Source organism: Triturus cristatus, chromosome 11 (assembly GCF_964204655.1).
Source record: "Triturus cristatus chromosome 11, aTriCri1.1, whole genome shotgun sequence".
NCBI classification, from domain to species: Eukaryota; Metazoa; Chordata; class Amphibia; order Caudata; family Salamandridae; genus Triturus; species Triturus cristatus.
Window position 1 is genome coordinate 301,138,134 of NC_140594.1, and position 144,179 is coordinate 301,282,312.

Below are 144,179 nucleotides of genomic sequence, written 5' to 3' on the forward strand. Positions count from 1 at the left end.
GCTCTGGCTGCTTAGTACTTGACCTGGAGAAGGCCTTTGATTCAGTGGAGTGGCCTTACCTTGCAGCGGTGCTGCGTAAATATGAGTTAGGAGATGGGTATTTACAAATGGTACAGTTATTGTATCAGCGACCCATGGTATGAGTCTGTACAGGCAGACTTGTGTCAGATGAAGTCAGAGTCAGACGAGGAACTAGGCAGGGATGCCCGCTGTCCTCACTGCTCTTTTCCCTTGCTATGGAGCCGTTGGTGAATATGCTACGAGACAGTGGAACAGACTGGGGAATACCCCTGGAAGATGGGCTCCACACGGTGTCCCTATATGCCGATGACCTGTTGTTGTATATGAAGGACCTGCATGAGATACCGATGGCAGTGTCTGATATATTCAGCAGATTTGAGGGAATCTCGGGACTCAAGGTGAATTGGGCCAAGTCGGGCGCTTATCCTTTTAACGAACGTGTGGCCACGACTGGGACAACAATGAATGGCTCGGCGCTGGCCTGGTACCCGACAATGTTTAGATATCTGGGCATATACATTTACAGGTCCCCGGTGGACATATTGGAAGGCAATTTGATATGAGCTATTACTTCCATACGAGCGCAGGTGCAATTCTGGAAAACTCTGCCATTAAGCTTGATGAGCCGAGTCACCCTCACCAAAATGATAGTATTGCCTAGACTATTGTATTACTTTGCAAACTTGCCTGTATATGTCCCGTGTGGCTGTTTCTGGAGCTGGAGGGGCTGATCAGAGGACTAATATGGAACACGGGACGGCCCAGGATAGCGCTGCAGAAATTATATGCACCACCGGAGCGTGGGGGTTTAGCGGTCCCTCATCTGGAATTATATTACTTGGCTGCACAGCTACAGTGGGTCGCAAGGTGGCTTAGTGGTAAACATCTGGCAGACACCGCTACGGAGACACACTCATGGACGCAGACACAAATCTATGGCCTATTTCACCCGCTGGCGAACTCTCCCTGCCCGACGCAGTTACACCTTGAGATAGCATACAGGTGTTACCGCAGGAGTCTTCAGCTTACCATGGGCACTTTCCCCTATGCTCCAATACTGCTGCTGGTGGGTACACCCTGAGGCAGAGATGTTATGACTGACATAGAGCTGGCATCCTGGACGGAGGCAGGAGTGGAGACTTTAGGCGATTTATATGTGGATGGTGCCTTATTGTCCTTTGCAACTCTGTCAGAGGATACTGGCTTGCCGGTTGGCCAGTTTCTCCTGCACGCAGCCATCATGCAGACATTAACACACGCATGGGGAGATCTGTTGCCCGAACTGCCAACGCATCAACTGTTACAGTATTTACATGTGATGGGGGAGGGAACACATGTCATTCATTGGCTGGTGCAGGCCCTACTCACGCATGTGTCGAACCCGTTGCAGAAACTCCGGGCGAGCTGGGACGAGGACAGAGGTCAATCCTGGACAGAGAAAGATTGGGAATGTGTCTTGGCTAGCGCCAGGCATATAGCCCGTAACTCACGCTTTCAGCTCATACAAACATACATATTACACAGAGCGTACCTTTCGCCAGACAAGATCAATAGATACTTTAACATCACAACTTCAGCTTGCCCGAGATGCCATTTGCTGGGCGCTGATTTACTACATATGCTGTGGTCCTGCTCCCTGCTTCACACCTATTGGCGCACAATAGCGGAAACTTTAGCCAGCAGCACTACTGCTGAATTGCTATGCACAAGGGAGGTTTGTATCCTGGGGTTCTATAAGCGCACAAAATCTAACAGAATGAGCTCTAGATTCTGCAACTTAAGACTTATCACCGCATAGCGATTAATAACTAAAAGATGGAAGAGCAGGGACCCTCCAGAGGTATCCCATTGGCTGAAATCTCTAGAAAACTGGCTGGGCGCAGGCGGAGAACACCAATCTTCATAGAGAAGAAACAGCTGGGCTGCGCAAGTTTCCTATCGCACAAGCTTGGGATGACATGTTGAAGGCTCTCACACGCGCGGGTGGGGGAATGTGCGCTCCCCAGCTGCGGCAGGCAGGAGAAGAAACTTTAGGAGGATACCCGTGAGAGTCAGGAAAGCAGTGTATACCAGGCACCCTTGGGCAGGGCTATTAGGGTGGGTAATGACTCCACGTTCCTTCATATCAAGACATGGACGAGACTCCTGATATAGGACATCTTGGACATTACACAACTATACATACACCAGGGACAATAACCCATACTTGACAAATTAAGTGTGGCCCCCAATATGGGTTCCCTTGCATGACACACAAAATTTTCTTTTCGGTAATGGACGCTCTGTGTATTTGATATCTCACAGTTTTGTTATATTTATCTCTATAGTCATTGGTTATGGTTACTTTTGGACTGGAAGATGTAGACATCCGGCAAACCAGTGATGCTATGTGCCCCTCTAAAATATGTGACTTATTGCTTATTGTTTCCCAGTGATTGTATCGTGTATACACCATATATTGACATGTTGACGGATATATTTGTATAACACTAATAAATGCAAACAGTAGAAATATAGGATGGAGGTGTCCTACCCTTCAATCAGAAGTAACGGTATATGCGGGTTTTACATACCCATGTCAAATTACTAGCACATGTGCACTGACGAAAGTAAAAGCAGTAACATTGTACAGTGAATGTCACAGGAGTTGATTGGTAATTCTGCTGATACTGCCGCAATGATAATAACCTTGTATATCAGTGCAGAACTGGGCTATGATTGCTTGGTTTGTATTGTGAAATTGTTGAAAATTTGAATAAAGATATTTAAAAAAATAAAATAAAAAAATAAGCAATAAAAGAGTTTAACATCGTAAATGAAGAAGTCCTGACATATTATTCATATGCAAGTCAATATACATATATTAGTGTTATGTTAGAATACTTCTCTGACTCCAGAGATATTTTTTGCTGACTTGCAAGAATAGCAGGTTACGAGGATTAAAAAATCCTAACCAGCACGTCGAAGCTGCAGCAATCTAGTATCACGACTGCACAGTCTGGATGCTATGAACCATGAGTAACTTGCTCTAAGCATTTAGGGCGGCCACTACTATTTGCAAGTACTGTGAGTCGTGTGGTTCCATTGGACTTGATTTTCTAGCATTCTCTCAGGTGTTTCAAGTTGTGTGCCTGTCTGAGATGCAAGGCCTCTGTCCTTGCGGTGTATTCTGTCTGTGCACACTGCCATCAACTTCGCCTCCTGAAGAGCGCATTTTGAGAAGATTCAGAACATGTGTTTCCAGACAAGAGTGGCGGGCAGAGGAAAGGATGTCCCATGTATCCTGACATCTCTCCACGATAATGTTCAACAGGAATCTTCACTCCTCATCTTTAGTTCATTTTTTTTCGCCTAGTTCACACAACTGGCTCTTTCATTGAATCAGAATTTATGCACAGTTCTCCATATAAATGCACTAATCGTAATGCCCAGTAAGCACATCTTAGCATAGTATGCAATTCCAGTTATAGCATTTTACTCACACAAGCAAGCTGCTATTATGCAGTTAATATACTTGCTTTTGGAATGCTGAACAATGCAAACATTCATCCCCAGTCACAAGGATCCAGGTTTAATCCATGTTCTTTTGCTAATCACACCACCCCAGTTTGGACCCAGCCATATGCAAATCATTCTTGACCCTGCTCCTCATGGGAACAGTCCAGCCCGAACTGCCAAGCTAGGTTCTCCTTGGACCAGAACCAAGCATCCTGGCACCGGTTTTGGGGTAACATCCCTCATCAGCCAGGCTAGCTTGAATCCAGTGGCAAAATGAGCAACGCACCCACGTCTGGCCATACCCTACCAACTTAGGACGAACAAAGCAAACACAAGGAAGATGATGGACGGAGCTCTGAAACTTTCCAGACACTCACCCCCAGTCACAGATCTGGGTTAAATCCATCATCGTTCGTTATCTCACTTCGCCACCCCAGTTCAGATCCAGCCATATGCAAATCAGTCTTGACCCTTTGCCTCATGGGAACAGTCCAGCCCGAACTGCCAAGCTAGGTTCTCCATGGACCGGAACCAAGCATCCTGGGACCGGTTTCAGGGCATCACCCCTCATCAGCCAGACTAGTTTGAATCCAGTGGTCAGTGAGCGTAGTGTAGCATACCAAGTTTGAATCATACATTTATCACATACTATGCATTGTGGTTAGTGAACACTTCATAGTCAGTTTCAATCATGCTATGTCAGCACACCAAGGCTATTGCCATTGTGCTGAGTTAGCACTTAATAGTTATTAAGTGCTATTTGAGCACAGTGCCTAATTAGCATTTCACAGACAATTTTCTTTATGCTCAGTAGCTTCTCAGTATCCCTACCTATCATGCAGTTTTAGTAAATGGTAAACCGTTTGCATTGTGGCCATTTAGTACATTATGGCACATTTTCATTAGGCCCACTAAGCATATAATGGCCGATTCCGTTGCGCTGAAATGCACCATGTTTGCTATTTCCACTGCACTCACCTTCAACATGAGGACGTTTTCAATATGCACAGCAAGAGCATGACTACCACGTTCTCTTATTCCCATGCTGGATATAGTGCTGTATTGCCATTAACCCAAACTAGCAGATAATGACCAGGTGCCTTTTTACTCACTGAGCACATCACAGTCAGGTTCACTGCACCCAGTTAGTACATTATATGACCAGCTTCCAATATGCGCCGTTTGCATAAAGCCATTGCTTTCCACTATACTCTTTTATCCTATTATGGCCAGTTGATGTTATATTCAGTTAGCACATTCTTCCTTCTGAGTTAATTCATTGTGGCCAGTCTGTATTATATCCTTCTCAAATATCATAGCCTATTGCTCCATGCAGTCAGTAGATCATGGCCAAGTCCCAATAGGTTCAATTAGCACTACAAGACAGTTTTATAATATACTCAGCACCTTCTGACGTTTCTTCCCCTGCTTCTAATTCTGCTGGTTCCTTTGCAAAGAAATTTAACGTGCTGTTCTACAAAGTATTCACAGGAATATTAAACGGCATGAACACAACTGCACAACTAAACATGTCAGCTTTTCCTACATTATGAAGGGAGATGCACTTCTCCAGTGATGTGAATATGTGCTAGAAGCACAGAAGAGAAATGCTGTCCGAGAAAGCGTTTGTAGGAAACATAGAAGGGTAACATTGCTCCTTCGCATCCCTGTCACCTGAGCATGACTGCATGGAACACACACCTGTACATCTATTCCTCTGGGTCTCCTGAGCATAGGGATTATAGACAAGCATGAGTGTCTGTGTATAGGAGTTCTGGATCCTAACTATATGTGCTCTGTGCCCTCTCCTGATATTCTATTGGATAGTTTCAAAGCTGTGCTTAATGTGAGCCGGTGGTTTCCAGGGCTCGTATTTGTCTAATTTTGAGATGAGCGCAACAACACAGTGTTTAATAATTCAATGTACACTAAAAATGAACAATACCTGCTGCCCACGTCACTCATATAGCTTTGAGTTGCCTGAAATAGTCTGACTTGTCACACTTGTAGGAGTGTGATGGTTAGTAGTTGTGTTGATACTGTCATTGGCAGCTTTGGTAGGGGCAATGTGTGGTGCAAGCTGGAGTGGCCTCCTGAGCAGGGCCTTGCCTCTTACTTTTCAACAAATTAAGCACTGTTTCTAAGAATTTCTTTGATCGATTCATTTGGAAAACTCCACTTGACCTGTATGGAAACATCTCTCCACTGGAGCTTCATGAAAACTGCAGAACAAAAGCAGATGGTGCTTTTTGCTTTATCTGCATTGTCAATCAGAGGCGTGAAGGCCACTCACCCACCAATAGTTTTCTTAGGCTGGGCAGAATGAGATCATGTTACGATTTCCCAAGAGAAAGAGTGCTGAAGCCAACACAGTACACCTTGAAATACTAGGGCTCGACTCTACCATGGCTCTCTTGAAAAGTTGACTGGACTTTGGTATTGATCACGCCAGATTCCACTATAAAAGTTTACTAAGAATCCTCGGTCGATTGGACCTTTATTACCTGCTGAGAAGTGTAAAGGGGAGAAACAATGCATTCATGACAAACTAGCATGGACCAATTTAGTAAAACTCAGAAAAGATCTGTTGTGGTTTTACTTATGTAACCCTGTTTCCTTCCTACTGCTCTTCTGCCAGTGTAACTTGGTTGCATTCTATGTTCTAATGGTCATTGGCCTGGCAACAGAATACTGGCAGAGCAGAGTGGGAGTTGGAGCTGGAGGAGGCGGTTAGCTGTTGTAAGGACTGGTGGTTTTACCTATTACTACTGGAATAAATGCTATAAAATCCATCCTGGAGTGTTATGGATTTCATGAACTTTACACTGGTGACGAGTGACCTGCTTGGGGACAGGAGCTGATGCCACCAGTTTCCCCATATCGAACCTACTGCCAAGCATTATTTTCACGACCATCTCAACAAGATTAAGTGATGTCATCTTGTGGATAAGGACGCTTAAACTGGATTTGTGGTATTTTTTTTTTTTTGGAGTTCGGTATCGTATTAAGCCTGCTTTCAGAGTGAACGAGAGAAGATCATCGTCTATACCATTGGATGTCGAATTTAAATAAGAGGATGTTAACGGCTGCGCTTCTTGTGTTCGCGCTGTAACTTTGCCGTGCTGTGCTGTACTGTCTTCCCATGGTGAGCTCGTTACGAGTTTTCGGACTTAAGGAAGGAAAGAAAACGGAACGTCGAGTTCTTGGGATTTGTAATGCAAATTATCAACAACGTTCATTTTTTTTTTTTTTTAAAAGACAAATAACTTCACGCGCTAGACTCACTTCTGCTGCGCATGTGCTCCTGTTGACTGTTCTGTGTGGAACGGATAGCGAGCGGCAGCGTCGCCTGAAACCACTCGGAGAGTGAGCGGCAGCGTCGCCTGAAACCACCCGGCTCACGTTACTTCAACGTCAAGATCGACGTGCGTCGAGGTTGACGTCAATGCTGACTTCTTGTGTGTATCAGTGATACACGCACTTTGAACGCTTCGTTGTGAGACACGCATCTGGTGTAACTAATCGTTGTGTGTATCGGTAATGCACGGGTTGTGGGAGTGACGTTGAGAAATTCCACAAGAGGATCTTGAACGACACTAGGTTTATTTATTTATTTATTTTAATGATTTTTATTAGTCATGGCTTACAGTTTACATGCAATTGCTACTGTATAATGTAATGCTAACTATCTCAGCACAGTTTAGTGGTTAGTACGTTCCTGAGAGGTTGAAGTTTATATGTTGGTTGTTGTAAAATTTAGTATTTATATTTCGTAATGGCTGTGTCTGGCATGTCTCAACCTCCACAATTTTTGAGTGATGTGGGTGACCCTATTTTGCCGTGGAAGAGGTGGAAACCTCTTTTTGATTCGTATTTACTGGCTATAGGGGGGGAAAAGTTTTCAGCGGTGCGGAAGCAAGCTACCCTTTTACATAATTTGGGGGTTGAAGGTAGACATGTGTATGATAGTCTTGATGAGATTCCTTTGGGGAGAGGTCAGGGTGAACCTGAGAATATTTATGATATGACGGTATTGATGCTCGAAAATCATTTTGGTTCCAGGATTAATGTTGTTTTGGAGCGTCATACATTTTTCTCTAGGATTCAAGGCAAACAAGAGAAAATCAGTAGTTATGTGGCTACGTTAAAGACTCTAGCACGCACTTGTGAGTTTGAACAGCTCACGGACTCCCTCATTAGAGATCAGATAGTCAGGTGCACTAATGAACAAAAAGTACAGCAGAAGCTTCTGGCTAGAAATCCAGATCTCAAAGACACGTTGTCCATTGTAGAGAGTATGGAAAACACAAACATGTGGGTACGAGAAATGAAAGTAGAGAAAAATTCAGGGGTATCAGTGGATGAGAAGGTGGTTAATGAGATAAAGAAGGAAGAAGTTGTGAAAGCAGAGGTCAAGGGTGCAGTCAAGGAAAGTCATGAGAAGGACAAGAAGTTTCATGGTTCTGAACAGACTAGTTTCAAAAATAGGTCTTCTGATTCTGAACAGTTTGGATTCAGAAGTAACAAGAGTGATTTTAGATGCTTTAGGTGTGGGAGTGAAAATCATTCACCTAACAGTACCAACTGTTTTGTGAGATCTGTGGTTTGCAACAAATGTGGGAAGAGAGGTCACTATGCACGAGTGTGTCGGAATGGTAGGAATCAAACTGTGCAGTGTGTTGAGCAAGAAAATAAATTTGTTTGCTGCATCAGACAAGATGGTGTTGTTGATGGGGATGTTTTGGAAATGCCTGAGTGTGACGTGCTGATTGGAGGTGAACGGTTTTCAGTGTTGGCTGATTCTGGATCGCCTTACACTATAGTTGGGGATGCGAACTGGGATGCTGTTGTTGGTCTGGAAAAGACTGAATTGTTTCCCCCGGACATTAGTCCTGTTGGATATGGGGGAGTGAAAATTGATGTCTTAGGGTTCGTTGTAAGGAAAATTCAGTTTAAGGATAGGGAGACTTTTGGAAAGGTGTATGTGGCGAAAAGAGGGGATAACCTTTTGGGGTGGAGACACCAAAGAGATATGGGAATTAAACTAGATCCGAACTCCCCAGAAAAGGTTCTGCTTATGTCTCCCTCTTCTATGCCTGCTGATATATGTTCACAATTTCCCAAAGTTTTGGTGAGGAGTTGGGTTTATTAAGGAATTTTGAACATAAAATCATTCTAAAAAATAATGCCCAACCTATTGTCAGCAAGGTTAGGAAGGTTCCACATATGTTGATGGAGCCTTTGGATTTGGAACTTAAAAAGTTGTTGTCATCTGGAGTGATTGAGGAGATTGAGTGCTCTGAGTGGTTGGCTCCCATTGTTTTAGCGTCCAAGGATGGTGGGAAGGGGATCAGGATGTGTGTAGACTTGCGCGGGTTGAACAAACACATTTGGGTTGATCGACAACCCTTACCCAATATCTCCCAAACACTTGCCTTGATCAAAGATGCTAAATGGTTCAGTGTGATGGATCTCTCCTCTGCCTACCATCAGGTTTTATTGCATCCTGATTCTAGGCATTTGACTTCTTTTGTCACGCCTTTGGGAGCTTTTAGGTTCATTCGAATGCCCTTTGGGTTAGCCTCTGCTGCGGCTTGTTTTCAGAGGGTGATGAACAAAGTGTTGGATGGGTTACCAAAAGTCTTGGTCTTCCAGGACGACATTCTGGTTTATGGTAAGGATGTTCATGACCATGACAATGTGCTTTGGAGGGTTCTACAACGGTTGCAAGAGGCTGGTTTGGTTATAAAAAAAGAGAAGTGTAAGTTTCGTGTGTCGTCCGTGGATTACTTAGGACACACCATTTCTTCTGAGGGTATCAGTCCTAAGCTCAATTTGGTTGAGAGTATAGTTAAGGCCCCGGTCCCGGTCAGCAAGGATCAAGTTCGTTCATTTTTGGGTTTGGCTGAGTTTTGCTCCAAATTCATACCTAATTTTGCTGGAGTTTCCTCTCCATTAAGAGAGTTGCTTAGGAAAGGTGTTCAATTTTTGTGGTCGAATGAGTGTGCCTCTGCTTTTGATTCTATCAAGAGGACTATCAGTCTTATGCCCACTTTAGGACATTTTGATTCTAGGAAAAAAACGATTTTGTTTACGGATGCGAGTACGTGGATTTGGAGCTGTACTTTCGCAAATTGCTGATGGAGAATTGAAGATTGTTGCTTTTGCGTCTCGTTCACTGAAGGGTGCTGAGGAACGATATTCAGTGATTGAGCGGGAGGCGTTGGCGGTATTTTGGGCTATGCATCATTTCAAGTTTTATCTTTGGGGACTACCGGTGACAGTTAGGTCAGATCATCTTCCTTTGTGTCAGATTTTTACTTGTAGGGATGTTGAAAATGTTTCACCAAGGATCAAGCGTTGGGTTGAGGGACTTACTGATTTTAATTTAATTGTGGAGTATGTTCCAGGGGCTATGAATGTGGTTGCGGACTGCCTTTCTAGGTTACCTGTCGATCAGTCTGATGTTGAGGTTGAGGGGTCTTTGGTTGGATGGGTACATGAGACTGCTGTTAATCAAGAAGAGTGGTCTTTGATTTCTCATGGTGACAAGGATTTGGAGATGCTTAAGAATTTCACAATTAAGGGTTGGCCAGCAGTGGGCGACATTCCTGAACAGTTGAAAAATTTTATTAATGTGAAGGATGAGTTGTGTGTTTTTGATGACAAGTTGTTGAGGGGAAATCGGGTGGTGCCTCCTAGTGAACTTAGGAACAAGTTAATTAACTTGGCCCATGAAGGGCATTTAGGGAGGAATTTAACGAAAGCTAGAGTTCGTGAGTGGTATTGGTGGCCAACGATGGACAGACAGGTGGAAGAGGCAGTTAAGGATTGCTGGGAGTGTGCAAATAATGATAAAAGCAAGAAAAGTCGTATGGCACCACTCTCACCTGTTGAGATTCCAGTTGCACCATGGACCAAGCTGGGGTTGGATATTGCCGGTCCTTTTGAGTCTTTTGCGTGCAATGAACGTTATGTACTACTTTTAGTGGATTACACCTCTAAGTGGGTGGTTACCAAGTGTGTACCAGCAGTAAATACTAGGACTGTTATTGAGTTTTTGTCTGAGGAATTTTCAAGAGAAGGTATACCAAAACAACTTGTCACAGACAATGGTGTTCAGTTTGTCTCTCATGAGATGAATTCATTTTTGAAGGAATTATCTATTGTACATTTTAAGACAGCGTTATATTCTCCACAATCCAATGGCCTGGCGGAAAGGATGAATAGGATAGTCAAGTCTTGTGCCCAGAGAGCTTTGCAGACTAGATCCTCATTGAAAGAGAGGCTCAGAGAAACGTGGTGGGCTTACCGTAACACCCCCAATTGTTTGTCTTCGGTTTCACCTTTCTCTGTGTTGCGAGGGAGAAAACCTTATGATAAATTGAGTCCTGCCTGGTTGAATTTATAGGTTGATGGTGTGCAGTTGGATGGAGATGTTGTTTTGAGGAGAAAGCTTCACCAAGATAGGTATAAGACCAGGTTTGATTCCAAGAATTCTTCTGTTTTTAGACAATGGAAATTGGGTGATGAGGTATTGGTCAAGAGACCTGGACTTCTGAGGAAAGGTCACTCAAGGTATATGGGTCCATTCATTATTAGAGAGGTCAGGAAAAATGTTGTGGTGTTGGATTCTGGAGAGGTGTGGAGTATGTCTTGTCTGGTTAAATGGGAGCCAAATTCTGGAGGTGCTGATGGTGTGGGTGTGTCTGATGAGTCTACGCATGATCTTGAGGATGCTGATCACACCTGCATTCCAAAGACTGATCATCACACTAAGAATCACCGTAGGATGAGGTTTAGGCCATTTTGGCATGAAGACTACAAAATGGACTGATCATCACACTAAGAATCACCGTAGGATGAGGTTTAGGCCATTTTGGCGTGAAGATTACAAAATGTTTTGATTTCAACATTTATTTTGTAATTGTGGATTTTGTGTGCTCATTTGTTGTATTTTCCTGAAAGGTTAATGCTTTTGATGTTGTGGGGAGGGAGATGTGTTGTGGTTTCACTTATGTAACCCTGTTTCCTTCCTACTGCTCTTCTGCCAGTGTAACTTGGTTGCATTCTATGTTCTAATGGTCATTGGCCTGGCAACAGAATACTGGCAGAGCAGAGTGGGAGTTGGAGCTGGAGGAGGCATTTAGCTGTTGTAAGGACTGGTGGTTTTACCTATTTCTACTGGAATAAATGCTATAAAATCCATCCTGGAGTGTTATGGATTTCATGAACTTTACAAGATCACTGACGCCGAATTCCAATTTAGGGGTTTATTACAAAGCCAAAAATAACTGAACATACAAACACCTCATGATGAGGTTGTAAAAATACATAGGCACTAATACAAAGTCCATCCTACGAACCAATCTAATCCGGTGCAGCATAAAGAGAATAAGCAATTCCAAAAATGCTAAACAGGCAATAACTGCACCAACATCTATACTAGTCTTCATTAGTGGCTATAAAGGAAATACGTTAATCTATCCCTACACTATCCCTAAAGTGGCATCCCTACTTAACATTTCTCAGGCAAGATCAAGAAAAGGTGTCAGCTCGTGAAGACTTCCTAAGAAGTACACTCACGTTGTAAAGCTCAGTAGCCAAGACTACAGAGTTTGTTCTAAGTCTTCCTCCTAAGAATCGATGCCTTCCTTCTACCCCTCTAACGGCTCTCTGCTAGCTCATCCCTCGGGGCACTGTCCCTAATACAAAATGGACAATTGATAGAACACGCCCCTGAAACACCTCCTCTGGCCAGGCACCTCTCGTAGGTAATTTTCCACCAAAACTTGTACTCGGTCCAGCGACGGTTGGTGTGTCCTTGGGTCTCAGGCTTCTTCAGCAAGAGAAAACATCGGCTCCCAATTATAGGCATTCCTGAATACTTTGTACAGATCTCCTCCATACCTAACTTCTAAAACAAAGGCGTTATTCTAACTAACGAGGACGGTGTCCTTGCACCTGCAATGGATACATGAGAACAGAACAACCTTGCACGCACATGAATTTCGCTGACTGCCTCCAAATGCCTACACAAACCAGCTAACATAAGGAACACGAATAGGCCTTTCATAGCGCAAAAGAGCAAATACTCCATCTAGGCCTTTGACATCAAATTTAACATGCATTTAAAACATTACATCTGCGAGCACTACATTTCATCACATTTAAAACACAATTAATCATCTCTACGTTTGCAGACTTCAATATGATGCACGTTTAAATCTAATCCATTACATTACACATGAGCTACGTCGTTAAGCATTTCCAATTAACATTGAGAGTTACATGATTCCCTCTAAATGCCATTTTACATTTCTTGAATGGCACAACTCATCCTAACATTTCATTTACCACTGATTATTACACCACAGGTGACTAACTAAGATTAACACACATAAGAATATATGCGGGTATGGACTATTCATGAATATAATGTACCCCCTACAATTTTCGGAATATCTCTGCGCTCTATCAGTATTAAGATACTGAGCGACTGGAATAAACAAGCATTTGCAATGCAATAGGTCTCGCAGTTACACGAGTTTAAGCTATTGGCATTGTAAATGACAATGCCTTTTATGTTTTTAAAACGAAAACAAAAATAAAAGGCATTGTTATTTGCAATGTCAATAGCTAAAACTCACGTAAATGCGAGACCTATTGCATTGCAAATGCTTGTTCAGTTTGTTAGCCTCCTGCTCCTTTTGACACGTTCTCTTATTTATCTTGCTCCCTATTAGGTTGGATTTAAAGTCACCTGTGATTATCATCTCTCAATTTTGATGGCTTTTCTGCAAAACCTTGATTAGGTTAATCAGGTATACCAGTTTTTCCTTTTTCAAATTTTTGTGAGGGTGGACATATATGTTTAAAATCAGTAGCTGATTTTATCTGCGAGGTTGTTGCTTTCCAGTTAAACAACCTGTAGGCAGTTTTCACATGTGTCAAGTTCTTCCGTTTGCCAAACTAATTTTTCTGTTACATAAATGGACAGCCTACCCCTTGGGTGCCCATATTTATAAATTTGTTCCGCCGCATCATGAAATTCCGCATATCCAATAATGGGATTTGGAGTCAAGTTCCAGGTTTCTTGTAACAAGAGGATGTCGAAACTTTGTAAAAAAAAAAACAAGTGTCAAACATCACTAGTCAAGATGTAAGGAAGGTCTGCCAGCTCAATCGAAAATCCAACATAACTTGAACTGTACAGTAATTTCCTCTACGTACTATTTTCAAAAACACAGTATAAGCTGAAAACTACTAGCACATATATTGACATAAGAACACGCACTGTGCTATAAATCATTTGCTGCCATTGTTCAAAGAAAACTCCATGAACAACTGTGCTTTTTGGAAAGCATTGAACTGCTCTCGACCCAAACTGTGTGGCACTGTAGCGGAGGACATAAAATCTGCTTTACAACTAGCCATATTCTTCTCGGAGCGGCAACTTGCTAGTGGACTCAAAAGAAAACTAACTATTTCTATCAGGTCTGTGACGAGTAGGCATTTAAAAGTGCTATGTTCTAAGAACTATATTGAGAGAAACAGGAGGGATCCTGCTCCAGTGATCGCAGCAGAGCATATCAAGCATCTGTCTTTGTCAACATTTCTGCTTTCTTCTGACCCTGACAGAAACCATTTCACCTCAACCTAAAGGTATCCGTCGAGCGAACCCAAAGGTGTGGTACGCCATTCTGACATTGCATGCAATCATTGCATGACTGACTGTAATAAGCTCCACAATTTCTGTAAATAGGATGCTAACTGAGTTCCTTTAACCTCTTCAGTGCCCATGACGAGATAGTCTCGTCATGGAGCATGGTTGCGCTGTGCCCATGACGAGACTATCTCGTCATGAACCCCACCCACTAGTGCAACGCCCGGCACAGGAGGGGGAAAGGGCGTGGCACTGAAGGGGTTAATAACGAGTACAGCAATGAGATCTATATTATATTCTCATTGTCTGAATATGTGCATGGTTCTTTGCATTAAAGGCACCTGCTCACGGGTTACCAACCGTTCAACCCTGTTAAAATAAGCTTGTGGAAAGCCCCACGAGTACGCTCTTCCATATCACCTCAAACATCACAATGGAAGCCACGAGAGATAAAAACACTACCACATCACCCTGGATATCATCTCATTCCATTCTTGGTAAATGTCCCTGAATGACCAAAACAGTCCTTCGCTGACAGTAGCAAAAACAATAAAAAAAAGTCTAACAGGTATTCTATCAGACACAAGCATGTGCACAAATAATATCCACCTACCAAATCAATATATGCCTCAGATTTTCACAGTCTCATTAGCATCGCTACTACAATGAACTCTCAGCTTTACAATCAAGTACAACTTTACAATAGTGAATTTCACCACCAAGGTCTATTCCTGTGTTAAACCTAATAAAATGTGTTAAAAAAAGTATAACTTTCCATTAGTTTCAAGTTACTAAAAACGATGCTTATACATTACTCATACCAACGGACAGACCTGTCCTCAAAGAAAGCAGGCCAAAGTATATTTAAAACAGGTATGAGAAACGGCAGTGCTGCCCTATTCCAAGAGTACTGCTTCTATGTACAACTTTCCATTAAATGGTAACATGCTGTTGGTTGTTTTTATATAGTCTTCGTCATACTAATACCCTCGTCAGAGATGGTATGGGCCATAGGGAGATTCAAATTGGTGTTGCATATCCTCCCATCATAACAAATAGCAACACATGCACAAGTAAGCTTCTGCCTAACAGTAGTTGCCCTAGAACTCCCTGTGTATATCAATTAAGGGCATCACAATACTAGAACCCTCACCCACTTAGGTAGCATGCTTCATCATCGAGTGCAACTCCTACGCTTGGCGGGCACTCCAATACCTAGCTGGTCCGACTACCACCAAAAAGAGGAGAGGGCACTTCTGGTGGGAGATCTTTTCACTGCCCTATGTCGTGATCAGCGCAAAGGTAAAAAGTAGCGTACTGTTGTTTTGTACATTTGTCTATTGGGACAGCAATCAAAATGGGTTTTTAAGGCATGCTTATTCCAATGTTCTTGACGATTAACTGGTGTTTGAAGATAAAGCACAAATCAGATTGTGAAAATGTGTTCTATACATAAAATGTTCGGGCACCAACAACGAAGTACATAAAGTTCACATGGAGGCACCTTGTCAAGCACAACAGAAGTAAAATAGAACCTGATGTTGCAGAGAAGTCTTACGTTCGCTAAGCAAAACTAGCCCGGTGGATCGTCTTATACGTTCCAATATTATAGGGCAGTGGACTGAAAAAGCAAAACTGAAAGTCACCCAAGAGGGCCACTGAACAGAGCCGAGTTGAGTGTCATTAATTAATAAACACTGGGCTGACTAACGCATTCCCTCAAAAAATGAGAGGCTGGTGTGACAAAGAGGTAATATTACTTTTCAAGAGTATAAAACTCATTGATTAAGCAATTGCTACTGAGCTCTCCGTGTAAACAGGCTCTCCTTCCTAGGTCAAGTAAGTGAATACCAATGAGTTGGCTTAAAGTGATACACATTACACTAAAGCGAGTGAAAACTACAGCAGGTGCTATAGCCCAAACAATGTAGCAGGAAATCCCATACATCAGCAACAGTAGTGAGTAGACGGGGTGCAAATTTAGCATCACGGTGTTGACAGGCACAGTAGGTTGGGGACCGAAACCTAGGAACTCTAAATACGGAAGTAATCATGGACAACAGCGCAGATTAACATAGGTGTCGCAAAAGTGCTGTGTAAAAGAATAAAACCCGCTACTGGCATTTCTTTCCGACCTGCGGATCAAGAATTCGAATCACCTGAGGGCAAAACATGATGTTCGTTTTTCTATCGCAACACCTGTTATTCAGATTGCTTAAAGACTGTCTTTAAAGTCATTCTGCATACAAGCCAGATGCTGAGTGCAAAGCTCTGGAGGTCTCGATTACCCTATGCCAGGAGTAAATAACCAAATATACTGCGTTGCCCACATTCACCATGGTTTAAACCAGAACTGCATGTTCATTCAAGATCGCAAAGATTATCAGTACTAAATAAGATAGGGACTAGCAAGAGACCTTTAAGTCTACAGAGGTTGCCGACTGCTAAACAAACTGTCCTGTTAATATAAATGTTCAGTGCACAAGCTATCCAGCCTGTTGATGGGCGATAACAACAACCCGCTCCTGCGCACGGTTTCCCGTTAAACGTCGCTCTCACAGTACCTCGCGCACTGTGCTCTCCTGTCGCACAGCGAACTCCTCCTTGTCTTTTGGGGTCTTGACTGTGACTTTGATGGTGTCGGGGCTCGGGCCGGGCTCCAGACTGCCTTCGCTTTCGGACATGGCGCTGGCAACAGGGTAAATGAAGCGCCGCGGAAGTTCGTGTGGGGAAAGTGAATAGGACAGGCTCAGACCCTAGCTTGCGAGAAGCTCGGAAGGCAGTCAGAGTTGCTTTTTGCAGATCAGGAGGTAGTTCGGAGACGGCTGTGCGTCTTCAGCCCCAGCAGCCCATCACCATAGAGCGGAGCATTGATGTGTGAAATAAGATGGATGGGGCCCCCTGGTGTCAGGCTTTTAAGATTGTAGATTTCCGTTTCAAAATAGGTGCTTTACCTTAGGTAATTTCAGTTTTCAGTTTCCGTCAGTTAAGGCAGCACAGGCAGGTTCTTCCGGATCGTCGCCAGAAGAAATAAGATGGAATTAATGGAAGTAGACGAGGTGTAGCATATGAATGATGCTTTATTGTTCAGATAATAAGTATCTAGGGGGGACCCCACCAGGAGCAGCTCACTTGCTGCTCAGCCCGTCCTCAACTGATTCCCACTCAGGCATTCCACACTGCATTCTAACCATGCACCAGCATTCCACTCTGGCTGAGCAGCAAGACCTACAATACTAGTCTACTACAGTGTGTGATCAACACAAAGAGAGGACCAGCACGCGACCCATAGGCCGCCATCTTGGACAGGAGCTCGAGAGTAACCCTCTGGCTCATAATAACTTATTCCTGGACACAGTTTATTCTGCCTTACAAAAAACTCAAGCACCGTCCCCGCGCTACATTTATGTTCCTAGTGTTAATATAGTTCTGTTATTTCCGAAAAAGAAATTATATTTCTAATAAATGTAATAACGAGTTAAGTTTTATGCTCGTAATACACAAGCCGACATGTTGACAATTCGTTAGCCTTTAATGAAAGTAACTCCAAGAACTGTCCTTCTTGTTTCTACTTTGAATGATTCACCCTTTATTACGGACTCCAGACTCAGTTTAACGCGTCATCAGTGTCTGTTTCCTAACAACGGATGCGTCATCGTATCACGCCGATACACTGCAAATCTGAAACTACATTGCGCATGCGGCATCCCTCACGACTGTCATAAGATTGTTTGCGAAGTGCGAAATGTAGAGACTGACCCATGGAAGTGGGGTGTTTGTGTCCTGGATTTGGTGGGTGGATGCGCGTGATGCCATGATGAATACTTTACAAGGGAGCGCTCTTCAGATGACGTCACGCAGGGAACTTACTAGAAATGGAGCATTGAGGAAACAAGCCCGGCGGAGCGTGGCGCGCGCGCGCGCGCGCTTGGGGGCGGGGGAGCGGACCCTTTGAAGTGCTTCTTGGGAGCACTTTTAAAAGCCACTATAGTCGCGCTTTGCGATCGCTTACGTGGTAGCAAGGCGAGACCTAAAAATCCTGGATGGTATCTTCGCACCAAAGTCTGGCCATTATGAGTATTTGCCCACAGAAATGAGGAATAAGTCCTCGGACCTGGAATTACTGGGTGCTTTACAAGGCAGTTTTTCCCAATTTCAGCAAACAAACGCTCTGGGCAGCCGGAAGGTGTCAGCGGAAGTGGTACTAACTAGGCAATGGGTCCAGGGCACACTAGTGCCTATCTAGTGGGAACATCCAGACTGTTGCAGAGAGCAGGCAGATGGGAGCGGGGGGTGCTGGTGCCCAGCCCTGCAGCAATAAGGACAGGTCTGGTGCCACAGGGCCCAGAATAATAATGTCTGGAGTTTTCAGACCCATTAATTACGAGCACATACAGACTTAGAATGGTAAATTGGGGTGTTTCACCTGGAGTTTTCGCTCCAACTCCTAATGAGGCCCATAGCGTCCAAATAAAGACCAGAATTGGCAAAGACAATAAAACTGACTTGCGTTTGGAGTCCTGACTAAAATATTTTTTTTAAACTGTTGCAGTAAAATTATAAAAATCGATTGGTTTCTGTATAAAGAGAATCTCTGAGAATTCAGTTAATGATTCAGTGTACTTTTTTTTTAATTCATATTCAAAATAGTACTGAGAAACAATTTTCCAAATAAAAACAGGTGAATATATAATAGGTAATCAAAATATAAATATAATGCCATAATATATTGGAGAGTAATAAACAAAGATTTAAAAGCAAATGATTAAATCAAAATCAAATAAAAAGGAAAAGTACTTTGGAGATGTAAAATAGCCCCTCATACATTAAAATTCAATCACTTCATATAAGGTGGAATGATCTACCCAACAGCCAATAGCATGAGGTGAGAGAGTGATACTCCTCTTGGCCTAGTCAAGGTCCACTCTATGTACATTTTAAATAATTTGGAACATGGTCTCTTGGAGACAGTTGTACTGTTTAGTTGGATCTAACTAGCTGGGGGCCCGTACCTGATAGTTCTACACCATGATTCTCCAACCTTTTGTGTTATAATTGCTAATTATGTTCAATGGAAATCATCATGCCCTACTAATATTATTAGTGTTGTAACAATGACCACAGGTTTACCTGTAGTGACCACCTCAGTGTAGCAGGAGGATTGCCAGCAATAATGTGAAAAAGACTTTGTCAATTTGGAATGGCTATACCTAGGTTATACATGCCAGCCACAGTGCCCTGGCACAAATGTATTAGTAAAAAGTCTCTGCGCATGACTTAGCAATCAAAATCACTTTGAATATATTTTGGAAAATCAGCCATTTTTCTCTGAGCTCTGAAAATACACACATTTTCGTCTTGGACTTAGTTGACTTTTTTCTTGGGTATTGCCTTAATCTTTATACTCAATAATAGACAGAGCAGAGGGTTCATTGGGGCATTGTCAAAGCTGTTCTCCTGGTGGTCAATGGAAGAGAAAGACTCAAAAGGGGCCCAATATCCTGGCTGTTTGTGTTTATTTTTGTGGGTCTTGTGTTTTGGAGGCTTTGGGGTCATATTTCAGAACTGGGAGAGCCAAGCCTTTTTTGCTGTCTCTTGAGACAAGACCCTTCGTTCAGCCTTGCCTTTCTAAAGTGTCTCCTGCACAAAGTAGAAACCAAACCCAAACTCCAGACTGAAGAATGAGGCGCTTGGTGGTCCTTAATAGACTGCAACAGAGTGTATCAGGGCTGAAACAAGAGACCTGGTCTTGAGAGAAAATGGGTCAAGAGTGGGCCTGGGTGGTGAACTTCGCTCCGTTCGCGGAGTTTGCGGAGTTTTCTGCACTCCGGAGTGCAGAAAACTCTGCTTCGCAATGTAGCAACTTGCTACTGCCCCCGTTTTAATTTGCTTCAATGTGCCGACTTCCTACACCCTTTCCTAGATGATGAAATCCACTATTATCTGAGAAATTGGTTTACTGTCCATCTGTATGGATGCTCTACAGATCCGGAGAGGCCTCATACTGATGGTAACAGCCAGAACAGTGCTTTGTAAAAAAAAAATAAGTGCCAGGGCCCTCGTCAGGAGGCCACTGGAGCTTGCACCACACACTGCCCCTGCCAGCGTTGCCAATGGCAGTACCAACTCAATTACTCTTACAAGTGTGACAATTCAGCCTACTCTAGGCCTTGAAAGCTATAAGAATGGCTTGGGCGGCAGTCAATTGTCGTTTTTAGCAGCGCCACCGAGTGACAGAGTGGGACAAGCCTTGGTGTTGACAATTAGGTGCCGGTGCTGAACACCTCGAAACCACCGGTTCAAATTTACAGGCTAGCACCAGATAACTGTTGCTAGTGCAGGAGAAAAGAATGGGTACATCATGATCTGTTGAGAATAGCTGGAGGTAGCACAGATGGGTCCTTTAATGAAGAATGTTGCAGAATAAGCTACCAGAGCTGTGAGAATAGCGCATGAAGAACACACCCCAAAATTGTGGCAAAAACACATCTGTGCCCATGGTAGGATTTTGCTGACCACCAAAAAAGCAATTTACAACCCACACTAATTGGAAAAAAGGGAAGAGATGCCGGGGTACACATATACTGGGGGATGGAATGTCGCTGCATTTATTGCACAGCAGCATGAAAATGCGATAGAAGCAGTTTCTGCTCTTGCTACTAAGCAGTGCCGCATGCATTAGTTGACAATGGAAGAGAGCTACAATCCAGAGGCATTCAATCTTCATGATAAACACTTGGGGTTATGTGAAGCTCCACAACAATGGCTGAAAAAACAGGCTGATAAGCATGCAATTGCAAGGAATATGGGGCAATATGCATCAACACTTTTTCCCATAAACGCAGAATGGGCAAAACCCTTTGATGCATCTGGCCCATGGTTGTGTATGACATATGAGCACATTCAAGGTATTATGCATGCATGCTCTAAAAACATTAACAGCTATAGAAGTCGTTTCTGTTCTTTCCACTATGATTTTACGCCTCCACTTGTTGATAATGGAGGTGAACCTCAATAAAGGAGTTTTTTCATATTCTCAATCGACACAAGGGTTGCAGTTATGTGATGAAATTCAGGGGTGCAACTTAAGCCAGATTTCAGGTAGGGGGGTAATACTTCCAGCGATGCAGAGGCAAATTTCGGGGGGCTAATACTTCTAGCAATGTAGAGCCAATTTTTTTTGGGGGGGGGGCAATACTTTCAGCACTGTAGACCCAAATTTCGGGAGGGTGGAGGGGGTGGCTAATACTTCCAGCAATGTATCCTTGTATAATGTAACTAGTGCTCATGCAAAGTGCCTCAATACCTTGTGTTGGAGCTAGAGCTGTATAAAACTGCAAAAGAACAAAGCCTAAGGTTACTTTTCAGGAAATTCATTCTCACGCGGTGGCAACAAAAGTCGTTTGCAACTTTAAGGAGATGCAGGGGCTCTAGGAACGAGTGAAAAAACAACAAAGCCTCGTTATCAAGTAAATGGTTTTTTAAAGACCTGTGAAATACTCGGGCCAGCTGGGATAAGACTCCAGACCAGCCAGCCCACAGAAGCTCAAGAACTGTCTGTGTGTGTGTCCGGGAAGCTGTCTCAGCCCGGGCTGACACACACAACTGGCAGGGGGCTAAAGCCCTTTGAGCCCTATGGGCATTGCGTTCCTTATCAGGATTGATAGGCCCTTCTGGCAGGTCCAAGGATAGACCTGAAGACATTGAGGACCTACTGGTATACAGTTGCTCAGGAATGCAGAACTGTCTACACTTGCAGGGTTCGGTGTGCATGTGGGTCATGAGTGAGAGAATGGTGAATTAAATCCAAAGTTGAGGCATGAGCAGCAGGGGTGTAATGTGTATGGGATAGTGAGAGTGGAACGCTGACTAAAATGTGACATTGAATGTATCCTTGGAGCTAGAGTAGATTAAAGAAGTGGGATAATGGTGGATTTGTTCAACAGAAGAGAAGATCAGGTCAGAAAAGCAATTATCGTTTGAAAATAGAGGCCTTAATATTCAGGGGGGATTGATGAACACATACATCAGTGAAAAATCAAAGACAAAGGGCTTAAACGGTGGCAGATATTCCGTCCACTGAAATATTATAAATCATTATATCCTTTGGGATTTAAATTTCAGCTTAGGGTATATCCATCACTGTTGTGAAGGAGTAACCTGTCCGCCAACATCCAATTCAGGCCAAAATCTTGATTGTGTGCTAGGGATATCTTATTAAATAAAAGGAGTGGATCTGGTCTATTAACTTGCTCTGAGAGTAAGTTGGTCTAGAGTGGGTGTTGGAAATAAGAGTGGTCACAGGGGATCTCGTCATGGTGAAGCTTTTTGGTTTAGTTGAGACCACCAAGACCACTGAGAGGAGCAGTGAGGACATGATCATCTTAAGTTCATCATTTTAAGTTCCTTTAAGAAACATCTCTCAGCTCATTGACTGAAATTGCAGAATTATGTGTGTTTTGAATGGTGAGAGAATTTCTGACTTCCATGTGTTTGAGGGTGAAAAGCATGATTCTTACGGTGAGGATGGAGCCTCATGTTGAGAAAGAGCCTCATCCACCTCCTTGTAGAGCCTTTAGGGAGTTTATGAGAACTTTGCATGGACAATGTAGAAGGGCAGCATGTGTGACTGCCCAGGGTGTTGGCAATGAATGGAGGGAGAAAGTGAATTTAAGGAGGACAAGGCCTCGTCTAAAAAGAAGAAACCTATGTGGGTCTGTAATCTTCTCTCCTGAAATAACAGAGCCCTCCTCTAGAATGCTCTATGGTCTAGATGTCTACACAGAGAAAGTGGCCTTCAGGAGCGATGGGGAGATTGTGGTATGAGTTGACCTGTCCCAGAATTTGGGGACGGTTGACAAAAGCGTAGCTCCCATGCACTTGTTAGGTCGAGCCTAGCGGCAGCGCGCATTCACTGCTCTCTCTGGGAGGCATGCTGTAATAGAGTATGCTATGGAATCCCTGCCCACTCTCCTCTCATATTTTTCATTGGATGGTGTCATTCTCCTTGGTAATTGCTGGCTTCCGATTCAATATGAGGCTTGTTAGTCCCACCTTGTTACCGCCTTGTCTCCATTTGTTACCGCCCATAAGGACTGAACCTTTTACTTGACATGTTACACGGATTGCTTTATCTAGTGAGTGAGCACTATTTTTGTTATTGACACTGATGGGTACAATGGCGGCTGCTTTAGTTGTATTTGCATATTGAGCACGGTGCCCGCTTCAGGGACACCGCAATCAGTTTTTTTTTCTTCGAACTTTAATACTGAGTGTGGCGCCCACTTCAGGGACAACGTGAGCGGTTTATTTTTTTTATTTTTTTTTATTTAATACTGAGCACGGCGCCCGCTTCAGGAACAGCGCGCTCGGTTTCATTATTTTTTTATCAACTTTAGTAATGAGCGCAGCGCCCGCTTTACGGACACTGCGCTCTCTTTTTTTTTTTACTTTAATGAGCGCGGCGCCCGCTTCATGGACACCACTCTCTGCAATGCAATAGGTGTTGCTTTTGGTATTATAGATGACAAAGCCTTTTAATTTTTTATAAACAGACAGTGCCATTTAGAATGCCAATAGCTCAAAAACTCGCAACTGCGAGACCTATTGCATTGTAAATGCTTGTCTCTTTATTTGTAGACAGCACACACTAGATCTAATGGGTGTTTGAGCACTTTACATACCATCTGTTATAATACTAAAGGACTTTAGTTTTGTTAAATAGCACTTTGCAATTTGCAAGGTTAGGGGTTAAAAGTGACAAACATGCAGCAACTTTATCTTCGATTCTGTTCTAGGGGCAATGACCAGATAGTCTGGGGGTAGTAGGGTTAAATACACCAAGCCAAACCTGTACAAAATGGGCGTCCAGGCATATGATCTGCCCCTTCGTTAGGCTGTAATGGAGTCACCGCCAGACCTGCCCAAACCACCAGAGTATCTAGCTATCAGGTGATCAACGCAAGGATCCACCAGAGTTGCATCCTAGATCTACGCAGTTCCAGCCCTACCTTTAATGCAAATAGGGGTTTCAATTTGTATTGGTAGTAGATATAGGACTTGAGCTAACTGAGACATGTAGTAGGCCTGTTTGTACACCCAGGATAACTAACACCATTCCTGCCCAATAGTCTTGAGTCCAAGGACAAGTCGCAGCCTAGTGTTTGAGTGTTAGAGTGAGGAGGCATTTTATCCCAGCCCCAACTCGTACCGCATCTCCTAGTACAGTAAATGTCATTGAACCTGCTGGTGAGCCATTGAGAACTCATAAGAGAGAGGGTCCACTTCGTGTGCACTAGGTTGCCAGACAATTGTTTCTATGAGGAAGCATTATTTTTTCTCACTTATATGACACACACTTGCCTATTATTGTGACATATCACCCTGAACCGATAGCTCGGACAGCACAACTTGCAGAAGCCTTACACCCTGCCAAGAGCCTTTTTCAAAGCCAGCCTTCGCTTGCTTGCTTGCTTGCAAAGAAGAAGAGATTTCGGGATCCCAAATAACTCTTATCTTGGACATAAACTGGCAAACTTTTTGCAGGATCCAAAGCTAGGTATTGCAGTGGATCTAGAAGGAGGAACTTCACCGTAACGGTACATGGGACCAACCGCCAGAGGTGCAACGGTCCCACTAGACCCATTAGGATGCGACCGGCACCCTGGCGGTCGCACCCCATACATATTATATTGCGTCGGGCGGTGCTGTAAACATCACCCAGCGCAATGCAATAATACATGTTGTGATTGGCATGCACAACGTGACAAGCACCGCGCGGTGCCTACCACCTTGTGTATGGAACCCCCCTTTACAAGGCCTTTAAAATTGCACATCATAATATGGATGGCGGTGCCTGCAAGGCCCCGCCACCATATTGAGGGCCTTTTCCGCCCGGCCGGGAATCCGACCGGCGGAAAAGCGGCGGGCGGTCTTTCCGTCCACCACGGTGCCCCCCGCCATACTAATATGGCGCGGGGTGAAACAGGAGCATCTGGCAGGCGGATCGCCACCACCGGGCCGGCAGTGGCCACCGCCGGCCCAGCGCTGCCGGAGGACGTTCCATTAGAAATTGAACGCCTTCCAGGGAGGACAATTTACTTTGTTCCCTTGGCTGAAAACAAAGACTTCAGCTACAACTTTAAAATCACGGCTTTCAGGTCAACGTCGGTCCCTGATTTTCATCAGGCAACCATAAGCCTCAACTGGAAGAGGGTACCTGAGACTGTTAAACAAGACTTCAGTTACATTGACATAACCACGACTTGCAGGACAACGTTGGTCCCTGATTCTCATCAGGCACCTGCTAGCCTCGATTGGAAGAGGTTACCCTGAGGGATTTCATACCTCAATTTAGGCTGTCTACTACCCCCTAGCCTTGAAGAAGACCCGCCATGACATCAATGAATTAGGCTGTTGTCAGGGTCGAAACGTCGGCGTTACACGTTGGCTCAGCTACACCAAGTCTCATTGTTTAGAATAATGAGCACTTTTGCCTTCTACCGGAGACATTGATTTAATTTGTTCTGACCTTTTTTCCCTCCATTGTAAATCCAGTCTGATCGTTTGTAAATAATTTATACCCACACCTGTATATAATGCGTACACATCACCACAGTCACTGAGCACTTACTTCACTGCACGATATGTCACTGTTTGTTTTGACAGCCTTAGCAACTAAAATAAACATTCTGATTATATCTTCAGTAGAAAGAGTAACTGACATTTATGAAGTGAATTTTCGTTTGAATTAATGGTTTGCTTTGTGTTCCTTTGGTATCAAAACTGAATGATACTATCTAAATTGCCTATGCTTATGTGAAGAAATCATTCTTGCACCCTACGGAACCGCTATAGTTTTGCCGTTAAATACCCAAGTTCTGAGGGACACAGGGTTTCCCCATTGTATTTGTGCGATATCATAATGGGCCCCTTTGTGAGGACATCCACGTGACGTTTGACAAAAGTGTCAAGGCACCCATGCTAACTGCAAACTGGACAGGCCTTCCACTGTTAAAATGACATTTCCGTGAATGTGATATTCTGTACTGAGCCACATTGACAGGGAAAAGGAGAGAAATGGCGCACACTTACCTTTTCCATAGGTTTCTGTCACATAAAAAGAAGAGCGCTGATCTGGAACAAAAATACCAATAATTTGACACGACATAAGATGTTAGCATTCTTTTATATCAAATCTTTTCTGATCCAGACAGGACAATGCAAGGGGGCCTAGCTGGGGGTAGTTGTACGAAACTATAATAAAAACTTGCTGTCGCGGGTTGCACGAAATGGAGAAAGTGCTGTATAGAAGAGTACAGAAGGACAAGTACAGGATAGATGTAAAGAATAGTGTAAGAATGTAGGTTCTGGCTAGATTGAAGGCTGTTGAGAATAGTGCAAGAAGGCAAGTTCTATGGAGACTGTAGGGAATAGTGCAAGAGGGCAAGTTCTGGGAGAATAGTTCAAGAGTGGAGGATCTGTGAGAATAGTGCAAGAATGCAGGCTCTGGGTAGACCCTGAGGCTGTAGAGAATAGTGCAAGAGGGCACGTTCCAGAGAGACCAGAGCCTGTAGAGAATACAGACAATTCTGGGAGAATAGTTCAAGAGGGAAGGATCAGTGAAAAGGCTCTGGGTAGACCGAAGATTGTATCGAATAGTACAAGAGTACAAGTTCTAGGAGAACAGGTCAAGAGTGCAGGATCTGTGAGAAAAGTGTAAGAATGCAGAGGCTGGGTAGACCTGAGACTGTAGCGAATGGTCTAAGAGGGCAAGTTCTAAGGAGACCGTAGGCTGTGGTGAATAGTGAAAAAGTGCAAGTTCTGGAAGAATAGTGGAGGATCTGTGAGAGTAGTGTAAGACTTCTGGCTCTAAGTAGACACTGAGAATGTAGAGAATAGTGCAAGAGGGCATGTTCTAGGAAGACCAGAGACTGTAGATATAGTGCAAGTTCTAGGAGAATAGCTGAAGAGTGCAAGATCAGTGAAATAGTGCAAGAATTCAGGCTCCCTGTAGACTGGAGACTGTAGTGAATAGTACAAGTTTACAACTTCTACGAGAATAGTTCAAGAGTGGAGGATCTGTGAGGACAGTTTTAGAATCCGGACTGTGGGTAGACCAGAGATAGTGGGAACCAGTGCAGAAGGGCGAGATCCATGGAGACTGGAGGCTGCAGAGAAGGGTACTGGAGGGCAGTCCACTAGCTAGAGAAGAGACAAGAGAATAGTGCAAGAGTGCAGCCTCTGGATAGAAAGGAGGTTGTAGAGAATATACAGAAGTGCAAGTTCTGGTTAGTCACAAGGCTGTAGCGGAAAGTGCAAAGTGCATGCTCTGGGTCAATCAGAAACTGTAGACAATATTGCAGGAGCTTAAGTTTGTAGGCAGACGGGGGGGGCTCTAGAAAATAGTGCATTGACTGATGATGAGATAGATATGGAAGGGATCAGCAGCCTTGACTGTGGGGAATGGATCATAAGCACAGGCCATTGGGGTTCTGTAAGAAGTGGCGTGTGAGCAGTGGTTACTGTCGAGTGGATCGTAGTGATGGGTAATACAAAAGTGGTACCTGTGGGAAGCTGTTGCAGAAGGCACAGGAGCACTGGCTGTGGCGAGGGAGTGGTTGAGCTTGCAGTAAGACTGTAGAGGTGGGTGACCCAACAAATTAGGAGGGAAAGCTGAGCCAATGGTCTGGATTGGCTCACATAGCCAGTGCATGAGCCGTGCTATCAATCAATCAATCAATCATTTGTAAAGCGCACTATTATACCCGCGAGTGTCTCAAGGCGCGGGGGGAAGGGGCGCTACTGATCGAACTGCCAGGTCTCGAGTATCCTCCTGAAGGTCAGCAGGTCTTGGGACTGTCGTAGGCTGGCTCAGTGGGAGGGTGTTCCATGTCTTGGCGGTGAGGTGGGAGAAGGATCTCCAGCTTGTGGTTGTTCTTCAGATGCGTGGGACGGTGGCGAGTGAGAGGTCAGCAGAGCGTAGCTGGCGGTTGGGGATGTAGAAGGACAGCCGTCTGTTGAGGTAGGCTGGGCCGGTCTTGTGGAGTGCTTTGTGTGCGTGGATGAGGAGCTTGAAGGATATCCTCTTGTTGACGGGGAGCCAGTGCAGGTTTCTCAAGTGGGGGGTGATGTGGCCATGTCGTGGTACTTCGAGGATCAGTCGTGCCGAAGCGTTTTGGATGCGTTGTAGTCGTTTGATGAGCTTGGTCGGGGCTCCCGCGTAGAGGGCGTTTCCGTAGTCGAGTCTGCTGCTGACGAGGGCCTGGGTGACTGTCTTTCTTGTATCTGTCGGGATCCATCTGTAGATCTTGCGAAGCATGCGGAGGATGTTGAAGCAGGAGGAGGAGACGGCGTTGACTTGCTTGGTCATTGAGAGTGTTGAGTTGAGGATGATTCCCAGGTTGCGTGCATGGTCGGTGGATATCGGGGCTGCCCCCAGTGCCGTCGGCCACCAGGAGTCGTCCCAGGTTGAAGGGTTGGAGCCGAGGATGAGGACGTCCGTCTTGTCCGAGTTCAGCTTCAGACGGCTGATCTTCATCCAGTCGGCGATGGCCTTCATTCCTTCGTGGAGGTTGGCTTTGGCGGTGATGGGGTCCTTGGTGAGGGAGAGGATCAGTTAAGTGTCGTCGGCGTAAGAGATTATATTGAGGCAACGTGTGTGAGTGGGCCATGTAAATGTTGAACAGTGTCGGGCTGAGGGAGGATCCCTGGGGTACGCCACAGATGATCTTGGAGGCTTTGGAATGGAATGGGGGAGGCGGATGCTCTGAGTTCTGCCAGAGAGGAAGGAGGTGGTCCATTCCAGAACCTTGTCTCGGATCCCTGCGGCGTGGAGGCATGCACGTAGTGTGTGGTGGCAGACGGTGTCGAAGGTGGCAGAGAGGTCTAGGAGGATGAGTGCTGTGGTCTCACCGTTGTCCAGCAGGGTCCTGATGTCGGTGGCGGCAATGAGGGCAGTTTCAGTGCTGTTGTTGCTGTGGAACCCTGACTGGGAAGTTTCCAGGATTCTGTTTTTTCGTGGTATCGGGTTAGCTGTCTGTTGACGATTTTCTAAATGACCTTGGCCGGGAAGGGGAGCAAAGAGATGGGCCGGAAGTTCTTGAGGTCTCTTGGGTCTGCCCTAGGTTTTTTGAGTAGGGCGTTTATCTCGGCGTGGTTCCAGCTCTCTGGGAAAGTTGCGGTCTCGAGGGAGAGATTGATGACGTTGCGCAGGTGGGGTGCGATGGAGCTGCTTGCTTTGTTGAAGACGTGGTGCGGGAATGGGTCTGACGGAGAGCCGGAGTGGGTTGTGCTCATGGTCTTGATGGTGTCATCGACGCTCACGCTGGCCCAGGCTAGCAGGACGTCATGGTCGATGGTGTGCGGAGGGTCTGTTGTGTTGCTGTCTTTTGGGGCTGTCTGGGTGTTGAAGCTGTCGTGGATGTCTGCTATCTTGCGGTGGAAGAAGGTGGCGAGGGAGTCACACAGGGCTTGTGACGGCGGGATGTCATTGATGTTGGAGCTGGGGTTGGAGAGTTCCTTCACGATGTTGAAGAGCTCCTTGCTATTGTGTGCATTGTTGTTGAGGCAGTCTTTGAAGGTGGTCCTCTTGGCTGCCCTGATGAGGTGGTGGTGGTTGCGGATGGCGTCCTTGTGTGCTGCGTGGCTGTCCGGAGTTTGTTCACTGTGCCATTCCTTCTCTAGTTTCGGCAAGCTTGCTTGGAGGCAAGGAGTTCTGGGGTGAACCAGCTGGCCCTCTTGCTGGTGTCTCTGTGGGGGGGTTTCTTCAGCGGGGCAAGGGTGTTGGTGCAGTCCTTGATCCAGTGTCTGAGGCTGTGGGCAGCGTCGTCGGTGTTGGGGGGTTCAGTGGGTGGGCTGAGAGCGAGGTTTGCATGTAGTTGGTCATCGGTGATTTTGCTCCAGCAGTGGCGGGGGATCTGTTGGGTGCGGTGGTGTGTGGTGGGTTTCTGGAAGGCAAAGTGGATGCAGCGGTGGTCGGTCCAGAGGAGTTCAGTGGTGTGGCTGACGGAGACGTTCGGGCTTGAGGAGAAGACGGGGTCGAGCGTGTGGCCGGCGGAGTGGGTGGGCGTTGTGACGAGTTGCTTCAGTCCGAGGTTGGTGAGGTTATCGATCAGGGTTGTGGAGTTGCTGTCGTTGTTGTTCTCAAGGTGAAAGTTCAGGTCTCTGAGGAGGATTTAGTCGGTGGAGGTCAGGGCGTGCGTGCTGATGAAGTCGGCGAAGGAGCCGCTGAACTGGGGACGGGGTCCGGGGGGTCGGTAGACGAGGGTGCCTCTGAGGGTGGAGTTAGGGTCTGTGTGGATCTGGAAGTGCATGTGTTCGGCGGTGCTGAGTGCGTCATCCGTGCTAGTCGAGACCCTGATGCTGTTCTTGTGGACGATGGCGATTCCTCCTCTGACTCCGTTGGTGCGGTCTCTGAGGGTGATCTTGTAGCCATCTGGGATGGCTATGTCAATGTTGGCTGCGGAGGAGTCATTCAGCCAGGTCTCTGTCAGGAAGGCGACGTCCGGGGATGTTGTGTCTAGCAGGTCCCAGAGCTCGACGGCGTGTTTGCGTGCGGAGCGGGCATTCAGTAGTATGCATCGGAGGTGGTTGGGGCCTTTCTTGGCGGGTGGTTCGTCGGCTCTGAGGCTTGTGTAGCTGCAGTTCCTGCAGGGGAAGGGACCGTGTGTGCGTTTCGGGGCGGCCTTGAAGCAGGTGTGGGTCCGTCTTGAGTTGACAGCGTGCAGAGTGCTGGCGTCGTAGTGGCGGCGGTCATTGTAGCGGCTGCGGGGGCCAGGGGATCTGGCGCTGAGCGCGGTCCAGGCACAGACGGGCGCAGACAGGCTTGTCTTTGGCGCGCCTTTTGGCACGCCAGCGGCGTGCCTCGCAGCGGCCAGCCTATATGGTGAGGTGGGAGGGAGGAGCAGCTGGGAGGCGGGATCAGCGAATGGGCAGTCAGAGGGGCGGGCCGCAGGGGACGCAGCGGCGGGGACGGTGAGGGACAACGAAGGGAACAGAAGGCAAAAGGCCACAAAAAAAAGAGGGAAAATGAGTGGCACAGAAGGCAAGGGGGCACAGAAATACAGGGGAAAAACCAGTGGCACAGAAGGCAAAAAGGGCACAGAAATACAGGAAAACGACTGTCACAGAAGGCAAGAGGGCACAGAAATACAGGGAAAAACGAGGGGCACAGAAATACAGGGAAAATGAGTGGCACAGAAGGCAAAAAGGGCACAGAAATACAGGAAAAACGAGTGTCACAGAAGGAAAGAGGGCACAGAAATACAGGGAGAAAACGAGTGTCACAGAAGGCAAAAAGGGCACAGAAATACAGGAAAAATGAGTGTCACAGAAGGCAAGAGGGCACAGAAATACAGAGAAAAAACGAGTGGCACAGAAGGCAAAAAGGGCAGAGAAATTCAGGAAAAACGAGTGTCACAGAAGGCAAGAGGGCACAGAAATACAGGGAAAAAACGAGTGGCACAGAAGGCAAGAGGGCACAAGAATACAGGGGCAGCTGAGAAACAGAAGGCAACAACGGGCAGAGAGGCACGGGGGCAGCGAGGGGTACAGAAGGAAAGACCGGGCAGAGACACGGGGGCAGCGAGGGGTACAGAAGGAAAAACCGGGCTGAGAGACACGGGGACAGCAAGGGGAACAGAGGGAAGAAAACGGGCACGGACCACGAACAGGCAGCGGGGGAAGACAGAACAACAGCAGTCACAGACACAACAATGAAATACAGGCAATACAATAAAACAGTAGAGCGGAAGATGAACAAACCTACGGCCTACCACTGGCCACCAGGGATGAGGCGCAGGTGGTAGCCTGCGGGTGGTGGAGGGCATCGAACTTCCTCAGCAGCAGCGGCAGCTGGGGCAGGGACACACAGGCGGTGCTGTGCGGAGGGGGAGCGACCTACCTGGTGGGGTCAAGGGTCGCTCCTATGCTATTAAAATGTTTGGCATGTAGATCATGCAAAAAACATCATGTAAAAAAATGATAAAGTCTATTCAAAACTAAAAACAAATAATTATTTAACCATCAGAATCATTTGAGCAACATCAGAGATCATCAGTTCAACAAGTACTTACTTGCACCCACTGGGGTGAACCACTCAAGAACTTCATGTACCAGCTTCCCTTGGGGCGACCTGGAGGAGGAGCTAGCGGAGTGCGGTCCATTGCGGTTGTTTATAAAGATGGCTCCTTCGAGCTTTGGGCTGACGAGCTCCTGGACGACGCACCTGCGTGCCTTTGCGGGCACTGAGGCCCTTGACGGTTGTTTGGCGGCCCTCTCTTCCACCCCTAACTATTTTCTCTACTGAGGAGGGAAGTTATCCCGAAACCCGAGCCATGTCTCGGGCGATATTTTAAAACCCGGGACATGTATCGGGTCTAGAGATCATCAGTTCAACAAGTACTTACTTGCACCCACTGGGGTGAACCACTCAAGAACTCCATCAGAGATCATCAGTTCAACAAGTACTTACTTGCACCCACTGGGGTGAACCACTCAAGAACTTCATGTACCAGCTTCCCTTGGGGCGACCCGGAGGAGGAGCTAGCGGAGTGCGGTCCATTGCGGTTGTTTATAAAGATGGCTCCTTCGAGCTTTGGGCTGACGAGCTCCTGGACGACGCACCTGCGTGCCTTTGCGGGCACTGAGGCCCTTGACGGTTGTTTGGCGGCCCTCTCTTCCACCCCTAACTATTTTCTCTACTGAGGAGGGAAGTTATCCCGAAACCCGAGCCATGTCTCGGGCGATATTTTAAAACCCGGGACATGTATCGGGTCTAGAGATCATCAGTTCAACAAGTACTTACTTGCACCCACTGGGGTGAACCACTCAAGAACTCCATCAGAGATCATCAGTTCAACAAGTACTTACTTGCACCCACTGGGGTGAACCACTCAAGAACTTCATGTACCAGCTTCCCTTGGGGCGACCCGGAGGAGGAGCTAGCGGAGTGCGGTCCATTGCGGTTGTTTATAAAGATGGCTCCTTCGAGCTTTGGGCTGACGAGCTCCTGGACGACGCACCTGCGTGCCTTTGCGGGCACTGAGGCCCTTGACGGTTGTTTGGCGGCCCTCTCTTCCACCCCTAACTATTTTCTCTACTGAGGAGGGAAGTTATCCCGAAACCCGAGCCATGTCTCGGGCGATATTTTAAAACCCGGGACATGTATCGGGTCTAGAGATCATCAGTTCAACAAGTACTTACTTGCACCCACTGGGGTGAACCACTCAAGAACTCCATCAGAGATCATCAGTTCAACAAGTACTTACTTGCACCCACTGGGGTGAACCACTCAAGAACTTCATGTACCAGCTTCCCTTGGGGCGACCCGGAGGAGGAGCTAGCAGAGTGCGGTCCATTGCGGTTGTTTATAAAGATGGCTCCTTCGAGCTTTGGGCTGACGAGCTCCTGGACGACGCACCTGCGTGCCTTTGCGGGCACTGAGGCCCTTGACGGTTGTTTGGCGGCCCTCTCTTCCACCCCTAACTATTTTCTCTACTGAGGAGGGAAGTTATCCCGAAACCCGAGCCATGTCTCGGGCGATATTTTAAAACCCGGGACATGTATCGGGTCTAGAGATCATCAGTTCAACAAGTACTTACTTGCACCCACTGGGGTGAACCACTCAAGAACTCCATCAGAGATCATCAGTTCAACAAGTACTTACTTGCACCCACTGGGGTGAACCACTCAAGAACTTCATGTACCAGCTTCCCTTGGGGCGACCCGGAGGAGGAGCTAGCGGAGTGCGGTCCATTGCGGTTGTTTATAAAGATGGCTCCTTCGAGCTTTGGGCTGACGAGCTCCTGGACGACGCACCTGCGTGCCTTTGCGGGCACTGAGGCCCTTGACGGTTGTTTGGCGGCCCTCTCTTCCACCCCTAACTATTTTCTCTACTGAGGAGGGAAGTTATCCCGAAACCCGAGCCATGTCTCGGGCGATATTTTAAAACCCGGGACATGTATCGGGTCTAGAGATCATCAGTTCAACAAGTACTTACTTGCACCCACTGGGGTGAACCACTCAAGAACTCCATCAGAGATCATCAGTTCAACAAGTACTTACTTGCACCCACTGGGGTGAACCACTCAAGAACTTCATGTACCAGCTTCCCTTGGGGCGACCCGGAGGAGGAGCTAGCGGAGTGCGGTCCATTGCGGTTGTTTATAAAGATGGCTCCTTCGAGCTTTGGGCTGACGAGCTCCTGGACGACGCACCTGCGTGCCTTTGCGGGCACTGAGGCCCTTGACGGTTGTTTGGCGGCCCTCTCTTCCACCCCTAACTATTTTCTCTACTGAGGAGGGAAGTTATCCCGAAACCCGAGCCATGTCTCGGGCGATATTTTAAAACCCGGGACATGTATCGGGTCTAGAGATCATCAGTTCAACAAGTACTTACTTGCACCCACTGGGGTGAACCACTCAAGAACTCCATCAGAGATCATCAGTTCAACAAGTACTTACTTGCACCCACTGGGGTGAACCACTCAAGAACTTCATGTACCAGCTTCCCTTGGGGCGACCCGGAGGAGGAGCTAGCGGAGTGCGGTCCATTGCGGTTGTTTATAAAGATGGCTCCTTCGAGCTTTGGGCTGACGAGCTCCTGGACGACGCACCTGCGTGCCTTTGCGGGCACTGAGGCCCTTGACGGTTGTTTGGCGGCCCTCTCTTCCACCCCTAACTATTTTCTCTACTGAGGAGGGAAGTTATCCCGAAACCCGAGCCATGTCTCGGGCGATATTTTAAAACCCGGGACATGTATCGGGTCTAGAGATCATCAGTTCAACAAGTACTTACTTGCACCCACTGGGGTGAACCACTCAAGAACTCCATCAGAGATCATCAGTTCAACAAGTACTTACTTGCACCCACTGGGGTGAACCACTCAAGAACTTCATGTACCAGCTTCCCTTGGGGCGACCCGGAGGAGGAGCTAGCGGAGTGCGGTCCATTGCGGTTGTTTATAAAGATGGCTCCTTCGAGCTTTGGGCTGACGAGCTCCTGGACGACGCACCTGCGTGCCTTTGCGGGCACTGAGGCCCTTGACGGTTGTTTGGCGGCCCTCTCTTCCACCCCTAACTATTTTCTCTACTGAGGAGGGAAGTTATCCCGAAACCCGAGCCATGTCTCGGGCGATATTTTAAAACCCGGGACATGTATCGGGTCTAGAGATCATCAGTTCAACAAGTACTTACTTGCACCCACTGGGGTGAACCACTCAAGAACTCCATCAGAGATCATCAGTTCAACAAGTACTTACTTGCACCCACTGGGGTGAACCACTCAAGAACTTCATGTACCAGCTTCCCTTGGGGCGACCCGGAGGAGGAGCTAGCGGAGTGCGGTCCATTGCGGTTGTTTATAAAGATGGCTCCTTCGAGCTTTGGGCTGACGAGCTCCTGGACGACGCACCTGCGTGCCTTTGCGGGCACTGAGGCCCTTGACGGTTGTTTGGCGGCCCTCTCTTCCACCCCTAACTATTTTCTCTACTGAGGAGGGAAGTTATCCCGAAACCCGAGCCATGTCTCGGGCGATATTTTAAAACCCGGGACATGTATCGGGTCTAGAGATCATCAGTTCAACAAGTACTTACTTGCACCCACTGGGGTGAACCACTCAAGAACTCCATCAGAGATCATCAGTTCAACAAGTACTTACTTGCACCCACTGGGGTGAACCACTCAAGAACTTCATGTACCAGCTTCCCTTGGGGCGACCCGGAGGAGGAGCTAGCGGAGTGCGGTCCATTGCGGTTGTTTATAAAAACTAAAAACAAATAATTATTTAACCATCAGAATCATTTGAGCAACATCAGTTTATATCACTTCATTGAGAGGCATTTATTACATGTTTTTAAACATGTACATTAAAACATTCCTGGCCCCTCACCTATCCTAAACACAATGCCATTAGTGAACTAAGGCGCAAATCAGTGGTTAGGTACACCCTATATGTGAGCTAGATTCTTATTATACACTGAGCAACATTATAGTCTTTTAACTCAAATACAAGAGGGGCTGTGAGGCTTTTGAACAGTGCACATCCTGAGCAGTGGTGTAACACAGGTCTTGCAACCCCGGAGGTGCAGGGGCCCCCGAACTGTAGGGTGCCCCCTCAGCACAGTACTCTGGCCTGAGAGCTCCTGATTAAATCTGGAGCCGGGGCCCCTGCATGTAACTTGCAGGGTGCCCCCTCAAGTTTCGTTACGTCACTGATCCTGAGCTCACATTTTGTAAGGTGATCTTATGTGGGATAAAAAAGAAAAAGGCGGCAACGGGAATTATAATATTTGCCTGGGATCAAAACACTTGTTCATGCAGGAAAACTGGCATTGATCCCAGGTTTTCTGGTTTCACAATGTGCAATTCAGTTACTAGATTGGTAGCTCTTCACCTCTGCTGTTCTGCATCAATGGTTATTGCTGTTTTAATTCTTGGTGCATGAGGTTCATGGGTGGCAGGCAGGAGCCGTATGAAAGCGCGGGTCTTTTTCGGTTCTGGGACCCAAGAGACCCTCCTGCAGAGCTAGGGTCAGGCCTCTGGCTCCAGCATAGCTGGAGCCTCCAAGGTCTGTCCTGTTCTAATAGTATTCATGACCAGACTGGCCTTTTATTCCACCGGCCGTTCCCCCAGTGATCATTCTGGGTCCCTTAGAGGCCAGTTTTGAAAGCCCAGGGTCACTCCTGGTGCCTCTGCCGCTTTCTCCTGATCCCCGAGGTTAATTGCAGCAGGCACAGGCGGCTTCAAGAGAGAGAGCGAAATAGAGGGAGCGACAGTGAAGATAGAGAGAAAGTGTTCAGTGAGGGAGAAGAGAGAGAGAGAATTAATAGATGGAAAGAGACTAATAGCTTTAAAAGATGAAGGGAGTTGGTTCCCCATTCTGGCCCCGATAGTACTCGCCACTATAGAGCAAACTCTAGGAAACGCAGATGTTGATAGCTGTAAGGAATGGAGGTAGCAATAGGGCAACCCCCTGCCTCTGGGGTGGCCGGGATTGCTAGCCTTATGTGAGAATTTTCCGTCTTACAACTATATTTCTCCTTTTCCCCCATGCGAAGGCAGACCCAGTTGCGCCTTTGAACACCTCTGCAGAGGAAGTTGGACCTGGTCGTCTAGGGTAACAATGTGTACGTAGGGGGCCGTTGTTTTTGTAGGGATGGGGTTGTTTCTCGTCCTGTGTAATTTTTGTTTTTGAAAAAGTTCAGCTCAAGTCTGCCATATTTTCAGCGACTTGTTTTGGATGGAAATTAACAGTCATATGTTTTCCTTAACGATGTAGGTTTGAAACAGTTTTGAGGGAAAGGGTACCCATGGATTGCTTCATGACAGAACTACCTTCAAACGATTCACTCCTCCACGAGGTTGTGTTCTACCCATCTGCAAAGCACTTCAGCGCCTCGTTAGGGGTCGAGAGCGCTATATAAATGCTCCTACAATACAGTACCCAGGGTTGCTAATCTTTTGGGCTATGTGGCGCAGCTCTATCACCAGTGTCGTTTTCCTATATGTTTTTGAATCCCTAAAGTGGAAAGTGTGATTAATTTTTAAGCTTATCGATGTGCCAGTATTTCCCTATGTGTGTCCTGCCTAAAATGTCAATAAATAGTTTGTTTAAAGTTTTTGGGAATATCCTTATATCAAATGGGGCCACGGCCTTCACACCCCATTCTGTTTTACGTGTTACATCAATCAGCAAACACCCATCCTCGTGCGCAGACAACTGTGGAGGGAAGCAGCCAGCAATGTTCCGCGTGCGCATGCTGGGTCGCCTTCTTGTTGCATCCAAACGCCCCAGTAACCTTGGTGCAGAAAGCTTAGAATGGGTTAAAGAAAATAAATGTCATCTGAAAAAAACATAATTAAAATAACCTCTTGCAATAAGGTCGCCGCTCCGATTGTGGACGCGTGTGCGTTCGTGGTGTTTCCCCCCTTTATCAGAGACGGGGAGCTTGCCGCTCGCATCTGCCAAAGAATCGAAGCAGGTTTCAGTTCTCACACGCGACACAATGAGCGCGCCACAAAGGCCCGCCACGCGCCATTGTGTGGCCTGCCATCCGCACACCCCACCTCTGTAGCGCAAATTAACCCCTCTCACCCAGCGACACTGTCAGAACAGCACTTCAGAAGGCGGCAACAAAGGCTGTCGAAAACCCTCAGCGTGTTCTGCACGGGGGCGGGTGGAGGGCGATAGGCAGAGGTGGGCTGGGGGCTTCAAAACACGCACTGTCGATGGGCCTGGAGGTCGTCCTGTCTGTGTTTTTTTTTCTACCATGAGATTAAAAAAAAAAAAAAAAAAAAAAGGTGTGTAGAAGAGGGGTCCCGAAATGTGGTTGCATCCCCTTTAAATCCCAAAAGTTCCTGTGGTTGGTTTGCAGACCCTAAGGCCTACTGGGTGAAATGCCTCTTGTGCTCAGCTTGGCCACATTCATGGTGAATAACCCAAGTGTTTGTGTTAATTATTTATATTTTATCTAAGGAGTATGTCATATTTGTCTATGTTTTGTTTGCCTGGCACAGAGAAACTGAGCAATTTAATGTCCTATATACTTAGCTACGTTTTCGCGCCAAAATCCTCCTCTCGCGAGGGTGACTCAGCCCAGAAGGAGTCACCTTATTCCTCCTTAAATATTAATTCATTAAACATTTCTTCAAAGCCTTTTTTAGCTGCTTTGCATCCAGGAGAGGGCATGAATGTGAACCTTCCAACAGCTAATCGTGAGCGCCCTGACAAGCAGTACCACAAGTCACCAAACCACCGTGGAAACCACCAGGAGGATGGGAGGGGAGTGGGACTGTGACATAGGACAGAGCCAGTGTAATGACGATCACTGATAAGCAATCAGGGCATTGCCACTGCCTCCTTCTTCCTCGTAACTCTCTTTTCACAAGGATGACGTAAGCATTAAATAAGACTTTGGGGGCATATCAGCAACAACCGGCGATAATTATCGCTAAGCGCACTTAGCGCTAGGATACATATCGACGGCTAGCGTGGATTTTTATCGCTGAGATAGCGTGCTATTAGCAACGCTTATCTCAAAAGCGATAAAAATCCTAGCGCTAACTGCCAAACGTGTGATTATCGCTGGAAACCCAGCGATAATCTCACGAAGTTTGGTGATAGCTTGCTGATAGGGCCTCACATACTTAGCCATGATATCTACCTTACATAGGATATCATGGCTAAGTCAGTTTCAAAGCAGGCGTAAGGAAAGTAGCGATAACAGAGGCTATCACTACTTTTCTTGTCGCTATGCTGCTTTGCATGAGGCTTGATAATAGGAGAAATGTCGCTCGACATTTCTCCCGTTATCCTGGGGAGGAACGCCCACTTTGCATCTCATTAGAGATGCAAAGATGGGCGTTAGGAATTCAGGCGCTAAGGCAAGGTTTCACGCGATAGCGTGACCTTGCTAATATAGCGATAAAATTATCGCTGCTTTTCGGCCGAAAACGTCCGCAAAAGCGGCGATAATTTTCTATCGCCGCCTTGTAGATCTGCCCCTTGGTCCTTAACTACAGAGTTGCTCCTGCAGCTGCACCACACACATCTGTAGGGTCATTTAAGCCGACTGCTAACTGTACAGGGAAATTTGACAACAGAAACATGGTTTTACTGCCCGATTTAGCATCTACAGTGTAAGTCAAACTGGGGGTGGGACTTATTCGGAGGAGGTTTATGGGGCTATTTCGATCTGTGGGTGGTGGGGGGGGGGGGTAGTTAGTGACAGGCACAAGCCAAGAGGAGCATCATGCTATAACAGTGCTGTGTTCTTAGTGAAAAAACCAGAGTGGCAGTAGCCCCTCTGTAATGTGCCATCACTGACATTTTATGCCACTCGTCCTGGCTAGGAGTAGGTGCCAAAGGGGGCTTGGAGGGTCCAAATAAGCCTCAAAGCCTCTGCCATTTCTGATAAAGGATCACACTGGATACCTTTGTACTTTAAGGAGACTAGGCTACCCATAGCATGTTGCCAATCATGTATTCAATTCCATGTTTAAGAGGATTAACTGAACATGATAGCAATGCCTGATTTGTTAAATATGTTTAGAGATGCAAATTGTATAGAATAATTGTGAGAAATATATTTGTTGTTAGAAGGGACCCTGATGAAACTTTTTTACACTGGTGGGCGGGCGCGGTGGGATAGTCCAGCATTGAAAAGTATGGAAACCGCTTGTCTAGAGAGTAGAAATGAAGGCTAGGGGTGCTAAAACTGTTGCTACACTGTTTTGCAGTTTTTCGCTAATGGTACTGGCTGACAGGCCTTCCATGATGTGATGCAGTGCTATCGCTAAACAGCACAGCCGTGCAAATAGTAAGCTGAGTGGAAAGCATGTTTCCGTATAGATTTATCTCTGCATCCTAATAAGTCCATTAACGTATCAATAAATAATCAAAATCACATAACTTCCGAACTAAAGACAGTTGGATGTTATTTCCCACCTGGATTATATATAGAAAAACAAAAGACATCAGACGAGCGTGAGTAGCAGTCTGGCAAACAACCAGCATGGAACCCCCCTTGCCCAACCACCCACCCTGTGACACTCATGAAGTCAACATAGCTTTGTGAATAGCGTCTCTTTCTTGAACTTGTTCGATCACCAAGCAGCCTTCCAAATCAAGGAGGAATTTGAGCTCGTTATCCTTGTGGACAAGCCTGTAATTCACAAAAGTGAATTAGAACAGCAATACGGGTATGTGAAGGCAAGGCACACCTTAACCTCACCTCAGAATCAAGGGACTATCGCCTGGACCCATTCTCTTATGATGCGACAAGACGCAGGTAGGGAGGCGCAACATTTTGTAATTTGTGTTTTGAAATTATGGGAAATGTTGGGAAATTATGTAAAATTACTTATAAATTACACAAAATGCAATGCAGTAAAACTTGTGGTAGCTCGAGGTAAAATTAATTACTTTCAAAAGTCACTCAAGATATTGATAAAGGTACTCGTTCAAGCAGAAAATATCTCTGCAACACATTTTCAGTTTGATCTTGTTTTAAACCAGTCTCCTTTAGCAAAACATGTGAATGACGTTTTGCACTTGTTTAATCCCCGATATTTTGTGCAGTGGAAAATATTGCATGGGCTTAGTCAAAGTAGTGCCCTGTTGTGACTGGAAATCTGAATGGTCTTTTTTTCAGAGAATCAATCAGAAATGCTAAAGAACCAACTGCTCGGGAAAAAAGATGAGAATAGTTTATCTTTATGAAGTGCTTTAAACTAGAGGTGGGCGAGCCAAAAAATTACCAGGGAGAGCCGAGCCGGAACCGATCCACAGGTCTGGCTTGGCTTTAAGAGCCATTAAGGAAAACCCGGTGGCCCTCAGAACCTGGGAAAGTACACTATAGTAAAAAGTGGTTCTGTCGGGAAGGTCAACTGATTTGTACAAGGTATTGAATACGTTTAAGGTAAATATGTCCTAATCATATTTCCAAGTAACACACCAAAGAGGACAACTTGATTATGCAAAAAAATGAATTACTTTACTTCGTGTTCATACACATGCAAATCAAGGAGATGGCTGTCTATGAAATAATACACATACTGCAAAAAAACTACGGTGTACAATTAGTGACTGGTAGTGATACATGACACAGTGCTGTACAAAGGTGACATAAATGACATATACATAGAACGGGGGATATTTATCTTTCAATGATTGTGCAGCTCATTAGGCATCAGAGGCGGGTCTTCATCAGGATGGGGGGGCGGTAGACAGCCGAAAAATGGGATCCTAATGATTTGGCATCCAACTTTGAAGCAATATCTGTAGAGGTGTCAGCCGACACCTCAGACTCACATTAGTTGATTGTGGTCTGGACATAAACTGGAACTATTCTTCACCAGCCGGTGGAGATAATTTAAAGGGAGCCGCAGAGGCGATCAAAAAGCATTGAAATGGACGTCCTCTTCCGTCAGTGTCAGCTTAGTAATGCGCAAACGTCGACGTTACTGTCTCGATTAGTCCACGCAATTCCCCTGACTTGAACAGGAAATCATAACTATTGTTGGGGTTTATGCATTTAGTCTTGGACTTGAAAGATAAATATCCCCCTGTTCTAGGTATATGTCATCTATGTCACCTTTGTACAGCACTGTGTCACGTATCACTACCAGTCACTAATTGTACACCGTAGTTTTTTCACCTTATGTGTATTATGCCATAGACAGCCATCTCCTTGATTTGCATGTGTATGAACACGAAGTAAAGTAATTAATTTTTTTGCATGATCAAATTGTCCACTTTTGTTGTATTCCGCTTTAGGTGTCTGTATATAGGTTTTCATGAAATGTCCTTATTGGGCACAATTCGCATTGCCCATATATGGGCATAAGATCCCAGTCCTTATTTAGGCATTAGCCATGCTATCCAAATACAGGCATGGTCACCTAAATCCATCCACTCCAACATCACAACGAGTTCTTAGAAACCAGACCCTTAGGCTCTTGGGAGTTTCCCTCGCCCAGGATTATTGATTTCTCCAAGAACTCATTTATTATGTATGAACCGCTATTCCTTAAGGGTTCATTCCTGATGTCTTCCTCTGCCCGACTTTACGTCAATGCTAACATGCCAAGGCACCTACCAGGTATAAATATACCTTCCCTTGCCCAAGCAAGTAGGAGGAGACCTCGACTTTAGAGGAGCCCGTGTCCCGGCCTGACGCACTGACAAGAGACGCTGTCATCCCTGCTCGCAGAGAATCCAGCTTCCAGTGTTCTGACTCCCTTCGCGAGGTGTTAGAGTTCGAGACCCGGAAAGAGATTCTCACATCTTTCATTCTCAAGGTATGGAGCTGACTAGAACCTAGAGGGACTCTTGGCATTCTAAACTTAGCATATCACACTATAGCCTAATATACTATAGAATACAGCACCTACTTCTTACCTTGTACTACACTTAGGTTAGGTACACTGGGGTAGAACTAGTTAGAGAAGCATCTTATGAGTACTCGCATTTTTAGCCTATGTTATTTATGTATATGAATATATGTGTCATAGCTAAAAGATAATGCAAGCGCAGTATTATTTCTTACGCTGTACATAATATATCTTGCATACTGTCTTGTGATTATAATAGCTCATATCTCTTACACGAGAAACAAGACTGTTCAATAAATCCTTTTATTGAAACGCCCATCTATTCTTTCTGTGTAAACTCTGAAGAAACTAAGCATGCACGATTAGCTGAGTGAAACTGTTATCTGTTGTTTCCACGATTCTGAGAGTGTTCCCATTCTAAAGGGAAACAAAGTTGTCATGTTTATGCGGTTGCCACAAACTACTCCCTTCTTGTTTACAAGGAGTTTCTAGTGGCCTCTGAGTTAGCTGGTACAAATGAATTACGTTTAATATACTCAATAGGGGCATACTGACCTCAGTCCTATGCCAAATCTATAGGGTGTATTATTCCAATGCGCAGAGCCTATTAGGGCAATAGGAATACATTACACTTTGGTGTGTTACTAGGGTATATTATTCCAATGTGCAGAGCCTATTAGGGAAAAAGGAACTACACTACATGGCGCCCAATGTTTGGTAAGTCACTAATTTAACGCTAGATACTGAGTAACTCAGTCGTGCTTTTCTCAGAGACCCCTACTCACACACTCCATAAGACATCTGGAGTGGGTAGGGTTAAGTATCCGCCAAAGCTGAATAGGACAAAAATCCTATATATTATCTATTTGGTTTGTTCAATGTTGAAGGATACAGTGCTCCAAAATATTGTGCACCTTATCTTTGTTTCCTTGAAACTTGTTCTACATTTTTCAAAAACAATGTCCCTGAACGGGGATAATGCTGAGACTGATCCAGTCGTAACAGCTTTTCATTTTACAGGTTTAAATGAAACCGATGAGGGTGTTAAAACATCCCTCCAAACTTAAGGAGAGCCATCACCCTAAAACTTAGAAAACACGGCCTAACACCAAGAGGTGGTAGAGCAGTTTTCGTGATAGAGGCACACAAATCTTTTCAGACAGAGGTATTCTATTTATGGATTGTATTCCCAGAATCAAATCCAGTAACAAAAGTAATTCACTTCTTTAAAGAAGAGGAACCACCTGAGGAATATATTCCTTTAGAGGATATTGAAATTCCACTCACATACCAGGAGCATAATCTCTGGTTTAAAGGCGCCCTAAAACATCACAAAAACATTACCAGGCTTGGTCCACTAGGTAGACTAGGAGCAACATGGCCGATTTTAGCCGGCTACACACCTCATCCTCGAATAGATGTCAGACGAGGAATTACTTACTCAGCTACAAGAGTTAATAAAAATTTACAGACAATTAGTCCAATATGTCATGTGGACTTTCACAGTCCAACCACCAATAGCCATTCCAAATCAAACCCCTCAACAAGGGTATACACTAAAATTTACTCCACAGACTTTACACGCAGTCATGGGTAAAATGCCCACAAAACGTGAACAAATTCCATTCTGGATAGCTCAAAAATTTACTCAAATCAAAGCAGTATTTCCAAATACTAGCCCTTATGAGAAACACAGAATCTTAACAATCTGTTTGCCAATGGGGATCACACCACAACCGGAAGACTACACCACTTGGGGCACAGTCTTTGCTGCCATCTATACTAAAACACAAGGTGCTCCGTCAATTGCAGTAATACCAGATGTCCTGAAACAAATTCAAAACGAATACGGGGCAGAGCCTTCTCTAAATTTAGGTATGAAATTACTGAAAAACTTCGACCAGGTCTCAACAATAATATTATCTAATATTAAAGGGGAGGCAGCATCAGTGGCGATCCACCAACGCTTAAGGGAATTTGAACCCGACAGGTATCAAGATATTGATACACGTTCCTCTTGTACCTTTCAGATATTGTCACAGACTTCAGAAAGAAGAGGACGGTCAGATCACAAAGAAGAACGCGTGAAGTCCAAAGACGATCAACACGTTCAGAAAAACAAATCAAAACCTCAATTTACCGAAAAGAAGGTAGCAGGTCTGAAGTTCAGACATGCCGAGAATACTGAGAACACAGCTTAAGAATGTAGAATGGGCTCAGACAATGCTGGACTGTGCAGTAGAAGTAACAATAGCTCACCAGAACCTGAAGGAACTTCTGGCGATAGTGGACTTGAATGAGTACATCACAGTAGAGACTGTAGACACCAGGGTTAGTACTTCACAAACATTATATGAAATAACACTCCGAATGGAGGGAGACATACCAAGAAAAGTGAAAGCACTCTTTTGGGAGAAATTTTCAGAGGGTTATGATATACTTTTTGCAGAACAGGACTGGCCACCAACATTTGTTAGGGAGTGCCCACATGTCGAGGACATCATTATGCCAGCCTTCTTCAACCATATTCCAACTCACCTAAAATATACTTATGCCAGGAAATGGGCAGTAGCCCAGGCCCCAGCATTATACAAAAATCATGTAGGATGGGATGAGGACTTACCTCACCACAAAATACAGCTAAAAAATCAACCTACTGCACAAAGGCAGTACCCAATAAAGCAAGAAGCTAAAAAACAGGTCAGGGAGATCTTAGATCAACTTGAATACCAAGGGGTGATTGAAACATGCACCTTCTCAATGAACGATCCTTTGTTTCCTGTATCCAAACCAGACAATACATATCGTCTAGTTTTGGATTACAGACACTTGAACACTTGTTCCAAAACATTTGCAGTGAAAAAAACGAACATAGTACAGCATTAATTGTGCATAAAAAATATAAAACCACATTGGACATTTCAAATGGTTTCTTTTGTCAAAACATAGCACCTGAAAGCAGGTACTTAACAGCTTTCTCAATAATGGGGACCCAGCGTCAATTTTGTAGACTCCCACAAGGGTTCAAAAACAGCCTGGGGATATTCTCAGCAAGGGTAACAGAGTTACTACAAATGTATGATAACGAGGCATTGTCATATGTCGATGACATCTATCTGACAGACAATGACCTAGATAGGCACTTGAACAGGGTGAATACCATTATACTGGGCTTCGCCTCTGAGGGCTATAAATTCAACTTTAAAAAATCCAGAATTGCCCATCTCAATGTCCTTTTCCTAGGATATGAGCTTTCAAGTGAAGGCAAAAGCCTGGCAGCTAACTTTTTTAGAAAAGTGTGCGCTGCTCCAACCTCCAAAAACTTTACAATCCATCTTGGGTTTCTTAAATTTTTGAAGAAGTTATATTCTAAATTACGCAGAAAGGGTTAAAACTCTCTACAAATTATTCAAACCTGATTTTTCAACAAAACATTGGACACAGGAACACACAGACATCCTGCGTTCACTCCAAGCTAACATGTTAACAACAAGTCATTTACAAACACGCGTAAATAAACTCAATTTAGTGATCCGAATATTTTCGGGTCAATACGGATTCACCTATTTAACATTTAATGAGGGTGAAAAAGTACCAGTAGATTACAAATCACATTGGTATACACAAGCAGAAATGCGCTTCACTTCAAAAGAAAAGATACTGACAGCAGTTCAAACCGCTGTAGCAAAAGAAAGAGCACTAGCTCAGGGGAAACAAATTATTGTCGTGACTCCAGTACCAGCCTTAAAGGCGGTTACAAAAGCGAGCATTCCGAATGCAAAAGCTTTACATCCTAGATGGATACAATGGGTTAATTCTCTTGCTGCAACAGATGTTGAATATGTTTTTGATCCTGCTTTAGCCTCATCAATGCTCAGGACGGCTCCGGGCCGTCATGAGTCACGGTAGTCGTGTGCTCATGACAGCCGGGAGCCGTCCGACCATTGCCGCTCCGCCCACACGTGGTTAATTCCCCGCCTGTGCGGGCAAATTAATTGGTCGGCAGAGTTCGGGCGGCTCCCGGCCATCATGAGCACATGCCCACCGTGATTTATGATGGCCGGGAGCCATCCTGGGTACCTGAGCGCCATGCCGAGCCCCACCCCCCCTCGCACCGTGGCGGAATTTGCCACGCGGCGAAGGGGTTAAAAACACAAGCGTTCCTTCAATATGAACATGAATGTCCTCTGCCCACTGAAATTCTGCCTCTCGATCAGTACAAATTTATAATTTATACTGACTGATCAGCACAACCTACTACAGGGAGTAAGCAAGCTTACAGTGCAGCGTGCGCAATCGTTAAAGGTTGCATGCGCGATGGTATCTTCAGACCAATGGTCACAAAAAGCCAATCTCTAGGAGATTGTACAGCTCAGCGAGCTGAACTACAAGCCTTCAAACTGGCACTTGAAAGTACAGACCACAAATTCCCCACACTTATAGTGTGCGATTCCTTTTACTGTGTTCAGTCATATAATGAATATTTACATAATTGGCTTCAAAACGGATTCAAAGATGCAAAAGGTGGCACAATAAAGCATAAAACGCTTTGGGAACAAGTAGTTAGGTTAGGAAACAAACTACCAAGATCTCACGTGATAAACACGCTGAGTCATCAACGTGATGGCGTTCACGTTGCAGGGAATTCATTGGCTGATGAAGCCGCGAAAGGGGCTGCACAATGGCTTCCGTAGCTGCGACCACTTGTTCAAAAACGAGAATAGACAGTGAGATATTGTTGGCTGTCAATGCTTCCAGCAAAGGCAGTGGTGCAACGTTACCAAAGAAATTTCCACTCAAGTACTCTTATGTAGTTGATGCGAACAACGTTCCTTTTACTTGAATCCCTGGAGTGGGGGATAGTTTAAGTTTATTTTATTTTTGCATAGTTAATTAAAACTGTTGCAATTGTACCATTACAAAATTCCTAAAACATCTGCGTTTAAAACTAATAAAAAAGCCAAAGAGAGAAAGTTCATTACAGTTTAAAATCATAGTTCAGTTGTGCTATTTAGAGAAAGTCATTGAATCACTGGATGCGATAATGTGCAATTCCCAGTTTTTCCTTACTCCAGCCCTGCTCGCCCATTTGTCGCATCTTTCAAAAGGACTCTCCTTTTAGCAAGATTTGTCCCTCTGCTGCTGGTAGGCAACCTTAATAAGGTTCCGCTAAGTCCTTTTACCCGGCTGCTGGTCAGCTTGTGGCGGCGGGCTTTGTGGAACAATTTTTCGGTATTTTGGGCATTTTTTGTTCAGCCACCGTCAAGAATTTTACCAATCTGCTGTTTAGTTGGACATTTGTTGGATTTAAGCAGGCCAGCACTGCTTGCCTTCGGTGCGGATGCCTTTCTGTTTAAGGGGTTCTTTGAGGAGCTGTTGCCGTGCTTGGTGCAGTTCTTCGCATAGGCAGATTAAGTGAAGAATGTCGCCATTGTTGATGTTGCACAGCCTGCAAGTATTTTGGCCTCTTGTCCTCATCCATGGTGGTAGATGCAGGGTGCATGGAAGAATCCCCAGTCTGTACCTAAGAAAGTTCATTTTTAAGTCTCTGGGATAGCCCTGATTGAAATATGGTTGTGGGATGAGTGATTTGTAGGAGTTGAGAGTCATGCAGTCATGAGATCTTTTCGAGAAGCTCGTTTTGTCCTCCAATAAGGAGATTAATTTTATGTTTTCTCAGACTAGTTTTTGGAAGTTGGGGTGGCCGAGTTGCACATTCCAAAGACCAGAGAGTTTCGTAGATTCCAAGGCTAACTGAGGGTGGTTTCTTGCCTGAGAGAACTCCCTATGTTGTATGTCGTGCCACAGCAGATAGTTTAGCTTGTTTGTAGTGGCACTTCTTATCTTATGCCAACAGATGATATAAGCGCCATACCTGGCTAAAACTTGTTGTTGAAGGCCAAACTCCAACCTTATTTGAGCGGGTGATGTGTAAAGTGGGAGGCAGAACATAGCTCTATATGCTTTAACCTGCGTGCTATCCAGCTCTTTAGCGTCTCTTCCCCGCATCGCCTCGCTACCATAAGTGATCAAGGGGAGAATTTTGTCCTGGACTACCTTCAGTAGCGGGGTCAGAGTCGGTCCCATCAGTTGGTTTGCAAATGTTTTCATCGTCATGGCGGTCAATAGACCTTTCCTTTTTATCTCCTCTTTCTGACGCCAAAACGACCCTTCCTTGTCGTGGGGGATAGGGTAATTCCAAACATGGAACGTAGAGCAGCTTTGATTTATGAAGCACATCTGGGGGAGGGTCTGTCACATCAGGGGATCTCTACAATAATATTAACATTAAAAGAGATGTACTGGTGGCCTGGAAGGAATACACTGATTCACATCTTCATCAATGACTGCAGAGACTGCAATAGACAGCGTAGTGCAGAACTCCTTCAGACACCAGACTACGATGTAGCCTTCCCAGTACAGACACCATTGTTAGACAGCATTAGACTATCTACGTGCAGGCGTCCGTTATGACAAATGCATTCCCACAAACACTAACTCAAGGTTCCTATGGATGTGGCCCCAGCACTCGGCTGACGCTCGAACTGTTATAAAAGATTTGCGAGTCTTTATCGGCACATACGCAATTGGCACACTACATTCTGACCAGGGCCCTGCGTTTAGCTCTCGGGCTTACAAAGAAGCCATGGCCAGTTTGGGCGTAGGATTGCAGTACTCCTCTCTGTTTCATCACGAGGGAAATTCTGTTGTGGAAAGGAAAAACCGGGACATAAAGCAGTCTATAACAGCTAGAGTATTAGGTTCGGGTGATGGGTGAGTCAAACATCTTTATGGGGTCCAACGCTCATTAAACAATTTGCCAAGAAGTTCTCTAGGGGGAGTCACTCCATATGAGGTCCTATTTCGGACAAGAATGTGGGTTCCTGATCCCGAATGTAAAGGCACAGTGGTGGAAAATAAACCCTTTTATATCAAAGATCGTTTGGCTGTTTTACAGGATCTAAATGAACTAAGATCGAAATAAAGCAACGTGTTCCTGAAGCTAACCACCACTGGGGAAAAACCGGCAGTCCCAGCAAGGCCTGTCTAGATCCCAAAAGTTGGGGATCTGGTCAGAGAGAAGATTGCGGAAAAGAAGGAATTTGGACCTTCTTACAGACATCCAGTACCTGTCCTAGCTGTCCACGGAACAAGAACAGTACTTCTGCCGCCCCTTGCTGGAAAAAAGGAGAAAACATTTGTGTCAATTGACCTCATGAAACCACACTATGTGGCTGATACTAAATAGTAGGCCTTGTGGACTCCAACCTAGTAGCAGACGCACTCCTCTCATAAATATCCAAGAGGTTCAGACTGAAAGACTCATAACCATCGCGAATTCAGCAGTAAGAGATGAAGGACTAAGCAACAATGCTATGGAACTCATCCCTCTTGAAACTCAAGTAACAGTTCATCCGGATACAGCTGTCTACACAAACGTAACACGTGATCAACTGGTTCCAGTGATTTCGATGAATCCTGATGCAATTCCAACAGTTGACCAAACTGCTTCTGGCTACTTCATTAACTTTGATACATTTTCTGAGGATCCAAGTGAGCCTGAAACGACGCCAGCCCTAAAAACGTTCAAACAACAAGTACAAGAAATGTTTTGTTTTCTGAAGGACACTTATCTGGTTTCACCATGGATTGAACTATGGATTATTTCTGGATAATGTTCTTTCTGCTTTGGCTAGCTTTGGTAATGAATCTTAGCATGCTTATGAATGGCAGAAACATTTGTATGGACACTGAAAGTAAAAATGTGAACTTACTTTTAAAACCACACCAATCTTCCCATCATGAAGCAAAAGACCTGTCAGCAGTGAACATCACAGCCATTCCTATACAGGATGGTATAGTTTGGGACAAAACCGATTTTGACATACTCGGCCCGACAGAACATTTGAAGATTCCACATTTATTTAAAATTTCATTAAGTGACTTTATTACCTCCAGTACCTATTCTGATAATTGGGACTTTGAGACTGTTAAAAACATGATGTCTGATCTAGAAAGGTCTGCTGCGTTCTCTAACAATGAAAACTTAGAGGGTTCATCAGACTACATAACAGATTTTTTGTTACAAGCACTATGGTCATCATTTCTTGCAGAGATCTGCAACACCTAGAAATGTATTTATGTTTAACCAATGGGAACATTGTCCTACACCACCAAAGGGTAGGCCAAAAACGTTTGCAAATAAGTTTCCATATTTTTCAGGGTACAAAATATCTGATCCAGAAACATTTTTCTTTAAGAATGTGAACACAACAGGACAGAAAAATATGTTAACTAATACAAAACAGATTTATTCTGCAGCCTTTATTGGCCAACTGTCTAGACAAGGATTTGACTTTTGGAAAGACACAATCGACACAAAATCTGTCCTGGGTTCTAAAGATTGGCAAGTGCAGGGGATAGAAGCTTTGTTTAGAGCCTGTATCATCCCATAGCAAATAATGTTTTTGAATGACACTGTGCAACAAACATCTTGCCTTGGATTAGCCAAGATCAAAGACGTGAACACACCTTCTGTACCAACACCTGAAAGCAATAGCACTACACAGGGAGCGGTCACAGTAGACACAATGATACAAAACAACAGATCAGATCCTGATTGGAAAAAATGGTTGCTCTGGCCCACAGACACAAACATCTGTCAAAAAAGATTCCTAAATAGAATACAGGGCTTTACTATTCATAGACCAGACCCACGTTATGTTCAACGACAGCATCCGGGGGTAGTAACAATATACAGTGTAGGGAAATTGTGCCTCGACTGGCTACAAAGATCTACACTCGAGGATGTGAAACAACACTTATCTTTACTTAAAGAAGACGCAGAACTTAGGGATTTCTTGCTATGACCGAGAAAACCGCGTCAAAAACGTTTCATATATGGCGGCATTTATGCTGCTTATAATGAAATATGGAAGGTTTCACAGGCAGAGGCCACAGAAAGAATATGTGAGCTTGATTGTATTAACTTAGAGAAATCTCTCACTGTGGTCGACAATGGGTTAACAACTTTGTCATCCAGAATATATTCACTGGAAAACATTGTATCCTCTGCTATTGACATACTGGAACAAGATTTAGCCAAGTTACAACAAGGCCAAGCTCAGTTACGTTCTATTATGTTATTAGGCTGGACGCTGCAATCCTTGCGAGCAGGCTATGTGCCTTGACGTTTTATCAACACGTCGTCTCTGTTTTCTGAATACAATCTCACAGATAAACAGATCGAATTGGCACAAAGGGGAGCAAATTATACAGTGCTGAGCATTGAAAAACTGGAAAAATTACCATTTAGGGTAGCAGAAAAACCAGCTACAGAATCGCTTATCCATGGCAAAATAACTCTGCCTGTCCCTACTTTTCATTTTCAGTATTGCCTCAAACAAATGCAATCAGGCAAAAATGAAAGGTTGGGTAAAGAATTCATTAAGACATCCTGGGTTTTAGCTTACGAATACAGATGTTGGAGTGGGGATCGTGAAGTGTTTCTAAGCGGTACACACTGTGAAAATGCACTGAGCGGATCTCTCATATGCCAGGACATTTCTTTACACGGGGCTTGTAATGGTTCTGTGGCAAACTTGTCCTGCCACCTACAGGGTGCACCAGCTGCTGTGATTAATCCAACGTTTGGCCAACTTTCTAACGGGAGTTACCTCATGTTGAATGATCAAGGTTGCCAGGAATCCCATATCTGGTAACAGTTAGCTCCAGGGTTACTTGTTGTATGCTGGTATTGTTCCTCCTATTAGACAAAGTTAGGGAGTCGCCTCTATGGCCTTCATTGAATGTTTATTTATACGTTTTGATACTTTAAGCAGAATGAAAGCCATGCTTTTGCAACAGACCGTGCCTTTGACCTCGGCCAAAGAAACCTATGATCTACAAATTGCAAGGACTTCGGCTGAGATACAGGCTCTAATTTGTACAAACTGCCCTATACATTTCGTAGAAATGATGGGACGTATCTTAAACATGTCTGATACGAGCCGGGTTGTGCATGTATTTAAGAACATTTGTTCAGGACTGTTAACACCTTTTCAGGCAGTCCTCGGAATCATTCCAAACTTTGTGCATTCAGTGTTTGGTGGTCTGCCATTAGCTCTAGCACTCATTGCAGGAATCCTATTTTTATTCCTACTGCTACGCTATGGTAAGCCTATCCACCGGCATCACTCCCAGCAACTTGGAGAAAGCTCTCCTAGAACGGAAGTGCCGTGAGCGCAGAGTGCAACTTTTGGGCATACCTCGTCTACGGGAACTTAATACAACATGGTTTATGTCATTTAGACCAATCTGGCAAGATTGCATCTTACCTGTTCTACGCTGCCTGCTTTGCAGTGAAGAATGCATGCTAGACATATGTCTAACACTCCCATCAGTCATGCCAATGGATATCGATACTCTGCTGGACTCAATAATGGCCCATGCTCTGTGTTGTCCCCAGAGGCTACCAATCCTGATGACGGCATTCGTTGAGATCTCACAGATGCTTCTTGCTGCTGCTGAGGTACGAGATGGATCAACGGGCATACAGGTATCGGACGAGAACATTGCTGCGGCATCCCATGCTGAAGGCGATGCTTCACATCTCTGTGCAGTTAACCTTCCAAACGATGTGTTCCAACTATCACCGACATCGGTAGACGATCTTTTGTCTACAAGAGTAGATGATTTCATGTTTTCACCAGACCCATACACTGACTTTGATTCGGCTCACAGTGTACCAGGAAAGCAATGAATTTGGCCTCCATATTTTCTAACAGAACAGAACTTGGAACTCTTCCTAAAACAGATTGTTCTCTAAATTTGAAAATACAAGGCAAATCAATCTGCTTCCAGTAGAAATATTCATATAGAATGGACTTCTTTGAATACTTCCAAGGAAACATTGTCACCTTATTTACCTAAATTTCATTTAGTACCATGTTATGAAATGGCTTTGATTTTTTTAATACTTGTCGCCCATTTCGTCATATGTATGTATTTCTATTCATTCCTATTGCATTTATTTCCGATATATTCCTAGAATGAAAAACTGCTTTAAAATGTACAGTACCTTTGCATTACATGTTTTAGCGAAGTTTTTTTTAATAGACTTCTTTTAGTATGCTTTTACAAATGTTTTTAGCAACATGTGGTACTCAGTTTAATGTTTAGCATTTTATGTTTAGCATTTAGTATTATCGTTCATTCGAAAGTGGAGTGGATGTTGTATTCCGCTTTAGGGGTCCGTATATAGGTTTTCATGAAACATGTCCTTATATAAGCACAATTCGCATTGTCCTTATAGAGGCATAAGATCCCAGTCTTTATTTTGGCATTAGCCATGCTATTCACATACAGGCATGGTCACATACATCCGTCCACCCCAATGTCACAACGAGTTCTTAGAAACCAGACCCTTAAGCTCTTGGGAGTTTCCCTAGCCCAGGATTATTGATTTCTCCAAGAACTCATTTATTATGTATGAACCGCTATTCCTTAAGGGTTTATTCCTGACGTCTTCCTCTGCCCCACTTTACATCAATGCTAACATTCCAAGGCACCTACCAGGTATAAATATACCTTCCCTTGCCCAAGCAAGTAGGAGGAGACCTCGACTTTAGAGGAGCCCGTGTCCCGGCCTGACACACTGACAAGAGACGCTGTCATCCCTGCTCGCAGAGAATCCAGCTTCCAGTGTTCTGACTCCCTTCGCGGGGTATTAGAGTTCGAGTCCCGGAAAGAGATTCCCACCTCTCTCATTCTTAAGGTATGGAGCTGACTAGAACCTAGAGGGACTCTTGGCATACTAAATTTAGCATACCATACTATAGCCTACCCTACTATAGAATACAGCACCTACTTCTTACCTTGTACTACACTTAGGTTAGGTACACTGGGGTAGAACTAGTTAGAGAAGCATCTTATGAGTACTCGCATTTTTAGCCCATGTTTATGTATATGAACATATGTGTCATAGATAAAAGATAATGCTAGCACAGTATTATTTCTTTCTACTGCTTATGCTGTACATAATATATCTTGCATACTGTCTTGTGATTATAACAGCTCATATCTCTTACACGAGAAACAAGACTGTTCAATAAATCCTTTTATTGAAACGCCCGTCTATTCTTTCTGTGAAAACTCTAAAGAAACTAAGCATGCACGATTAGCTGAGTGAAACTGTTATCTGTTGTTTCCACGATTCTGAGAGTGTTTCGATTCTAAAGGGAAACAAAGTTGTCATGTTTATGCGGTTGCCAGAAACTACTCCCTTCTTGTTTACAATGAGTTTCTAGTGGCCTCTGAGTTAGCTGGTATAAATTAATTAAGTTTAATATACTCGATAGGGGCATACTGACCTCAGTCCTATGCCAAATCTATAGGGTATATTATTCCAATGCGCAGAGCCTATTAGGGCAATAGGAACTACATTACACTTTGGTGTGTTACTTGGAAATATGATTGGGACATATTTACCTTAAAAGTATCTAATACCTTGTACAAATCAGTTGACCTTCCCGACAGAACCACTTTTTCCTATAGTTGTCTCTAAGAGCCAGCGCTCGAGCCGAGCCTTGTAAATAGCTTGCATCTACATCATGCCACAAACATGTTAGAATATGATAAGGTGACTTCAAAATTCAATAGTGTACTTTTTCAACACACAGAACCTTTTCACTTCAATAAACAAGATTATTTGAATATTTATTTTTAAAAAGTAAGACGTTTTAAACATGCACTGAGAAACATTCCTGTCCTGCCTTGATGGCAATACTGTGAACGAAGAAGCCAGAATTCACAGGCTACTGAGCTGAGCCTGGCTCTCCAAAACACAGTTGGCAGCTTTAGCTATGAGGCTACATCCACTCATGCATAAGCTCAGCTCATTGTGGGCTCAAGGTTCCAAGTGGACCTCAAGCTGAGCCAGAGTCTGGCATCTGGCTTGAGCCTGGCTTGAGCTTTCAGCAGCTCTCCCACATCTACTTTAAACTCCTCGAAGAGACTTGCATCGGAAGTAATGCCCAGTGAAAGCATATTCTCGGATAACACCTAAAGAACTACCTTCACCAGAGACTTATAAGGATATGACTGGAAATCCCTGAAAACTAGTGGATGATTCTCGGACAAGAGATATCACTTATGGTCTTTGGATATTGAATTCTGCAAAAAGCAGGATGCATACATTGCCACAGGCTAAATTTGAATGGCTTCCCACACAGTTATGAAGCTGGTAATTTTCCAATATTTTGAGACTAAATTTCAGTCATAAAACATTGATACATCTCATACCGATTCTGTATTGGGAAGGAATGTCCACAACACTCCCCTAAAAAATAGTGATGTTTTATGGGGTTGCAATCTCATTGTAAGAGTCAGTAAAAGTTTACCAGTTCCTAAAATGGGATTGATACATAGCAAAAATTGCATTTTTTGGTCGAAAACTCAGAATCCGGGTGTTGGCGACCAAAAGTTAGGTTTGTACATCCGTCCCTTTGTGAGCTACTTAGTGAAATTGTAGCAAGTGGGTGGATTGAGCTTGGATCAGGAAGCACTAGGACAAGGCACAAAGAGGCAATGACAGCTGTGGGAAGTTGCCTTTTCTATCAGTTTAGTGTGCATGCCAACGATGGTGTCGATTTTTAGACTACATTAAGCAAGAAATACATTTTGAATAACGTTGCAATGATAGCTAACATATATGGTTCCAAATTCTAAAAAGGTGATCACAAGATATGTTATAGAAAGAAACACTAAAGATAGAAGAAAACGAGGGGATGCATTGATAATAGTTCATCCCTCAAATATTTGCATATTCACTCAAATAAACTGAGGCATGATATTTAGTGATGCTGCATTTGTGATTGTTTGTTCTTAAAATGTAAATTTTACAAGTGTTATTCACAATGTTCAAGACGCAGGATTGTGCACACCATTTGGAAAAGCTTTGACTCAAAAAATCCCCTGTAACGCAATTCACACTTCACTGCCATATTCTCGTGTAAGTATTATGACTGGTGCTAATTATAATTTAGGATTTAAATCAGTGTACCCCCTTCTGTGTATAAAGGTTTGTGATGAAATTGTCTGGAGTTCCTGTTCTTTATCTGAGGAATTTAAACTGGCTTTTACGAAAGATATTTCCCAGAAAATATCCTTTAACAGCATTGCGGTCTGGCTTTTGGGGGGCGCGGCCAGTGCAAACACACCTGGCGCTGAGCTGGCATGGGAGAAAGTGCTGTGTTTACAGATAACTTATGGCTTAGAAACTCCTGCTGCAGAGTTCCTTGTGTGTTCAGCAGTTTTCAGGCAACAATAAAATGTCAAAATAACTCTAGTAATTAATGTTCCTGCTTTAGAGATATAGGAGTTTGGTTTAGTGTCAAGTTTTTATTCATTATAAAGTAGTGCACAGGGTTAATATACCTATTGCAAAGAGAGTGTCCCATGCAGATCACAGAACTGCATTTTATGTGGACAGCTCAGTGGGCGACTGCATTTGTTACAGAGACCTTTTTGATTTTTGAAGTTCTTAAATTATAATCCTAATAAAGCATAGTCACCTTTGAACTGTCATCAAAGACCATTGGTACATCGCAAACGTTGTCCACCCTTAACACATCACAAATACGTCACAAATGCTTAATAGATACAATACATAAATGTGCACTTAGCATATGTTTTTTGTGTGGTTTAACAAATTAATGTAAAGTGTTGTACTTTACATCATTATTGAAGAGTGCATTCACTGTACGATTAGAACATTTACTGTGTGTTTTACCAAAGTGTTTACCACAATTGATTGATATGTTATTTGAAGTCTTGATAAAATAAATCATCCTTATTTAGTAGATAATGTACTTACTATATAGATGAAATTCAACTTTCTTAATGTGTGATTTAATACCTTGAATGACATTTATTGATTAGCAAACTATACAGAAACTACCCTCATATATGTAGAATGTGATTTCACTTAAAACGATAACAAGTTTATGTAAAGTGTGAGTTATTATTTCATATATTACATTTAAATGTACTTTCTAGCCATACTCACACATTACCAATTTAAAGATGTATTGTGTTATATATGATGTGAATCTAATGCACTAGAAACTTATATTCATTTGAGTCTAAATGTGCACACGCATATAATATGTGCACCATTGAGATAATGCTGTAACTTGTCCTGACAAGACCTGTAATTCACCATGCTGCATAAATACTATTTTCCATTTTCTGCTAACATGAGAGTACTTGCAGATATTCACATGCATTGTTAGTTTGAGAATAGATACATTACTGTACTAGCGACAGAGGAGAGAGACTCTGATAAGAAGTCCTTGACGGAAGAACATAAAGAGCGGAGCATCAACTGAAAGGCCTATTTAGCAATTTGTGATCTAAGCTGTGAGTGAGAAGGAGATGTTGTTTCCATGTCCAGTGTGAGATTTTTCCTTGATGTTGCAGTCTGCTACATGAGAAATGGATGAGAACAATGGACCCCTGCTGATATGTCCAAAGAGGTGTAACTCAGAGACTCTTGTGTGATATAACTTCAGACTGGATTTAGATCTTGGCGGACAGGTTACCCTGTCACCACAGTGACGGATATCCGGTCCGCTGAAATATAAATCCCATAGGATATAATGGGATTCATATTCGGCAGACGGGATATCCGTCACCTTTGTGACAGAGTAACCCGTACGCAACATCTAAATCAGGCCCTTAGTGTTCACACCTTCTGAGTACAGACTCCTTTCAGACTTGAGAACCCTTTTTCACACTATAGGAGATCTCTTTTGGAACCCCTACCACCCCTTCAGCTACTATATTTCCTTTGGACTCTGAGAGGTTTAGACCTCTATGTTTTCCTTGATTCTTTGCTGACAGTTGCTTTGACTAACACTCATTATCTAACCCATATAAGACTCTTTAACAAGCTTTAGATGCTGACAGCTTCCTACTTAATTTGCCCTTACCCTGTTTTGATTTCCTTCATGGAAATTCCCAGATTTTTTAGATTCTTTAGGGTACAGAACCATCCTTCAGCTTGGACTCTGATTAGGAGATTCAGATTACTCAATGTATAGACAGGAAAACTTTAGACTTTTCTCTGACCAACAGATCCTTGTCTTGCTCTCTTGTATTGCTGTGACTGGATTGCTTGTCTGCATAAAATTGGTTTGCCTCAATTTTTTCCGGAGGTTGGACCTACTTGTTCTTATTCCTTATCTTTATAGCATGGTGTTAAGAGTTCTGTACCTCAACTTGATTACTCATTTGTAATACACTTTTCTTAACCCTAGTTATCGATTTCTAGACCTCATTGTGCAGCCAAATGGGTTGCACTGTTTATGGAATTTGATTAATGTCAATGTTAACTCCCATAACCTCTCAGTTTGTGAAAAAGGTCTATCAGAGGACCAATGGTAAGCAAGTAGGCCCTGTATCACCTGCATACCAACTTCATCATATAGGTTCGAATTTTATGTTTCCCCAGCCTTTTATGAAGTTATAATTGCTAAAAAGGGTTAGTTTGGATAGAAATGTATTCCTGTTACTAAATCCAACACCAAACAATGTGGTACGTATTAAATATGGAGTTTGTGTTCCTCTAGATCAAACACTATTAAAATATACTGCATCCTAGTATGGATGACATGGGATTCTTACACTGTAATCATGTAACATTTCCCATATTCTGATTTACACGTGGGATTCATTGTCTCTGTATAATGTGTGTGTGTGATGTAAAGTGCTCTGACACTACACTGGTAAGAGTAGTGCTAGAAAACAAATAAATTGCATGTGAGAGAGCGGGACTATGGAGAGATGAGGGGCCCTGTTGGAGGGTGGTACCGAAAGAATCAGTGGAGAAGGAGGCCATTAAGGGGGAGAGCAAAAATGATTGTTGCACTGGGCGCCTCCAGCTCTAAAGCCGGCCCTGTCAGCACTCCTTATAGAATCATAGCCTCTATTTTTGCTTTGTACAGATTGATAACCAAGGGAATGAGCTGTTATTCCTACCAATAGTGAAACATCTTTATCACTCTTATTTCAAGTATTTTGTTTTCTTGATAAAGTTTTTATCTGTAACACAAGAAAGAGTGTTTGAAAATGGCAAACCCAAATGCACATAATGCAATACCACTTATGGTGAGTGAGGTGCCTGCATCCTTCTAAATCTATTTTTCAAAATGCTGCATCATCTTTGTTTTGTCTAAAGGCATAGTTAAGCCTCATTTAAAGCTGTGTGTGAGCAGGATAGCCATAAAAAATAAGACTGATGTCCGGTCTGCCCAACCCCCGCTCTGCTCTCCTCATTTAGAGATGGGCAAGCACTGCGTTTCTGATGGTGGAGCGCCACCAGCTCTGCAGGCGGGGTCATCCTGCCGGTGATGGACTACCTGGCCAATGGTGTCAGGAGGCCCACTCTGTTAAGGCGGAATTTCCAGTGCCATGTCAGGTGCTTTGTTTACTGTAAGCATTTGTTTTCTACTAGACAGGAAAGTTTCAAAAAGATCTCCGTATGCTGGGACTTCTAGAACATTAGGCATACTGGGGCATATCAACAAGGGATTTATCTCTGCTTTTTTGGCTTTAAAAGCCAAAAAAGCAGAGATAAAACTAGCGCCCTATCAGCAACAGTGTGCTAACACGCAAATTTGCATGTTAGCACACTTTTACTCTACGCTTCCCATTGCATCTCTAATGAGATGCAAAGGGGGCGTTCCAGAGTAAAATAATAGGAGAAATGTCACTAAGCGACATTTCTCCTATTATCAAGGATATCGCTAACCCTGTTAGAGATAAAAAAAAAGCAGCGCTAACCGCGGTTAACGCTGCTTTTTTACGTCTGGTGTTTTTCTGACTTAGCCATGATATCCTATTAAAGGTGGATATCATGGCTAAGTATGTCTATCCCTATCACCAAGCTATTGCCAAACCTTGTGGGATTATCGCTGTATTTCCAGCGATAATCTCACAATTGGCAGCTTGCGCTCTGAATTCTATCGCTTTGGAGAAAAGCGTTACTGATAGCACGCTACCTCCGCGATAAAATTCAGAGTTGGCCGGCGATACTTATTCTCACGCTAAGAGCGCTGAGCGATAATTATCGCCGGCCCTTGCTGATATGCCCCACTGTTTTTTGTTGTCCCAAAGCAACCCCCAGCTTTGTGAGGTTATGTGTAGAAAAAAGCCAATTGCTCCACTGATATGGGAGACTGGCAGTATTGTTTGTTTCACCAAAAATGCTCCTAACGTTTTCTGGAGCAGCTTCGGTGAACAAGCATTGAAAATGCAATCGGTCTCGCCTTTGATTACGTTAAAGCCATTTGCTTTGCTATACAATACCAATGGTATTGTAAAGCAAAGCAAATGGCTTTAACTTAATCGAAGGCGAGACCTATTGCATTTTTAATGCTTGTTTTGTTTAAAACTTGCAGCAGTGATAACTTTTGAGTGACAGGCTAGGGACTGTTGCCATGTTCAGGCTGGAGTCTAATGAGTGGGAGTAGTGCAGTAAATCACAAGACAGTGATCATTGCTGAGATTAAGCCATAAAAGTGAAACTGGAGAGGACTAGTGAAGGCAAGCCTTGCAGCACTGATCAAGATAATCGTCAATAACAATAACTCACACTCTTGATTGCAGACTTTGAGCTAGGCTCTGGGGAAATTTAGACTAGATCGGTAACCCAGTTTGTTTACCTCGCAGTTAGCTAATACCATTATTTGAACCACAGTGAATGCTTTAGAAATCTACGACACAAAAGTATCACAGGGGAGACACCACCCAACTGCTGCGCCCCATGCTAGGCAACACTCAGAACACATTTTTTTTTTACAGATTTATGTAGCACGACATCGACTTGAAGGTATTGGAGCGCTTGTATGAGCACCAGTTACGTTACACAAGGACACATTCATTTCGTGGAGATTATGTGATTTGCAGGATGCTGAGCCATCGCCGCGGCTCGAACCCGGTTCCCAAGCTCCAAAGTCGGCAGCTCTGGCATAAGGCCACATACTCTCCACCAAGTGGCGTCCACATCATTATTAGTAAGGTTGCAGTTGGACATGCTGAGATGGAAACAGAAACTTTGCACACAAAAAAAAAAGCATTTACAATGCAATAGGTCTCACATTTGCAAAAGTTAGAGCTATTGGCATTGTAAATGATAATGCCTTTTATTTATGTGTTGATTTTGAAAACAGATAAATAAATGGCATTGTTATTTACAATGCCAATAGCTTAATCTCTCGCCAATGTGAGATCTATTGCATTTGCAATGCAATAGGTCTCGTATTTACGCGAGTTTGAGCTATTGACATTGCAAATAACAATGTGTTTTATTTATATTTATTTATTTATGTTTCAAAAACCAAAACATAAATAAAAGGCATTGTCATAAATGACAATGCCAATAGCTCAAACTCGCGTAAATGCGAGACCTGTTGCGTTGCAAATGCTTGTTACAGCAGGGCATAAACAGCAACAAATTCTCCAACCCCAGCCATTTTGGAAGCTACCAACACAAGGGTGTTTAATTTCTGGCGAGTTATAAAACAATTACAGCCACATTGCTATGGCCCCTTGATATCCCCAACCTGCCCAGGAGGCTTCAAATGTTCCTACAGTACAGTTTCTGGAGACTCAGCCTAAACACAGACAAGATTCAGGCACACAAACACACTTATATGGCACAAGGGAAAGGAAAGGCATCCCCTGCAGTGGCCTGGTAAGCAATGCCTTGGGGCCCTGGCACTTTTTTATTTACAAATTAAGCACTGAATTACCAATACGTTGTGGGTGAAGTGGGATCTGAGAAGAATATAAATAGTAACTGTTGTGCCTTTTTTAATACAACACTTTGGAGCACTTTTCTGCATATTTCTCTCACACTGCTGTCTCTCACACAATGCTGTCTCACACACTGCTGTCTCTCTCACACTGCTGTCTCTCTCACACTGCTGTCTCTCTCACACACCATGCTCTCCCTACCAGGGCGTTTTGAAAAGAACATCTTACAATTATAGGGTGGAGTTACATAATAAATGCCCAACTGCCCCTGCTCATTACAGATGCCTGGAAAGCAAGTGCCACTTAGCAAAGAAAAATAAAATGGTGCCTTGCACTGACCCCAAAAGCTGCATGCTTGAACGGCCCACCCTCGTGGCAGGTGTACAGGTGAATGCAAATAGAATACCACAAAGTTGCACCAGTGTCCAATGTGCAACCCAGAAGAGGCTGCAGTCCATACCAGCGTTGCGCAGCTTCACCACCCATTCCCACTACAGCAATGGTGAACCACATTCCTACTCGCAGCTGCACCGGTGAACCCCAATATACCCCACATGCAGAACGCAACAGCACCAGGGCTTGACCTATTACCTCACAGCTGCACCAGTGGGTCCTTAACCCGAGGAACAACTACACTAACGAAGCCTTAACCGGCACCAGTGAACACGCCGCACTCTTCGAAAATGAGTAAGTGAACACCTCTGGCTCCCCTCTGCACTAGTGCATCGCAGCAGCACTAGTAAACCATTCATCCACTTAAAAGCGGAATGCCCAGTTCGCTCACAGCTTTTCATGTCAACCTCGGCTTCCCGCAGCTGCAGGAGTGAAGGCCGATCCCTCCGTGTTGCACCAGTGATCCACCACAAACTCACAGATGCACTTGTGATCAGCCAGCCCCAAAGCAGATACACAACTGTGCCAGCCCCACCGACTCCCGCCCCACAACAGCTGTACTAGTTAACACCAAGTCTGCCCCGTTGCAGGAGTATCCACACTAATGAACCTCCCCCACCCCCCACGCACGAGCAGTGACTTGCACAAATGCATTAATGCTTATCCACTGCGCAAGTTGCACCATCAATCCGTCAGTGTAAACTAGTGCATATGCTGTACGAGACCTATCCACTACCCTCAACAACAACTGCACCAGGGACCCACTGATGCTCCCCAAATGACCCTCAACCAACACAGTCACATTAGCACTGCACAATTATTCACAATTACCTAAGCTTGCATGCTGCTGCATTCATGAAGTGCCCCCACAGTGCCCGTGCTCCTTGTCTGTTACACCGGGGTCCCTATAACTCGATGACCACACTCTGCAGCATTAGTGCCTGTCACGGCCTCTCCCACATTCACACCAGTCCGATCTTGCACCAGCCCCATGCACCAACAGCGTTCCCAAGGGTGCATCCACTACACATCAAACCAGCACTACAACACATGTGCAGCTGTATCACCATTAAAATGTTACAAAGCACCAAAGACAACTGCATTAGCCATCGCACCCTGAAGGAGCACCAGTGTTCTTCAACTGCACGACACGCCATGTGTGCAGTACTGTTCACGCGGAGTGCACCAGCTCTCCACAGCTGCAACAGTATTAATACCCAACGGGCGCCAGCAACCCCTCGTGACACGAATGGGTTCCTCTCCCGAGCTGCACCAGCTCAAACACAGCTGCACTAGTGCACCTAGTGTTGCACTAGTGTTCAAGAACTTCACAGTTCCCCTCATGGCTGGGTGACTGGTACCAGCCACGGTCTATGAAGCTGCAGCAGTCCTTCCAAGGTGCATCGATTAAATGCCCACAAGGCTGCAGCCCCCGGCCCCGTGCATTGGTCTAATGCGTGCCCCATAGGTGCACTTATACATCGTCATCTCACTGATGCACCAGAGCCCCCCAACCACCAGTTGCCACTACTCCCCCTTGATGCTCCGATGAGCCATCCGCCCTCTCTCACCTCTCGGAGGTGAAGGTGGACATGTCCCTGCCGGACTCCCCATCCAGGCTTCGCTCAGGGTGCCGCCACGGCCGCCGTAAGCAAGGAGCAGGCTTTGCGAGCAGCCATGACCCAGCACAGCCGAGGGAGAGCATGACGGAGGAGGGCTGCGGGCAGAGGAAAGGGGGGGAGGCGAGGGCAACCTTATGCATTAGCATGTAAATAAAAACATTACAATATATCACTCAACACCATTAGAGTACAGTGAACAAACTAGTTGTGCAAAACCGAAACTGGCGCGTGAGCCTTGCCCAAGAGTACACTTTCACTCAGAGCTTTGGAGAAGAGGGGACCGAGGCTGACACTCCAAACTATACTAAATGCACTATAATAAACACCCGACACCCCGCTCTACAGACTTCAGTGAGGGGGTATAGTCATAACCAGGACATGCAAAATAGATGGCGGAGGACGACTCCGGCTCGCACGCTGAAGGACCAGGCGAGTTCAAACATCCGTAGAAGCATAGGGTCGCACCCTGTTCGGACTGCGCGGGTATCTGAAGCCACATGTTTCATGGAGGGCAGGACGCTCCACATCCCGGGTTGCTTAAGAGTCCGCCGGTAGCACATCGGTACCACGGATAGCACAGGCCTGCCTGGGCACTGAGGATCCACGCGTGCTCCTCTACCATTGGATCTGGAACACCAGTGACCAGGAGGCCCCCACGCATGTCACTCTGCCCGCCCTGCCCCTCAGCTGGCAGGGTTTTGTGCGCTGTTTTGCCCATGGCTCGGGTCCATGAGCCACGGCCAACTTCCCCAACTGCAGCTACCGCAGTCCCGGTTCTGAAACCCCAGCACCCCGCTGCTCCCGGCTCGCACTGCCTTCGCCGTGTCTCGCGCTGGTACTGCCACCGCCTCAGAGAGCACGGCGGTTCAGTGGAACATCTAGGTGTCTGTGCATTCTGTTGTGGCTGAAAGGAAATTTACAACACAAACAACTTACAATAACAAGCGCGGCGCACAGATGATCCTCTCTTTCTGCTTTGGGCGAGCGGGGTCAGCGTTAGTAACGCTATTGTGTAACCAAATAGCATTAGAGGGAGGGGGAGGAACCTCCTCCCGGCAGACGCTGGGAAGGATAGCCCGGCCGTAAGGCTGAAGATCGACACGCCGCCATGCAACCGTAGGGACAAAAAAATGTGCGCGCGTGTGCACAGCCCTACGCTACTGAAAGTAAACAATGATGGCGTTGGGCTGTCCACATGCGCGTGCATTTTTTTGTCCCTACACGTACATGTTTAGCTTTGCGGATGGCGAGAGCAGCCATCTTTGTCCATATGGACGCATGTGCATTCAGCTTTGGCCGAATTGATTTCAAAAGGTCCTCCCCATGGCGAGGGCAAAGCATACGCTGCTTTCGCTAGGCGAGACCTAAAAAGGGCTCCACACCCAGCAGCGCATGCTAGATCTGGTAGAAGGGCTGAGGCTGGCCCGGCACAGGCACCGCCTACACCGGTCCAGCCGCTGGATATCCATCTGCCTAAATAAAAAGGAGGCCCTTAGCCCATTAATTCCAAATCGTTTTCTATTAAAGTCAGTCAAACTGTAACCCTAGGGGATTCAGGTCCTATAGTATACAATCCTGGTCCTGCAAAGAACACTCATTTCCTGACCCTCTGTTCTTTGTAACATTACTTTCACTTCTCCTCTATTTTGTGTCATAAATAGTCGGAGAGTTATAGATGATATAAAAAAGGGAGTAACATGCATATTTCTAATATACCTTTATAAGATGTGTATGATTCTAGTAGTAAGGCATTCATTCTGTTTTTGTCATTACAAAAATGCTACATCTTTAATAAATACTTTATTACTAATCAGATGAATTAAACCATTTGGTAAACAACCCATAAAATAATACGTCACATGAAAAAGGTTACCCAGTAATACATGGTTGCCCAAGACAAACAATAATGATTTTAGCATGCAGCTTAAGGACCACTGAAGGGCCAAAGCAGATCCTCAGTATATCCGCTGACGTATGCCTCAGATCAGATTCTGAGAAATGTCTCAGTTGAAGATGTGAGTTGTTAGCCTGGTCTGGTGGCTTAGGGGACTTATGCATCCACTCTGGTCCTGTGCTTGACCTCATGGTCACAGGTACAAACCCCGGTGGGTCCGCTCAGCCTTTCATCCTTCTCAAATCGATCAAATGAGTACAATTGAGTTGTGTAACTATAAACATCTGTTATTCAGCGCTGAGATACCCTTGGGTGAACGTGGGCTTTACAAATACACATGTTATCCCACAAAGTCACATGCATGATGCCTTCTACAGACCAGTCCCCACCACTCTACGCAGATAGGAGCGCTACTAAAGTAAGACATGCATGATATACCTATAGATAACTGAAGATGTGACAGTACAAGTTGTACTATGCATTTTCTCTTTCACAGGTATTCGCTGCATAGGATCTGTAAGTAATAAGATCCCACAACACTCACAGCGCACTGTAGGGTGTGCGCTGATACTCACATCAACGCGCCCCCTCTTTTGGGTCATGCACTCATGGTCCTGAGGAAAGCCTCTTGAACATTGCTGAAGGCTGAAACTAGTAGACCTACATCTTTTTTTTTTTTTTAATTAGATATAGAGGTTCATTTTAAAAACCTCCAGTATATCCTTATTACATTTCTTACCCATGTCCTAGGACCCTTTTATTGAAGCTTTCATAAGGGAATTTCCTAGAGACATTTTTAGCACATAATTTCACCTCACATAGCACGGTACACTTTCTACACAAGAACCCGCTCCGCTGTAGTTCAGGCGTTGAAGCACAGCTGGATTACACTCGGTAATCCAGCTGGACCCCGATGATGAAGCATGCCACCTACTAGGTAGGTGGGTGAGGGGTTTCCTTAAACAACAAACAGTTGTTTACGCTCCTTCTGCATAGGTACAGGTCACGAACTACGACCTTTACACCTACCAAGGACTTGTTCGATTTCCAACCAGTACCAGCTTATTTGTTTACCCTGTTTCCAGCTCAGGGCTCGATCCCGATGTCGGACGGACCTGAGTCCGTCCGACATCAGTCAAGAACTGTAACCGACGACCTCCTGTCGTCGGTTACAGACCTGCAAGTAGGATGCGACCGAAGCCTGTTCAGTCACAATCCTATACTCAGTGCTCAATTTGTAAAAGGATAAGTGCCGGGGCTCTCATCGGGAGGCCACTGCAGCTTGCACCTCACATAACCCATGCCAGCTGCCAATGACAGTATGTACACTGCTACCAACCTTCACACTCCTACAAGTGTGACAAGTCAGACTATTCCAGTCCCCTAAAGCCGGAAGAATGGCTTGGGAGGCAGGTATTAGTAATTGTTAATGTAAATTGAACAAATAAACCACTGTTGCTGTGTTCAATCCTAAATGAGCATGACAGTGCCACCATGTGGCAGACTGTCATAGTTCCGGTGCTGACAATAAGGTGCCGGTGCGGAGCACCGGAATACACCGGCTCAAATTAAGCACTGCCTATACTTAACAATGGGAGCATGCATTCCGAATGGAATGCATGCTCGCATTGTTAACTGCGGGGGTGCAGTTCATCCCTGCACCCGTGCCTGCCACCGAGTGCAGGGATCAACAGGGGGGCACCATAGGTGCCCCCTAGGCAGCCTCGCACCCATGGTGGCCCAACTGGGGGCCCCCAAAGACAGTTTCCCACTGCCTTTTTGTGCCGGAAAGACCGGCACAAAAAGGCAGTGGGGAACTGCCATCGTACTCCCTAAGCCGGAAAGAGGCGGCCGGGGGAGTACTGAAGGGTTTCCGGATGGCCGACGGGCTCTCCGAGCCCATCGTACGCCATCCGGAAAACCGAGTTGGATTCCTTTCTGACCAAGCCCATCATCATGGCTCGGTCGGAAAGGAATCCAAACGGCACGTTCCGATGCGGGCAGGAGGGCTCTGACCAACGGTCGGAACCCTTCCTGACAACATCGGAATCGGGCCCTCAGATGTTTTAACCACTGAGAGCTCAAGTGTTTAATTACTACAATCTCAATAATGCTACATTCTGAAGTCTACCATTTTTTATAGTGCCAACAAGCATGTTTCACTAACTTTCGGCTTATGTGTTTTGCCCAGTGCCACATCATTTGTTAATCCAGGGTCAAGTCAGGTGTTTAAGTTTCTACTCAAGTAATTGACATCGTACTAGCTCAGGCATTCTTACCCCTGCCAAATCAGGGTACCCATTGCCAGATTAGATATTTTAACTACTTCCAGGTGTGCTGCCAATTTGTACTTTGGAGTGGATTAGCAAGGACAAGCTCAAATGTTAAACCCACTGGTAGATCAGGTTTGTTTACAGTCATGATAAGAGGATGGAATAACTGTAATATTTGTAAGGTGAATAACCATTAAAAAAGGCAGGGGCTTTTATTTAATACTGTGGTGGAATTGCATCATAGTTGTGAACGTATAACAAGTACATGATTGTGACCAAGCGCAAAAACAAATGTAAAAAACAGGGTGAGAGAGGTGCATACATACATGTGTGGCCTTCAGTCAAAGGACAGAAAGACCAAGGAATAATGCAGGCGTATGTGGTAATCAGCGACAGTGAGCTAGAGTGGCAGTGTCCTAAGTGCCTTTCTTAATGAAGTAGGGACGCCCCTCAAAGGTAAGATTTCGAACCTCAGACAGAATGCATAAGCTATTTATGCAGCCAGATGGCATAGGACTTCAGTTTATCATCAACTCACACATTCAGGAACAGATGTGTCGTCAGCAAATACGCGTTTCCTTAACAAAAAATGCATTAGTTTCGAATGAGTCTAAAGGACAGCTCACTGGGGAAGATCTAATGGTAATAATAAACAAGCACAAACACAAGACCAATTTTACAAGGAACATGCCATCAGTTTCCAAATAAAGAAAAACATTCTACATCACTGAGACATTATTAGAAAAAGAATTTCACTATGAAAAGGGTTGTACTCAATTACCCATCTTTGCACTTCAGAGGAGCAAAAACAATAAGGTTATAATTTCAGGATCATACAAACTATGTTAATTGAAACTATAAAAGAAATCGTTCTATGACTGGGAAGGAGTATCTGTAACAGGGAAATCAGGAGGAAAAAGGCCATGCACTGTAAAAAACAAAACAAAACGAAAAACAGAGGACCCCTTGTAATCTCACCAACTGGGTATACTTATTGAAATATCGCGAAGCAAGGTGTAGATTGGGAAAATGGAAAGGAAGATGAAAACAATCATTGTCAAAGCCTGTAGAGCTGGCATTGAATACCAGGCTTGCGGCTTTATCAATGTTTGTTTTGTCATGGTGTTTGAAAAACGTTATTGTTGAGAAAGTTGTCATGTCCATGTCAATTTGAAAAATAAATTTGCTAGGCGCATGAAGGATTTTAGTCCCAGAAAGCACATATTGCCATTACAGTCCCTGCCACTGAAGGCAACTACTTTGTGTGTGGATGTCCTACTTCTGATGGGAAGAATGCTGTCATTCACAGTGAAGTTAGCCAATGGCTAAAGTGGGCAGACCCATTCCTTCATGCAGTATACTGGACTGGACTGGACTGGTCGGGAGAAAAATGTGAGCAACACAACAACAGATCACGGGCTCAAGATGGGGTAACTGAAAGCCCGTACAAGTAAGTATATTATACATATATTCTAGTAAAACAAACAGATCTTGGCTAACGCCCAACCTCAATAGGTTAAATGAACATAAGATAAATGTACACAATGACAAACCCAAATCACCAGTTTCAACACATTTCAAGGGAAAAAATCACACTATTAATCCATTAGATTTTCTGGTACCTAAGTTAATGATGTTCAATGGACCCATCACAAATGAAAAAACAATTTTATTTCAAAAAGAGTTTTTCAGGGTTAAGACATTTCATTCATTTATACTCAAAAGAAGAAATGATTGTCTAGAGTTGTGTTGTTTCTTATGAATGAAATACAATTACTAGTTATTAAAGACTCCTTCCAGGTGCATCGTCAAAGAGAAACTTGAAAAGATGGAGGGAAACAGACGGAAATGGTGTTGTCTTTCAAATTTTTCATGCCAATGCTGATACTGAGAGGATGAATGAACATACCTTGTTTATGAATCGTGAAGGTAGAGGTAACCTACCAACTATGATAATCACACATGTCGATATCATTTTGCACTTCCTTGATTCTCAGTTATCCGATTACTACTTTGTTTTATATGGAGATAGATGATCTCACATGATGACAAACTGTTATGAACTACAGAGGAAAAGCTTCGTTTATAGCTTGAAATGCATTGAGGTGATAGCACCAATATAGAAAACAATTGGTTATTTTGGATCATGGTGAGAATGCAATATTAAGGATTTCATTGAATTGACTGATTTATAATTAAAATATAGCAATGCAAGTTATTGTTTGAGGGGAATAATTGAAAGCCGCAAAAGTGTTATAGCTTCATCAAAAAAGCGTCCTTGAATAAGGCAAATTAATTTGCTTCTGTCAATCAAGACTTGGGACAAGGTTTTTAAGCACAAACATAGGCTTCTTAGCAGATTGTTACCCTGATAATCTGTAAAGAAGAAACATTGAGCTATTTGTATTACACATGAGTCACAGTTTCAAAAATATTTGAGAAAGATATTCCATGACCCGCGATGTGCAATTTTAAGACTTCAGAGTAGCCTAGCAGAGTCGGGTTCCTGCTGGTGAGGTTTGGCCAAAACTACCACCGACTGGAGAAATCAGAGATGTGAGAGGACCTGAGGCTTTTGGTCAATATCTTTTTTCAAAGTCTACCTGTGCCTTTGAGCCTTAATTGGCTCTTGGTTGCTGACTGGGAATAATGGGGACCCAAAAAGATTCCAGCAACTCAGAGTGCAAATAAGCATGCAGGTGTGTTTGGAGCCTTCACAAACCATGTTTTATATCAGTCCAGACATAATCAAAATATCTTAAGGACATGGTGATCTAGAGGTCCAAAGATTCTCTTTGTTTAAAGATATGGCTATAAGAAAAAAGCCCACTGTCCCAGCAGAGACTACTTGTGGTCAGAAAATCATTACTGGTGGGCCTTAAAGTCCTGGAACACCCTTTAGAGCAATATGGGCCATGGAATTCAGAGATCTAAGCAGTCCCTAGTTTGGAGTTTGGTGAGGCCAAAAGCATTTACGCCTTGAAGACCATTAGGGAGACCCGGGGAATAGGTTTGACGTCTTAAAGCCAAATCTCAAGAAGGGTTAGATTACGTGCAAATCAGTCTTGGCGCCACCTCCAAAGGGACATCAAATTGATCACACCCTATCTCAACAGGAACACAAGCCAAGGTTTCATTCCTATATGGTTGGTTCCTATCTGTGCTGGCCAAATGAACGAAAAGCAAAATAATGGAATGTGCCCAGTATAATCAGCAGTGGGTCACATTGTCAAGCATTTCCAGATATCACTTGGTATTGTCAAACCAAATCAACCTATGATTTGTTTTTATGCCCAGGTGTGGGTCCCTAGCTCGTTCTGCCTATAATTGAGTGGTGGGTTGGAATGTATGTCAACCAAAACCTGGGTCTGCTCTCTTTCCTTTGGTGTGGTTCCAGTATGCTTTGCACATGGGTGACCCATGCTTGTAATGGCTCAGGCAACCTACAAATGTAATGGAATGAGGTCTACATATTAATAGTGATCAAAATTAAATCAATTATTTATTGAATTCAATCATTTCTATCCCCTAGTTTTGCGCTGTTGTAGAAATTACTTTGTTATCCCTCACAAGATATATACCACGTTGAACCTGAGATACAAAGCGCATTGTTGAAAAATCTGAACATTTGCATCTTGGGTTACTTACAGCTTTGGAGCTCAGCTCTAAATGTTGGCAGATTTACAGAGAGGCCCATGTTTACTGAAATAAATCTATGACCATTGCGACCTTTAAGTTACTCCGTTGTGTGTAAAATGTAAACATGCAGATTTTCCAACAGATGGAAAAATCTGCACTCCTAAATGTAATAATTTTCATTTCCTTTGCAGACAGGTTATTGTTTCATCACTTTGTGAAACCCTTTCTTTTCAGCTCCATTAAACATGAGGCTGTTCCCTCTCTATCCATACCCTGAAAAAGGACCTACTTTTGAAAAGAACACATTTGTGAGAGTTTATAGAGTGGCCAAGTCGCTGCAAAAGTGTATGTGAATATCCACAAATTTAGAAGGTTATGGGTTTGTACCTGTTGGAAAACGAGGCAGCATCTGTGAGGCCTGCACAAATAACATGACTACATTTGTCCTTCACTGGGAACCAAACACCCAATTGTAGCGCCTGACTCTCAGAGGGTAGCGTTGCAGAGCAGTCTGAGGCTTACTCAAGGGAGGTGGTGTGGGCTAGTAATCGCCATTTGCAGGTGCACAAAAATAACACTCAATAATTGATTGTCCAGTCTGTACTTTGCTTTATAAAAGTAAGAGTACATTTATTAAACACACACACTACTCAATACTATGCACCAATTTACAAATATACATAAGCTGTTGGAATTACTTTGTGACATTGCATAACATCTCTACCCCTCCCGCAAAGGGGGGGTGGGGTCTAGTACCACCACTCCCATGTTTGCACATCAACTTGCCCCCAATGCAGATAGTTGAACATAACCTGGAGCGAGGGCCCTGCGCACTGGCACCATCCCAGTGGCGACCCACCCCATTACCTCAACAAGCATTAAAAAGGGGTAAACCTGCCTTGGTGACACATGACCCTGACTGAGCATCTCCTACTGACCATACAGTAGGCACCTCTATATCTTAAGGGCTAGCAGTCTGGGGTCTTCACCTAAGCGCAGCAGCAAGAATCCATGTTTACGCACACTTTAGAATGACAGTACTCATCACCTTGGTTGATCATTTGAATGCATTGCAATTACAGCCCCTAGAGGCATCATAGATGAAATCACAGGATTACGCATCTACAGCCAGACACCCTAGCAGGACTGTCTGGCAACATAACCCCACTTGGCTTATGACATCTCCTTACACATGTGACTTACAGTCCCTTCAAAAGAAGTACTCCTGGCAACTACACTTCTCCTGCAGTTAGCCTCTTCCCTTTAAAAGGAATCACAGGTAAAAGCATGGGATTACGTAAATACAGCCAGACACCCTTGCAGGAAGGTCCAGCAACATAACTCCATTTAGCTTAACATCACCTTACACAGGTACTTCACTTTACACATGTGACTTTCAGTCCACCTAAAAAGAAATAACCAATAGTAAATGCATTTCGGTGCAATTACACCACTTCACCTCCAGGGGATGCCCTTCTCCAGACATACCCCAACTCAGCCCTTCACTCCGTGATGCACTTCATAGTACACCCTCAGCTGTAGAACATAAGTTCCAGCCTAGAAGGTGTTAAAGGCTGGCTGAGCCCTTGAGAGGTTATTCTTTCAGATGCCCCGTGAAACTTAGGGGTGGACTGTTCTTCTTTATGCTGGGGAGACTGCACCTGCTCCTGCAGCCCCCCTGCACCCCTTTTCAAACGTGAGGGTGACTCCCTCCTCTGGGGGCCACCAGGCACCAAAATGGCAGATTTCTTCGTGATGGAGGGGGGAGACTGGGCCTCTCCAACAGCTCCCCCAGCACCTTTTCACAAGTGAGGGTGACCCCCCTCCTCTGGGGGCCACAAAGCACCAAAACGGCAGATTTCCAAATGCCTGGCGACGCATTATGGGGCGCTTCATGCTCCTCTTTACCAGCCCCCACCACTGGGAACACTCTCCTCTGCCCTCTGGGACTCTGAGAGCGTAGATTCGGCAGTGTGCTGTCTTCACTGGCTCCCTGCGCCAGCCTTTCGTCAGGCTCTCTGTCTGGGCCCCTCTTGTCCCTGCGCAGAGGCCCCTGTTTCTGTGCACCAGTCCTGGGCTCTTCTTCTGGTGCTGATAGGGTCCTGGGGGCAGTCAGGGGGTCTCTCCTTCCAACTGCCCATTGCGCCAGGCTCCAGCACCTTCAGCCTCAGACGAGCACACACCCCAGAGAGCCCTTCTCTTCCTGTGCAAGCACTTTTTAAAAGTTGAGTAGGGGGCTGGCAGGAAGTCTCTGTTGGTCCTATCAAACAGCGACACATCACGTCCCTGCCCCTGCTCCCTCCTTCTTGTCCAGCCTCTGAGCTTGTTCAAAATGGTGTCCTCCAGGGTTTCTGGCCACATGTCTGAAGCCTCATCCCCCATGCTGCCTTCCCTCCTTGGTGCAGCCTGGTGCCTGGCACCCAGTGACAGCTGCTAATTGATGAGCCTGTATCCCCTCCCATCTTCTCTTCTTGGAGAGGAGGCCCTAGCTTGTGGAAGAAAGGTTATCAATCCATCCAGCTGAGGTCAGCCCTCAGCCTGGGTCTGGTCCTGGCTAGCTCACAGAAATATGACAGTTCTGGATGACCCAAAAGCAGTACAAATATGACTTTGGACTCTGCAGAATACTTCTTTTCACCTCCAATACAATGGACTTTAGTGCATGTCTGGAAACTGTAGGCCTTGTGGAAGTTAATTTAGCCATGGGCCCCACATTCCCTTAGGGAAATAATGAAGTGAAAACACAGTAAAACACACTGACTTTCCCTGGCATGTTTCTTTCCAGCGAATAAAGCCTATTCCATATCACCACCCAATACTGCATAAGTCCTGCAACACCATTCACTTTGTAGCTGCTCCTGGACTGCGCACGCTAAGAATCTCCCCTGCGCAGCCCGTACACGTGTGCACACGCATGTACACATGTGTCTGCATGTAACCAGTCCGGTGTCCCTTACTCCAGCTGCTGCGCAGTGGCCTGGTCAAGCCAGGGGAACACCAGTAAAATCCCCATGCAGTCTCTTACATCCTGAGTTCACTGTGGGTGAGTCCCAATTTATGAGGCTCCCCCACAGTAAAAGCTCAACCATTAGGTGCTCAAAAAGCAAAAAATCCGGGTGGCCCATAGTGTCAGAACCACCTTCTAACAGTACCTACTTTTGCGGAGTGGTCCAAAAACGCTCACAAACCCTGCTTTGACTCTAAAAACTGGAATGCAGCAAGGCCAACATATGTGAAGAATTTCAGCATATGCGAGTGCCCTTCCCCAATTCCTTCAATCCTGAATCTGTGACTAGGGACGGAGATTTGAGGTTTCGGAAAGAAACTGTTTGTGCCTAAATTCAATGTAAGTGTGCTGAAGACTCTTATCTGCTCCACTGAGTCAATTTTAATCTGTTGTATCGCCATACTATATATCATATATAGTAACAAGAAACATATTAGAAGCATCCTAGTCTCTTGGAAAAGAAATAGATCATAATTTTAACACAAAAAAACAGGATATGCAGAATCTGAGAGTGTTGTTTTAAAAATAAAGCGGGACATTAAGGCCAGAGGTACTGTGGTGGACTTGATTGCCTCTTCCAAACAGGCGATACCACTGAAATTGCTCACAAGTTCGAATCCTAGCAAACCTGACTCAGCATTAAATCCTTTAGAGGTCAGTAAATTAAGCGGCATTAATTGGGTAATAGTAACACGCGTTATTTCCAGTACTTTGAAGCATCAGAAGTGCTTCCCAAAGCCCTATAAAACAATTTTCATTTATTAAAAAAAATGTTGTTACTTCTGCTAATATATATTTTTTAAATTATCAGTGTTACTTCGAAACTGTGACTTTACACCTTGAACATGCAGGAGGGGCTTAGTATTGGCCGCCATGTTGTTTCGTATGGTGGCCACCACATCCCCTGGTCCTGCCGTCTTTGTTTTGTTTTCCATGTGTGGCTTCTCTCATGAATATACATAAATATGAGCCAGCGTGCTCTCCCTGCAAGGCCGACCTTCCCTGCCCTGACTAAATGAATGTGGCGTTGTTGAGATAATTCGAAAGCCATAAAAAAAGATGATAAAAATAAGGGGAGGGAGGGGGCTGAGGAAGAAAGAGGCCAGAGATAAGGAAGGTACCAGCGTTCAAGCCTGTATTTCCTTATCTAACCTTCACCAGGCCCTGGCAGGGGAGTTAAATCCCACGCCGTTTAATGGGGATGGGGGGCGGGCGGGGGCGGAGGGGGGTACGGGAGGGGGCGATTTGTCAGCTCTCTGTCTCGTACAAGGAAATGCCGGCTCAGCGGCCCTTGCCGCTCCCTTCCATCCACGCGCCCCGTTCCGTTTCAGTGAGACGCACCTGCCATTTTCTCACAGGGTTGGAGACCTTCGATTCGCTGGTTTGTAGCTGAAAATGTTTTCGGCAGGTGGCTGTCCAACATGCCGCGCCCCTTTCAACACACCTCCCGGAGGCAAACGCCCCACCTTTGTCTCTTGTCCCCTTTTACACCCAATCTCAGCTGCCCCCCTTCGATCCTTTTGTTCAGTACCCCAGAGCTTATTTTATCTTTCTTTTTTTAACTTCAAACGCGTTATTATTGGACCACCCATCAGAATTAAAAGGTTTTATTGTAATTTTCGGACAAATAAAGCCACTTTAAAGAAAACGTTTAAAACTTGATTGAAATGGGAGACAGAAGGCTAACACATGAAGCCAGGATGCATTAAACATCAAACCCTGCGAAACAGGGTATTTACAGGGCGGTTGTCTGCCTCTGAAAACGTACAGCAGGGCAGGTGATTAGTGCATCCCATTTCCACACCGACTTGAATTATGTCGGTTACCTTATCTTCGTCTTTTTCCCCATTTTCCTTCTTTTCAAGAAAGTGTTTTTGTTTTTCTTAAATCCCCAGTGCGCCGCATGCGTCCATCCGACATTCAAGCAGGGCCACTGGAATGCGATTCTGTGACTGCTGCCTTTTCCCCATAATTATGGATTATCATACCTGCCAGATAACCTGCCACATAACCCACCGCCGGCCGCATTAATTATAGATCTCAAGAAAATAAATGTTGCTGCCTCAAATGGAGCAAAAGGTACCTTAAAAAAATGCCACAGTGGTGCCATGCAGTGGCAGATCCGTTACAAATGCTCACTGGTCACCTTTAATTTGCTATACACAGGTGTTAAACCAGCACTAAAGAGGTGAAACTTTTGCCCAGACATGACCATACTAAAGGCGGTGGTGGGGGTAGGGGGAATCCGACCCCAACCAGTCTATATTTTTGTCTGGTCCGCCCCCCCCCCCCCCGAAAAGAATTGGCCTCATATTTGCATATTTATATATTATCGCCTTCATTTGTAAAACCACAATATCCTGCTGAAACTCTGAGCTGGATGAGGGTCTCATCAACCAGGGACCGAGTGGGTACAAATATAATCTAGCGCACTTGCCTTTAAAGAAAAGTAAATGTTAGTTAAACAAATCTGTATGAAATGCATTGTTCTGGTAGGAAGGCTCAGTGGGTTAATGCAAAACGCATTGCTCTGATAGGAAAGCTCAGTTGGTTAATGCAATCATTTCTGGTGTTTGTGTATTCGACTGGAGGATCACCGATTGGAATCCTGGTTGGTCCATTAGGGAATAGTGATATGTATATTTGCAGTATGATGATGTTCATGACTGGGAGTGAAAGCACTGTAAATATGTAAAGTAGCAGTTTAAAATTGCAGGTGCATTTATATAGCGCTTACTACCGCTGATGAGGCGTTAAAGCACGCTACTCCTGAGCCCAACAATGATTTGTGTTTAATTAGTATAGGGAAATATTAAATTAATTTGAGCAGTGGACATCCAAGTGCTTTGGAGATGCTGAATTAAGAGTAGAGTAATACATGTAAAGATACATATGTACATGGAAGGTATATATGTATAATAAAGGTAATGTAAGAAGAATTGCACACAGTATACAATGCACTGCTGCAGTTAAAAAAATATATTACTCACAGCATAGCATAGGCTGTACATAGTATGAGATAGGCAGGCGCAAAATGTGCAGAAAGATTCATGCCCTGATTTAGTAACACTTTTTACCAGGCTTACATCACTTAACCTGTGCAAAGTGTTGAATTGGGACCAGTTTTTCACTCTTTCTGTAGTTACTCTTTCCCAGTCCTTGCCTTCCCTCACCTTAGTCCGGTGACTTGTTTGCTACCTTCCTGTTCCTGCTGTCTTAGCTTCCAGTTCCCTAGTGTGGTTTGTTTCTTGCTTAATAACAAGTGTGACCTTTGTTTTCCCTTCTTTCGTGTTAAGTATTACTCCTTTCTAGCCCTTGTGTATCATGGCTATCCCTTCTTTCGTGTTAAGCACTAATCCTTGCTAGCTCCTTGTCGATCATGGCTGGGTACTTAGTTCTACACCATTTCTGTTATTGCCTTGCATGTACCTCTTTGATCACCAGGCTATGTGGACACAGCTGACAACCTAGGTGGTGTTTCTTGTCCAATGTGAGTATTGTCTTTGAGTTACGTTTATACCATCACCATAGGAATCAGCTCCACAGACCCTGCCTTTGCATGCATATCCTACATGTGTGTATTGCAGTGAGTATCTGTAACAGCAATTGTGGGTGAGAAACGTACTGAACTTTAGTCTTACCACATGGAGCTCTTGAGTGCTTTACCCTACATTCCCATTACTGTTAATGTTGTTATGCAGATGTCTTGCAAGTTTGTCCTGGGCATAGTTAGTCTGAATGCTAAATTGCCTCGAGTGCCTGTACTTTCTGAGTCTTAACCATCTTGTTCCCTTGTGTAGAGCTTCCCCTTTGGATCCTTTTTTCACTTCTGACTCCCTGTGTAATCTTTGGCAGCTCTGTACTCATTATTCTGCTTACTTTTTCTACCCTGCCACCAGTCCTTGCCAGATTCCCCGACATTTCCAGCATCAATTTTGTGTTCTTCACTCAATTGAAACTACTTTCTTCTCCAATTACTTCACTAGGGCATGCAGATTTCAGCTGTACTTATTCTCCTTAACCAACTGAATTACTTCAATATAGTTGATCACCCAGAGATAATCAAAATACAGCTGCGCTCTTTCTACTTGAGCTCCAGACTATGGGGCTTATTTATGAGCGCCTGCGTCACTTTTGCGGCACCAGTGCGTCACTTTTTGTGACGCACCAGTGGCGTAAAAAATGCGCCATGTTGTGCCATATTTACGAAGTGAAGCATCTATGTAGATGCGTCACTTCGTAAACCCCTGCGCTACATTATACCTGCGCCAGGTATAATGTATGCAGGGTGGGCGTTCCCACGCAAGAAAGGGTCGTAGGAGTGGCGCAGCGAAATTTATGAGATTTCGCTGCGCCACTTCTAGGACGCCAATGCGTCAAAACCTTTCGCCTGCCTCATGGCAGGCGTAAGGGTAACGTATGCCCTTTCACATGGGGCTTGCCCCATGTGAAAGGAACATTGCTGGAGTTGCGTCAGGCTTCCAAAACAACTCCAGTAATGCTCCACTTTTTGCGCCGACAGATACGTCAGTTATCCTGACGTATCTGTTATTCCTTGCGACATTATACGTCATACTGTAAATATGACGCATCATTGGTGTCGCAAGGAGGACGCACTGAGAAGTGGCGCATCGCTGCTTTCACGCAGCGATGCGCCACTTCTCGTAAATGAGGCCCGATATGTCTTATAGGTGTCTTCCTTGTTACTTATGAGATGTCAGGCTAGCTTCTTTGATGAGTCTTGGTTTGTGGCAATAGAACAAGTGTTCAGTTTGCATTTGGTGCAAAATGGGTGATTTTTCCATATTTCCTGCTGTACCTAGTTAGACTGCTATCTAGCCTTCAACGCCTTAAAAAGTCGCCAAATGTCAGAAGAGGCCTGTTTTGGCAGTGCAGAATGTATCCCACATAAAAACTTAGGGGCAGATTTACGACTTCTAGCGCATCACTGCTAATCCGCAGAGATTCGCCAGAAGATTTGCGACGCATCTGCCCACCTGTGCGCCACCTCTGATGCGCCGCATTTACAATGCGGCGCACCCTGGCGCTCAGATGGGCAGATGCGTGACGCATCCCCCGTCGGAAAGGCGGCGCATTGCTGGAGTTGCGACGCAGCTCCAGCAAGGCTCGGGGGTGCCCTATCCCTAACATGCTGCGCCAATCCTTACGCCTGCTTCAAGCAGGGGCAGGGTTTTGACGCAGCATGGCCTCAAAAGTGACTGAGTGAAATCTTGTAGATTTCACTCAGCCACTTTTAGGAGGCGTCCCTGCGCCGGAACGCCTACATGTGGCGCAGGGCTTTACAACGTGACGCATCACCCAGATGCGTCACGTTGTAAATACCGCGCAGCATGGCGCTGGCTTTACGCCGCCGCTGCGTCACAAAAGTGACGCAACGGCGGCGTAAAAGAGGCGCAAGGGGCTTGTAAATCTGCCCCAAAGTGGTAACAATACCTGTTATGCACTTTCCACGACTCTTCTGCTGATGATGAAAGCAATATTTTTCACGTGTCTCCACATGTAAACAAATGCATTCACTGCTCTAGGTCAATGGGGAATATTAATACACAATTGTTTCACTATTTGCCTTCCAACAAGTCAAAAGAGGGATTCCTCGGCAACATCAGGACTGAAAATCTCTACAAATGTATCTTAGTATTTCCGGTTTCGTAAGTCATGTGCACTCGTAACTGGAGCAGCATTTATTTGTGTAAAAGAAAAAAAAGTATTTTGAACTCACACCTTTACTTTGGTTTCCCCACTCTGTAGGCTCATTGTCCAGACTCAACGATGTTTGATGAGGTGAGCTTTTTCGATTAACAGTGGCTGGAGCAGTCACACCTGACTGTGTTGGTAAATTACCCATCAATACACAGTACTTGTCCTTGGAATTCTCTATTTGGCATCCAAGGATCTTGGCCCAGATAGCTCCGAATGCGGACTAGTCGTTGTTGCATTAATCTGATCCATTATGGATGAATCAATACCTAGAAAAGGTCATACTGGAACAAAAGGAACCAATCTCAAAAGAGCCCCAACAAAGTACATTTAGAAGTAGGAAGCAAATGAGGCCTCTATGCCTTTACAGGCGATGGAATGAAGTTATTTGATAGATTGCAGAGGTTTCTGTTCAGTGCCAGAATCTGGATACTGTGCAGAGGTCTAGAATGTGTTCGAATCTGGATACCCTGTGTCTGCATCCACCTTTGCTGCTTAGGAACCGAGGAGTCAGCAGGCTTTTCAGCTAATGGCAGTGGGTTGTGGCTGACCAAGTATTATATCATGATGGATTCGAAAGAACAGGATCTGGCATTCGAAGATGAAAGTATTATTTCTGCTAACAGCAAGTTCATGAAGAAAAAGATTTGATTATCTTTTTCATGATAAATTTAGCGGACTAGTTTACTTATCAGCTATATTTCTTCATCTTCTGATGAAGACAATGAAGACGCAGAATTATCCCTAATCACCAAAGGAATGAAAGGTGGTCACAGGGGGTCCAGAGAAATGGTATTAATTGCATTTTGATATGTGTTAAATACCACAGGTCTGTGCTCTTACATATTTCTCAAAAAGATAGCGAAAACCTGACTGAATCTGAAGGGAGAAGGACAAAGCTTTTGGTCAAAGAAATGAGATCTGTCCAACTGTGGGGAAGAACCAAAATCATTGGAAGAGAACGGAAGAGAAGTGGATCAGGTTTCTCTATTTGTGGACCACAGACATCGGTCCCTGGAGCTCACTCTCCCCGGCAGCTCCGCTGTGCACTGCCGCGCCTCTGAAGCCTGATATTTCATTTTCAGGGTTCGAGTACAGCCTGACTCCGGTCCTCGCTCTGTGAGCATTCGTGCTCCTTGGGTGCTTTAATTTTTATTAGTGTGCCTGCCCCACTCTGTGTGTTTATTTCACCTTATGTTGCCTGCCGCTGTTAGTTTTTCCTCTGGTTGTTCCCCCACTCTGGTTTATTTTCCTGCCGCCGCCGCTGACACGTGACTCCTCCCCCTACCGCCCCAGTCCCACCACCCAGCTACACGTCCCTCCCCTTCAAATGGCGGCTGCTGCGCGGTCGCGCGCAGTGGGCGGCCGCTGGAGCGCCTAAGGCAAGCCCGTCTGTGCTCGTCCGTGCCTGGACCACGCCCAGCACCAGATCCCCTGACCCCACGAACACCACGGCGCCAGACGCTGCTACAACGCCAATACCCTCTGCGCACTCAACGCCGGCCAATCCCCAACCTGCTTCCAGGCCACCCCGAAGCTCATCCACGGACCCTTCACCTGCCGAAGCTGCAGCTACACCTGCCAGTACACACCGACACGTCCCGCAAACCCCACCAAAGAAGACCACAACCACCTCAGATGCATACTGCTCAACACCTGCTCCATCAACAGGCACGCCTTTAAACTCTGGGACCTACTCGACACATCCTCCCCGGACGTTGCCTTCCTGATGGAGACCTGAATGAACTCCTCATCGGCACCCGACGTCACCATAGCCATCCCAGTTGGCTACAAGATCACCCGCAGGGACCGCACCAACAGACTGGGAGGAGGACTTGCCATTGTCCGCAGAAACACCCTCAGAAACTCGATCAACACCGAAGACACCCTCAGCACCGCCGAACACATGCACTTCCAGATTCACGTCGATCCCAACACCACCCTCAGAGGAACCCTCGTGTACAGATTCCCCGGACCCTGACCACAGTTCATCGACTCCATCACAGACGCCGTCAGCACGCAGGCCCTGGCCTCCACAGTCTACATCCTCCTCGGGGACCTGAACTTACACCTCGAGAACACCAACGACAGCAACTCCACCACACTACTAGACAACCTTGCCAACCTCGGCCTCAAGCAACTCGTCACGACACCCACCCACTTCGCCGGACACACGCTTGACCCCATTTTCTCCGCCAGCAGCCATGTCTCCATCAGCCACACCACCGAACTCCACTGGACCGACCACTGCTGCATCCACTTCTCCTTCAAGAAAACCACCACACACAATCACCAGCAAAGAATCCCCCCCCCGCAGCTGGAACAAGGTCACTGAAGAACAGCTAATCACCACCCTCGCCCGAGACCCACTGATCGACCACACCGACACCGACACAGCCACCCGCAACCTCAAGCAATGGATTGATGACTGCACCAACACTCTCACCCCAATCAAAAAACCCACAAACAGACGCACTGACAGAAGAGCCATCTGGTTCACCGCCGACCTTCAGACATCCAAGCAGACCAGCTGGAGACTAGAGAAGAAATGGCGCCATGAGCAAACCCGGACAACCATGCAGCCTTCATGAACGCCAGCCGCAGACACCACCAACTCATTCGTACAGCCAAAAGGACCTCCTTCAAAGAACGCATCGACAACAATGCACACAATAGCAAAGAGCTCTTCAACATAGTGAAGGAACTCGCCAACCCCAGCTCCAGCTCCAGCTCCAACGACATCCCGCCATCACAAGACCTTTGCGACTCTCTAGCTACCTTCTTCCACCTCAAGATCGCAGACATCCACGACACCTTCCACACCCAGACCTCTCCGACAGCCGCCGACACCCTAGACTCAACGCCCCCCAGTCACACCGGCCGCCTGATCTCCTGGAACCACGTCAACGACGAAGACACCATCAAGACCATGAACACCATCCACTCCGGCTCACCATCTTACCCCTGCCCCCACAACATCTTCAACAAAGCGAGCTCCATCATCACACCCCAACTCCGCAAGATCTCATTTGAGACCGCACCTTCCCGGAAAGCTGGAAACACGCAGAGATCAATGCCCTGCTCAAGAAACCCAAGGCTGACCCAAAGGACCTCAAGAACTTCCGGCCCATCTCCCTGCTCCCTTTCCCAGTAAAAGTCGTCAAAAAGATCGTCAACAGACTACTGACCCAATTCCTCGAGGAAAACAACACCCTGGACTTGTCCAAAATCCGGATACCCGCAGCAACCATAGCACCGAAACCTCCCTCATCGCCGCCACCGACGACATCAGTGCCCTGCTGGACAAATGTGAAACCGCGGCTCTCATCCTCCTGGACCTCGCGGCCTCCTTCGACACCGTCTGCTACCACAACCTTTGTACACGCCTCTACAATGCAGGGATCCGCGACAAAGCCCTGGACTGGATCACCTCCTACCTCACCGACAGAACCCAGAGAGTCCGCCTCCCCCCATTCCGATCCGTAGCCACCAAGATCACCTGCGGGTACCCCAAGGATCATCCCTCAGCCCGACTCTCTTCAACATCTATATGACACCACTAGCTAACATCGTCCGATCGCACAACCTCAACATAATCTCCTACGCCGACGACACCCAGCTGATCCTCTCCCTCACCAAAGACCCCGCCACCGCCAAAACCAACTTCCACGCAGGGATGAAAGCCGTTGCCGAAAGGATGAAGAGCAGTCGCCTGAAGCTGAACTCGGACAAGACGGAGGTCCCCATCCTCGGCTCCACCCCTTCCACCTGGGATGACTCCTGGTGGCCTGCCTCGCTGGGAGCTGCACTGACAACCACCAACCACGCACGCAACCTGGGGTTCATCCTGGACTCCATTCTGTCAATGACCCAACAAGCCAACGCCGTCTCCTCCTCCTGCTTCAACATCCTCCACATGCTTCGCAAGATCTACAGATGGATCCCCACCGAAACCAGAAAGAGGGTCACCCAGGACCTCGTCAGCAGCAGGTTGGGCTACGGCAATGCCCTCTACGCGGGAACCACGACCAAACTCCAGAAGAGATTCCAACACATACAAAACACCTCTGCATGCCTCATCCTCGACATCCCCCGCCACAACCACATAACTGCCCACCTGAAGGACCTACACTGGCTTCCCGTCAACAAGAAGATCACCCTCAAGCTCCTCACCCACGCTCACAAAACACTGCACGACGCCGGACCAGCATACCTCAACAAACGACTCACCTTCTACACCCCCAACCGTTAGCTCCGCTCCGCTCCGCTGACCTTGCCCTCGCCACCATCCCACAAATCCACCAAACAATCACCAGCGGCAAATCCTTCTCCCACCTCGCTGCCAAGCCTTGGAACACCCTCCCCATCCACCTAGGACAGACCGAGGACCTGCTGACCTTCCGGAGACTCCTCAAGACCTGGCTGTTTGATCAGTAGCTGCTCCCCCCACCCCCAGCGCCTTGAGACCCTCACGGGTGAATAGCGCGCTTTACAAATATTTGATTGATTGATTGATTGATTGACCAAACCATTGATCTAATTAGCCTAAAACTGGCTTTGCGGGTGGGTACCACATGTAATCAATATTTCTTGAATCAGGAAAAAACAATTGTAAGGAGTACTAAGATTGTGTAACTTGGTATACCCTCTTCCCTGTAAATTATGCGAACAATATATTGGATCCTACAACTGTAAAAACTCGATTTATGTCCAGATAATTACCTCATTATATACATTGAATATAAATAGTTACTTTTCTCTTCGCAACAGTAAAGTGCAACAGTACTCAGAGATCTTGGAATAACCCGTCATATTGTCATCAGTCTTCAAGAAATGACTCCAAAAAGGCTTTAAGCTGATGTGCACATTAATTCTTTATTGGTTCAAGTAATCTTTTTCTTATGATTTTATATTGCTGTAACTTCCAGGTTCCATTTGTGCAACATAGTATACAAAACGCCAGCCAACATAATTCAGTAGTTTAGGGGCTTTTTCAAAGCTGAAAAACATTGTTTCAAAAAGAAATCATCACAAAGCATACATATTAAGATTTATACAATGGTGCATATATATCCTCATGTTGTAAGAGGTATATCATTCAGTGACTGCAAACGCTTAAATACAATGATTAGTGGGTTTAGTAATGAGGGAGTGTGTTACAAATGTATTCCATTCAGGCTGCTAAATGTCCCAATGGTGTTTGATGACACATATTGGAAGAATTAGCACAGTTACTAATGATGAGGAAACAGGGCTACCTATAGACTGGCGAGTACTTTCGTCTTGGTCGAGAACATGATATGACATAACTGGGCAAATGTAGATGGCACCTTTCAATACAGGAAGCCCATCAGGATAGAGGTACTAATATACATATACATGGTAAAATGAGTCAATTAGTCCCGTGGCTTGACTCAATCAGGCAAAGTCTGTATTAAGGCACAGAAGACCGCTGGCTACATCCTGTTTTCTGTCCCTTCTTGGTTGTCATGTGTGCATTGAGCTATCGTAGGATATTCATTCTAGTCCACAGCGTGATAGAAGTGGTGTCCTTATGTGCATGGAAACATGCATTTGTACACGGGTGAGCACGGCCAGACTGGGAACCGAAACCGGCCCTGGCAAACAGCTCGGCTGGCCGGGTGGTGATGGTGGGGGTGGGAGTGGGAGTGGTGCTAGTAGAAAGCACCACTCCAGCTGCCGCTTTTGTTGCAGAGGCTTGATGTTGCCCCCAGTAACACAAACGGCCCCCCAGGGGTCAAAAACCAGCCCCCCACCCTGGCAGCTCGCCGAGGAAATGCCCAGTGCCCACCACGGCCAGTCCAGCCCCATGGGTGAGCTGGACATTCAACATTTCCCAAATTAAAGTAAGCACAGGTTATGTGGCATGCTGAATTATTGAATAGATTTAACCATACATAGTTCTCTCCCTGGGTTGAATTGGAGGCAGCTCATATGGCTCTCCATCAAACCTGTGTTAGCTCTGGCAATGTTGTTTTGCATGAGCTAATTGGTTTTGTGTCAGAGTCTTCCTTGAGCAGTGTTTGCCGACTCTTCTTTTTCCTGTCTGGTGTGCATTGGTACTTTTTTTGTTACAGAGCTGTCCTTTTTTTTGACCTGTTCCTGTTCTTCCGAACTCCATGGACCACATGTGTTTGTGTCCATTGTCATCCTCTGTGTATTACTCTGCTACTGTGTTCCATGTACACTTGTCTCTCTGTGCCCTTGCTAGGTCAAGCCTACCAGACAGTGTCGCTGCCAGGTTAAAAACATCTATTATGGGTTTAGCAAGAACGTACATGGTCTTAAAGCCCACCTGTTGCTTATCATTGGTGGGCTTATTGTCACTTTCATTTCCTTACTTCTTATTCAATGTCTTGCCTTCTCCATCAGGTTCCATTTTGTTTTTGTCCCTCCCCTAGAGAGCAGAGCCTCTTTAACATCCTCTTTATTTGAATGTCCTGTGTCCTTCCAATAGTCACTTTTAGGGTACTACCTTTTTCTTTTTGATTAAGTACTACATTAGAGTGCATGTGTTTTCTATGCAATGTTATGTAGTGCTCAGTCAAAAAGAAAAAATGTAGATCTCTCCCAATGCCCGTGCTCAGTGTTTCTATAGTTTCTGTAGTCTCCAACTCGCCTGCTTCTGTTTTTCTCTCCCTCGTGTGCTTCTTCCCCGACTCCCTGGGTAGCTGTCTGTCTTGTGTCCCCACTCTCTCAAATGCTTCTCACCTTAGCCCCTTCACTCCATGTTCGATTAAACTACACCCCTACTCCGCCATGTGTTTCTCCTCCCAGGTTGCTCGCCCCCCATATCTTTGGAGCACACATAAGCTCAGTTTTATAACGGGGGTCACCTGCTGCTGCTGCTTGCATGCTATTTGTTACACAATATTGCTCATTGGGACAAATACTTTTACTCTTTTTGTTGTTGTAAACAATTGCCATTATATTTCCATGGTTTTGTTAGTGGCTTTGCTTTTTACATGCATGCCTTGTGGCACATCCGCAGTATTTAAAATCAGATTTCATGTTTTCCCTTTATAAATGCTGTTTATAGGGACGCTTGTCAGAGGGTAGCGGCACACAAAGGTGTTTTATGCTACACGTTTGGTTCAGGAAGGCCCGTGATGCTGTTTCTCAGAGTACCTATGTAAACAACAGGAATCAATTTTCACATTTACCAATATGCTCAGAGAATTTAGGTGTACAATTTATTATGTTTCTCTCAACCCACTCGCTCTCTTTTGGCCATGTGCTTCTCTCCCCCACCCGCAATCACCTGCTCTCTCTCGCCAGTGTGCTGCCCCCACCCGCGCTCACCTGCTTTTTCTCGCTCATGTGCTTCTGTCCTTCATCCAACATGGCCTCTCCAGGTTCTCTATATCACTGTATTTCATGCGTGTTCTCTCTTTTTGTTTCAACTCTTGCCCATCTAGTTGCTTTTTCCTACCTGCTGTATTTTCTATCCACCCGCCTGCCATGTTGCTTCACTCCTCTCCTTCTGTGTTGCCTCGCCCCTGTGTTGCTTTACCCCTCCCAGTCCACTCCCACAACCTGCTCATCCAATCATTATTTTTTCTTTAAATGCACTTTTGTGCTACTGTTTTCTTAATTTACCAATCCATCTCGGATTGGCGAATAAAAAAAGTCTTCTTTTGTAGGTATGTGCATACGTGTTTAATGCATGAGTTTTCCTTCAAAATGACGTGGCAGTCAACATGATTGAGTTATGTAATTTTTTGCTTTTAGCCATGCTGTACAGCAGCTACGATGCAGTGCAACCTACCTTAAGAAATTATCAAAAAGCAATAGTTTTTACAGACGAGACCGATTGTCTTTGCCAGTGCTTGTTAATTGTCCTGTTTGGTTCATTGTCTCAATCACAACCAAGTCAGATTTTCATTAAAAGCAATTGGGCCTCTTATGCTGAGATTGCCTCCACTTGTGATTTAAGATGTATTTTGGCACTGGTGGGTTTATCAAACAAGAACATGAGTTACAAAGCTTTCACTGACACTAATGCACTGTGAATACATTTAGGATCAAACAGACAATTAGCTGACAAAAAACAGTGATGGCTATTTCATTTCATACTAAGAGGCCTTGGATTTTTTTCTAATTATATAGTAGTGACAGGCATGCGCTGTACAAGACTGGTGCTCTGGGCACACAATTTGCTTAGCAAGGGCCTGATTCTCAAAGATAAACCCACACTTTTGTGTAAGTTTACCTTTTTTTAGTATTCATAAACTATGAGTTAATAGTAAGGGTATGACTGTGAGGGTTCGCAGGTCGGGCGGAGAATTCTGAACTTAAAAAGATAGACCTGTTCTATCTTTTTATGTGCACCCCAACTGTGGAGCCTCAGCAGTCGTAAACGTACTATTAACTTGTAGTTTGTGAATATAAAAAAATACATAAAAGGTACAGAAAACTGTAAGTTTACATTTTGAATCAGTTTTTAACATAGCATTCCGTCACGATTCCGCCAAATCTTTCAGCATCACTTAAGTTACTACCTGCAGATGTTGCTTCTATTTTTAGGTCTAGCCTAGGCATCGCTAGAGCTGTCTCTTTGAGACATGCTGTATTCAGGATATGAGCTTTAAGCTCTGCCTATGATCCACCGATGTATTTTATTGGCTCCTTTCAGTGTCTTCTAGAATTATGTGTATTTGATTGGTTTATTTCTTTAATAGTCTCTCCTTCTCCGTTTAGTACATGCTTCTCTTCAGTTGTAACCTCCTATAAGGACAGCCCCTCTTACGTGTGACTTTACTTGATACGTTTTATTTTGACTTTCTCTGCACTCTTTTCTTAATGACTTCTTCAATGTAGCTGGAGTTGTAGGCACAATAGCCCCTTCCCCAACCGTAGTTCCCCAATATGCCCTCTCTTTGGGCTGCAGCTGCCTTCTCCTCCTCCCTCCTGCGTGTTAATATTTATTTATTCTTTTTTATGTATTTACTTTAATGAGGATATAGGCATTAAGCTATTTTTTATGATTTATTTACTTTATTAGCATTCGCGGCACACCACACTTTAGCTTCACACGTTTAAAGCTAAAACACGGTGTTGGAAAACGAGGCAGCATCTGTGAGGCCTGCACAAATAACATGACTACATTTGTCCTTCACAGGGAACCAAACACCCAATTGTAGCGCCTGACTCTCAGAGGGTAGCGTTGCAGAGCAGTCTGAGGCTTACTCAAGGGAGGTGGTGTGGGCTAGTAATCACCATTTGCAGGTGCACAAAAATAACACTCAATAATTGATTGTCCAGTCTGTACTTTGCTTTGTAAAAGTAAGAGTACATTTATTAAACACACACACCACTCAATACTATGCACCAATTTACAAATATACATAAGCTGTTGGAATTACTTTGTGACATTGCATAACATCTCCACCCCTCCCGCAGGTGGGGTCTAGTACCACTACTCCCATGTATGCATGTCATCTTGCCCCCCTGTGCACTGGCACCATCCCAGTGGCGACCCACCCCATTACCTCAACAAGCATTAAAAAGGGGTAAACCTGCCTTGGTGACACATGACCCTGACTGAGCATCTCCTACTGACCATAAAGTATGCACCTCTATATCTTAAGGGCTAGCAGTCTGGGGTCTTCACCTAAGTGCAGCAGCAAGAATCCATGTTTACGCACACTTTAGAATGACAGTACTCATCACCTTGGTTGATCACTTGAATGGATTGCAATTACAGCCCCTAAGGGCATCACAGATGAAATCACAGGATTGCGCATATACAGCCAGACACCCTAGCAGGACTGTCTGGCAACATAGCCCCACTTGGCTTATGACATCTCCTTACACATGTGACTTACAGTCCCTACAAAAGAAGTACTCCTGGCAACTACACTTCTCCTGCAGTGCGCCTCGTCACTTTAAGAGGAATCACAGGTAAAAGCATGGGATTATGTAAATACAGCCAGACCCCCTAGCAGGAAGGTCCAGCAACATAACTCCATTTATTTTAACATCACCTTACACATGTGACTTACAGTCCCTTCAAAAGAAGTGCTCCTGGCAACTACACTTCTCCTGCAGTGCGCCTCTTCACTTTAAAAGGAATCACAGGTAAAAGCAAGGGATTACATAAATACAGCCAGACCCCCTAGCAGGAAGGTCCAGCAACATAACTCCATTTAGCTTAACATCACTTTACACAGGTACTTCACTTTACACATGTGACTTTCAGTCCACCTAAAAAGAAATAACGAATAGTAAATGCATTTTGGTGCAATTACACCACTTCACCTCCAGGGGATGCCCTTCTCCAGACATCCCCAACTCAGCCCTTCACTCCATGATGCACTTCATAGTACACCCTCAGCTGTAGAACATAAAATCCAGCCTAGAAGGTGTTAAAGGCTGGCTGAGCCCTTGAGGGGTTTTTCTTTCAGATGCCCCGTGAAACTTAGGGGTGGACTGTTCTTCTTTATGCTGGGGGGAGACTGCGGTGCTCCTGCAGCCCCACTGCACCCCTTTTCACACATGAGGGTGACCCCCTCCTCTGGGGGCAACAAAGCACCAAAACAGCAGATTCCCAAATGCCTGGCGAGGCATCATCGGGCGCTTCATGCTCCTCTTTACCAGCCCCAGCCACTGGGAACACTCTCCTCTGCCCTCTGAGAGGGTAGATTCAGCAGTGTGCTGTCTTCACTGGCTCCCTGCGCCAGCCTTTCGTTAGGCTCTCCTTCTGGGCCTCTCTCCCTGCGCAGAGGCCCCTGCTTCTGTGCACCAGTCCTGGGCTCTTCTTCTGGTGCTGATAGGGTCCTGGGGGCAGTCAGGGGGTCTCTCCTTCCAACTACCCATTGCGCCAGGCTCCAGCACCTTCACCCTCAGCAGACCACACCCCAGAGAGACCTTCTCTTCCTGTGCAAGCACTTTTTAAAAGTTGAGTAGGGGGAAGGAAGTCTCTGTTGGTCCTATCAAACAGCGACACATCACGTCCCTGCTCCCTCCTTCTTGTCCAGCCTCTGAGCTTGTTCAAAATGGCGTCATCCAGGGTTTCTGCCACATGTCTCGGAAGCACCTTCCCCCCAAGCTGCTTTCCCTCCTTGGTGCAGCCTGGTGCCTGGCACCCAGCGACAGCGGTTGATGGCTTGGCCTGTAGCCCCACCCATCTTCTCTTCGTGGAGAGGAGGCCCTCGCTTGCGGAAGAAAGGTTATCAATCCATCCAGCTGAGGTCATCCCTCAGCCTGGGTCTGGTCATGGCTGGCTCAGAGAAATATGACAGTTCTGGATGACCCAAAAGCAGTACAAATATGACTTTGGACTCTGCAGAATACTTATTTTCACATTTGCTACATTGGACTTAAGTGCGTGTCTGGAATCTGTAGGCCTAACGGAAGTTAATCTAGCCATGGGCCCCACATTCCCTTAGGGGAATAATGAAGTGAAAACACAGTAAAACACACTGACTTTCCCTGGCATGTTTCTTTCCAGCCTATAAAGCCTATTCCTTGTACACACGTGTCTGCATGTAACCAGCCCGGTGTCCCTTACTCCAGCTGCTGCGCAGTGGCCTGCGCAGTGGCCTGGTCAAGCCAGGGGAACACCAGTAAAATCCCCATGAGTCCCAATTTATGACGCTCCCCCACAGTAAAAGCTCAACAATTAGGTGCTCAAAAAGCGAAAAATCCGGGCGGCCCATAGTGTCAGAACCACCTTCTAACACACGGCGTGCCGCGATTGCTACAAAAGTAAATGAAAAGAAAAAAAGGACATACGGCTGCCACATTTCTTTACCATTTATTTGTTTTTGTAGCAATTGCGACATGCAGCGCTTTAGCTTTAAACATCTAAAGCTAAAGTGTGGAGTGCCACGAGTTCTACAAAAGTAAAAAAATAGAAATAAATGTGGTGGCTGTCTGTCTTTTTTTGTATATATTTACATTTTAGGACATCGCGGCATGCCACGCTTTAGCTTTAAACATCTGAAGCTAAAGCGTGGCGTGCCGTGATTGCTACAAAAGTAAATAAATAGAAAAAAAGGCAAGAGGCTGCTGCAGTTCTTTTCTATTTATTTACTTTTGTAGCAATCACGGCACGCCACTCTTTTGTTTCAGATGTTTAAAGCTAAAGTGCTGCATGCAGCGAATGCTAATAAAGCAAATACATGCAAAAAAAGGCGGGCTGCTGCCTTCATATTATTGTTGCTTTTACCTTTCAAAATGGTGAACGTCTGCCTTTATATTCTAGTTATTTACTTTTCAGGCATTGACGGCATGGCGCGCTTTAAACATATGAAATTAAAGCATGCCACAACGCAAAATCTACAAAACAAACAAAAATATGCTTCCACTTCTTAATGATCAATTTAAATGTATTCACTTTGACCATGGCGGCTGCATGCCATTCATTTCTATTTATTTTTTCCTTTAATAGCATTTGCAGCAGGGCACATAATTCTATTTCCTTATTAGGTCTCAAGGAAAGGGTGCAGTACCATATGCTGTTATTAGGTGGCCCTGTGGAGCTTAATAAACACAAATTGAAACGTATACTGTGCAGTAATCTTTCTCTTTATCATTCCTTTAAGGCTAGTAGAGGTCCCTTTACAACTCCAAAGGGACATCTAGTAACAGCCTCTAATATTGCACCCTTTCCTTGATTCATTAAATTTATTTTATTATAACTTATTCTACTGCTAGGATATTTTTAAACCAAAAAAAAACAGACAAACATTAGCATTTGGAACGCAATAGCTCAAACTTTCACTAATGCGAGACCTATTGCATTGCAAATGCTTGTTGTATATTCTTTTAGCTATTTTGGAGTGCACATACAAACTTCTGTGGTTCTTATGGGGATATGGGCTTTCAGATTTGTAAAAACATTGCTCTTTAAAAACTTACTTTAGCTTTTTCCAATGGGTCTGTTTGCAAAACACCCCAATAATCAAATCCTCTTACTTTATCAATTTCAGAAAGCTGGATATTCGCACACAGCCAAAACAGGATGTGCTGTAGACAACCCTGCTACTTCATTACATATCCAGTACTTAGTCTATTCTTTGTCTTCATATCTTAGCGAAATAAATAAATCTATTAAAGTGCCTAACTGTTAATTAGTACTAAAATGTTTATGTTTAATGTTATTCTGCATTAACTTACTTATCTGAAATAAAATCCTTTAACAGGTGTCAAAATATCACATCAAACTTGAGAATTTTTACTGCCAATATAATGAAAATCCGCTAAATATTGATACTGATTACTCACTAAGCAGCATATTTACTAGAATAGTGGTGCAGAGCACCTCAGCAAGTTACCTTGCTGGGCTGCGTCACAGGGAAAGGGCAGGAATGCAGCGTATTTATTCAATATGGTGCATTCCTGTCCTCTCGCTCTGTACTGGCGCCATTTCGGCAGCCGAGCACCAACGCAGGCACCCTTGCACCATGAAAGGCAGGATTGATTTTGTGCAGGAAGAGGCACCTTCCTGCACTAAAACAATCCATAGAGTTAGTTTTCTCTTTCTATGTGTGCTGCAGAAGGGAGCACACATAGCAAGAGGAGAAGCAAGGAGAAAAAAACATTTTTCTCCACATCCGCATCACCTGGGACAGCATAAGATTTTAACGCATCCCCAGGTTTACAAGTCCTTGCAAATCTGGGGATGCGTCAAAAACCGTGAGAGTTTTTTGGGAACGCCCACGCAATGCCCTTGGAACGCCTCCCCTCTACAGGGCAAGGCAATGCAGCGATTTGTGCTACGTTGCCTTTCTCCATTTCTATGAAGCCATTCAAAGCCACGCAAAGTGGCTTTGATGACTTATAAATATGATTTGGTGGTTTGTGCTTCCATTGCCTCACAAAAATTGACACAACGGCGGTGCAAGGGGTTCCTAAATATGCCCATTTGTCCTTAAGACAGAACTTTAAGGCTTTCTAAAAGGGATACACTTTTGCATCCTCAGCCTCGAACTCCAGAAAGGTAGACTTAACTGCAGGCAAACACATCACTCCTCCTTTCATGGCCTCTCCCCTGTGATGAGGATTCTCCACACCCTGAGTAAGTTGTGCTTGTGAAAAATAATACAAAGCTCAAGTCATGAGTTCCCAGTCACTTCTAATCAGACGAAATACCAAGATCTCTGTGACAATAATCCTATGTTATTAAAGTAACATACTTATTTGAATAAAGTCGGTCTCCCATGTGCTATTCCAGTAAAGGTTGCTCATAACTTTCCATTCCAGTAGATAACTTTTGGAGAATAGGACAATCAAGCAATCAGGCTGCTTCCTAAGGACAGAAGCAATTGAGGTGAATACATCATGTGTGGGAGCAAACAGTGAAATGGCTTCTATGGGTATGTCACACCTCATTCATTTTAAGAACCTGCCTTCAGCAGAAATGGTTAACATCAAAGTGGTGATGCACAAGTGTGATGCTGCAAATTAGTTGTACCATGCATAAGGTAATTCTGTTTAGACCATCTGACATTTTTAGGTCGAGCCCACTGGACATTGCATGCGCTGTCTGTTGCGAGACATATTGGTGCCAATTCCGATCCGGTAAAAAAAATTCCCGTACGACTCGTATCCGGTCTTTTTACCGTACGAATCGTACAAGTGCCGTACAAACTGGCAATCACGATTCGCATGGTAAAAAGCCCATACGAGTCGCATTGGGAATAATTCCCCACACGTCCTCGGGTCGGAAAAAGTGTCCGACACGTCCTCGGACGATTTACCGTACAAACGTGAAAAGCGAAGTCCGACCGGGGAATCACGATCCGTCCCGGGCGTCCGAATGTACAACCGTATGGTTAAAAGACCGTCCGCACCGAACTCCAATAGCAACCATGGAGACGTCCAAACAGATGCCCGGTACGCGCCGTACCCCCCCCAGCCCCTGCATGTACGCGCCGTAACCCCCCCCAGCCCCCACATGTACGCGCCGTACCCCCCCCAGCCCCCGCATGTACGTGCCGTACCTCCCCGTGTATGTACACCCGAGTACGTGTCGAACTGTATGTGTCGAACCCCCCGTGTATGTACACCCGAGTACGTGTCGAACCCCCCGTGTATGTACACCCGAGTACGTGTCGAACTGTACGTGTCGAACCCCCCCGTGTATGTACACCCGAGTACGTGTCGAACCCCCCCGTGTATGTACACCCGAGTACGTGTCGAACTATACGTGTCGAACCCCCCCGTGTATGTACACCCGAGTACGTGTCGAACCCCCCGTGTATGTACACCCGAGTACGTGTCGAACTGTACGTGTCGAACCCCCCCGTGTATGTACACCCGTGTACGTTCGAGTCGTACCCCCACCTGTGTATGTACGGTGCGTACCCCCAGGGGTACGCACCGTACATACACGGGTGGGGGTACGACTCGAACGTACACGGGTGTACATACACGGGGGTTCGACACGTACTCGGGTGTACATACACGGGGGGTTCGACACGTACTCGGGTGTACATACACGGGGGGTTCGACACGTACTCGGGTGTACATACACGGGGGGGTTCGACACGTACTCGGGTGTACGTACACGGGGGGGTTCGACACGTACAGTTCGACACGTACTCGGGTGTACATACACGGGGGGTTCAGCGCGTACATGCGGGGGCTGGGGGGGGGTACGGCGCTTACCGGGCCACCTACTCTGGTCGTTTCGCGCCGTACTTCGCTTTTCCGGCACTTTTTGGGTGCCGTAAAAATATTGCCGTCCGGACTGCTGTCGGTTCGAATCGTACTTCCTGGGTCGTGAAACGCGGCCTGAGAGCGTCCCGACGTCACGTCGGCTCTTTCCCCGGATCCCATTTGTATGTATCTTTTCGTCGGTCGGTGTTTTGTATGACTCGTACGGAAATGGTGTTTCCGTGCGAATCGTACTTGCATGTTTGTAAAGTTTTACGACCGGGTACGAGTCGGACGGAAAAAAGCCTCCTTCCGACGGTTCGTACCCGGTTTTTGCCGGATCGTAATTGGCACCATTGTGTCTTACCATGAATATAGGCGGAATTGGAGCCCACCCGTTGGTTGGCTTTTCTTGTCACTCTCATTTGCCGACTTCTTATGCATGTTCCAGCTTCTCAACCATGTTGCCCCTGCCGTGGACCATTTCCTCTTTACCATGTGAGTGCTTGCCTGCTGTCTATGCTCGATGTTACCGAACTACTTTTTTCTTTTTGTGTAAGCAGCACTCACAGAAAGTGCCTGTGTTTTCAAGCCATCTCCCTCATGTACTTTTATGCTCCCTTGTGCTGCTGGCTGTCCCTTTCTGCCTCTCCCCTGCTCTCCTTGCTGTGCTTGACTATGTCCGTCTCTATGTTCCATCCGCCAGCCCGCTCTCTCGTGTTGCTTCTGTGTTCCCATGCACTGCCCCATGTTCCTTCTGCACCTCCCCATCTCCTTGAGGATACAGTGTCTCCTCGCCCTCTCTCCTGTTGCCTCTGAGCCACATTGGATCCACTTACCCCCCCACCCCTCCACCCTCCGGCCGCTTAAAAAAAATGCTTTTGTGCGATTTTTTTGTTTTGTTTTTAGTACTGATCCGGCTCGGATTGATCAAATGGCTGCGCCATGGCGAAGGTATTTTCACCTGTAAACCCGAGGCGGGTGGCCGTAAAAATATTGTTTGTTTTAGTTTAGCCATACTGCACAAAGTTGAGGATTCTGTACAGCGTGTCTAAACTGTTGCAGTTAGCGCCTAAACATCATTGGCAAGCTAATAGGTCACAAAGGCGCGACCTATTGCCTTTGCCAATGCTTGCTCTGATGTGATAATCATAATTTCCTCAGTGGGAAGCAAGGACTGGAGACCACATCAGTAAATAAAGACCAGGAATGCGCTGCTCCCACTTATTAAACTCAGATGTAAGGTTATCGGCATCCTTGCCGGCTCCAGCGGGTTCATTGACTGGAAGTTGTGCAGGCAGGGGGGCTGGGGCAGGGTCACAATCTCTGCTGCTCATTTCTCCATACAGTGATAGTAGGTCTTCCAGCAAGAATCCTGCACACCCCCTCAGTAGCCCCTGCTATGCAACGTCCTCATTTCGAATTAAATTACTCAATCTTCTGCCTTATTGCATTCCCTCGTTCCCAAGATACCACCTATGCTTTTCTTCCGAGACCAATTCCGCCCCCAGGTGCTCTGTCACTGGAGCATCATACGTTGCTAAAAAGGCCCCCCTACGCCCGAGTCTGGAGTCACGAATCTCAGTTACCTCATTCCGCCCCAGACCACAGGAACTGATGACGCTGTTACTCTCAATTGCATAGATTTCTTCCTAGGGAGGCATTAGTTCCAGTGAATTGATCACACTGCAGGAATCTTTCTACAGTGATCCGCAATTAGATCTCTGGTGGCATCCTCCCACCCCCTGCCCCTCTGTGCACCAGAACAGAAAACGAGGTGCGGGAGCTCCGGGCCTACAGTTCCGATTTACAGGACTGATTCACAGCAGGGGCGCAGGCGTGCACGGCAGGGCGCGTGGGGGTAGTGCACCGACACAGACACAGCAGGCAGGAATCCCACGCGGCCTTGACATATGGCAACATAGGGGCTTATTTGCAAGCCCCTTGCGCCACCCTCACGCCACTTTTCCAATGTTAAAAATGACGCAAAAGTGGCGCAAGGGGCTTGTAAATCTGCCCCATAATGTTTGCTGCACCATTAAAGCTCCAAATATTTTCACGGCTTGGCTCGTGCATGGGCTCTTAGAGCCGGAGCCGACCGGGCTCATACTTCGTCTGTGTACATTTGGGCAATTGGCAGAGGGCATAGCCACAGGCCTTCGGTTCTTCTTTCTGCCCAGTGCCACTCCGAGGCGCTGTTGAAACTGACAGCCTAAAAAACGCAAAGTAAAAATTTGAAAGACGGTCGAGGGGAAACAAAGCAAAGCATGCTTTACAGTCAATATTCTCGTGTTTGACTTGACCCCAATGGGACAGTTTATCTCATTGTGGGCAACAGAACATTTGCAGAATCCTGTGTTAATTTTTCCCGTTTGCCCCCCTTTTCTCAGTGCAGCTTCGCTCATATCTCCGAGTCTAGGGCCAGAATTTTGGATCCAGGTCTCATAGCACCCTCTTGAGCATCCACGGATGCAGAGATGGGCGAGCCAGCAATAAAGAGATCGTATATTCGCAAAGCACTTTGCAATTTTAAGTCCAGGTTTTCTTTGCACACAAGTGCTTTGAGTTTCATAAATCAACATTACGAATTTCAATCCACAATCAGCGATCCATTATGGCTATGGGCAGGGACACTGGAATTATGCGTTAGGAAATGGCCAAATTATGCAGCAGTATTGAGTAAATTATGCGGCAAGAAAAGGCGAATAATGCGGCGTATTGCAGCTCACTGGGTAACAGTTTAATTTTCTTATTTTTGAACTTAGTAATACTCTGTGGATATTGGTTGCACCTCATTAGAGCCAGTTCAACATCCAAATATAGCAATAGAGCAGCAGAAAGGTGATAAGTACAGCTTTGCAAAGGGCCTTCCACTGTCTGTAACATGTGTTGTCACATTTTTGGTAACTTGTAAACCGTTTTAGCTAGAAACAATTTTTTGTTTATTAAAATCTGCCGATTATGCGGCAGATGATGAATTATGTGGCAAACCCATAACTATGCGAAATTCGCTGCAGCCACACAATCGCATAATTCCAATGGCCCTGGCAATGGGTTGCACTTAAACTGGAAAGTGGGAATTAAGGAAAGTCAGGAGGTTCTTCTGCCCTATTGCCACTTGCAGATGTGTGCACCAATGCTTCAATGCTTGGGGACTGTTATTGCAGTCAGAAAGCATGGAATGGGCAGCACCTCCCATGTGAGGCAGCAACATTTTAAAAATAGTAAACTATCAAAGTTTGACAGTTTACACAATGTTTTTGCAGGTTGTGTACATATGAATGAGCGGACCACTGTGTGTATTCCCGATGGACAATTGCATGCATTCCACGATGGACAATTGCATGCGCTCCTTGATGGACCAATAGACTCCCTGATGTAAAATTCACAAAGTGCCACTGTTTTGGTACTGTGACTCCTGTAAGCACGAGGGTGTGCAATGGAGACACATTTCAAATATCAGTGCTGGAATGGGGATCTGCTGTACTGTTCAAGGATCCATCACAGCATATGTTATGTTTTCACTAGGAGTTGCACCCAAATTGCTATCCCAACATTTATTAATATATATTGGTGCCAATTGATGAAATTTCACGAAATTTTACAAAAAGAAGTGTGCCATGATTCTTGTTGTGCATAGAATGTTTAGGGTAATCAATCAAGCACGAGCTGACAAAAAGGGGGTGAGGGTAGAAAAAAGTGTGTTTCTCTTGTTAATTCCCATAGGAGCTTTGAACACGACTACAGCCCAAACCGCTGGACGGAATTACACAGAATTTGGCAAAAAGGTAAATTTGGTTACGCAGATCATGCTTTTATTTATTTGGTGTAAATCCATTTAGTAGTTTGTGAGAAATTAAAGGAAATCCAAATTTGTTTATCTACGATCGCGTCTAATACGCGAATAATAACAGGCTTGTGTGTAGATTTTCAGAGCTCTGATTAACTGCCAACGCTTCAACCAGGAAGTGTTGGCTGCCATCTAGGGAATCGGCCTCAGGCGAGTCCCCCCAAAAATTTGAAAAAAAGAAAAGGGAGCAGGGTAGGAATCCCCAGAGGGACCCCAACATGGCAAAAAAAACACGTAATTTATTTTTCGAAAAATGAAAAGAAAAAGCAAGCACAGACTCCCATGCTTGTTTTTAATTAAGCCCCCGGGTGGGCCAGGTGGGAACCACCACCTGCCGGGGCTACAAATAAAATAATTAGGGTGGGCACTCAGACCCCCTGAGGCCCTGGGACTACCACCTCCCCAGGGCTTATGCCAAATGCAATTCAGGCAGGCCTTGTAGACCTCCTGGGGCACCGTGGGCCACCACCTCCCCAGGGCAATAAATAAAATGAATCGAGGGGCCACGTGGACCCCTCGAGCCCCGGGGACCACCATCTCTCCAGGGCTTATGCTAAATGAAATGCGAGGGGGCGCATGGACACCCTGAGCCCCGGGGACCACAACCTCTCAGGACTGCAATTAACATTATCAGTGATGCCACTGACCATATCAAGAGTGATGTAACACGTGAGGTCATAAGCAGTGCATTTCGGTGGGGTAAGTTATAGTTAGCTCAACCTACTATAACTGCTGAATTTCACTGGTTTTGTGAAAGTGAAATCTAAGCATAACTATAATGTTCCTATAACTTTAGATTTTTTCAGTGAATTTCTAAGTTTTTTAAAATCCTCTTTCCTAACTATAACATCCTTGTAACTTTTGTTTTTTTCAGCAAATTTCGAAGGTTTTTTAAATGTTGTCTGCTAGCTATAACGTCCTTGTAACCTTTTGTTTTTTAAGTGAATATATATATATATATATATAGTATTTATTTATAATTGTTGGGGTAAGAATTGTGTCGACTGCCAGTAGGTAGTTATAGTTAGGACCTAATTGCAATAGCGAAAGTGTTTTCTTGACTTGCCTATAACTTTGAACTTTTTGACGAATCTTCAGAAAAGTTTCTAAAAAAAAAAGGTTAGTTGCTGATTCTAGTAGTGCATGGAAAGTTTCAGGGTGATCTGTGAAGTGGGGGCCGAGAAAAAGAGGGGTAAAAAAAAGTGTGTTTCCCATGTTAATTCCCATAGAGATTTTAGACACAACTACAGATCTAACCACTGGACAGAATTACATCAAATTTGGCAGAAATGTAGCTCTTGGTTCAGAAAGCACCCTTTTTATTATTTGGTGTAAATCCATTCAGTAGTTTTTGAGATATTAAAGAAAATTCAAATTTGCATATCTAGGTGCGTGAATAATTCATGACTATTTTGTGATGAATTGCAAATGCGGGTACCAACAGGAATGCTGCGATTGGCTGGCTGTAACCTGTGTCGAAAGCTGCAGCCACCATTTTAAGTAACAGGACATGGTCCCCGGGTCTCAAACTTAATAAGAAAAGTGGTAGAAGGGGTCAGAGTAGAGGAACCCTTACCCCATTGCTGCAATTTAGGTATGTTTCATAGACCCCCTTATGTGTAAAATATGTCAAAAAACGGTTTCCTTTCCCCCTGTGCGATATTTGAAAATTCGTCGCGATTCTCATCATCCCCCCCATGTAAGGCTGTGACGAATTTGCGAATACACCCAAAAACTCTACCAGATTGGACTTCTTTACTGAAGTACAAGAAATGGTTAAGAAATAGTTATCATTAAGAAGTGAGTTAAAAAAAAGTAAAATATGAAAGGGACATTTTTATTTGCTATCTTCAACAATATCTTTGAGTGAGAAGCCGAAAAGTTTGCCATTAATGGTTGCTTTGTATGAGAGTAGTAGTTTGCCATTAATGCTTGCTTTGTATGAGAGTAGTATGCCATTCTTATGCTTAGTTTTTACATTTCTCTGAGACTTCAGTCTAACTGACAACATAAAAAAATACCTGAGCAACCCAACTCAATTAGCGGGTATGTGAATTGCAATGTAGTTTAAAAAAATATGCTTGTAAAGGTATGTGTATACATGAGGTTGGTAAAAGTGTGTATGATATATACAACATTATTGTGAGTACATGAGGAGATCTCTGCGTGGGTGTTTGAGTTTTTTGTGGGTTTACGAATGGGTGTGTGTGTGTTTCTGTGGGACTCTGAGTTATATGTGAGTTTCTGTCTGGGTCTGAGAGTAGGTGTGTGAGTAGTCCTTTCATTATGTGCTGTCCTGGAACTGTAGAGTGTGTGCATGTGTTGTTGTACTGCATGGTTGAGTTGCCATTAAATACTCCCCATTGAGCTTTTAACTTGTGTTTTACTATGTACCAGTTACCCCTTAAATAGGGTGTAGGTAAGTCATAGAGCAGGGTGCTATGTGCTTGCAGGATAAGACAGGCACTTTAAAGTCTCAGTGAGTCATGTGTACTTTGAGACCCCAAGGCATAGTTAAATGTGCAGTCATTCACCCATACTGCAAGATATATATACATATTTTGAAAAGAAAAAGTCACCCCTGAGATAGGGTGTATATAGGCCATACGGCAGGGTGCAATGTGCTTAGGAGGTAAGGCATGTACTTTGAAGGTTTAGTTAGTTGCATACTCACTTTTAGATCCATACTCCCAGCTAAACATTCAGTGTCCCACCCATATTGTAACTCACATATGTATTAACAAAAGCATACAGGCACTCACCCACCCAGTCAGACAGAGACAGACCCACTGGCGCATTCATTCACATGCCCATACAGTACAGCACTTATGTATGCAGCAGTAACAGAGCCAGGTTTATACACAGTTATATACCCCAATGCTCACTAATGCAGCCAGTAAGCAATCCATACAGCCAGTTATATACACATATAGAGACCCATAAAGATAATAAGACAGCTAGTCTTATACCGTTATAGTCACTTACTCATCCATTGACACACCCAGAGAGGAACTGATTTACTTATTCAGATATGGACTGAAGTAGAGATACTTATAATCACCCATGCAGACAAGTAGCCCTAAAAACATGTGTTGGGCCTGCTATTGAAGAGCCTGTGTATGCAGTTTTGCTGCTAGGTCGAGTTCGCATTTAAAACTCCTTACCAAGCTTTAAACTTCCCTTCTACTACATATACTACATTTAAGTCACCCCTAAGGTAGGGTGAACTTTAGCCATACAGCAGGGTGCTATCAGCTTAAGAGTTTTAGATGATTTTTTTAGTTTGACGCATGCACACTTCCAAATCCATGTGCCCAGCTAAACACCCAGTCTACCACCCATAGTGCAACTCACACACATATTTACAAAAGCAGAGACACTCACCTAGTCAGACAGACAGAGACAGATGTACTTATACATTCAGTCAAATGTCTATACAGCACTTATGTATCCAGCAGTAACAGAGCCAGTTGCACACACAATTATAAACCCAACACTCAGTAATACAGCTAGTAAGTAATATATGGAGTCAGTTACATGCACATATAGAGACCTATAGTGAAACTGAGACAGCTAGTTATGTAGCTTTATAGTTACTTACACATGCAGCAACACACACAGGAAGGGACTGATACCCTTATTTAGATTTGTACAGAAGTATTGGCACCCCAAGTCAGCCATCTAGACAAGTAGCCCTTTAAACATGCGTTGGGCCTGCTACTGCTGAGAGTATGTGTTTAGTATTAATGCCAGGTTGACTTGGCATTGATAACTGCTTACTAAGCCTTAAACTTTCCTTCTACTAGCTATAAGTCAACATTAAGGTAAGGTGTACGTAGGCCACAGAGCAGGGTGCTATGTCTTTAGAAGGTAAGGCGTGTACTTTGAAGTTTCAGTGAGTCACATGCGCACTGTCAGACTCATATTCTCAGCTAAACATCCAGTGTCCCACCCATACTGCAAGTTCAATACATATTTACAATAGTATCAAGACACTCATCTAGTCAGCCGGACAGAGGCACTAACACATTCATTCATATGTCCATGGAGAAAGTTATATATTTAGCAGTGATTGAGCCAGTTGCACACACAATTATAAACCCCAATACTCACCAATACAACCAATAAGTTATCCATACAGCCAGTTATATACAGATATAGAGACCCATAGAGATACTAAGACAGATAGTCATATAGCAACATTATTTCTTGGACATCCAGTGACATACCCAGAGAGGGACTGATACATTTATTTACATATGTACTGAAGTACTGCTACTCCTGGTGATGCATCTAGACAAGTAGCCCTTTAAAAATGTGTTGGGCATGCTACTGTGTTGCCCGTGTGTGCAGTTTTACTACCAGGTCGACTTGGCATTTAAAACTCCTTGCCAAGCCTTAAACCTTCTTTTGTCTACAAATAAGTGATCCCTAGGGTAGGCCATAGGTAGATATACATTGATGCATACACTGACACACCCAGACACACTGTAATGCTTACAGTACCACAGTTCCACACACACAGGTGTATATACTGACACACTTAAGAACACACTCATGAGTGCACTGACGTATACAGTAACACATCCAGAAACACACTTTGCCTTACACTGATACACCCAGGACACACCGATGCTTACACTGACACTCCCAGGCACATACATTTGCATACACTAACACACCCAGGCACATACTGATGCATAGAGTGACACAGCCACACACACTGATGCATACACTGAGACAACCAAGCACACACAGATGCACACACTAAAACACCCAGTGTCACACTGATTCATACACTAAGACACACAGGCACACACTGACTTATACAGTGACACACCCAGGAGACAGTGATACATATGCTAACACACCCAGATACACTCTGATGCATGCAATAGCACACCCAGGCAGACACTGTTATATATATATGTACTAACACACCCAAATAGACAATGATGGATACACTGACACACCCAGGGACACACTTATACATACACTAACATGCCTAGCCACACAATTATGCAAACACTGACATAGTCAGTCACACACTGATCCATACACTAACATACCCAATCACACACTTATGCATACACTAACACACTTAGGCACACACTAACAAATGTGCCTTAAGTCTATTAGTAGTAGTGTCCCAGTTATAATAATAAAACAGATTTTTGACATATGTTTGACTAGATTAGTTCAGTACCTTTAGGAAACAATTGATTACATAATTGTAGTGAGTGCAATGCATAATGTCACTTATTTGTACTGATATAGTTTGCAGTTTTGTTTTTTTGGTTCCTACAATCTATGCAATTGTTTTTTCCCCACTGTTCAAGGATGGATCTTTATACAGTACGTTGTTTATGATTTACAAGTCTGAAAGCTGAGAACAGAAAAAAAGGGAAAATTAAATGTGATGTTCTATTACAGCATAAATAATGTGTACTGGTTTGTTTCTGGATATTTGTAAATGTAATACTAACATATTTATTTCCTTTCCTTTTTCAACAGTGGTTGAAGTGATATATCTTTAGACGTGTCAACATACTCATAGTGTCACCTGAATATTTCTTTGATGTACCCCTGGAAAGGGTCTTGACGCATACAGAGCACTTTTTTAAAAAAATCGTCTTTAATGTTGTTTTTACTTATTTATATATAATATTAACTGCCAACTTTAGCATTAAAAAATAAAACAGTACAGTGACATTTACACTTATGACACTTGGTGGGGAATCAGGCAGCACTAGGCATTGGTGTCGTTAGAATAAGGAGACCAAATCAAATCTTTTGTATATGCCTACATATAGTGTCCACTTTGTAATCCATATATAATCAACACAACTGACTTTTCTTTTTGTTTTACCACTTATACTTTTACACCAAACAATTCACGATAAAACATGAACAAATCGATCTCAGCTGACCCCTATGTACCATGTGTTGTAGGTCTACTATGAGCTAGGACGACTACTTATAGAATGACTTTTCTGGAAACTCTGGTGACAGCAGCTGGGAAGAAAGAGTGAAGGAGGAAAGAGGACAAGAAGACAAGGGTGGGGGGAGCAATAGGGGATCACCCTTGGGAGGGGCAAGGTGGGCATAATTTACCCTCAACGAATTATAAATACTCTCGCCAGTGCATGGAGTTGGCCTGTGGGGGATCCCTGGGTGGCTGTAGAGTTTGTGACATGTTCTCTGCCACCAGTGACCTACGAAGATCTAGTAACCACGTACGTGTACTAGGAGCAGCGCTCGATTTCCAAGACATAGCTACATTTTGCTGACACTAAGGCCAGGTCTAAGAATTTGTTAAGGTTTTTTCGCCCTGCAGTACCCTTGGTGACACCCAGTAGGAAATGCAGGGCCTGCACAGGAATTATGGTGTCGGTCGCTTCCCCCAGCGTCGCCGCAATCTCGCTCCAGTAAGACCCAAGGCTAGAGCACGACCAGACCATGTGGGTGAACTGTGCATCCACACCTGAGCAACAAGGGCATACATCAATTATATGCGGGCCAGTCTATGTGGCAGTAAATATGTGTGGTGTAGGTAGTTGAACTGCGTATATTTCAATCTGGCATTTGTGGATACACTTTTGGGATACCCTTTACACTGTGACCACTGCTTATGACTCATGGTGATTCATAGCTCTGAGTCCCAGTATTCACGTAACTTTGCCAATAGGAGATTTGGTCCAGGTCTCAGTATATTACTGTCACTGCGTATCTGCCTTTTCCATGCATTAGCAGAGTCTGCAGAACCTGTGAAACCTCTGGTTCCGAATCGGTATTCCCCCTTGTTTGGTGAAATTGCCTTGCCAGTAGTGTATAAAGCATAAAAGTGCCCTGCGAAATATCGAAGTCTTCCACCTACCCATTTAGACTCTGCAACTGTGCGTCTACGAACGGATCGCCCCAGGTGACGCATACAGAGCACTTGACATGCTTTGCCACCACTTTCTTTTGCACAGAGGGGATGGTGAAAAGCTCCAATGCAATTGATTGTCACTTTGCTCGGGGTTGCACATCCAGAGAACTGTTTTTAACAGGGTGTGGGGCAACTGATCTTCACTGCCACCAGATGTAATTTTATTTGTAAATGGTGTAAAAGACAGCAACATTTAATTTAGAAAAGAAAGAGAGCAGGTGCTCAAATGAGAAAAGGGGTTTCTACAATCTTTATGATTGTTTTTCCCCACTGTTTAATGATGAAACTTTACACACTATATTGATTATGGTGTACAAGTACAAAAGCTGAGAACAGTAAAAAAAGAGAAAAGGAAATGCTTTACTATAATGTGAAATACTATCACAGATAAGAAATGTCTACTGTTTGGTTTATAGTATGAACTTATGCATTGCAGAAACTAAAGGTTTATCATGGACTTTTGCAAAAAGTAATACTAGCTTATATTTATGTTCTACATGTTTTTAAACAGATGAATGACACCATCTATTGGAGTAAAGTAATTTCCTAATTACTTCTTTCTATGTAGTTCTACAAGCTAACAGTGTCAAGGTATACACTAAGGTACAGTGTCATAGAGCCACTGAGATATCCAGGCACACACTGATAGAGCCACTCATATGCACAGTCACTCACCTATTTAGCCACTCTCACACCCACTAAATCACGGATACAGTGAAAATACACAATCAACAGTTATCAACACATCTACCACCATATGCACTCATTTACCCATATAGATACTCACACACCCATTCACTCACTCATACAGACACTAACTCATGAATTCACTCACCCATCCAGTCAGTCATATATCCACTAGGGGTGGGCGGAATTTGCGAAAGCGACTTCCGAAAATTATCGCGAAAATGTTAAAAATCTACGCAAACAAGCGGAAATATCGCGAAGATGCGGAAGTTTTTTTCCGGCATGTTCGCGAGATTTTCTGCATGGTTGCGGGTCGCCAACTTGTTTTCAGTTGTCTCGCTGTGCATGATCGCGAGAAAAAAGACGTGATCGCGCGACGCATGACGTCACTGCGGACGCGAACTGTCGCGAGACAGCGCAAATGGCTAAAACAATACAACATCTCATGGAGAACGCGACCGGATCGTGAAAACTTGTCGGCGAACGCGGGGATTCAGGTAAGGCGATCGCGCGCGCGCGAGAATGTATTATTTTACAGCGCGAGCAAGAACCAAATTATCGCAAAGCTGCGGAATGCGGAAATTTTGACATTTCCGCGCTCTCCGCAGAACGCGGAAATGCCAAATTATCGCAAATTCCGCGAACGGAACGGAAATTTTGCCTAGGCCTAATATCCACTCAGCCACCCATGCAATCACTAACACACCCAGTCATTCTCCCATGTAACTACTGACACATCCAATCACTCACCCATACAGACACTCACACACCCACTCACAGATCCATATGCACACTGACACCCCCACTCATTCACCCATACAATTACTGATATATCCACTCACTCACCTTTACAGTCACCGACACACCCACTCACTCACCCACACAGTCACTGACACACACGTACTCATCCACACAGCCATTCACACAGCCATTCACACACCTATACAGTCACTGACACACTCACTCACTCAGCCATACAGTTTCTAACTTACACACTCACTCAACCATACAGCCTGTCACACACCCACTCCCTCACTCACCCACCCACACAGTCAGTGGTGCATTTACTCACTCACCCACACAGTCACTGACACATGCACTTATTCACCCCTACAGTCACTGACAAACCCACTCACTCACCCATACAGTCACTAACACACCCACTCACTCACCTATACAGGTACTAACACCGCCACTCACCTATACGGCCATTCATACCACCTCTCACACTTATACAGTCACTGATACGTCCACTCACTCATCCATACAGTCACTGATACATGCACTCACTCACCCATACAGCCACTCACTTACCCACTCACACACCCATACAGTTACTGACACACCCACTCACTCTCCCATACAGCTATTAACACACATACTCACCCACCCATACAGATACTCATGCTTCCACTCACTCACCTAAACAGCCACTCATGAACCCACTCATGCATCCATATGCCCACTCACACACACTCACTCACCAATTCACAAATCCAGCCACTGATACCCATACAAACACACAACTATTTAGAATCCATACAGCCACACTCGCACCCACTCACTCAAACACTTACACATACTCACTCATGCACCCACTCACTCACTAACACAGAAACTCACTCACACATAATCTTTCTTTTATACACACACACACATAGAGTTAGCACTTATGCACTTAGCAGCATACAAAAGTGTGGCAACATATTGTTCCCCTATTGTTAGAAGTTTTTTGCAGTCCAAACAAAAAGGGCCAATTCTTTGGAGTTCTGTTGAGTTCTTCTGGAACTGTTGCTGGACCTCAGATGGTAGAGGGTCTACAGGGGCAATTGGTGTTGCAGTTGAGGTAGATGGTTCCCCTGCAGTTCGCTGCCTCTGTGCTCTGGTCAACTCCATAGAGTGGTACGTCTTTAGATGACACAACATGCTTGTTGCGTCGCACAACTAATTCTTGGACGCACCCCTGGAGAGGGTCTTCCTGCATATTGAGCACTTTTTACATGCTGAGCAACCATTTTCTCCTCCCCGGAGGGGATAGTAAAAAAATCCCAAGCACTGCATTGCCACTTTGCCGGGGGTTCCTCCTCCAAAGAGCTGTCTTTATCAAGGTGTGGCTCTTGATCTTCATTAGCAAACACAACAAAATGATGGGTTGAGTGCAGAAACGTATCAACCATTCACCCCCGTCAAGAGATCTGGGTTTAATCCATCATTTATTTGCTCACTATGCCACCCCAGGTTTGACCGAGCCATATGCAAATCGGTCTTGACCCTGCTCCTCATGGGAACAGTCCAACCCAATCTGCCAGGCCAGGTCCTCCCTGAACTGGAAACAAGCATCCTAGGACCATTTTAGGGGTATCATCTCTCATCAGCCAGGCTAGCTTGAATCCAGTGGCACAGCAAGCAAAGGACCCACATCTGGGCATACACTTGGCCACTAAGGGCAAACATAGCAAACACAACAAAATGATAGGTGGAGTGCTGAAACATTTCAACCAGTCACCCCTAGTCAAAAGGTCTGGGTTTAATCCATCATTCTTTTACTCACTATACCACCACAGTTTGGACCTAGCCATATGCAAATCAGTCTTGACCCTGCTCCTCATGGGAACACTCCAGCCCGAACTGCCAGGTCAGGTCCTCCCTGGACTGGAAAAAAACATCCTGGTATCAGTGTCGAGATATAACCCCTCATCAGTCAGGCTAGTCCTTATCTTCACTGCCACCAGATGCCATTTTTTGGGAAATATTTTCCCAAAATAAACCAAATATATACTCAAATTGCAAAGAGCAGGTGCTGAAATGTGAACCGCCAATCTCAGCACTGGCTGTCTGATGAAAAGAAAACTGGATGGGGACCTCCTTTCTAGAATAATCAAAAGTGTCTTCTCCAATGAAATCCATTTCTTTCATAGTGATGTGATATTTGTGACGTCGTCACAAACGCCCACATATTCACGATTACGGGAAATAGAATTAAACAGTGTTGAGCCATAAAATTATTTAGGAAAATCTCACTTTATATGTTATATTACTAAACTACTGCTCACAATTATGAATTACAATATGTGTATTATGTTTCTTGCACTTTCTAAAAATCGTGCAAATTTGTCAATAACCGCAGTAGCTGGATATACGTATTGAGACTGTTCGTGGAGAATTTGTTATTATAAATAAATGTTTTAAAAAAGGATAAGCCGTCCGGGCACATCTGTTTTTGATGCCAAAGAAAATGATGCTGTTTTCTAGAAGGCCCAACAAAATGAGGACATCTACACCAAACAAAGACGCACTTGCTTCATATAGTGAGGATAAAGTACTCTTGTTTCATGGAGACTCACCTCTTTGTAGTCTTGTTGTCTTCTGTGTAGGAAGATTAATGTTATCACAGATTTCTGAATAAAGGCACACGTGGAACAATAATATTCAGAATGCAGAGAAGGTCATTGGAGACATTTCCTCGCAAACCATTCTGCAGCTATACTGTAGAATACGCACCTGGCATTTAACAAAAGAGGCAGCACTTACTACTTAACCAGAATAAACTACTCCAGCTGGGTAGACATTTTATGCAAAACTGTGGACTTTTGTTGGATAAACAAGTAGGTGATGATCCTCTCTGGCCCTGATGCTCCTTTCACAGAAATTAAACCTCAACTGAAAGCACTTACAAATATGAACATAGCAGGTGCCCCAGTTGAAGCTCCACTTCTATAAAGGGCAAATGATCTTAACTTCCTGGGCTTCACAAAGGCAAACAAAGTGTTTTTTTGCCAATTTCAGATTGAAAAACAATATGATATCCCTGGTAAAGACAAATACATGATTCATATATCAGAGAATGCATGATTCATCTATCAGAGCACAATCTGTAGTGGCTGTGGCAGATGGGTTCTTTCTTGACCTCGTCTAGTGAGAGCAGAGTATATTCTTCTCCCTTTTAATGACTACAAGTATGCAAAAGTCCAAAACCTCCTGGAGGCATAGCCATTCGGGCTTCCCTGTCCACCTTAGTAGTATACAACTCAAACACCCATACACCCATGGACACACAAACTCATACACACAAAAAAACTCACATACCCACTCACACATTCAAACAGCACTTACACACCCTGTTATCAACTCATAAAGCCATTCAACCACCCACTCACAGATGCATACAGTCACCCACACACCCACTCAAAGCCCCATAAAGTCACTCACACCCACAAAACCACTCTCACATCCACTCACAAACCCACAGAGCCTTTGGCTAGAAGGGATGATTCACTGATCCTTACTTCATTCTGTTCCGCAGAGTGTTCCGCTGCTGGTTGTAGGTCCGCATTGAGCTCCCGTCCTGACCGCGGCATGGCTCCACCCACCAGTTCCAGTTCCTTTGCTGCCGCTGTTGGCCGTGGGTCCGTGCTGAGCTCCAGCTACTGTGCTGTTCACTCGGCCCTTGGCCCCTGGCCTTGGACCTTTGGCAGTTGTCGCACCGGTCTGGCGGGGTCCTGCCCCGGAAGAGCTCATTCCGGCAGAGGAGCCTGGTGGCAGCTGTCAGGAGCGGAGGACGAGCGGTCAGGCATGAGGCTTTCCCATTGACTGCCGACGCCCCCACTGGTCGACCGCCCCTGCTGCGAAACAATGATCGGATCCCGGCAGCACTCGACTCAGCCTCCAAAGTTGTAGGCTGCAGAGCGGGAGGAAGGGGGGAGTCTGGAGTGCAGTGTGGCTGAGCTATTGGTGGGCTTTTCAGCTGCTGCTGCTGGCAGCATTCAGTACTCAGTGAACAGGGGCGGCTTGGTGTGCTGGGGGGTCAGATAGCCGACTGCACACCTGAGGCATCCCCATGGAAGGGACATCCTGTTGGTAGTCAAAAACAGGCCCGTCAGCCTATCCTCCTCCCCTCTTCTCCTCATAAAGCTTAAACAAAGGTAATAACAGAAACAGCTATAACACGTGTGGTAGCACGGCCATAGGAAATCACCTACTGCAGTGGGAAGGTGTGAAATTTTATTGAGGATTAAGTATAACTTGGCCGCTGGGGCAGCAGGTGGATCCCCACAGAGGCCAACACAGCAGATAAGGCCCAGGGGGCACTGTGTATATAAACGCCAACAAGGCACAACATCAGCACTAGAGTACAAGAGTACGAAGAAGTAAGGGCATATCTAGTATTCAGAAAAGGAAAGAAGGGGAGGGAAACGGGGCCATAAAGCTTACAGAGCGAAAGGCTCCAAAAGGCGCTCAGTAAAAAACAGAGCTGTTCAGGGACATGGCCAAAATCAGGGAAAACAGAGACAACCAAAGAGATTAAGGAAAGACTCCCTCAGCCTGGAGTCATCACTTGATTCAGCCATACTCCTGGACGACACAAATGAGAAGAAATCCCCCAGCCAAGTCATTGCTGTAAAAAAAGCAAGGACGGCCAACAATAAAAGGAAAGAGGGGTACAAGATAACAGACTTTCTAACAGCAAAAGGACTAACAAACAAGGGAAGTACAACTAGTTCCCCATCCCAGACGAAAAACGCAACTGAAGGTGTCCTTGCATTAACACGGCAGCCTGACCAGGAAATTGCAACAGAATTACAATCAGAAAGTGACGGTGCACACAGAAAGCAAGGACAAGATCAAGAAAGTTTTGTGGACGTTTCTACCCAGAAACATTTATTCAAAACAAATACAATAATAAATTCAGCAAGGAAAATAACAATAGAAGCAGTAGTTCATAATCAAACTTTAAGTGAAACTCTTTTTTACTTAAAGCTCATTAGTTGGGAAGAGCAGGGGCAGAGAGTCGATAAATCCCAGCAACAGGAGCCATTAAATTCATTTGCCCCATGGGAAGTGATGGAACACCCACTAATAAAACTATTGGAAACAACCTCCCCTTACACAACAGGAGGATACAAAAGTGTAAAAAACCCCGGACCTCATCAGTTAAAGGAGAGGCTGGGTCAACCCCGGTATCCCAAATAATAGGGATAGACGTGAGCATGGCAGGAGGCATTTTTTCAACAGACAAAAGGTCATCAACCTGTCAGATCACATAAAGGTCATCAACCTGTAAATGAATTGCGTACAAAACAAGGGCGCCCTGTAATTGCTAGTGGTTCCTAGGACAGGGAAATAATTCTGAAAAAATATATAGCTCCTAGGCAAACCAACACCTGGCGAAAATCAGGTAATAAACATCGGAGCAAGGACTCGATGTACTGCAAAGATATGTTTAAAAACAATGCATTTTATTCTTTATCATCAATAAAAACAAAAAATACCTTTTTTTGTAAACATTACAACAGAAGACAAATGACAAAACATAGACATAATTATTAGTCAGTCTATTGCTCCTGCAATTGATATATATAAGGCTAGAGGAGTGAGTTCAGCCCTTTATGGTGCTGAACTCTGTGGTTTTTCCAATCTATACCAAATAGTGAGGTCAGAAAATAAATTTCTGAAAGATCTCATGATGTTGCCCTCGAGGACCCCCACTAGGCCCTTATTGCAAGATCTAGGGTGTCACTCATTCAGAGACTTGGCTAGACTTTGCCCCCTTCTGCTATGGGACCGCCTGTGGCGGACCCCAGAATTAGAAAAGTATGCAGCAGGGTTAGGCAAAATAATGAACATGGATGGCTGGTATAAAATCAAATGGCTTAAGGACTTAAAAATTTTGTTGTATGATCTTGGTCTTAAAGAGGCGTGGATAAATAGAACTTCCCCACCAAAGGTTGAACTTAAGAAAGTTTATTGGTCCTGGGTCAGTAACAAGGGCTCTCTTCACTCTAAAGTAGGTAGATTATCTAAGGAGTTTATGCAACATAAACCTACTACCTACTACGAACCATACTTAGATGCCATACAAAAACCGTATGACAGAGCTTTGTTTTTTGAGTTCAGGGTTGGCTCGCTCCTTACCTGCGAAAAGACAGCTCGATGGAAGGTTCCTTACCAGACATTAGCCTCCTGCCCAAATTGTAAAGCCAACCTCGAATCAATATCCCATGTCATGTTTGTTTGCCCAGCCTACAAAGTTCCAAGGGAACGATGGCTTAAACCGCTCTGCAGGGAGTTGGGTACCCGTAGTCATCTTGTGGCATTGCACATCTTAAGATCTGATGCGCGAATCCTATATGCGTGCGGTGTAGCCAAATTTCTGAGCTGGGCATGGAACATTAGATTGAGAACCTTGAAAGCTAGTACTTAAATCTCGTTACTGCTATGATCCATTTGCACCTTCTGATTTGTATTTTTTAAATGTTTTTATTCTGTACACATTACTTTTTAATGTTATTGTCAATTATTTTATCATAAAATGCTTTGTACTCTGAACCAATGTACCTTTTTAATTGTGTTCTACAGCTTTTAAGATATGTTTTTATCGAAATAAAGCTAATATGACTGACTGACTGATGATTATTAATAAAATCATGCGTCTCTTATATCACAAAATCCTATGTAGTGGAAAAAGACATATAAACGTTACATAAATTCAAGTGGCTACTCCTGAAGAAGGCGTCTTCGTGACGCCGAAACGCGCGTAGAGACTGACATCTCCATCTACTTAGATTCAGCCACCATGTATTGTTTGTTTATGTAATGTTTATATGTCTTTTTCCACTACATAGGATTTTGTGATATAAGAGACGCATGATCTTATTAATAATCATGTCTATGTTTTGTCATTTGTCTTCTGTTGTAATGTTTACAAAAAAAGGATTTTTTTGTTTTTATTGATGATAAAGAATAACATGCATTGTTTTTACAACATATCTTTGCAGTACACCGAGTCCTTGCTCTGATGTTTATTACCTGATTTTCGCCAGGTGTTGGTTTGCCTAGGAGCTATATATTTCATCAACCTGTAAAACCACATCTACAACAAAAAAATCAAGGGAAATCGACACTACGCACCTGCCAGAGGGCCAACATCCAGCACTAAGTAATCGCATCTCTCTCCCATTATAAACATCAACCCCAAAGACGTGGAGGACCAAGTCCCTCCTAGTACTTGGGGTGTCGTATTATCAACATTGGAGTCAATCTCGACAGCAATTTCCCACCAAGCGGATAAACACGACCTCCAAGCGGATCTACTAAACATAATGGCAACCTATATAGTAGGAATTGATAAGAAGCTACAGACACTCAACGATCTGATCACGAGAACCCAAACGCACAAATATACGCAGCAAGTCAACTGCCAAAGTACTATGACATTTGGAAATCAGCAAATTTTAACAACAATCCTGACAGACATACTGATGGAAGTGAGAGCACAAACAGCTAGGCCATATACAAGAGAAAAAGTCTGCAAACTGGAGGAAACACCCACAAAATTTATCAAAGCAGAATCGTTTCAAATAGACGTGAATAGTGCTCAAACAAATCAAACACCCTCTTCAGAAATACTTGATTTAACAGGAACAAGAGAAAATAATTCCAAGAGAAAAGATATTAAATCCACTAAGGACTAAACAAAGGACAACAAAAAATTGAAAAAGTGGAAATAAAGTTGGCGTTCTCAAAAAAATAAAAAAAGAGGCTAAGAAAAGCACGGAATAAAGGGAAAGCAGTTCAAAAAATCAAAATATGGCAATTATTCACTCACATGCTGGAGAACGTAAACAAAACAGAATCAGAATACGTAAACCAGCAAGGTGGAAGCCCAGGAACAGATCCTATAGGGAATGAGCGAACAACCAGCCCACTCTCTATATGCAACACTAAAAATCGATTGATTTTGACAACAATACATCAGGAGTTAGTCTCCGACAGGCATATCCCCAGGGCACATATGGGTCTGGAACCCTCAAACCATAGTCAGGTAGGCAAAGTTACATCAGAGGGATATGTCCAAAGGAAATCAGGTAACAGGGCAAAAATCCACGAGGAAGTGAAGCAGAGATGTCTCCCCAGGCAGGAAGGTGAGGGCATACCACCAGTTCAGGAGCAACGCACAAATAGGCAAGCGGAAGACTCAAGGCCACAAAAAGTTTTCCTCCCAACTCAAAAGATCGACAATGACCCCTAGTTTGCAATAATTGAAATTCAGCCAAATAAAATTGTGTTACACCCCAATTACATCACAAGAGGAAATTTTGACACTTTAAATAGAGGTACGATCTTAAAACTGATAAAGGAAGTACGGGATATAGCCTACATCAACTCTACCAACTTGCTATCAATCGAATTTAAACCACATCCACTTATGAATAAGAGAGAGGTAACAGTAACGAACTGGTCCTCACCAGAAATAGTAGACCATATAATGACACATCAGCAACAGTTCAAGGCCTGGGGGAATTGAACTACAAAGGATGGAGGCCACTCGTTACCCAAGTCCACTACTACTCACAAAAGAAAGAGAGGGAACCCTACTAAGGGGTGCCATTGGTGCGGCAACAAATCAGAAAGATTTTGAAAATCTAATAATTATCAGGCCCTTAACCACGGTCCCACCTGGCAGGAGCATTGAAGAATACAACACGACCAAGGGGGTGATTAAAGAAAAAAGGATGGGGTCATTGAAATACCATGACTACACGCAGTCCTGACAAGAGTAAAGGTACACAAGAAAATCAAAAATTTCTTAACATCTGCTCTTGAAATACCCATGCCCTAGAAAATCTCTTAGAAAATCCTGATGTTTTGGAATTCCTCCAAGATTACAACATTATCTTGGCTCAAGAAACTTGGAGTACAACACCACATCATATCATAGGCTATACTGATTATTATGAACCAGCAATAAAATCATCAAAATCTGGCCACCCTAAGGGGGGTTTGTCCATGTATCTCTCAACCAAACTAGACTGGTCATCGGATAAACTACTCATAGGAACAAATTGGGTTCTCGCAACGAAGTTGGAATATCACAAGACAGAGGTGGCATCGACAATATTCATTCTATTAAATGTCTACATCCATCCAAGAAGGGAGACAAAAGAAGAGCACGTGAACATGTTGATTGCAGAGGCAATATTGTCAAGCACAGTTTATTATCACAGACGACTTTAATATAAATCTATGTAATATCCATGGGAACCAGCATAAAAAGGGCATCAAATTTAGAAGTCAGTTTGAAACACTAGGCTTAAAACATCTAAATAGAAATACAAAAGAGAATTCACCAGCATCAATCACCTTTTTAAGTGGGATTAAAAGCTCAACTTCCTGTATTTAAAGGAAATTGGTCGAAATCCTGTGGAAACCTAAACAGATTCTTAGAATTACTGGCATACTACAAACAACTTGTAAAGAAATGAGCTGTTTTACACATTTTTTTTACTATGATATGGTTTTCTCAATTTTAAGAGAATTTGTATTAGTTGTCCAATAGATGTAGAACTAGGACTAACTGTTTTAAAATTCTATTAATGATTTTTAATTTTGTTGTTATTAGGATGCTGATGTGCTGCTAAACATGTTGCTCCGTGTAATGTTTTTTTTCAAAGACCGAACACTTAAATAAAGAAACTTGAAACTTGAAACAGAGCCACCCACACACCCACACTCCGACTTATACAGCCACTGACATACACACTGTCAAAGATTACAGGTTACAGGTAGGAAATAACCTTTAAAAAACCTTAGAAATCCACTGAAAGAAAAAACAAAGGCTACATGGATTTTATAGTTAGGAAATAGAATCAAAAATAAACTTAGAAATTCACTGAAAAAAACCAAAGGTTACAGGAACGTTATTGTTAGGCTCACATTTTACTCATACAAAACTATAGAAATTCAGCAGTTACCTGATCTAACTATAACTTAAACACCTGCCATACACGGCTTATGACCTCACATATTACATCACTCATGACATGGTCAGTGACATCACCGATTATATCTCAAATGACATCACTGATGACAGCATCCGGTGAGTGTGTTTTCTAAGAGTTTATGATTGTTAAACATATATACTAAGCTACTACAAATGTTAAATTGGTATACTAGGTATACTACTAATGAATGGTACTACTTCTAACATATATTATGTGAGTGGCTGTGTGATTCTGTATCCATGTGTGAGTGGGTGTTTGAGTGGCTGTATTGGTGTGAGTGGCTGTATGGGTGAATACGTGGGTGTGTGAGTAGCTGTGTGGGTGAGAAGCTATGTGAGTGGCTGTATTGGTGAGTGAGTGGCTGTATCAGTGAGTGAGCGTCTGTATGGGTGGGTGAGTGGGTGTCTGAATGGCTCTATGAGTGAGCAAGTGGGCGAGTAAGTGGCTGTAAGGGTGAGTGGCTGTTTGGTTAAGTGAGTTGGTATGTGAGTGGCTGTATTGGAGAGTGAGTGTCTGTATGAGTGACTGTATGGGTGAGTAAGCAGATGTGTGAGTGCTTGAATGGATGTGTGACTGAACATGTAAGTGGTTTAGTGGGTGTGTAAGTGAATGTGTGAGTGGTTGTATGGGTGCATGAGTAGCTGTGTTGAGAGGCTGTATGGGTAAGTGAGTGGGCATGTAAGTGGCTGTATGGGTCAATAAGTGGATGTGTTAGTGGCTGTACAGGTGAGTGAGTGGTTGTGTGAGTGACTGTATGAGAGTGAGTAGGTGTGTGAGTGGTTGTGTGAGTACTTGTATGGGTTTATGAATGGGCATGTGAGTAGTTTTGGGGGGTGTGAATGGGTGTATGAGAGGCTATATAGGGGTGTGTGAGTTGTTCTGTGGATGATGTAATCAGTGATGTCTTCAGTAATGTCACTAACCATGTCATGTGTAATGTAATATGTGAGGTCATAAGCAGTGCATTGCGAGGGCATAAGTTATAGTTAGCTCAAGTAACTATAACTGCTGAAATTCTATGGTTTTGTATGAGTGAAAAGTCCCTGTAACCTTTGGTTTTTTTATTTTTTGGTTTGCTTATAACTTTGGCTCCATTTGGCAAATCATTACAAAACTTTCCAAAACAAAAAAAAACTCTCACCCCCCTCAGCTCCTTAATGGAAAGTTTTTTAGGTGATCAGTCAAAAGGAATCTGTGAAAAAAGGAGGCGTCCAATAATGTGTTTTCCCAATGCAACTTTTAATAGGAAAATTAGACATAAGTATAGCCAAAATAGCTAAACGGAAATGCACCAACTTTGGCAGAAAGATACATCTTGATCAAGGAAGCCTGCTTTTTGTAATTTGATGTAAATCTGTTTAGTAGTTTTTGAGAAATTGAGGTTCAAAATGTAAGCAATACTACAGTGTAATACCGCACCACATCAAACTCAAATCATGTGGCCTGATTGGCTGGTCGCTACATGACAAGAAAGTTGCGACCGCCATTTTATGACTACGGAAGGGTCCTGATAAACAAGTAAAAATAAGCAATAAGGGGGCAGGTTAGGAGTATTACTTCCTGTTTTTGAGCAAGGTATGGAGCATAACAATCCACTCTGCTTAAATGTGAGACCAGGAGGTTCTCCATGCAAACAAAATAGTCTCCTCTCCTTTGTCCATTTTGTGTTTGTCCTTGTCCTGGAGCAGAGCCTCTATACCGTTCTCCTGACAGGTTTACTTGGTCTTCCCACTGCTCACTTCTCCTGTGCTCTGTTTGCTCTCTCTCCCTCATGACTGCTCACTCCTCCTTGCACCCCCAGTGCTCCGTTTGGCTGTCTTCCTTGTGTGTTTCTCTCCACCCTCTGTGTTCCTGTCTCTCTCATGTGCTTCTCCCTCAACCTGGAGCTGCTCTCTCCCTCCTGCCTCTACCCACTTCCTGTTGCTTTCACCGAACCTACTTCCCTGCCTGCTGCTCTACTGGCTATCACCTCCACCGTTCTTTATTAAAATATGTTTGGATTTGGGCAGCCAGAAAGCAAATTGCCGCTGTCTCTCAATAAAAGTGGTTTCATGTACTGACACGTTCTTTTTTTAATTGACTAAGCTATGTGGTACCCGCTATCTTAGATCGACCAATAAAAACTAAAATCAAAGTGCGGCCAGGTCATTCTGTCGGTGTGAACATGAGTACTGATGCATACGCATGCCTGCGGAATGACACAACCACCAACAGTGGCTGTGTCTACGTGCTTTTTTTCTTTATTACCAATACTAAACAGCACTACCAAAAAGCATTGCTTTTTATTGATGCTAATCAGCATCATTAAAAAGCATTGACAAAGCCACCAGGTCCCAAAGGCCAGATCTATCAGATTTTCCAATACATGCTTTATCACATGGCAATGTGGCTCAGTTGAGGTGACTTGGTCAGGCCAGGGTAGTCTGAATACCCATTTCCTTTAGGATCTTTTTCTGGCTTAAATCCAACCACATATGCATAATGCAACATCCGGTGTCCTGATTCAAGTTAATCGCTGTAAGGTTTTTATTGGGATTCCAGTTGATAGCATTGTGTTAACTTAATGAACATTGGTAAAATTAATTTGCTAATTATAATGGCATTTTTTGTTTTTAATTATTTGCCAATGTTCTCAAGAATTAACTGTAATATTAGTAACCCACATGCTCACTGAGCACTGTTTACCTTTCTTATAAATCAAAAACAACATATTTTGAACTGTGTTTCCCAAAGTAAAGGTGGGGTGGGAAAAGGCATAAAGGATGCAAATGGATTTTCCATTGTAGTGCTGGGTCAGTCTTCACTTACAGAGGGACAAATGCTGGGCATACAAACTGCTGCCTAAAGAGAGGGGGCTGCAAGCTCCAAACTGAGGTGGCATGGTGGGTGAAAAAAGATGAGCTGGGATGCAGCCCCAAGTGATTGTCATTGTCTGAGATTAACTTCAAGCATTCCATCCATTACCTTGTAGTTCTTGCAGTTGATGTCCTAAGTGCAACTGGTATGTCCTGACATGGGTCTGGTGCTCACTGTGCCACTGGAACCAAGCTATACCTGGCTGATGAGCCTGTAATAAGGAAGAAATCGGTCCTGCGTTGCTTGTTTTCCAGTTCAGGGAGGATCTGGCCATGCATTTTGCTCTGGATTGTTCCCATTGGAGAAGGGTCAAGGCTGATTTGTATATGGCTGGGTCCAAACTGAGGCGTAATGGTGTGTGAAAAACGGTGGACTGGGAAGCGGCCTGAATTATTGCCACTGGCTAAGATTAATTCAACCATTCCGCCTATCACCTTGTTGTTGCAGTTGATGCCCTAAATGCATTGTGTATGCCCAGACATGGGTCCTGTGCTCACTGTGCCACTGAAACCAAGGTATACCTGACTGATGAGTCCTAATCAGGGCAAAAACAGCCCTGGGTTGCTTGTGTTCCGGTTCAGGGAGGACCTAGACTGGCAGTTTGAGATGGGCTGTACCCATTGGAGAAGGGTCAAGGCTGATTTGCATATGGCTGGTCCAAACCGAGGTGGCATGGTGGGTGAAAAACAATGGACTGGGATGCGGCCCGAGCGATTGCCAGTGGCTGAAATTAATTCACACATTCCATCCATCGCCTTGTTTTTGTTGCACAAATGTATCGTTGGCACATTTCCAGAGCATTTGCATAGCTTGCAATTGTCCCCATATCATTCATGACCACATAGCAAACAACATTTTACACACATTGACTTTTGTGCCTACACGTACAAGAAATCAGAATAGTTTTGCTTGGAATCCAAGACTGACAGACGGTATCACACATAACCAGGGGGCCACATAGCAGCTACTTATTTTGCAATCAAAGATTTTGAGCCATTTGTGGTGTGGAAGAGATGTGGGGGATGAATAACTCTTTATTAGCACATTAATGTATGTGTGGTTATCACAATCAGACCTATATCTTTGTTCACATTCTGGGACATAGAGTCATAGGGTTCGAAAAGGACAAACAAAAAAAACAGCATGTTAGAGTAAAGACAAACAAATGCTACTTCATGATTTAATCAGACCTGGTACAGTGAAACTTGAGATCTCCTGATAGCACTAACTTTTCACTTCCTGTAGAGGGGCCAAACATTATTCAAAATCAAATTATTCTTTCCTGTAAACACTATATGTGGGCAAATTTGTAGAGATTGATAGTGGGCATGGCAGGAAAGAAGGACGTTGTAGAACCTAACCCAATCTTTTTTGATAAGAGAAAATTCACCAGACTATTCCATTTATATTTCAATATATCTAATGTATCGCATTTTAATTATTTTTAGCAACATCTCAATATTACCCAAGGCCATGCACCTCCATGAAATTATGCAGCATAGTTTTTTAAAACATGGACTGCACTTGCAAGCACTATCTAGAAAGCTGCAACATACCTCTCGCCAAATAAGACAAATTTCACCTACAGAAAAATAACAAATTATGCAAGTCAGCTATCGAAAAAGCTAAGAAAAGGTACTATTCAGATAGAATTCAAAATGCTAAATTCAAAATGCTAAATGTGAAAATAAAGTATTCTATAAAATACTCATTAAATTTCGCAAACCAAATTGCCTAGAAGGATCTCATCCTGTTACTCGTGATTTCGCAGACAAACTGGCAAATCATTACACGGACAAAGCAGACACATTGGACTCATACTTAAAACAGAAACAAAGCACTAACCCTTGTACAAAACAACAATCCAAGAATACTCTAACCCAGCATCTCCGTTCCTTCCAACACATCTCACACGATGAATTTATGGACCTGGTCAAAGCAAGCAGGCCTGCCGGCAGCCCTTCTGACCCCTGTCCACCACAAACTTTCAAGACAATTCTTTTAACAACCTCTGCTGCCACTCCAGTAAGAAGAATCATCAACGATTCCTTAACTACCGGAATATTTCCAGAAGAACTCAAAACGTCACACATACGCCCTTTACTGAAGAAAACAAACTTGAACCCGCTGAACCCTGACAACTACAGACCTATTACAAATGGACCTTTCCTGGGCAAACTGATAGAAAGAGCAGCGTTTGCCCAGATGTCACAATTCATTGAAGAGAATGACATACTTTCAGACTTCCAAACAGGATTCCGTCCATGAAGAGGCACTGAATCTGCCCTCCTTGCCATCTGGGATGACCTGAAGAATCCAGTAGACAGCAACGGGGTACTGCGCTACTCCTCTTGGACCCCTCGGCTGCCTTTGACACGGTTGACCATGACACTCTGAAACAAAGATTCTATGAAGCCTGCATAGAGGGAGCTGCTCTAGACTGGATCGTGTCCTACCTCCGAAACAGAACTAATGTCTTCCATACCCCACCTTTCTCGTCCAAACCATAATCCACAAAAACAGGTGTCCCTCAGGGCTCTATCATCTCACCCATGCTTTTCAACATCTACATGAAGTCATTTCTTCAATTTCACTTCACATACTATAACTTTGCAGATGACAGGCAAATACTCCTTCAACTGGAATGCCCCAAATTGGAAAATCCCCAATTTTCAGTTGTCTCATAGCTGTGGATCAGTGGATGACTTGGAGCCAACTCAAATTGAATGCTTCCAAAACGGAAATACTCATGTGTGGCGATTGGAAACATTATGACCCACTTGCCGCCTGGCCCGATGAACTGGGATCACTGCCTAAAGTATTGAAGGAAGTAAGAAACCTCAGAATTACCATGGACTCCAAGCTGTCTTTGAATGCCCAAGTGGAAAAACTAGCAAGATCAAGCTTTTTCATTATAAAAATGCTGCAACTAATTTTTGCACATTTGGGATTTCAACACAATGTCCAAGCTACTATCTCCCTTGTTCTGTCCAAACTTGATTACGCCAATAGCCTCTACCATGGATCACCTTTAACGAATATGAAAAGACTACAACGGATTCAGAACTCTGCTGCCAGACTACTCTTGCATATCAAGCAATCTCACCTGCATTGAAAGCCCTGCATTGGTTATAGGTTGCCAGAAGATCTACGTTCAAGCTACTTTGTACCATCCACAAAGCAATACATGGAATGGGACCGCTCTTCATCAGGAATAAAATCACCAAACACATTCAACAAAGGAACCTAAAGGGGCATCTCGCCTCAAAATCCCAAGATACAAGAAAAGAACAATGGGTGACACATCCTTCTCTGTTCAAGCAGCCAAACTATGGAACTCTTAACCCCCTAACATAAGATCCGCACACAACCACCTTATCTTCAGAAAACGACTCAAGAATTGGCTCTTCCCCACATAAGCACCATACGCAAACAGAAATTTACAGCATAGGCCTCTGTATATAAGTATTTATTTTCACTATAGATATGTACCTATCTTTGTGTATTGCTTTGTATTAACATGTAGAATAATTATGTTGTTAAAAAAGAAATCATCTTTGGTCTACATGAACTTGCTTCCATTATGCATCTATGTACCTCCATGTACTTGGATCTGTGTGTCTGTTACTTTTCTCCTGAAAAAGCACATTCAATGCAGTACCCTATTTCTCATCCTATACCTCTATCAATATCTTTAATCTACATATACTTACCTCCTTTATGCATCTATATACTTTCAATGTACTTATGGATCGATATATGTATCACTTTCTTCTAATTTGGCATTCCCAATGCACTACCCTATTTCTCAGCCTATACTTCTCTCAATATATCTTCTAGCCCAACTTTCTAACTCATCTCAATCTTCTTTCTACTACTCGTTCTAATGCACTACCCTATCTCTCACCCTATACATCTATCAATATATCCTCTACATCCACTCTCTCATTTATCCCAAACCCCATACCACTACCATGATCCCCATAATTACCCTTTCTAGACTCTCTCCTACTCTACCCCTCCTTGCATCATCTGACACCTCTTTTACTATACAGATCCCCCAAAACAAACCTTTCTAAACTCTTCGTCTGACTCTTCCCCTCCAAAAATCATTTTTACTCATCCAAATGCCTCCTCCTACTGGTACGACCTAAAAAAAGAAATACAAAGAAAAATCCTTTACTCTTCTATCCCTCCACTATCCTTTTCAATCAAAATAACAGGCTAACATGTTCACTTCTCAAATTCCATATTCCACTATACTAATTCACCACTAATCCTTTATGGGTTCCAGAGTAGCTTGCTACTCGCCAATAAAGCGTTTCAACACCCCATCAGGGTTACAAGCGCTATACAAATGCAAACCTTTTTCCCTTTTCTACCCCTCCCCAACCCTTCTCAATCCAAATAACTGACTAACATATCCACCAATCAAATTAATTTCATGTTTCACCATACTAATTCAACACTAATCCTTATGGGTTGCAGAGTAGCGTTCTACTCGCCAAAAAAGCACTTCAAAACCCCATCAGTGGTAGCAAGCGCTATATAAATACAAACCTCTTTCCCTCTTCTATCCCGCCACCTACCCTTCTCTATCCAAATAACGGAATAACATATCCACCACTCAAATTACTTCATATTTCACTATACTAATTTTCAACACTAATCCTTTATGGGTTCCGGAGCAGCGCGCTACTCGCCAGAAAAGCGCTTCTACACCCATCAGGGGTAACATGGGCTATATGAATGCAAACCTTTCTTCCCCTTCTATCCCTCCGCCATCCTTCTCACTCCAAATAACTGACTAATATCCACCTCTCAAATTACTTTCATATTTCACCATACTAATTCACCACTAATCCTTTCTGGGTCTCCGGAGTAGCGTGCTTCATCACCCCATCAGAGGTAACAAGCGCTATATTAATTTTAAAAATGTTTCCTCTTCTATCCTTCTGCTATCCTTCCAAATCCAAATAACTGACTAACCTATCCACCACTTAAAATGCACTTGCCTGTTTCACTATACTAATTCAACACTAATTCTCTATGAGTCCAGGAGTAGCGTGCTACTCGCCGAAAAAGCGCTTCGACGCCTCGTCAGGGGTAGTAAGCGCTATACAAATGCAATTACAAATACAATCTGTCACGAGTCTATTATACAATATGTCCTTTCCTGCTGTACAAAATTCAGACCCTATGAAACTATTTGATTGAAACTATTTCCTTCAAGTAATAGTGTCCTTGCACATTGCCAGAAACTGTACCAGGAAGTACAGCTTACAGTTTTGTGTACTCATGTTCGTGGAATCGTACTTTAACCTGCTCACGATGAGTGACTTTCAGTTAAGGAAGGGCTGGTACTCATCCCAGAGTGCAGACACTAACTGGAATCAGGCTGCATGTGTGAATAACTTGTTAAGCAGCAGTACACTGGCAAGAAACTACAATTCCCTGTGGCTAGGAACTATAGAGAGATGACTTGCCATCTTGGAACTTCATGAATAGCTTTTCTTGTAGTTCTCACCTTCATTAGCTAGGCAATCATGGCACAATATTGCTGCAGTGAGGAACTCCCTATATGAATCTCGGATTTGCCTTACGAAGACCTGTTGCATTCTAAAGAATTGTTCTTGTGGATATTTAGCCTTCAGAAACGTATTCTCAAAGTTGTGTGTTCATTAAAACAAACTTTTTAACTAATGACTGGCCATTTATCGGAATTCTTTAATATTGGTTTATAATTATCTAACTCTTCGAAATGAGACGGATTCTCAAGGAGAACAATTTATACACAGACACACGTGCACACACACATCTCATGCACAGGGTATTAGATTGCTAATATAAACATACAATTGCTAAAGAGTAGGGAACAACAGAATGGAAATGGTATTACTTTCCAGTGCTACAGAAACCAAGTAGGAGCACTTCTCATCCTCCACACACTAGTAAACAGTGACTGAGTATGAGGTAGTAGTTTGAAGCACAGAGAGAGGTGTCAGTTCACTTGTATTTTTGAGATGTGCATTCTTCATTTGATTATTTTTTGAGGAATTCCCAGTCTCAGTTGAAATACAGAGAATTTGTTATACGAAGAGAGCAACTGATATGGTATATGCATTTATAATTGCAACAACACTTAGTGCTCTTTGTGACAAGTTGCCTAAGCCATCTCTTTATCTTGTAGAGGCCCACTACAGCCAGCAGGCCTCCATGATCAGAAATTACAAGGCGGGGCGTGGCTGAAGCACCGGACAAGATGGCCGCCTAGAGAGTTTTCTCCGCCGCACCGGGACGCATATCGGAGCCTTTGAAGCGTTTGCCGTGCAGTTCAACGCTAACAGATACTTGCACCATGCGTCGGAATGTCAGCAGCCTCCGGTGAGCACTTTTTAAAATCCCGGCGCATCGCGCTCAATGACTTTTCAGCGCCGTAACTATTCCCTCACAACGGCCGCCATTTTGAATGCGCACGCTTCAACGCTTGGAATTTAGCGCTTCATGGGAATGCTTTTTACACGTTGGCTCCTCTGCTGGTGCTTGGACTTCCTGCTGACCTTTTGTCAAAATGCCACATAACTGAAGAGGACATCATTTCACTGTCCTGCTTTTAGCCTATTGTTTATATAAGGCTCTATTTGTTTTCCTCACAATGGCTGCCACTTCAGTTGCTGGTCTCCCTGAGTCTTCTATATGGGCAGACTGTTTATGCTGGTATGTTAACAGGCTTACCATTTGTGCCTCTGCTCTTCCACTAATAATGTTTTCAGGGTTCTCTGTATCACTGCTGCTGTACGCCCATTTTTCCATTGCGGTGGATGCTTTTTCATTGCGGTGGATGCTTTGATCGCCTGTTGCATTGTGCTTTACTGCTTTTATCATTCATTTGCTTGCTCTACACTGATAATTGTCACTGTCCTTGGGTGGATCATTTCTGGTGCCATTAGCCTCCTTCATCATAGAGGTGCCTTGTTTATTCTACTAACTGAAGACCTTAATCTCTATGGGCAAACTGCGTCATCCGAAGTTTGTTTTTATACCTTCGAAGAGTGCTTCTACGGCAACATCTTCTCTCTCCTCAGCATCAGGTTCTCCTCCTAACACAAGCCAAATGGCGGGAGCTGCCCCTAATCGCTCTTCCTCAACGCAACCCACTTCAAACAAACCTTCTCCACCTACTACGTCAACTAAACGCCTGAAACACGACCCGCCATCTCCAGACAAAGCACCATCTCCCATCTCCATGGAACTACTTTTAGAGGAGATTCGCGCTTTGCGCCCGTTTGTAGAGGAGACCAATAACAAAATGCAATTTCTTGAGGAGAAATGGTCGACGATGGATAACAGAGTGACGTCTGTAGAACAGCAAGTTTCAGACCTAGAAGTTAATTCTCAACGCATCTCCTCTTTGGAAAAGTCAGTTCTTGCTCTTCAGCAACACACTGAGGACTTAGAAAACAGGAATAGGAGGAATAACCTACGCATTTATGGACTACCAGAGTCTCTGGAAGGTGATGACCCTGTGACGTTCTTTACCTCCTTTCTTCCGAAACTTCTAGACATGCCAACAACCACTTCCCTCAGCATCCAAAGGGCTCACCGGCTCGGTCCTCGTTCATCTGCCTCAACTAAATCACGTGGTGTCATCATTCTCTTCTTGAGATTCACGGATCTTCTTTCAGTTCTCTCCACAGCTAGATCTAAACGTCAAGTTTCCTGGCTGGGTCAGAGAGTGTTTCTCTCTCAAGATGTTTCCCTTGCTCCCTTACGAACTATTGGTGCTAGATATGGTTTATTTTACCCATGTATCTTCAAAGTTACCCACCAGAACCAAACATGGACTTTTCTAGATCCAGCAGAACCTAAAAAACTTTATTAATATTCAAACTAACAGTGGCATGGATACTTCCACTTCTTCTTGTGCTTGATTGTTTAATTTTCTTATTCCTTACAGGATTTTTTTGGGAAATATTTTGCATTTATTTTTATCTGTTATGTTGGGGTTCTTGCCTTTTGATGTTCTTCAAATGGACTTAGTATGGGTCCTGTCAATGCATACTTCTTCTTTTGTGTTGTTCTTCTTAGACATCTCAGTCTTTTCCAGACCTTGTATTTCTTAAAGTTGCTTGTTGGCTTGTTGTATACTCCCTTATGTCTTTCCCTGTTGTTAACACCTCTTATATTTATTTATATAGATTGGTCGGTGTATTTACCTTCAACTCATATGGCTGCCCTCCTGCGTCTTTCGTCCTGGTGCGGTCTGGTCTCCCAACTCTTGGGAGGCTCGTCTTGTTGAGTGTCGCCATTGTCCCATTATCCTCCCTTATTTCCCTCTCAGGTATTTTATTCTCAGTCATCCTTTTTGGATATGTACTGTCTCTTCTTGTATTTCTTTTCTCTTTTCCTCCCCCTCTCTTCCTTTTCTTTCCTTCTTACTTATTGGTCACATTCATCTTTCCTCGGTTTATGTCTCTTCCCTATTTTTCTATCAGTACAGTCTTCATTTTTCTCTCTTTTTTGTATTTCTCCGGCCTCTTTTCTGAGTCTCCCCTCTTTTATTGCTCTTTCTTTCTTTTACTTTTTGGCATTTTCTTTTCTCTTATTATCATTGTAGCCTTTGCTTCTATTACATTTCTGCTGTTTTTAAATTCAAAGTTATCTCCTGGAAAGTAAAAGGTTTTATTAGCCCTATTAAAACGACAGAGAGTCCTTTCCCACCTAGCTTCATATAATCCTGACATAGTTCTTTTACAAGAGACTCATCTTACAGAAGCTTAATCACTTAAGTTAAAAAGAGGCTGGGTGGGTACCGTTTTATTCTCACCTTCAACCAATAAAAAGAATGGTGTTGCTATTTTATGTCACAAGAAATTAAAATGTAAAGTTTTGTCACAAGCAAATGATACTGATGGTAGATGGATATTAACTAAGGTACTGATTAATTATGTATCCTTAACTGTTTTTAATGTTTATGGCCCTACACAACTTGATTGTTCTTTCTGGCCTTCAATTACGAAAAAATGTATTCAATATCGAGACGACTTATTTATTTTAGGTGGCGATTGTAACCAGATTGTAGATCCATTTCTCGATCGCAAGTTAACTGTTCACTTCATACCTCACAAAACTCACAAACAATTTCTTGACACTATTTCTCAATCACATTTCATTGACTCTTGGAGATTCTCTCATCCTGATACTCTGGATTTTTCCTTTTTCTCTCCTCCTTATGCATCTTTTTCTCGTCTTGATTACATCTTTCTCTATCAGTCTTTATCCCAGAACTTACTATCTTCTTCTATTGAACCCATAGTCTTCTCGGACCATGCCCGTATTGTACTTGGATCTGTGTGTCTGTTACTTTTCTCCTGAAAAAGCACATTCAATGCAGTACCCTATTTCTCATCCTATACCTCTATCAATATCTTTAATCTACATATACTTACCTCCTTTATGCATCTATATACTTTCAATGTACTTATGGATCGATATATGTATCACTTTCTTCTAATTTGGCATTCCCAATGCACTACCCTATTTCTCAGCCTATACTTCTCTCAATATATCTTCTAGCCCAACTTTCTAACTCATCTCAATCTTCTTTCTACTACTCGTTCTAATGCACTACCCTATCTCTCACCCTATACATCTATCAATATATCCTCTACATCCACTCTCTCATTAATCCCAAACCCCATACCACTACCATGATCCCCATAATTACCCTTTCTAGACTCTCTCCTACTCTACCCCTCCTTGCATCATCTGACACCTCTTTTACTATACAGATCCCCCAAAACAAACCTTTCTAAACTCTTCGTCTGACTCTTCCCCTCCAAAAATCATTTTTACTCATCCAAATGCCTCCTCCTACTGGTACGACCTAAAAAAAGAAATACAAAGAAAAATCCTTTACTCTTCTATCCCTCCACTATCCTTTTCAATCAAAATAACAGGCTAACATGTTCACTTCTCAAATTCCATATTCCACTATACTAATTCACCACTAATCCTTTATGGGTTCCAGAGTAGCTTGCTACTCGCCAATAAAGCGTTTCAACACCCCATCAGGGTTACAAGCGCTATACAAATGCAAACCTTTTTCCCTTTTCTACCCCTCCCCAACCCTTCTCAATCCAAATAACTGACTAACATATCCACCAATCAAATTAATTTCATGTTTCACCATACTAATTCAACACTAATCCTTATGGGTTGCAGAGTAGCGTTCTACTCGCCAAAAAAGCACTTCAAAACCCCATCAGTGGTAGCAAGCGCTATATAAATACAAACCTCTTTCCCTCTTCTATCCCGCCACCTACCCTTCTCTATCCAAATAACGGAATAACATATCCACCACTCAAATTACTTCATATTTCACTATACTAATTTTCAACACTAATCCTTTATGGGTTCCGGAGCAGCGCGCTACTCGCCAGAAAAGCGCTTCTACACCCATCAGGGGTAACATGGGCTATATGAATGCAAACCTTTCTTCCCCTTCTATCCCTCCGCCATCCTTCTCACTCCAAATAACTGACTAATATCCACCTCTCAAATTACTTTCATATTTCACCATACTAATTCACCACTAATCCTTTCTGGGTCTCCGGAGTAGCGTGCTTCATCACCCCATCAGAGGTAACAAGCGCTATATTAATTTTAAAAATGTTTCCTCTTCTATCCTTCTGCTATCCTTCCAAATCCAAATAACTGACTAACCTATCCACCACTTAAAATGCACTTGCCTGTTTCACTATACTAATTCAACACTAATTCTCTATGAGTCCAGGAGTAGCGTGCTACTCGCCGAAAAAGCGCTTCGACGCCTCGTCAGGGGTAGTAAGCGCTATACAAATGCAATTACAAATACAATCTGTCACAAGTCTATTATACAATATGTCCTTTCCTGCTGTACAAAATTCAGACCCTATGAAACTATTTGATTGAAACTATTTCCTTCAAGTAATAGTGTCCTTGCACATTGCCAGAAACTGTACCAGGAAGTACAGCTTACAGTTTTGTGTACTCATGTTCGTGGAATCGTACTTTAACCTGCTCACGATGAGTGACTTTCAGTTAAGGAAGGGCTGGTACTCATCCCAGAGTGCAGACACTAACTGGAATCAGGCTGCATGTGTGAATAACTTGTTAAGCAGCAGTACACTGGCAAGAAACTACAATTCCCTGTGGCTAGGAACTATAGAGAGATGACTTGCCATCTTGGAACTTCATGAATAGCTTTTCTTGTAGTTCTCACCTTCATTAGCTAGGCAATCATGGCACAATATTGCTGCAGTGAGGAACTCCCTATATGAATCTCGGATTTGCCTTACGAAGACCTGTTGCATTCTAAAGAATTGTTCTTGTGGATATTTAGCCTTCAGAAACGTATTCTCAAAGTTGTGTGTTCATTAAAACAAACTTTTTAACTAATGACTGGCCATTTATCGGAATTCTTTAATATTGGTTTATAATTATCTAACTCTTCGAAATGAGACGGATTCTCAAGGAGAACAATTTATACACAGACACACGTGCACACACACATCTCATGCACAGGGTATTAGATTGCTAATATAAACATACAATTGCTAAAGAGTAGGGAACAACAGAATGGAAATGGTATTACTTTCCAGTGCTACAGAAACCAAGTAGGAGCACTTCTCATCCTCCACACACTAGTAAACAGTGACTGAGTATGAGGTAGTAGTTTGAAGCACAGAGAGAGGTGTCAGTTCACTTGTATTTTTGAGATGTGCATTCTTCATTTGATTATTTTTTGAGGAATTCCCAGTCTCAGTTGAAATACAGAGAATTTGTTATACGAAGAGAGCAACTGATATGGTATATGCATTTATAATTGCAACAACACTTAGTGCTCTTTGTGACAAGTTGCCTAAGCCATCTCTTTATCTTGTAGAGGCCCACTACAGCCAGCAGGCCTCCATGATCAGAAATTACAAGGCGGGGCGTGGCTGAAGCACCGGACAAGATGGCCGCCTAGAGAGTTTTCTCCGCCGCACCGGGACGCATATCGGAGCCTTTGAAGCGTTTGCCGTGCAGTTCAACGCTAACAGATACTTGCACCATGCGTCGGAATGTCAGCAGCCTCCGGTGAGCACTTTTTAAAATCCCGGCGCATCGCGCTCAATGACTTTTCAGCGCCGTAACTATTCCCTCACAACGGCCGCCATTTTGATTGCGCACGCTTCAACGCTTGGAATTTAGCGCTTCATGGGAATGCTTTTTACACGTTGGCTCCTCTGCTGGTGCTTGGACTTCCTGCTGACCTTTTGTCAAAATGCCACATAACTGAAGAGGACATCATTTCACTGTCCTGCTTTTAGCCTATTGTTTATATAAGGCTCTATTTGTTTTCCTCACAATGGCTGCCACTTCAGTTGCTGGTCTCCCTGAGTCTTCTATATGGGCAGACTGTTTATGCTGGTATGTTAACAGGCTTACCATTTGTGCCTCTGCTCTTCCACTAATAATGTTTTCAGGGTTCTCTGTATCACTGCTGCTGTACGCCCATTTTTCCATTGCGGTGGATGCTTTTTCATTGCGGTGGATGCTTTGATCGCCTGTTGCATTGTGCTTTACTGCTTTTATCATTCATTTGCTTGCTCTACACTGATAATTGTCACTGTCCTTGGGTGGATCATTTCTGGTGCCATTAGCCTCCTTCATCATAGAGGTGCCTTGTTTATTCTACTAACTGAAGACCTTAATCTCTATGGGCAAACTGCGTCATCCGAAGTTTGTTTTTATACCTTCGAAGAGTGCTTCTACGGCAACATCTTCTCTCTCCTCAGCATCAGGTTCTCCTCCTAACACAAGCCAAATGGCGGGAGCTGCCCCTAATCGCTCTTCCTCAACGCAACCCACTTCAAACAAACCTTCTCCACCTACTACGTCAACTAAACGCCTGAAACACGACCCGCCATCTCCAGACAAAGCACCATCTCCCATCTCCATGGAACTACTTTTAGAGGAGATTCGCGCTTTGCGCCCGTTTGTAGAGGAGACCAATAACAAAATGCAATTTCTTGAGGAGAAATGGTCGACGATGGATAACAGAGTGACGTCTGTAGAGCAGCAAGTTTCAGACCTAGAAGTTAATTCTCAACGCATCTCCTCTTTGGAAAAGTCAGTTCTTGCTCTTCAGCAACACACTGAGGACTTAGAAAACAGGAATAGGAGGAATAACCTACGCATTTATGGACTACCAGAGTCTCTGGAAGGTGATGACCCTGTGACGTTCTTTACCTCCTTTCTTCCGAAACTTCTAGACATGCCAACAACCACTTCCCTCAGCATCCAAAGGGCTCACCGGCTCGGTCCTCGTTCATCTGCCTCAACTAAATCACGTGGTGTCATCATTCTCTTCTTGAGATTCACGGATCTTCTTTCAGTTCTCTCCACAGCTAGATCTAAACGTCAAGTTTCCTGGCTGGGTCAGAGAGTGTTTCTCTCTCAAGATGTTTCCCTTGCTCCCTTACGAACTATTGGTGCTAGATATGGTTTATTTTACCCATGTATCTTCAAAGTTACCCACCAGAACCAAACATGGACTTTTCTAGATCCAGCAGAACCTAAAAAACTTTATTAATATTCAAACTAACAGTGGCATGGATACTTCCACTTCTTCTTGTGGTTGATTGTTTAATTTTCTTATTCCTTACAGGATTTTTTTGGGAAATATTTTGCATTTATTTTTATCTGTTATGTTGGGGTTCTTGCCTTTTGATGTTCTTCAAATGGACTTAGTATGGGTCCTGTCAATGCATACTTCTTCTTTTGTGTTGTTCTTCTTAGACATCTCAGTCTTTTCCAGACCTTGTATTTCTTAAAGTTGCTTGTTGGCTTGTTGTATACTCCCTTATGTCTTTCCCTGTTGTTAACACCTCTTATATTTATTTATATAGATTGGTCGGTGTATTTACCTTCAACTCATATGGCTGCCCTCCTGCGTCTTTCGTCCTGGCGCGGTCTGGTCTCCCAACTCTTGGGAGGCTCGTCTTGTTGAGTGTCGCCATTGTCCCATTATCCTCCCTTATTTCCCTCTCAGGTATTTTATTCTCAGTCATCCTTTTTGGATATGTACTGTCTCTTCTTGTATTTCTTTTCTCTTTTCCTCCCCCTCTCTTCCTTTTCTTTCCTTCTTACTTATTGGTCACATTCATCTTTCCTCGGTTTATGTCTCTTCCCTATTTTTCTATCAGTACAGTCTTCATTTTTCTCTCTTTTTTGTATTTCTCCGGCCTCTTTTCTGAGTCTCCCCTCTTTTATTGCTCTTTCTTTCTTTTACTTTTTGGCATTTTCTTTTCTCTTATTATCATTGTAGCCTTTGCTTCTATTACATTTCTGCTGTTTTTAAATTCAAAGTTATCTCCTGGAAAGTAAAAGGTTTTATTAGCCCTATTAAAACGACAGAGAGTCCTTTCCCACCTAGCTTCATATAATCCTGACATAGTTCTTTTACAAGAGACTCATCTTACAGAAGCTTAATCACTTAAGTTAAAAAGAGGCTGGGTGGGTACCGTTTTATTCTCACCTTCAACCAATAAAAAGAATGGTGTTGCTATTTTATGTCACAAGAAATTAAAATGTAAAGTTTTGTCACAAGCAAATGATACTGATGGTAGATGGATATTAACTAAGGTACTGATTAATTATGTATCCTTAACTGTTTTTAATGTTTATGGCCCTACACAACTTGATTGTTCTTTCTGGCCTTCAATTACGAAAAAATGTATTCAATATCGAGACGACTTATTTATTTTAGGTGGCGATTGTAACCAGATTGTAGATCCATTTCTCGATCGCAAGTTAACTGTTCACTTCATACCTCACAAAACTCACAAACAATTTCTTGACACTATTTCTCAATCACATTTCATTGACTCTTGGAGATTCTCTCATCCTGATACTCTGGATTTTTCCTTTTTCTCTCCTCCTTATGCATCTTTTTCTCGTCTTGATTACATCTTTCTCTATCAGTCTTTATCCCAGAACTTACTATCTTCTTCTATTGAACCCATAGTCTTCTCGGACCATGCCCGTATTGTACTTGGATCTGTGTGTCTGTTACTTTTCTCCTGAAAAAGCACATTCAATGCAGTACCCTATTTCTCATCCTATACCTCTATCAATATCTTTAATCTACATATACTTACCTCCTTTATGCATCTATATACTTTCAATGTACTTATGGATCGATATATGTATCACTTTCTTCTAATTTGGCATTCCCAATGCACTACCCTATTTCTCAGCCTATACTTCTCTCAATATATCTTCTAGCCCAACTTTCTAACTCATCTCAATCTTCTTTCTACTACTCGTTCTAATGCACTACCCTATCTCTCACCCTATACATCTATCAATATATCCTCTACATCCACTCTCTCATTAATCCCAAACCCCATACCACTACCATGATCCCCATAATTACCCTTTCTAGACTCTCTCCTACTCTACCCCTCCTTGCATCATCTGACACCTCTTTTACTATACAGATCCCCCAAAACAAACCTTTCTAAACTCTTCGTCTGACTCTTCCCCTCCAAAAATCATTTTTACTCATCCAAATGCCTCCTCCTACTGGTACGACCTAAAAAAAGAAATACAAAGAAAAATCCTTTACTCTTCTATCCCTCCACTATCCTTTTCAATCAAAATAACAGGCTAACATGTTCACTTCTCAAATTCCATATTCCACTATACTAATTCACCACTAATCCTTTATGGGTTCCAGAGTAGCTTGCTACTCGCCAATAAAGCGTTTCAACACCCCATCAGGGTTACAAGCGCTATACAAATGCAAACCTTTTTCCCTTTTCTACCCCTCCCCAACCCTTCTCAATCCAAATAACTGACTAACATATCCACCAATCAAATTAATTTCATGTTTCACCATACTAATTCAACACTAATCCTTATGGGTTGCAGAGTAGCGTTCTACTCGCCAAAAAAGCACTTCAAAACCCCATCAGTGGTAGCAAGCGCTATATAAATACAAACCTCTTTCCCTCTTCTATCCCGCCACCTACCCTTCTCTATCCAAATAACGGAATAACATATCCACCACTCAAATTACTTCATATTTCACTATACTAATTTTCAACACTAATCCTTTATGGGTTCCGGAGCAGCGCGCTACTCGCCAGAAAAGCGCTTCTACACCCATCAGGGGTAACATGGGCTATATGAATGCAAACCTTTCTTCCCCTTCTATCCCTCCGCCATCCTTCTCACTCCAAATAACTGACTAATATCCACCTCTCAAATTACTTTCATATTTCACCATACTAATTCACCACTAATCCTTTCTGGGTCTCCGGAGTAGCGTGCTTCATCACCCCATCAGAGGTAACAAGCGCTATATTAATTTTAAAAATGTTTCCTCTTCTATCCTTCTGCTATCCTTCCAAATCCAAATAACTGACTAACCTATCCACCACTTAAAATGCACTTGCCTGTTTCACTATACTAATTCAACACTAATTCTCTATGAGTCCAGGAGTAGCGTGCTACTCGCCGAAAAAGCGCTTCGACGCCTCGTCAGGGGTAGTAAGCGCTATACAAATGCAATTACAAATACAATCTGTCACAAGTCTATTATACAATATGTCCTTTCCTGCTGTACAAAATTCAGACCCTATGAAACTATTTGATTGAAACTATTTCCTTCAAGTAATAGTGTCCTTGCACATTGCCAGAAACTGTACCAGGAAGTACAGCTTACAGTTTTGTGTACTCATGTTCGTGGAATCGTACTTTAACCTGCTCACGATGAGTGACTTTCAGTTAAGGAAGGGCTGGTACTCATCCCAGAGTGCAGACACTAACTGGAATCAGGCTGCATGTGTGAATAACTTGTTAAGCAGCAGTACACTGGCAAGAAACTACAATTCCCTGTGGCTAGGAACTATAGAGAGATGACTTGCCATCTTGGAACTTCATGAATAGCTTTTCTTGTAGTTCTCACCTTCATTAGCTAGGCAATCATGGCACAATATTGCTGCAGTGAGGAACTCCCTATATGAATCTCGGATTTGCCTTACGAAGACCTGTTGCATTCTAAAGAATTGTTCTTGTGGATATTTAGCCTTCAGAAACGTATTCTCAAAGTTGTGTGTTCATTAAAACAAACTTTTTAACTAATGACTGGCCATTTATCGGAATTCTTTAATATTGGTTTATAATTATCTAACTCTTCGAAATGAGACGGATTCTCAAGGAGAACAATTTATACACAGACACACGTGCACACACACATCTCATGCACAGGGTATTAGATTGCTAATATAAACATACAATTGCTAAAGAGTAGGGAACAACAGAATGGAAATGGTATTACTTTCCAGTGCTACAGAAACCAAGTAGGAGCACTTCTCATCCTCCACACACTAGTAAACAGTGACTGAGTATGAGGTAGTAGTTTGAAGCACAGAGAGAGGTGTCAGTTCACTTGTATTTTTGAGATGTGCATTCTTCATTTGATTATTTTTTGAGGAATTCCCAGTCTCAGTTGAAATACAGAGAATTTGTTATACGAAGAGAGCAACTGATATGGTATATGCATTTATAATTGCAACAACACTTAGTGCTCTTTGTGACAAGTTGCCTAAGCCATCTCTTTATCTTGTAGAGGCCCACTACAGCCAGCAGGCCTCCATGATCAGAAATTACAAGGCGGGGCGTGGCTGAAGCACCGGACAAGATGGCCGCCTAGAGAGTTTTCTCCGCCGCACCGGGACGCATATCGGAGCCTTTGAAGCGTTTGCCGTGCAGTTCAACGCTAACAGATACTTGCACCATGCGTCGGAATGTCAGCAGCCTCCGGTGAGCACTTTTTAAAATCCCGGCGCATCGCGCTCAATGACTTTTCAGCGCCGTAACTATTCCCTCACAACGGCCGCCATTTTGAATGCGCACGCTTCAACGCTTGGAATTTAGCGCTTCATGGGAATGCTTTTTACACGTTGGCTCCTCTGCTGGTGCTTGGACTTCCTGCTGACCTTTTGTCAAAATGCCACATAACTGAAGAGGACATCATTTCACTGTCCTGCTTTTAGCCTATTGTTTATATAAGGCTCTATTTGTTTTCCTCACAATGGCTGCCACTTCAGTTGCTGGTCTCCCTGAGTCTTCTATATGGGCAGACTGTTTATGCTGGTATGTTAACAGGCTTACCATTTGTGCCTCTGCTCTTCCACTAATAATGTTTTCAGGGTTCTCTGTATCACTGCTGCTGTACGCCCATTTTTCCATTGCGGTGGATGCTTTTTCATTGCGGTGGATGCTTTGATCGCCTGTTGCATTGTGCTTTACTGCTTTTATCATTCATTTGCTTGCTCTACACTGATAATTGTCACTGTCCTTGGGTGGATCATTTCTGGTGCCATTAGCCTCCTTCATCATAGAGGTGCCTTGTTTATTCTACTAACTGAAGACCTTAATCTCTATGGGCAAACTGCGTCATCCGAAGTTTGTTTTTATACCTTCGAAGAGTGCTTCTACGGCAACATCTTCTCTCTCCTCAGCATCAGGTTCTCCTCCTAACACAAGCCAAATGGCGGGAGCTGCCCCTAATCGCTCTTCCTCAACGCAACCCACTTCAAACAAACCTTCTCCACCTACTACGTCAACTAAACGCCTGAAACACGACCCGCCATCTCCAGACAAAGCACCATCTCCCATCTCCATGGAACTACTTTTAGAGGAGATTCGCGCTTTGCGCCCGTTTGTAGAGGAGACCAATAACAAAATGCAATTTCTTGAGGAGAAATGGTCGACGATGGATAACAGAGTGACGTCTGTAGAGCAGCAAGTTTCAGACCTAGAAGTTAATTCTCAACGCATCTCCTCTTTGGAAAAGTCAGTTCTTGCTCTTCAGCAACACACTGAGGACTTAGAAAACAGGAATAGGAGGAATAACCTACGCATTTATGGACTACCAGAGTCTCTGGAAGGTGATGACCCTGTGACGTTCTTTACCTCCTTTCTTCCGAAACTTCTAGACATGCCAACAACCACTTCCCTCAGCATCCAAAGGGCTCACCGGCTCGGTCCTCGTTCATCTGCCTCAACTAAATCACGTGGTGTCATCATTCTCTTCTTGAGATTCACGGATCTTCTTTCAGTTCTCTCCACAGCTAGATCTAAACGTCAAGTTTCCTGGCTGGGTCAGAGAGTGTTTCTCTCTCAAGATGTTTCCCTTGCTCCCTTACGAACTATTGGTGCTAGATATGGTTTATTTTACCCATGTATCTTCAAAGTTACCCACCAGAACCAAACATGGACTTTTCTAGATCCAGCAGAACCTAAAAAACTTTATTAATATTCAAACTAACAGTGGCATGGATACTTCCACTTCTTCTTGTGGTTGATTGTTTAATTTTCTTATTCCTTACAGGATTTTTTTGGGAAATATTTTGCATTTATTTTTATCTGTTATGTTGGGGTTCTTGCCTTTTGATGTTCTTCAAATGGACTTAGTATGGGTCCTGTCAATGCATACTTCTTCTTTTGTGTTGTTCTTCTTAGACATCTCAGTCTTTTCCAGACCTTGTATTTCTTAAAGTTGCTTGTTGGCTTGTTGTATACTCCCTTATGTCTTTCCCTGTTGTTAACACCTCTTATATTTATTTATATAGATTGGTCGGTGTATTTACCTTCAACTCATATGGCTGCCCTCCTGCGTCTTTCGTCCTGGCGCGGTCTGGTCTCCCAACTCTTGGGAGGCTCGTCTTGTTGAGTGTCGCCATTGTCCCATTATCCTCCCTTATTTCCCTCTCAGGTATTTTATTCTCAGTCATCCTTTTTGGATATGTACTGTCTCTTCTTGTATTTCTTTTCTCTTTTCCTCCCCCTCTCTTCCTTTTCTTTCCTTCTTACTTATTGGTCACATTCATCTTTCCTCGGTTTATGTCTCTTCCCTATTTTTCTATCAGTACAGTCTTCATTTTTCTCTCTTTTTTGTATTTCTCCGGCCTCTTTTCTGAGTCTCCCCTCTTTTATTGCTCTTTCTTTCTTTTACTTTTTGGCATTTTCTTTTCTCTTATTATCATTGTAGCCTTTGCTTCTATTACATTTCTGCTGTTTTTAAATTCAAAGTTATCTCCTGGAAAGTAAAAGGTTTTATTAGCCCTATTAAAACGACAGAGAGTCCTTTCCCACCTAGCTTCATATAATCCTGACATAGTTCTTTTACAAGAGACTCATCTTACAGAAGCTTAATCACTTAAGTTAAAAAGAGGCTGGGTGGGTACCGTTTTATTCTCACCTTCAACCAATAAAAAGAATGGTGTTGCTATTTTATGTCACAAGAAATTAAAATGTAAAGTTTTGTCACAAGCAAATGATACTGATGGTAGATGGATATTAACTAAGGTACTGATTAATTATGTATCCTTAACTGTTTTTAATGTTTATGGCCCTACACAACTTGATTGTTCTTTCTGGCCTTCAATTACGAAAAAATGTATTCAATATCGAGACGACTTATTTATTTTAGGTGGCGATTGTAACCAGATTGTAGATCCATTTCTCGATCGCAAGTTAACTGTTCACTTCATACCTCACAAAACTCACAAACAATTTCTTGACACTATTTCTCAATCACATTTCATTGACTCTTGGAGATTCTCTCATCCTGATACTCTGGATTTTTCCTTTTTCTCTCCTCCTTATGCATCTTTTTCTCGTCTTGATTACATCTTTCTCTATCAGTCTTTATCCCAGAACTTACTATCTTCTTCTATTGAACCCATAGTCTTCTCGGACCATGCCCGTATTGTAACAGATCTTGACTTACTCCCTCCGCATCCCAAGTCTTCCGGTTGGCGTTTTAATGGGGAACAACCTTTACAACGCAACTTTTACAACGCACTACCATTACAACGAAACTGTTACAACGCGAGTGCATTGACAACGCAGGACATTACAACGCAGGACATTACAACTAGATGGCGTGCTAACATTAAAAATAGTGTAGTTTACTATCCCAACACCTTCCCTACTGTTACGTGGACTGGAGTTGGAATAGTAAATTACACTTTTTTAATGTTAGCACGCCATCTAGTGCAAGTCGATGTAAAGACTTGCGTTGTAATGTCCTGCGTTGTCAATGCACTCGCGTTGTAAAACTTTAGTTGTAACAGCATGCGTTGTAACTGCATGTATTGTAACGTCATACATCCGTTTTAATAAATCTCTTCTTACTGATCCTCTTTTCTCCTCTTCTTTTCGTTCCTTTGCTAACGATTTCTTTTTATTTAATTGTGACCCCAGTACTCCCCCCCCCATCTCCTCTGGGACTCCTTTAAAGCAACTGCAAGAGGGTTCATTATTGATTTTGTTTCTAGGAAAAATAAACTTTTTCTTCAGAAACAGGAATCTATTTTAGCTCATATCAAACTTTTGGAGCATGAATTTTATACCTCTTCGACTAACTCCATTTCACCGGACCTTATAAGAGCTAAACTGGAATTCAATAAATCTACTACTGATAATGCATCATCGATACTTCTTCGAAGTAGTGCTCGTTATTATGGTGGTCGTAATAGAGCAGGGAAGCTCTTGGCCAATTACCTCAAAGTAAAGAACCTACCTTTATAGATTCTATTTATGCTTCTGATAATAACCTCCTACACAAAGATCAGGAAATACTCAATCAATTTCAGCTGTTTTATCGAAATCTCTACACACTGGAATCTCCTCCTACTTCTTCCCTTATTCAGGCTTATCTTGAGAAACTTCCTATTCCATCTACTTCTCATCTTAACTTTCCGGATCTTGAAACCGACCTTTCATTACACGAACTTTCCAAAGCTTTGAATACCCTTACTAAAGGTAAATCATCAGGCCCAGATAGCTTTCCAGTTGAATTTTACTTACATTTTTCTGATCTCTTACTTCCCAAACTCTTAACGCTTTTCCAAGTGTTTTACTTCTCTGGTAAGGCGGAAGGCACTTTTCAAGAAGCTACCATTTGCCTCATCCCTAAAGACGGCCGTGATCCCCAATTTGTAAAAATTATCGTCCAATTTCGTTAG